General features: G+C 47.6%; 1 protein-coding gene across 1 annotated transcript; it reads left to right on the top strand.

Moving 5' to 3' along the window:
* The first annotated feature begins 39,836 nt into the window (after positions 1 to 39,836).
* On the top strand, positions 39,837 to 110,476 carry LOC144891956 (uncharacterized). The gene is given in 9 exon segments (XM_078777067.1): positions 39,837 to 40,032; positions 48,120 to 48,263; positions 54,190 to 54,927; positions 55,309 to 55,760; positions 85,164 to 85,201; positions 85,320 to 85,378; positions 93,719 to 93,787; positions 103,410 to 103,553; positions 109,065 to 110,476. Coding segments are annotated over 9 exon segments (3,252 nt in total).
* Positions 110,477 to 144,179: the final 33,703 nt, after the last annotated feature.

Genomic DNA, 144,179 nt, shown 5'->3' on the forward strand with positions numbered 1-144,179 from the left:
GCCCACCCCAGAGGAGGGCGAACCCCACGTATGTGTCGATGTAGTACAGCAAGTCTCCACGGTACGTCCGGACTTGAAGGACGTTCCCCTCGACAACCCCGATCGTGTGTACTACGTCGATGGATCAGCTAAACGCGGATGGGACGGCTCTTTGCTATCCGGATACGCGGTGTGTTCAGATAATGAGACGGTAGAAAGCGGGCGCCTTCCGCCCACATTTTCCGCCCAGCAGGCGGAGCTGTGCGCCTTGACTAGAGCATGCAGCTTGGCGGCAGACCTTGCCGTCAACATTTATACAGATTCAGCATACGCGCATGGGGTAGTGCACGACAAAGGGGCAATTTGGAAGATGCGAGGCTTTCTCACATCTGCGGGTTCGGTCATAAAGAACGGCGAACTGGTTGAAGGGCTACTCCGAAGCATCTTGCTTCCCCGCGCGGTCGTGGTAATTAAATGTCGCGGCCACCAAAAGACAGACTCTGACATCGCCCGAGGCAACGCCAGAGCGGACGCAGCGGCAGGAAAAGCGGCCAACCAACAAATAGGACGGAACATGCCGATGGTAACGCGAGCAAAGGGGGCACACACGCAAACTGCCAACGTACCGACCTCCGGACCAACCCCCTCCTCGCAAAATGGGTGCACCATCATCACCGCCTCACCGACTAATGAAGACGTTATAAAACTTCAAAACGCAGCAACAGCAGCCGAACACGATGACTGGGTAAAACGAGGGGCCACATGCCCCGGACCAAATGCGATGTGGACCCTTCACGGAAAACCAATAGCACCCAAGGAACTACTGCCTTGGCTGGCACGTATGGGACATCAAAATGGCCATGTGTGCCAGAGGGGGGTGATGGAACAGATAAACTATACCTGGGCGGCACCGGGACTGTCGCGAATCGCATCAGAGGTGTGCCGGTCATGCGCGATTTGTCAACAACACAACAGGGGGGCACCACCAAGGCACCCACATAATGCGGGCCATCCCCAACCAATCGGGCCCTTCTGTCATGTCCAGTTCGATTTTATAAACATGGAACCAAGTATGTCGTTCCGCTATGTCCTGGTAATCGTGGACATGTTCACAAAATGGGTCGAGGCCTATCCATGCGTTAAGTCAGACGCCCCGACAGTAGCCAAGCGCCTCGTGCGGGATTTCATGTGCAGATTCGGCATCCCTCAGAAAATTTCGTCAGACAAAGGGGGCCACTTCACGGGAGAGGTGATTAAGGGTATCCTAAAGGCACTGGGCGTGAAACAATCTTTCCATTGCGCTTATCACCCACAATCAGCGGGACTTGTGGAACGCACCAACGGGACTCTGAAACTTAAGGTAGCCAAGATCTGTGCAGACACAGGTTTGAAGTGGCCGGAAGCACTCCCGCTGGCGTTAATGAGTATTCGGTCCACTCCGGGCCGCACCACGGGCCTTTCCCCCCACGAGATATTAATGGGACGACCTATGAGTTTGCCTGTTTCGGCCCCGATGGACATGTCCAAACTTGACTTGCCTGTGATGGATGACATGCTTTTAAAGTTTTGCAGAGGATTGTCCAATGTGGCACGCAGCATCTACGCCCGGGTACGAGAGGCGTTGCCTGAACCAACAAGCCACGCCATCCACGACTTCCAGACCGGCGATTACGTGCTCGTAAAACACTTCACCCGCAAGAACGCCTTGGAACCAAGGTGGAAGGGACCAGTCCAGGTGTTGCTGACTACACCAACGGCAGTCTTTTGCGAGGGCAAGACCTCGTGGATCCACGCCACGCACTGTAAGTTGGCCATACAAGCACCAGACACTACACCACAACAACCACAGTAAGGATGGGCCTAATCATAGGTACGATACTATTGATAGCAACAGCAGCTAGGGGAAGCTCCGATCCCAATAGATGCGAAAACGGAACCCGACACCTCACGGTAACATGGGGACAAAGAGTATCACTACCATGTTTCGAACAGAAAACCCTGTACACAAATTGGGTAGCCGTAAGATGGCTAGCACTGTCGGCAGGGCCTGGACGCGTTGGCATTGTACTACGAAAGCAACGAGAGTTCCGGGAAGACGGGCAAGCTAGCATTAAGACCTTGGCCCAACCAGGATACCAATGGGGAACCCCTGATTTTAAGCTACAAACACGCACACGCCTAGAGAAAGGCATGACTATGCAGGTCCGGTGCAGCGTCTGGACCCCTGGCGCGGCCGGTGGCGAAAAGAACTACATACGATGCAACGAATACATACTCACGCCGCAACCCCAGGATAAGGCCCCAAAGAAGGGTGAAAACACATATTGGAAAGTGGCCAGGGAGGTGGCAACAATTCAAAATAGGACACACTGCTGGTCGTGCATGCACTTTCCCCAAGCAGGCACCACAGGAATACACATGATAGTGCTACCTTTGTCCCTCAATGACCTCTGCTCACAACCTATCGATTCCCCATGTTTAGTCACCACGCTGGAAAGAGAAGGGGTTGACAACGGCAAGAGTTGCAATCGACAATTTAATTATCGCCCGTCAATGATTGCCCATGTGGCCGAGAGGCCTGCCCCCGTCTGGGTCAAACCACAGAAAGGGACGGTCTGCCTCCAGGGTTCCGGCCACTTGCGTATGGGAGAATCAGAATGCGCCTACACTCTCCCCGGGAAGCTGGGACAAGGGAGCTCGGGGATTACATTACGAATAGTACTGCAAGATAAACACAACCACAACATAACGGCTATAACATTCTCTAGGGGGGTTAGTAGGATTAATGGGGTGGTAAAGGGACTCCAGTGCTTATCCACCCACCTGGTCCCACCCCATGGGACAATGTTTATATGCGGCGACAAGGCTTACCCCTATTTACCAAATAATTGGGGGGGCACATGTTATCTGGGTTCGGTCCTTCCTGACGTTGAGATACTGGATGAGCTAGACCCAAAGTCCTTGGACAGGCGTTATAAGAGGTCAGTCATGAACGAAGATGGAACCACCAAACTACACGGGAGCCTATGGGAAAAGGTGTTAGGTTTCTTCTTCCCAGGTGCGGGCACAGCCATGAACAGCTTCCGGATAGACAAATTGGCTTTGGCCCTCGAAAAGGTGGCAAACGACACCGCTACGGCTCATGATATACTATTGGACACGGTAATTCACATGCGTACAATGGTGATGCAGAATCGGGTGGCTTTGGACATGCTCCTGGCAGAGAAAGGAGGGGTATGCGGAATAATAGAAGGAAAATGTTGCACTTACATACCTGATCCATCTGAAGGAGTGTCAGCCGCAATAGTGAGACTAAGGGAAACTAGCCACGCCCAGACGATCGATCGGATCGCGCGCGAGAACTCTTATAAATTTAGCTGGCTCACTGACTGGTTCCGGGGATGGACGGGCACCATAGTGAAGTGGTTATTGACCGCACTGGCTGTGATAATCGGGGTAGTAATTTGGGGGGCACTAATGAAATCTCTAGTCCTCCTCTGTATGAGAAAGTATTTTACAGGATGGAAAGTGAAGAAGCCGCCGACAACGACTATGGTTCTGACCACAGAGGCCGTCGACCTGAATGAGTCCTTCAACAAGGCAGATGTGACCGGCGCTCCAGAAAATTGTATTGAATTTTGTGATGACTGTGATACTTGTGTTGATCCCATGTGGGAACTGGCTGCTGCCTGTAATGATGTCTGTGATGACTGTGATACTTGTGCTGTAAACCCCTTGCGTGTACTGGCTAACGCCTCTTATGTATTACAAGCTGACAGCTGTACACCCCCTTCCGACCCAACTATGGATCTGATTGCGACGCTGGGTCTGGCAGTCGAGGGACCCGACGTGGATATCCTAGACCCGCAAGCCGACCAGGCGCCCATGGGAGACTTTGACATAAAGGAAGTCCCTCTCTTTGCTTCAAATGTTTTAAGTTCAAATGCTTCAAGTGAATCGGATTTTTACGCTCTGTACCCTGACCAGGAAAATGAGACACAAGATACTGACGACATTATGTATTCCCCAGAACAGCAGCACGTGAGAGATCTCATGGGCATGATCGTTGATTAACTTCGAAGATCTGCAAGGACCGCGTCTGCAAAGGGTGGGGGGAGCAAGTTCCGCAGGGGAGGTGACGGGCCCCTTGGCGGGGCAGAACCTCATCTGGACCAGACGCCTTCGTTGTGGATCCGAAACGTTAATGGACTTTCATGTTCTGAGCCCTCAGGTTCCAAGCACGCACCACACGACACGTTCCCCAAATGCACGGGCGAGGCGCTATGTGCGCCGCACGGTATGCCCTTGGGAGATACCCGCATTACACGATTGTCTTTCAATAAAGCCCGATGCGGCACGTTGTCTCTTGAGATACTTTGTCTCGACGAGACAAGAGGAAGGGATGTCAGGTCGCAGATCTGTTACTGCTTAAATGGCCTGTTATGGATGTCGTCGGGCTAAATATGTTATGTTATAAATGCTGCTTAAAAATGCTATTTCATAAAGTTAATAAAGGTTACCGCTTCGTTTTAGTTTAAAATGAGAAAAAGCTCGCTTCATCCATGCTGAACGTCTGGCCTCATTGTATACGATGTGCCCCTTGACGGCTGGATAAGTCTAAGTCATAAACCTTCTCTCTTTTCCCAGATGGCGCCCCAAACCGCGGGCAGGAGAATGGATAATATGCGCGCGGAATGTGTAACTTCACGTAGGATGCTTGAAACGTAGACATATAACCTTTGATAAACGGCCAAAACATTAATTATATTTCGTATAATCACCGCGGCGCTTGAGTTACAATAAATATGCTTTGAATTTATGTTTAAATGAGAAATGTGAACTGAAGGTGCTTTTAACACCTGCGACTCATCAGAGCAACCTCATTTACTTTATGGTCTTATCGGAACCAAAAATGCAATCCCCTCTTCAGTGAGTTATATTTTCTGTCACCTCGGAGCCCTGAAAACACATCTGGTCCGGATCCTAACGGTGCGTGCTCCACTCCCCCAAGATGAAAGGATGGATGACGGTGGGGGCTAGGCCCGCATTTTGGATGACGGTGGGAGGAACTCTCGCCAGTTCCTTTGTTCTCTCGGAGATTTTCTGCTAAAACGTGTCCCTATATAAGCGGACTGTGAATCAATGCATTTTCAGGAAGGCTAGACGTGGCATGAAGCTGGTTCGTGCTGTAGACGTCTCAGTCTCCTCCAGATCTGTATAAGTGGTATTTTAATAAAGTTTCGTCATTCTCAATCTCAAACTGTTGGTGAACTTCTGTTACGATCGCTGGAGAGGTGTTCCCCACATCTCCCATATACCAAATTCATCACCACAATCCCTCTGACCAAAATTTGCCATCACCAATTCATCATCAATCCTCATAAGGAGGAAGAGATGGAACATCAGCACAATGTCAAACTCACGTCATGATGCGTCTCACATTCCAAACATTTGCCCAGAAAAATAACAACAACAAACCATGGCATGGTGTGGAGCACCGTCGTTACCTCAGGTGAGTGGATGTAGATGGTGCAAGGAGATTTCCATCCTATCTACCTTCTAAATGACATTGACACACTTTACACTACCCGGGGTCTTTCCCGGTGACGATTTTTGTTGAAGATAACGAGGTTGGTCTTAAAGTATTTTAATTACAAATTAGAGGTGCATAGGATTGTGAATCAAACAAAGACGGGTGAAACAAACTCCTATTGAACTTTTTCACAATTTTTTATGCATACTTCCGCATCCGGAAGATGGCGGCCTCCATTGAGTGATTTGGTTTTTGAAATATTTTTTCAAATGCTCGAATCTCATTGGTCCCGGTGTTTGGTGACGATTTTCGTTGAAGATAACCAGGCCCGTGCGGGCCGAGGTTGGTCTTAAAGTATTTTAATTACAAATTAGAGGTGCATAAGATGGTGAATCAAACAAAGACGGATGAAACAAACTCCTATTGAACTTTTTTCAATTTGTTATGCATACTTCCGCATCCGCAAGATGGCGGCCACCATTGAGCGATTTGGTGCGTCAAAGCTTCGAAATTCTCAAGCCAAGGGATCCAGCATAATCTGTTTTTTCAACATAATACGTACGTGTTCATTGACAACACCGGCTTCGCCGGCTACCAGTACCCGACTGCAAAGCCGCAATGAGCCGGCGAAGCCAAAGCCTCTTGCCACTATTTTACCCATCACTATGGCAGGTTAGGTAGTTGGTAGTAGGTAGGTGTAGTAGGTACCGAACCTGGTAAGACTTGGTAAAAGAGAAGAGCAGACAGTCCTCCCCAATACCTACATACAATAAATGTCACAAGAAGCTTAAGGAAGTAACTATACGATGTGCTAGCTTAGGGCCTATTTTAAGAAATTTTAACTGGGCTTAACATACGTTTCCACAGTATGTGTGTCGTCTTCTAACTTCAGTCGCTGTCAGGGCTGGTTCTCTCTGGGCACTGCGGCTTCCTCCACCAGAAGAAGTTAGCTTGCAGTAAGATCAGTGCCGACAGACCAGACGATAGCGCCGTTTCAACGGCAATGTGTGACTGTCGTTAATCAAACCGAGCTTTCTTTCTTTATGCAAACCGCTTATACCGGTAGGTGCAGGACAACATCAGAAATCAGACAAACCTACTGAGCATGGGAGCATGGGATTGATGCCTAATTCGGCTTTTCAGGTCTACCACTAAAGAAGCGAAAAATTTCGAAAATGGCCCAGAGTGGTTTACTTTCCAATTACGTTTCGTGAGAACATTGCTTTTTATCGCGAAAAGAAGGTGATTGACGCTGATAGTGACTTGTAAGTTCTCTTGAACATCCTCAACAACACATATATGCTGGTGCGAGCACTCAAAGGTCTTTATCCGCTTTCGAGAAATTTAGCAGTGTACAGTTAAAGTGCAGACTTAAACAGGTAATTGAAACAGTGTAGATTGTAACCTGGTGAATGAGCAGGAGTCACATGACACTTTCTCACGAATTAGCTTGGGTACCCAAGACTTGGGTACATTTATGTCATGGTTAAGCATAAACGTCGTCCTTCATGCCACATCTGATAGGTCAGTGTGGCGATGAAGAATGGAGGCGAAACATTGTTCCTCGTTTTGGCTTTGACCGAGTGACATGGCGTTTTGCAGAATCGAGTCAAAAAACACGCTGTTCAAGTGCTCGTACTTTTTCGCTGTGCAGTAAGCGAGTGACTTGATACGTTTCAGTTCATCAGCTCTAGCCCACGTTGTTGCAGTATTAACAACCATGCACATACGGTCGTCGTTCAACAAGTAGTTAGGATTCCAAGCGAAGTCCAGAATGGTGTCATCGTCACCAGCATATTTTGCACGAGATAATGCGACGAATAGTGCTCCTGGATTGAGACTTTCGAATTTTGCTCTCCCCGGATGAAGAATGATATATCTGTTAGGTTCACCAACACCCACAGTAATTCCTTGACAGTGATGAAAAATTGCTGCCCATCCAAGTCTCAGAGGTATTTGCATACGTTTGCAACAGTTGCAATCAATACGACGCTCAATTGACACGATCGGCACGAGCTTTCGATGATCCTCCAAAAAAGGAGGACCCGTATATTTCGGAATATTAATGATGACGACGTCTGGTAATCCATCTTTTGGTGAACGACCATTTTCGTAAATGATGTCCTCAATATGACCCGTAGCTCCGTTGTAGAGACCGTGCTCAACAGACAAATTGGAAGTAAGACAAACTTTGGCCCCTTTGCAAAGATGCAATAACCGAGGTAAACCTTGGGCTTTGTCACTCTCTGCCACCCTGGCGTGTGGTCCAGTGTTATTTGATGTGATTTTCGCTACAGGCACATCACGATTGGCGGTTTGCAGTTGACGCTTATTGTGCACCCATTCGAGCTCATGGGTAGGAAAAACGAATACAGCATTATCAGCCATGTATAACATTTTTTCCGTCCCATATTTCCGTTTTAGTTCGTCCCATTGGAACGTCCTCCACCATCTTGCTTGCTGTGGAGTTGTCTTGTATTCTCTCATCTATCTATAATTCCAGTAATCTCTGTGTGTTTGTTTTGTTTGTCTGTGACCGCTGTTTCTCGACAACCACGGGTCCGATATACTTTAAACTTGCCAGGTATATTGCTGGGGACCCGAGGATGTGCCTTTTCAAGGTTTCATATTAATCGGAGAAGTAGTTACCGAGCTATGTCCAAAAAACGATTCAACCAATCAGAGAGCAGCGAGCTATCGCGTGTGCCGAACGTGGCGAACACACTCTGCCTCGGATGGCACATTTGAGAGCGTATTCATTTATTTCACGTTTGCAAACTATGTTGGCGCTATGTTGGCGTTAAACTATGTTTTAAAACTAATAATAAAACTAATAAAAACTAATTTGCGATTCATCGTAACTGCGATATACGACCTTCCGGAGCTCCTGTGAGAGCGTGCGCCATTACGGATAGTACGGGTACGTGCATGCCATATGTTGGCGTTAAACTATGTTTTAAAACTAATTAAACGGACAAATTTCATGTCATGTTTCATGTAAATAGAGGGGGGGGGGGGGGATTGTCACTGTACTCGCAAGCCGTTCGCCGTTCGCTTTGGCGTTGCGAATGGACCAAAACATTTCATGAACCAAACCATTTCATGTAAAGCGTTCGCCGTTCGCTTTGGCGTTGCGAATGGACCAAAACATTTCATGGACCAAACCATTTCATGTAAATAGAGGGGGGGATATAATTTTAGATATAGATATAGTACGGGCATGCCCTAGTTCTCTCAATGACAATAAAGCACTTCAGTTGTGACTTGTCTCCTGCTTGTCTGATTGATTGCCCCAAGACAACAACCTCGTTAAATTCACTGCAAACCATCACTCCATACAACTTTGCAGGACTTTCTACGTCACTCTTGTTTTTGTTAGAAGGAGGCATGTACACCGGTGAATCGCAAACAGGGGGTAGTTGAACTTCGTCTCCGAAAAAGACAACCGCTGGAATACCGCCCCACTACCAATCAGAATTCCATTCGTTTCTCTCATCATTTCCATAGCTAGCCATGAATTCCATCCAACCCAATGTAGTTTTGCCAATCATTGACTTTTCATCTACGCACAACAGCTTGACACCTGTACAATTATTCTGAATAATTTCCAGGGTAGTACTAGTTGGCGCAGTCATATCTCCGCTTCTGATCCTGTGTTTGATCGGCACTTTTAGAAAGCTATGCAGTGTCATGCCATCAATCAAGTTGGCACTATTTCAAGTAGGGCAGATAACCTTTGCAGCCGAATTTTCCTGAAAAATTTCTCAGACAACTTTTACAAGTACCTTTATCAGATATGATTTGCCTGAACCTGCTGTGCCGGATACGTTCAATCGCAACGGCTTACAGTTGCTAGGACTAGCTTTGTATTTCATCAGACGATCCATCACGATATTGAATGCCAGTCTTTGATCCTCATTCAGTGATCCACATTCCACATCGGGTAATTTCAGCTGAGTGTCGTCCTCACAGCAGCTGACTCGACCAGTGAGAAAATTTTTACCGAGGTCAGAATATTTTTTGGCAGCGCCCCCCCCCCCCCCATCGTATCCGGGTCCACCATCATCGTAATCGAAGTCGGTTATTCCATCATCAAAGTGTGCATGAGGCTTCACCAAATCGATCCAATCCGGAACATCGAGAGCATCAAGATGAACTTCCGGATGATCGTCTTCTGGGTTCATCATGTCGGCGTGATCATTTCCATCTCCGTCTGATCCCCAGCACTTCTCATACGCCTCTGCCTGTGCTTTCAGGACCTCGGCTTTAATAGAAGCGGGACAGTCGTCTGTCGATAAAAACTGATGGAACGTATACACCCAGCCTACTTCATCAGATATAATGTCTTGCCAACCGGGCCAGTGTAGTATTAGCTGCGCTTGACAGAATTCTTCTGTGAGAGGCCATGTAGCATGGAAATATGTACCGGATATGACAGGTACCTTTCCTTGATTGCACAAAAAAGCATACAATGAACAATTTTCACCCTCTTTAGGTATACCTCGGTACTTGTCAATCACAGTGCATTTTGTAATTACGTTTCCTTTTTTCTCTAGCTGACGGCAGCCCGATAGAGAAACGCTCTGGAAAATGTGACTGGATCGATACAAAGGAACACCGGATATCTCAAAACATGTCTCCACCGAAGATACATCGCGTCGTACTGCATCCATTAGAAGCTTAGTGCACAGCGTCTTGGCAGATATCTCATCTCCCGTATCAGCTACTGATAAGACGTCTTGTAATAAGTCAACTGCGGCGCCAGTTGAAGGATTTCCTTTACACGCGTATCCGGTTACATATTTTTGAACGGCGACTATATATTTGAGTGATGGGTTCTTGGGATCACTAGATGTGAAAATCAAAGAAATGTCACCATTCCCTCGCCAAGCTTGAGCATGATATCAGGAATGTTGAACCATGGTTGGATGATTTCGAGGCATGGACAGACGAAGACAATTATTCTTATCAGTCCCGACGTGTGGTTCGTCATGAGAAGGCAGGGCAGGCCCTCGGTTATTACCGAAACCCATCCTACATATTCGCAAGTTCGATTGAGCAGATGGCTGTCATGTATGAAGCTGCAAATATTCACCGTTGTATCCCTACACCGTGACCGCATTGTATCCCTATGCCCCAGCTCGGATGGCGCTGCAGTTAATCGGGGCCTGTATTGGCAGAGTCAATAAACGTGTGCTACAATCGATCGAGTCTGTCGAGATACCTTACATGGCGACGAGGATAAACATCTAGACCATGACTTCTTTCGGCCATATCGATGAATTCGACCCTAATGAGGGTGATTTTGACACGTATTCCGAGCGGTTGTCTTTCTACTTCGAGGCGAACGGCATCGCGACCGAAGCCCGGATTAAGGCCGTCTTCCTGTCCGTTTGCGGAGGTGAGACGTTCACACTCGTTAAAAACCTGATTAGTCCTCGGACAATCCAGGAGCTCACGTATGCAGAGCTCAAGGCCACGTTAATAATAATAATAATTCATTTATTTTGTATAGCGCTTTTCCAGAAGCCCAAAGGCGCTTTGACAGAGTGGCAAACATAATGCATAACAATACATGAAAACAACAATTGCAAAAAGACAAGAATCAATAGGGAAATATTTAAAGCAAAAGGAGGGAGAAGGAGAAGAGATAGTCAGGGGTTAAATGCTGTGGGTTGAATGTTGAATGCAGTGTTGAACAGGTGGGTCTTTAGTGATGTTTTGAATGTGGTGAGTGAGGAGGAGTCTCTGATGGTGTGAGGTAGTGAGTTCCAGAGGGTGGGAGCAGCGATGGAGAAGGCCCTGTCCCCCCAGGATCTGAATTTGGTCCGGGTGGAGGGGGTCAGGAGGTTGGTACCAGCAGAGCGGAGGTTGCGGGTGGGAGTGTGTCTGGAGAGGAGGTCAGCCAGGTAGGATGGGGCCAGGTTATGGAGGGCTTTGTATGTCAAGAGGAGGATTTTGTACTGGATTCTCTGGGGGATGGGGAGCCAGTGAAGCTTGTAAAGGACGGGGGTGATGTGGTCACGGGTCCGGGAATGGGTGAGTAGACGGGCAGCGGAGTTCTGAATGTATTGGAGTTTATTGGTGATTTTTGAGGGTGAACCATAGAGGAGGCTATTGCAGTAGTCCAGACGGGAGGTGATGAAGGCGTGGATGAGGGTTTCTGCAGCCGTGGAGGAGAGGGATGAGCGGAGACGGGCAATGTTTTTCAGGTGAAAGAAGGCTGACTTTGTGATCTGTTTAGTGTATTTGTCGAAGGAAAGGGTTTGGTCAAAGATGACGCCAAGATTCCGGATGTGAGGGGAGGTGGATACTGGGATACCGTCGATGTTGAGGGCAAAGTTATGGGTGGATTTTGTGAGCGTTTTTGGGCCAATGATGATTATTTCAGATTTATCACAGTTAAGCTTGAGGAAGTTGATTTGAAGCCAGGATTTTATTTCAGTGATGCAGTTTGTCAGGATAGAGTGGGTGTCGGTGGAGACGGACTTGGTGGAGATGAAAAGCTGGATGTCATCGGCGAAGCAGTGGAATTGGAGACCATGACGGCGGATTAAGTGACCGAGCGGGGACAGGTAAAGGATGAAGAGGAGGGGGCCAAGAACTGAACCTTGGGGGACACCTTGGGGGAGGGGAGCAGTGGGGGATTTGCAGTTATTGATGGAGATGAACTGGCATCTGTCAGAGAGGTATGATTTAATCCAAGAGAGGGCAGTGCCGGTAACGTTAAAGGTGGATTCAAGTCGGGTGAGGAGGATAGTGTGATCGATGGTGTCAAAGGCAGCGCTGAGGTCGAGGACGACGAGAATGTTGAGGTTGCCAGCGTCAGAGGAGAGGAGAAGGTCGTTGGTGATTTTGAGGAGAGCAGTTTCAGTACTGTGGTTGGAGCGGAATCCGGATTGGAATGTTTCATACAGGTTATTGGCAGAGAGATGATGTTTGAGTTGAGTGGCTACAGCGCGTTCCAAAACTTTTGACAGAAAGGGTAGGTTGGAGATGGGTCTGAAGTTGTTTAGGGTGTCAGGGTTTAGACCAGGTTTTTTTAGAATGGGGGTAACAGCAGCAATTTTGAGGGAAGGTGGGACGATGCCTGTAGACAGGGAGGAGTTTATTGTTGCAATGATAAGTGGAGAGAGAGCAGGGAGGGAGGCTTTGACAAAGCTGGAGGGGATGGGGTCAAGAGTGCAGGTGGCAGTTTTCATTCCTATGAGGAGTTCAGAGAGGTCAGTAGGGGAGATTGGGGAGAACCGAGACAGGGGATGGCAGGACAAGGGGGGGCAGGTGGTTGGAGGGGGAGCGGGTGCGGCGGTGGTCAAGCTGTTGTAGATGTTGTCAATTTTGCGTTGGAAGAAAGAGAGGAAGGAGATGCAGTTGTCTACTGTGAATGACTGGGTGGTGGTGTTCAGGGGGCGGAGGAGTTTGTTTATTGTCGAGAAGAGTGCTTTTGGGTTTCCGGAGCCAGAGTGGATAATTTGAGAGTAGTAGGCAGAGCGGGCGCGGGAGAGGGCATCTTTGTAGTGTTGTATGTGGTCCTTGTAGGCTTGGGAGTGAACTGTGAGACCCGTTTTATTGCGGAGTCTTTCAAGTTGGCGAGCACGAGTTTTCATCAGGTGGAGTTCAGGGGTAAACCAGGGAGCAGAATGGGTGAAAGAAACTGTTTTGGTTTTTACAGGTGCAAGCTGGTCAAGGCAGGAGGAGAGAGTGTGGTTGTAGTAGTCAGTGAGGTCGGAAGGGGTTTGGAGGTCAATGAAGGGAGAAGTGGACATTTTTTCAGAGAGGGTGGATGAGAATGAGGTAGGTGAAAGAGCGTTTAGCTTACGGAAGTTGATTGTGCGATAATGCCTTGGTGTTGGGGCGGGGATGTTGATGGTCAGAGTGATGGCTAAGTGGTCAGAGAGGGTGAGGTCGGAGCCATAGAGATGGTGCAAACTTAATCCAGTGGAGCAGACAAGGTCCAAAATGTGACCACGGATATGGGTAGGAAAGTCGACATGTTGAGTGAGGTTAAAGCAGGTGAGTAAATCAGTGAAGTCAGTGGTTATTGTGGAGTCAGTGGAGTCCATGTGGATATTGAAATCACCAAGGAGGAGGATTGAGGGGGAGAGGGAACATAGCTGGGTCAGAAAGTAGGAGAAGTCAGACAGGAATGATGGGTGTGGTTTGGGAGGGCGGTAGACGACAGCCATGACTGACTGCGTGTGACCAGAGAGTTTTAAAGCCAGGTGTTCAAATGATGGAGCAGATGAGATGGAGATGAGGTTGGTCTTGATGTCTTGACGGTGGATAACGGCAATTCCACCACCTCGGCCCTCCGAGCGTGGTTTATTGACGTAGGAATATCCATTGGGTGTGGTGAGGTTAAGTGTGTAGTAGTCCAGAGGTTGTTGCCAGGTTTCGGTGAGACAGAGAAAGTCCAGTTTGTTATCCAGGATGTATTCGTTCAGGATGAGGCATTTGTTGTTGAGGGACCGGGTGTTGAACAGGGTGAGCTTGATGTTGTTTTGAACAGCAGGGATGAATTCAGGTGATTTAGCCAGGGTTCGTAGGCAGGAGGTGCGATCGTGTGGGTTGCTGTGACCAGGTGCGCTGGGACGAAGAGTGAGAGTGCGCTGAGCCGACCAGAGGACGGGGATGGAGTGATCTGATTGCAAATAAACAAACTTACGACCGGAGCCACGGTGAATGTACCTGGGTCGTCGGAGGAGTCCATTTGATTTGATGGCAGAGATGCATGATGGGGTGGAGCGGGTATTGAGCAGAAGAAGCCTTGCGGCGGAGTACCTCAGAGCCATGCCAGGCAGGAGCGAAGGGACGAGTACGAGGCCAAGGTCGAGGAGGCAAAGCGGCGAACGCAGCGGCAAACGCAGCGGCAAACGACTGCAGCCGCTAATCAAGACCACAGCGGCAAACAGCCACCGCCGCAAACAACGGCCACAAACAACGGGAGTGGGCCTGAGGAAACAGTGGAGGAGCCGGGCAGGCGAAGCCAGGAGCAGAGCCGGGACCGAGCAGAGGGCAGACCCAACGGTCAAAAATCCGCCACGACCACCAGAAAAGCAAACTATGTACAATGGCCCAGTCGGAGAAGCGGCGAACAAGTAACGCCAGCGTCCTCACCAGACCGGACCGGAAGCGGAAGTCCCGGTTAACCCAATGTTAAGTGAATGTCAGGGTTATGCGTTTAATGCCACAAGAGGGCGCTCATCCAATGTTAAGTGAATGTCAGGGTTATGCGTTTAATGCCACAAGAGGGCGCTCATCCAACGTTGAAGGAACATTGTAATCCATCTCCTTCAGTCATCCTGTGTCGGTTTAATTTTTACATGTGCAGGCAGCAGCAAGGTCAGTCGATCGCAGACTTCATTGCACACCTCAAAAAACTGTCACATCTGTGTGAGTTTGGGGACACGATTGATGACATGCTCCGTGATTTGCTGGTGGTTGGCATGTCCGATGACCGCACTCGTAGATGCCTGCTTGCTGAGAGCAAGAATGACATTCCCACATATCTGACAATGACAATGACAAGAACTGACATTCCAAAATGCCAGAGACACCGCCATTTCCATGGAAAGTGCTGAACGTAACGCTACAAGCATCGGTGCCACTCGCTCGTCTGGTACCAGCCCTGCTGTGAATCGGTTGGATCATGTTCAGCCAAAACGGTGGAACAAGGCTCCTCGTCAGAAGCCAGTGCAGTCTCAAACACACAACAAATGTTTTCGGTGCAACGGAAAGCACCCTCCGGAGACGTGTCGGTTCAAAGATGCCACCTGCCATTTCTGTTCGAAAACTGGTCATATTGCTCCAGCTTGCATCACTCGCAAATCGGGAAAAGGGAAAGCTGCTGACAAGATTCATCAGTTTATCGGTTCGGAGGAACCCGAGCTTGACCAGGTGAGCTCTGTTTCCGACAACTCAGAATCATATGACCTGCTTCATATTGATTCTCACCATAGGCGGGACCCTCTTCTTGCCACTGTTGTCGTCAACAATCGACCATTGCAAATGGAGGTCGACACTGGTGCGGCCATCTCGCTCATCAGCCATGCTGTTTTCACAAACCTGTGGAGTGATGCTGACCGACCCCATCTGAAACCTACTACCTATGGACTCTCCACCTATACAGGTGAGAAGATTGTTCCCTGCGGTACATGTGACGTCACGGTGGGCTACGATAACCGTGAGTTTCACCTACCCCTGATGGTCATTCCTGGAAAGGGCCCTTCCTTACTCGGCAGGAACTGGTTGAGCATAATTCGACTGAGGTGGAAAAGCATTCATCAACTCCGGGCAGCCAACGTTTCTCCTACCGCAGCATACACACTCAAAAATGTGCTGGATACGTACCCGGATGTCTTCAAGGATGAGCTTGGAACCTTGAAAGGACATACGGCTAAACTCAGTGTTGACCGGGATACCAATCCTATATTTTGCAGAGCTAGCCCAGTCCCTTTCGCCCTGCCGGAGCGGATTGACAAGGCACTGGATCATCTTGAAAATCTGGGCATCATCGAGCACATCCAGTATGCCGAATGGGCGGCGCCCATCGTTCCGGTCATCAAATCGGACCAGTCCATCCGCATATGTGGAGATTATAAAATGACCGTGAACAAGTGTTCTTCATTGGATAAATATCCAATCCCAAGGATCGAAGACCTCTATGCTCATCTCACGGGAGGCAAGACTTTTACGAAACTCGATCTCAAATCCGCCTATCTACAGCTCCGTCTGAGTTATTGATGAAACGACACTTGAGATCAACACTTGACAATCTCAAACCAGACATATCATCAAATGTTTATCAGAGCCAGCTTAATCAAAAGTTGGTGCACGATAAGACATCTAACAGTCGCTGTATCAACATTGGAGATCCAGTGTTTGCCCGAGATTTTGGTGCAGGTGCGACGTGGCTACCGGGGGACATCATCGAGAAGCCAGGTCCACTGTCCTGCGTGATTCGCCTGCAGGACGGCCGTGAAATTCGTCGACATCAGGACCACATAACCTACCGTCATTGTCAGTCGATAGAGCCTGCAGCATCGTCACAGTCAGAACAACAGTTCGACCCGCCACTGCCGGAGATCGTCGTGGCCGCTACAGCCGGCTTGGATGCCCCGAAAACCTCTGCGAACGCTACACCCTTCGTGGAGACTAAAGGAATCACCTCGGACTCTGTATCCACTGGTACACTGCCACCCAAAGGGATCACCTCGGACTCTGTATCCACTGGTACACCGCGACGCTCAATGCGTGAAAGAAAAGCACCCAACCGGTTGAATCTCTGAACATGTTTTTTTTCACGTTGACACATGTTCTATTTTCACGTTGACACATGTTCTATTTTCACGTTGACACACGTTCTATTTTCACGTTGACACACGTTCTATTTTCATGGTGACACATGTTCTACTTTCACGTATTTTCATTATTCTCATAATCGTTTGCACACATATTTTCACATGTTTTGGAAATGTTGCTTTTGAAATGTCAATTCTGGAAATCTAGCACGTATTGCTCTTGGTAATTTTGGACTTAAAGGGGAGGATGTCATGTATGAAGCTGCAAATATTCACCGTTGTATCCCTACACCGTGACCGCATTGTATCCCTACGCCCCAGCTCGAATGGCGCTGCAGTTAATCGGGCCTGTATCGGCAGAGTCAATAAACGTGTGCCACGATCGATCGTAGTCTGTCGAGATACCTGACAATGGCGTCCCCAAGCAATAATCTGAGCATCCATGTAAATGTGCGTCACGACATTGTTCAGAGAAAAGTTTTTTCAGGAGATTTTTCTCTTCCAGCGGTGCTGGAGCTGTTCCTTCGGGTGGGGGCCAGAGGTCTTTCCTCGGTGCACCAAATTCGTCACTTCCAGCAGGATGAATCGCTGTGAGTGCGTAATTCAAATCAGCCCATTCAGCGACAGGGATTGCAGCTTCTACGAAGTCGAATCCACCGGCTAGACTATTGTGTCGTGTCGCACTAGGTTCCAAGTCGTCTCGCCAACAGAGGCCATGCCAATGAATCATACCACGACTTTTGGCAAATTCTTGTCTATACCAATAAGTTGTAACCCCAAACACTGGCTTCATAACGTTTTCAAAATAGGACTTAGTTCTTAAATCAAAGTAATGGCCAACTAAATGAGCATTCTCTTGTAGTACCTTGAACAAGACATTTTTGTCATCAAGATCTAAACTGCCGAGACATCCGATACTTCGCAAATATTTTTCCAATAATACACGAAGATGTTTCCAGTGGAATTCCGCACAAGTACCGGTAGCAAAGAACGTTGGTAAACCTTTGCCATTGTATATCTGGAAGTCTTGCAGTGCTCGGAGTTCATTTTCGCGTCTGGCCCAGTACTGAGGAGTGCCACGTATGTCACCAGTAAAGTGTAGTATTTTTTTGACGATGGCATGGTCTCCCTTCTCGAGGCGACTTTTCAAGTCAGACACAGTGTAATGGTCATCGCCTAGTTTTTGATTGACGAGAAACTTACTCCTATCAATGACGCGACGACGATTTATCATGTTGTGCACAATAAATTTGAAGAAGGGGTGCCTCGCAAACTTCCCATCTTTGTACCACAATAAATGATCTGCCCAATCGTCTAGGGATTCGCATGTACGTTGTCTGTTTTGAATGAAATCACCAGTTCCTTTTGCCGTTTTCCGTTTTCACCCTCCACCAGTATTTGCCGTTTTCACCCTCCGAAACGCGTAATAAGCTTTAAAAAAATATTTTTTCAAATGCTCGAATCTCATTGGTTCCGGTGTTTGGTGACGATTTTCGTTGAAGACAACGAGGTTGGTCTTAAAGTATTTTAATTACAAATTAGAGGTGCATAAAATTGTGAATCAAACAAAGACGGGTGAAACAAACTCCTATTGAACTTTTTCGCGATTTTTTATGCATACTTCCGCATCTGGAAGATGACGGCCTCCATTGCGTGATTTGGTTTCTGAAATATTTTTTGAAATGCTCGCATCTCATTGGTTCCGTTGTTTGGTGATGATTTTCGTTGAAGATAACCAGGCCCGTGCGGGCCGAGGTTGGTCTTAAAGTATTTTAATTACAAAATAGAGGTGCATAAGATTGTGAATCAAACAAAGACAGGTGAAACAAACTCCGATTGAACTTTTTTCAATTTGTTATGCATACTTCCGCATCCGCAAGATGGCGGCCTCCATTGAGCGATTTGGTGCGTCACAGATTCGGAATTCTCAAGCCAAGGGATCCAGCATAATCTGGTTTTCAACATAATACGTACGCGTTTATTCACAACACCGGCTTCGCCGGCTGCTAGTACCGACTGCAAAGCCGCAATGAGCCGGTGAAGCCAAATCCTTTTGCCACTATTTTACCCATCACTATGGCATCAGTAGGTTAGGTAGTTGGTAGTAGGTAGGTGTAGTAGGTACCGTACCTGGTAAGACTTCGTAAAAGAAAAGAGCAGAGAGTCCTCCCCAATGGCAATACGTGCATACAATAAATGTCACAAGAAGCTTGAGGAAGTAACTATACGATGTGCTAGTTTAGGGCCTATTTTAAGAAATTTTAACTGGGCTTAACATACGTTTTCACAGTACCGTATATGTGTCGTCTTCTAACTTCAGTCACTGTCAGGCGCCAGGGCTGGTTCTCTGACTCTCCGGGCACGGCAGCTTCCTCCACCAGAAGATGTTATCTTGCAGTGATTAATTCGGTGAATTCCATCTCAACTTCGGATATTTCCGGCCGTGAAAAACTATCCGTATTTCTAAACTAAATATGTCAACCGCTTATACCATATTTCTGGCCGTGAAAAACTATCCCATACGGCCACGAGATTTCTAAAAAATAATTCTTCGTCAATGTTAGAATATTTGATGCCGTTTTCACCCTCCGAAACGCGTAATAATATCTTTTCAAATGCTCGAATCTCATTGGTTCTGGTGTTTGATGACGATTTTCGTTGAAGATAACGAGGTTGGTCTTAACGTATTTTAATTACTAATGAGAGGTTTCATTAGATTGTGAATCAAAGAACGACGGGTGAAACAAACTCCTATTGAACTTTTTCGCAATTGTTTTATGGAAACTTCCGCATCCGGTCGATGGCGCCCACCATTGAGCGCTTTCATTTTAGAAATATTTTTGCAAATGCTCGACTCTCATTGGGTCCGGTGTTTGGTGACGCGTTTTGTTGAAGATGACCAGGCCCGTGCGGGCCGATGTTGGTCTTAAATTATTTTATTAATACATCGGAGGTGCATAAGATTGTGAATCAAACGACGACGGGTGAAAGAAACTCCGAAATGAATGTTTAAATTTGTTATGCATACTTCCGCCTCTGCAAGATGGCTGCGCCCACTGCGCTTCGGATTCTCGAGCCAAGGCATAAACAGGTTTTCAACATAATACGTACTCGTTTATTGACAACACCGGCTTCGCCGGCTCCTTGTACCGACTGCAAAGCCGCAATGAGCCGGCGAAGCCAAAGCCTTTTGCCACTATTTTACCCATCACTATGGTATCAGTAGGTTAGGTAGTTGGGAGTAGGTAGGTGTAGTAGGCACCGTACCTGGTAAGACTTGGTAAAAGAGAAGAGCAGACAGTCCTCCCCAATACCTGCATACCTCTTGCCACTATTTTACCCATCACCATGGCATCAGTAGGTTAGGTAGTTGGTAGTAGGTAGGTAGGTAGTTGGTAGTAGGTAGGTGTAGTAGGTACCGTACCTGGTAAGACTTGGTAAAAGAGAAGAGCAGAGAGTCCTCCCCAATGGCAATACCTGCATACAATAAATGTCAGAAGAAGCTTAAGGAAGTAACTATACGATGTGCTAGCTTAGGGCCTATTTTAAGAAATTTTAACTGGGCTTAACATACTGTTGCGGATATGGCATTTGGCCTCCATATCCGCTTGTAAATATTCCCCTATTTCCCCAATACTCCCCAACTATCCCCAATCCCCCATTCCCTAGTCCCATTGCCTGTAAATAACACTCTGTAGAACCGACCTTCCCCTTTTTCCCCCATTAAATGTCGTGCCCAGGTCCACCGCATCTCACGTAGACAACTTTCGGACATCTTGCTAGTTATTCTTAGTGTATGTCAGTTAAGGACTCGTTTCCATTAATTCTGACTCTTCGTTGCACCAGAATGTGATTGTATGGCACCAGTAGTGAGTTTAGGACCTCCCCATACCTCCTCCCATCTTCCTCATGAAACCACAACAACCACAACTACAACAACAACTACCACAACAGCGCGCGGGGAGTGTGCGTCCTCACTCCGGCTCGGTTAGCCGCCATTACCCATGTGCGCCGACGGGGTTACCACGAAGGGGCTGCCTGTCGGCCCCTCGTCAAGGGCGGAGCCGGTAACCCCCCGCACCCAATGAGAAGCAACGGGCCGATTCCATCTGGGGCGGAGCTAACGAGCCGAGGGCGTGTCACTCCCCGCCGGATATACGCAGCGACTTACCGGACGTGACGTCAGATGCGCCCCCAGCTTGGAGAAAGAACGTCACCCTCTAGCGCTGAGAGAGACCTCCCGCATCTCTGGACCGGACCGGGTCGATTCTGTCCTTGAGCCAAGAGTGCACCTTGAGCCATCGACTACCCGCCTTCCTTGCCATCAATCCCCGTGTGAGTCAGTTTTGTCCTGTTTATCTGTCGTCTGTCGGGGCTACTATAAGACCGTAATTAAGTGCCTACCTTACTATGCTGTCTCTCTTGTCGATGTAATCTAACCTTCCGCAATATTATAACCTCCTCCGGAGGTCTTGAGAACCGTACCCCTGGTGTCGTATCATTTTTAACCCAGCTGTTGTGTCCTTTCCATCATTGATTTAGCATAGCGCGACTTAGTCAACGTTCGAGTATAATCGGGTAACTTGTGCGGACACGGCGGCCATTCCGCTCGGCCCAGCATAACATCTTAATAAGTCGTGTCCGTAACAATACGTTTTCACAGTACCGTATGTGTGTCGTCTTCTAACTTCATTCGCTGTCAGGCGCCAGGGCTGGTTTTCTGACTCTCCGGGCACGGCAGCTTCCTCCACCAGAAGATGTTAGCTTGCAGTGATTAATTCGGTGAATTCCATCTCAACTTCGGATATTTCCGGCCGTGAAAAACTATGCGTATTTCTAAACTAAATATGTAAACCGCTTATACCGTATTTCTGGCCGTGAAAAACTATCCCGTACGGCCGCGAGATTTCTAAAAAATAATTCTTCGTCAATGTTAGAATATTTGACGCCGTTTTCACCCTCCGAAACGCGTAATAATATTTTTTCAAATGCTCGAATCTCATTGGTTCTGGTGTTTGATGACGATTTTCATTGAAGATAACGAGGTTGGTCTTAACGTATTGTTGCGGATATGGGATTTGAATCCATCCATATCCACTTGTAAATATTCCCCTATTTCCCCAATACTTCCCAACTATCCCCAATCCCCCATTCCCTAGTCCCATTTTCTGTAAACAACACTCTGTAGACCCGACCTTCCCCTATTTCCCCCATTAAATGTCGCATCCAGGTCCACCGCATCTCACGTAGACAACTATAGGACATCTTGCTAGTTATTCTTAGTCTATGTCAGTTAAGGACTCGTTTCCATTAATTCTGACTCTTCGTTGCACCAGAATGTGATTGTATGGCACCGTTAGAAAGTTTAGGACCTCCCAATACCTCCCCGCAGCTCTTCCTCATGGTACAACAACAACAACAACAGCGGCGGCGGCGCGGGGAGTGTGCGTCCTCACTCCGGCTTGGTTAGCCGCCATTGAACATGTGCTCCGACGGGGTTACCACACAGGGGCTCACTGTCAGCTCCTCGTCAAGGGCGGAGCCCAGTAACCCCCCGCACCCAATAGAAGCGGCGGACCGATTCCATCTGTGGCGGAGACAACGAGCCGAGGGCATGTCACTCCCCGCTGAGCATGCGCAGGAAGAGGGAGGTGACGTCAGATGCGCCCTCAGCTTGGAGAGAGAAGACGCCACCTCCGAGCGCTGAAATACCTCCCCGCATCTCTGGACCGGACCGTGTTGATTCTGCCCCTGAGCCAAGGTGCACCTTGTGCTATCGACTGCCTTTCCTTCCTTGCCATCAATCCCTGTGTAAGTCAGTCTTGTCCCGTTTGTCTGTGGTCTGTCGGGGATAAGATAAGACTGTGTCTAAGTGCCCATCTTTTCTGTGCTTTACCTCTTACCTTGTAATCTACCCCTTTTCTGCATCACCAATTATATCCTCCTCCGGAGGTCTTGAGAACTGTACCCCCTTGTGTCGTTTCATTTATCCCAGCCGTTGTGTCCTTTCCTTCATTGATTTAGCATAGCGCGATTTGGCCAACGTTCGAGTGGAATCGGGCGGGATCGGGTTCTAATCGGGGAGTAACTGTTCGGACGCGGTAATACACCACCGCTCGGTAAAATAACATCTAAAACCGCGTCTGTAACAATTGGTGTCGAGGAGTGAGATCGGACCCGAAGCGCGCTTCACGCGTTCGAAATTATTAACGGGAAATTTGATTTTGTTTAAAAAAAAAAAAAACCCGAATTTTGAAAGTCGCGCTATGGCGGATCAAGACGGCTGGGTTCCGGTAGAGGAGAGTGAGGCAGGGTCGATCCAGGACCAAATTGAGGGACATGAGGGACATGAGGAGAGCGAAGCAGTGAGGGCGGCAGGTTCGCAAAATGGCGTCCTTGCGCACGAGGTTGCGGGCGCGCAAAATGGCGCCTCGCACATAGCTACGGCGGCCGCACCCGCTGCACAAGTGGGAGGGATGGCCCAAATGCAGGCCCTCATGGAGCAATTTATGGCGCAAATGCAGGCGTCCCTCAACCTGCAGAAGGACGATATGAGGGCTGATAGTGAGCGATTGGGTGAGCGATTGGAGGGCCAAATGGGGGTAATGAGGGACGAAGCGAGGGGTACCGGTGAGGGGTTAGAACAAAGGATGGGGGCCCAGATCGGAGGGTTAGGGAGTAGAATAGAGGGATTAGACAATAGATTAGGGGAAATACAGGAGGGGTTAATGGGGGTAGAAAACAGAATGGCCGCTCAAGAGAATCAAATGGAAGGGATGGAAAAGGGGTTAGAGGGGTTAGAAAACAGTATGGAAGGCAAATTGAGGGACATGAGGGACCAAGTGGAAAGGGAAGTTAAACAAATGGGGCAGCAGATAGAGGGGGTCAGAATGGGGGTAGAAACTAAATTGGATGCTCACAGGGAGGAAATGGAGCAGATGAGGGTGGCATCTGGGCAGGAGATGCAAGTGATGGGAGAAGAGATCAGAAGAGGGGTGAGTGAGGAGGTCGGAGGAGTGCGTGAGGAGGTGAGGCACTGTAAGGAGCGCATGGAGAAGGAGGTGAGAAAGGGGACTGTAAAATTGCAAGGTGGTATAGAGGAGTTGACGCTGGGAGTAGAACAACTGACAGTGGGACAAAAGGAGTTGGGGGACCAGGTAAAGAAGAACACAGCGGTAATAGAGGGTTTAAAATCGACACAGAAGGAGATGAAAAAGGACGTAGGGGTAATTAAAAAAGAGTGTCAGACGGTACATGAGGACCTGACGAGGAAAATGAACAAAGTGGTAGAGGTGATGGAGGTTAAAGAGCGGGAGGTGCGGGAGCACATAGAAAAAAATAAGGTGGAGTTAGAGGAAGAACTTAAGGGGGCGCACGAGGAGATGAAGGAGGTAAAGCAGAAATTAGAAGAAGTGGAAGAAGGGGTGAGCGAAATTAAGAAGCGACGGAGAGAGGATAAGAAAGAGATAAAGGAGGAAGTAAAAGAATTGGTCCAAAGTCTGTGTTCGGATCGTGATGATGTGCTCATTAACCGGATGAGGGATTCGCAGGTGATGGAGGAGAAGCGAAGAGAAAGAGGACCCGGTGTAAGTGGTGACCAATATGGTCGTGCGTATGATGCGCCAGGTGATTTAATAAGCTTGGGGGTCGAGATGGACCCGGATGTTCGTGAGAGGCCAAGAGTGAGGTGTATGGCTGGTCCGGAGGGTATGGAACGAGGGTGCGAGCGAGAGGGTCCGGTGATGGGAGAGGTGCGAGGTGTGGGTGAGCAAGGTGGTGGTGGTATGGAATGGGTAGCGGGTTGCGGAAGTGTGACCCATGCATCGACACCAACAGCGGTAGTTGTTAGAGGGACAGGGGAGGCACGAGAGCCCCTTGGGGGTAATGTACTGTGGGGGCCCGGCCGGTTCGGCCCCGCGCTGACCCCGCAAGGGGCGACGCATGGGGTCCGGCAGGCGGGCAACGACTCGCATACGAGGTGGTCCCACAAGGTCCCACTCGCGCCGTATGACGGCAAGAGTGATCTACGCGCGTACCTGGCGCAGTTTGACTGTGTGTGTAAGGGCAACGGTTGGGGTGGGGACGAAGGTGGAGTACACCTGGTGGCCGCATTGCGCGGCGCGGCGGCGGAGGTGCTGACGGCATTACCACCGGGTGCTCTCACCCTGCCAGCCCTCCGCGACGCCCTAATTAATCGATTCGGCATTGAACAGCAGAGCGAGCTTGTTAAAGCTCAGCTCGCACTGCGAAAACGCAAGCCCCAGGAAGCCATCGGGGAACTTGCCCACGACATTCGCCGCGCAGTGGGGATAGCACATGCTAGCATGGCAGCGGATTCCCGGGAAAGCCTGGCGCTGGACCATTTTATCCAGGCCCTCCCGGATATTGAGCTCTGGCAACAGCTCGCCATGTGGCGCCCGCAGACTCTGAGCCAGGCGGCTGACGCTGCGGCCCGTTGGGAAGCAGCGAGGCCCCTGGCCCGGGGGAGCGAGCGTCACGCAATGGCGGTCCGCCAGGTGGGACCCCCGATGGAGGGCGGACCCCTTAGGGGGCCCGCCCCCGACGTGGGTCCTGACCTGGCGGGCATGGTCCGGAGGCTGGTGGACCAGCGCCTGGCGGGACCTGGACCATGGCAGGCGGCCCCGGAGGTGGCCCGCGGTGGACCACGAGCGGCTAATCCAATTCGGACCTTCCGGGGGGAAAATTTGGAATTCTGGAGACAAGAACCTTATCAGGTGAGGTGCTATACCTGCAACCGTCTGGGTCACCTGGCGCGGCACTGTCGAGCCACGCGCCGGGATGATCCCCGGCGGTTGAGGTCCTTAACTCCGCCCAGGGGGGAGCGGGTTAGCCGACCCCAGACACCCCCCCGCCAGACCCCGGGAAACTAGAAGGCCTTACACCGGCGAGCAGGCGCCCCCATGGATTGCCTCGGCTTTAGATGCCGAGGCGGGACCCAGTACCTCTGAGGCGGGACCCAGTACCTCTGAATAAGGGGGGCTTATTAGTGCCAGAGGACTGGGGGATTGATGAGCGATGTGCCCGGTGGGTAAGGGTGGCATCCCTGCCACCCTTCCCATGGTGGGGCAAATGCGCTATAGCTTATGGGGGTGTATGGCAGTGAAAACTAGCCCGGGTGGGTTAGGTTATATTGATAGGGATCTAGCGAAGATGACATTAGGTAACGTTAAGGTTTAGTTAGTGACAAGGATACCTGTAGTGGGGACGCAGGTAGATTAGTGTGGATTATAATGACGATGGAGCACAATAGTTTAAAGGGACAACTGGGAAGCGCAAGTTTCAGAGGGGAGTAGTTAGATGAGATGATGCTGTGTGAGAACTGGACAGGTGTGTGGAGCAGTGAGGGAGTAGTGAGTGTTGTGGATCAGCGCGAATGCGCTTGGGGAGAGAAGGGTGCAGGTGGCACCAGGTGTGAGAGCACAGGTGTGCAAGTACAGGTGTGTGGAATACATGGAGTATTGGAATGAGTGGTGTGGAGAGAGTTGGAGTAAGTGGTACGGAGTGGTGTGCATGGTGCGAAGGTGTGGATGGGGGAAGAGTGGACCCCTTTCACGAGTACCCGGGGCGGGTAGTGTAAGTGTTAGGTAGAGGGTATAGGTAAATTGTGGTTGGATATTGGCATTTGTGGTGCGGTTGCAGAATGGTATTGTGGATGGGTGCATTCATGTTGTGGAAATGGCTGGGCGTGTAGCCTGTTAGTGTGTGTAGTTGGTTTGGGCACTCCACCACTGTGAGGATGTCGGCCAGGTGAGGCCGCAGGTGGGCTCTGGGAGCCGTTAGTGTCAGTGGGTGCCTGAGGATCCCGGGTGTGGATCGGGCAGCCCGTGCCAGAGAGGGCACTGAGGGGGTGAGAGTTCGAGAGGGCCTTCCCCAGTTAGTTAGGTTAGGGTGAGGAGCAGGTAAGCTCGGGTGGCAACTACAGTGGTGGAGGTGTGCAGGTGGGTAGACCTGCTGGGAGAGCTACACGTCACAGCCCAGAAATTGTGCGAGGGCACCGGGAGATTAAATCGGGGGAGTGAGACCCCAAATTGAGAAGCACCACAGTTTGGTCAATGGGAATTGGTTTTTAGAACCCATAGTGTAAGTTGGCCAATGGATTGGCAGGGAAAGACCCCGGGTAATGTAAAGTTGTTAAAGTCATTTAGGAAATAGTTAGGATTGATTAACCTGTCGCACCATACGCAGCCACTTACCTGAGGTGGGGATGATGACTCCACACCTGTGTTCCTTTGTTCTGTGTGGCAGGAAAGGAGAATTGCTGTGTGGATTTGTGAGACGCATCACGACGTGGATAAGACATTGGGGTGATTCCATCTCTCCCTCAGGAGGGACTGATGATGAATTGGTGATGGCAAATTTTGATGTTGAGTTGGAGATGGCAAATTTTGATGAGAGTTGGAAATGGCAAATTTGATTGGTTAGGAGGGAAAGAAGACGAATTTGGTTTATGGGAGGAACGGGGAAGACAGTAGGGACGGTTGGTTGATGTGTAAAGTAGATGTTTATGGGTAGTGTTGTGTTGTGTGGATACAGTAAGGGGTAAGGGAGGGGCAATGTAGGTTACCTGGTGGGGGGGGGGGGGGCGTACGGTAGGAACGTACCTGTCTCACCTGGTTCCCATGTGCCCCTAGTGTGCATTACCTAATATTGCGTGCACTTTTGCGCCCTTACCACCTTACTCACTTGTTTTCTTTTGTCTCCCACCTCCGAGGATCTGGCTTTGGGGCGGAGAGAGAGGAGAGAGAGGTGCTGGCTCCGCAGTTGTGGGCCTGTACTTTCGCTGCTTGCTGCCTGGATCGATACACCATATGGACCGCAATTTTTGTGGCCGCCCACCATGGACCGCAGTTCTTTTGCGGGCAAGCACCACCCGTTGATGGACCTCTGGGTCAACGTGGCACCTATGCCATACAGGTGAACCACTTTTAGTTGGCCCCCTGACGGCCACAATTCAGAAATGGACGCGGTTGGCGCCTTTCTTTATTTTTAAAGAAGCCAGAAGGCCAAGTACACCACATGAAGGCAAGACCAGCGGCAGAACATCGGCCGGCTGCGACACCACCGGTGACTATGAACACTTCATTGGTGCACCGGATGGTGCTGACTGTACATGATGGGGTGGTGCTTTTGGTGCTTGGACGGGGTGCTCTGCACATTATTAAAGGCCGTAGGGCCACAGGGCACTCGTGTGTTGGTGTATCGATGCTGGCATGCGTGCTCTCATTCTATGCATAACATCTGCATGTGTTCCTCAAAGAACAGGTCCTGGATCGTAGTGTAAATATCAGTCTTGTATAAATGATGCTCCCTACCGGCTGTATGTTTAGTTTGAGGATTCTTTCCACGATTCGGTTATCCTGTGGGTGTGTTTCTGTGAGGAGAAGGGTGCAACGTCGCAGGGGGACATATTTACTCATTTGTGAACATCTGTAAAACTGTCGCACTCAGGGTTGAGTTATAAGTAGAGGGAACTACATCTGAGTGCCACACTAACGTAGGTAAAAATTTATCGGGTCGGGTCGCCCCGAGGTAGAGAAGGGTGCAATGTTGCGGATATGGGATTTGGATCCATCCATATCCGCTTGTAAATATTCCCCTATTTCCCCAATACTTCCCAACTATCCCCAATCCCCCATTCCCTAGTCCCATTTTCTGTAAACAACACTCTGTAGACCCGACCTTCCCCTATTTCCCCCATTAAATGTCGCATCCAGGTCCACCGCTTCTCACGTAGACAACTATAGGACATCTTGCTAGTTATTCTTAGTCTATGTCAGTTAAGGACTCGTTTCCATTAATTCTGACTCTTCGTTGCACCAGAATGTGATTGTATGGCACCGTTAGAAAGTTTAGGACCTCCCAATACCTCCCCGCAGCTCTTCCTCATGGTACAACAACAACAACAACAACAACAACAGCGGCCGCGGCGCGGGGAGTGTGCGTCCTCACTCCGGCTTGGTTAGCCGCCATTGAACATGTGCTCCGAAGGGGTTACCACGCAGGGGCTCGCTGTCAGCTCCTCGTCAAGGGCGGAGCCCGGTAACCCCCCGCATCCAATAGAAGCGGCGGACCGATTCCATCTGGGGTGGAGACAACGAGCCGAGGGCGTGTCACTCCCCGCTGAGCATGCGCAGGAAGAGGGAGGTGACGTCAGATGCGCCCTCAGCTTGGTGAGAGAAGACGCCACCTCCGAGCGCTGAAATACCTCCCCGCATCTCTGGACCGGACCGTGTTGATTCTGCCCCTGAGCCAAGGTGCACCTTGTGCTATCGACTGCCTGTCCTTCCTTGCCATCAATCCCTGTGTAAGTCAGTCTTGTCCCGTTTGTCTGTGGTCTGTCGGGGATAAGATAAGACTGTGTCTAAGTGCCCATCTTTTCTGTGCTTTACCTCTTACCTTGTAATTTACCCCTTTTCTGCATCACCAATTATATCCTCCTCCGGAGGTCTTGAGAACTGTACCCCCTTGTGTCGTTTCATTTATCCCAGCCGTTGTGTCCTTTCCTTCATTGATTTAGCATTGCGCGATTTGGCCAACGTTCGAGTGGAATCGGGCGGGATCGGGTTCTAATCGGGGAGTAACTGTTCGGACGCGGTAATACACCACCGCTCGGTAAAATAACATCTAAAACCGCGTCTGTAACAGTATTTTAATTACTAATTAGAGGTTTCATTAGATTGTGAATCAAAGAACGACGGGTGAAACAAACTCCTATTGAACCTTTTCGCAATTGTTTTATGCAAACTTCCGCATCCGATCGATGGCGGTCTCCATTGAGTGATTTCATTTTAGAAATATTTTTGCAAATGCTCAACTCTCATTGGGTCCGGTGTTTGGTGACGCATTTTGTTGAAGAAGACCAGGCCCGTGCGGGCCGATGTTGGTCTTAAATTATTTTATTAATACATTGGAGGTGCATAACATTGTGAATCAAACGATGATGGGTGAAAGAAACTCCTAATGAACGTTTTAAATTTGTTATGCATACTTCCGCCTCCGCAAGATGGCTGCGTCCACTGCGCTTCGGATTCTTGAGCCAAGGCATAATCAGGTTTTCAACATAATATGTACGCGTTCATTGACAACACCGGCTTCGCCGGCTACTAGTACCGACTGCAAAGTCACAATGAGCCGGCGAAGCCAGGGCCTCTTGCCACTATTTTACCCATCACTATGGCATCAGTAGGTTAGGTTGTTGGTAGTAGGTAGGTGTAGTAGGTACCGTACCTGGTAAGACTTGGTAAAAGAGAAGAGCAGCCAGTCCTCCCCAATGGCAATACCTGCATACAATAAATGTCACAAGAAGCTTAAGGAAGTAACTATATGATGTGCTAGCTTAAGGCCTATTTTTAACTGGGCTTAACATACGTTTTCACAGTAAGTGTGTAGTCTTCTAACTTCAGTCGCTGTCAGGTGCCAGGGCTGGTTCTCTGACTCTCCGGGCACGGCGGCTTCGTCCACCAGAAGAAGTTAGCTTGCAGTGATTAATTAGGTGAATTCCGTGTCAACTTCGGATATTTCCGGCCATGAAAAACTATCCGTATTTCTAAACTAAATATGTAAACCGCTTATACCGTATTTCTGGCCGTGAAAAACTATCCCATACGGCCGCGAGATTTCTAAAAAAGAATTCTTCGTCAATGTTAGAATATTTGACGCCGTTTTCACCGTCCGAAACGCGTAATAAGCTCTAAAAATGTTTTTTTCAAAAATGCTCGAATCTCATTGGTTCTGGTGTTTGATGACGATTTTCGTTGAAGATAACGAGGTTGGTCTTAACGTATTTTAATTACTAATGAGAGGTTTCATTAGATTGTGAATCAAAGAACGGCGGGTGAAACAAACTCCTATTGAACTTTTTCGCAATTGTTTTATGCAAACTTCCGCATCCGGTCGATGGCGCCCACCATTGAGCGCTTTCATTTTAGAATATTTTTGCAAATGCTCGACTCTCATTGGGTCCGGTGTTTGGTGACGCATTTTGTTGAAGATAACCAGGCCCGTGTGGGCCGATGTTGGTCTTAAATTATTTTATTAATACATCGGAGGTGCATAAGATTGTGAATCAAACGACGACGGGTGAAAGAAACTCCTAATGAACGTTTTAAATTTGTTATGCAATTTTCGCCTCCGCAAGATGGCTGCGCCCATGGCGCTTCGGATTCTCGAGCCAAGGCATAATCAGGTTTTCAACATAATACTTCTCGTTTATTGACAACACCGGCTTTGCCGGCTATTAACGGCGCATTAAAGGTGTGTTTCCCATTTACCGTGTTCATATTTTAAGAGTATTTTAAATGTTTAATTCCCAATCGGCCTGTTGCCAGATTTTGTCGCAGGTTGTGACGACAGTGCGGTCATTCTTGTTTTAACTAAGGATTCCATCTGGACATGTCTCACCAGTTCGCCATTTTGACCCATTAGTCGTCGCGAATCTGCTGAATTTTTGGGCCAGGGAAGAACACAAGGAACTGTAGAAACTTCCAAGAATGCAGGAAATGACGTTTCCGACGTGAGACTGAAACAAACAGTGAGACTTCATTTTAATCGTATCACCCACAAATGCTCCGGAACACACGGACCATAGAACAGGGAGAAAAATTATTCTGTGGAATGACAATGATTGAACACAAATGGATAAAACATATGGAGTTAGATAATATGATAAAAGGTAATGTAAAAATGTTTACAAGGGGAAACAAGACGGGGTGGGGACCAGGTATCGATCACGTGATTACCGTGTAGAATCTGTGGTGTGGAAATCGCGAATGAGATCGTCTCGTTTGTGGAAGGAACGCGTCACGTGGTCGTGGTTCGTTTTTACCGGAAGTCGGAACACGTGGTTTGTACTCGTGTGTCAGAGGTAGCACACGACTACACACCACCTTAAATCCGTGTACTTTACTGCACTTTACAGTGTTTACACTCTCCAGTCCCCTCCGATGTGCCATGAACCGAGATCTCTCCGTTCCGGGAGATTCTTCCTCAGATCGCGGGTCCAGGGTCGGTCCACCCGAGGATGAAGACCGGGGACCCGGTACGTGTCGTTCTCTCCGCACGTCACCTTCTGCTGGTTCCTGAAAGTTTCGTTTAAATGGATTGTTTTTGTTTCAGGTGTTATTGTGAAGGTGAAGGTGAAGTCCGAGTTCGTCGATGATTCGTCCCCTCAACATGAAGGTTTGAACCACAAACGCACATTGCTGTAGTTGTAGTTGTCGTTGTAGTTGTCGTTGTCGTTGTCGTTGTCGTTGTCGTTGTCGTTGTAGTTGTCGTTGTAGTTGACGTACTTTTCATTGTCATACATGGTCGAGGCTTATGGAAGACCTCCGACACAGAACAGATTAGAACACAATATAACAAAGGCAACATCAGGAGAAAGGGGGAACACGAACAGCAGGGAAGAGGGAGAAAGGGGGAACACGAACAGCAGGGAAGAGGGAGAAAGGGGGAACACGAACAGGAGGGAAGAAGGAGAAAGGGGGAACACGAACAGCAGGTCAGAGGGAGAAAGGGGGAACACGAACAGCAGGGAAGAGAGAGAAAGGGGGAACACGAACAGCAGGGAAGAGGGAGAAAGGGGGAACACGAACAGCAGGTCAGAGGGAGAAAGGGGGAACACGAACAGCAGGTCAGAGGGAGAAAGGGGGAACACGAACAGCAGGTCAGAGGGAGAAACGGGGAACACGAACACCAGGTCAGAGGGAGAAAGGGGGAACACGAACAGCAGGTCAGAGGGAGAAACGGGGAACACGAACAGCAGGTCAGAGGGAGAAAGGGGGAACACGAACAGCAGGGAAGAGAGAGAAAGGGGGAACACGAACAGCAGGGAAGAGGGAGAAAGGGGGAACACGAACAGCAGGTCAGAGGGAGAAAGGGGGAACACGAACAGCAGGTCAGAGGGAGAAAGGGGGAACACGAACAGCAGGTCAGAGGGAGAAACGGGGAACACGAACACCAGGTCAGAGGGCGAAAGGGGGAACACGAACAGCAGGGAAGAGGGAGAAAGGGGGAACACGAACAGCAGGTCAGAGGGAGAAAGGGGGAACGCGAACAGCAGGTCAGAGGGAGAAAGGGGGAACGCGAACAGCAGGTCAGAGGGAGAAAGGGGAACACGAACAACAGGGAAGAGGGAGAAAGGGGGAACACGAACAGCAGGTCAGAGGGAGAAAGGGGGAACACGAACAGGAGGGAAGAGGGAGAAAGGGGGAACACGAACAGCAGGTCAGAGGGAGAAAGGGGGAACACGAACAACAGGGAAGAGGCAGAAAGGGGGAACATGAAGAACAGGGAAGAGGGAGAAAGGGGGAACACGAACAACAGGGAAGATGGAGAAAGGGGGAACACGAATAGCAGGGAAGAGGGAGAAAGGGGGAACATGAACATGAGGGAAGATGGAGAAAGGGGGAACATGAACATGAGGGAAGATGGAGAAAGGGGGAACACAAACAGCAGAGAAGAGGGAGAAAGAGGGAAGACGAACAGCAGGGAAGAGATAGAAAGGGGGAAACACGACCAGCAGGGAAGAAATAGAATGGGGGAACATGAACAGCAGGTCAGAGGGAGAAAGGGGGAACATGATGAGCGAAGATCTACTGTAATCTATATACCCCACAATGGGGTATATAACATGACCTTGCCGCTAAAGTGGCGTTTTTCGTAGTGGCCTTTTGAAACCCACCAATTCAGGTTTTGTTTTGAAAACCACCAATAAAACCCACTTTTCCTGCTGTTTAACACAAAACTGAAAGGGAGGAAGATGGGGGTGTGCTCATTTACCAAGCTGCGAGCTAGCACTTGCCAAGCCAGCCGTTTCTCAATGGTTTTGAATGGAGTGCTTGCTCGAATGCTTAAACCACTTTGCAATCTCTCCACAAGAAACTTGGTAAATGAACACACACCCAATGTTATTGAGACCTGACCATAGATCGACTGTAATGACATCATAGACATAATGACGTAGTGTGATGGACGGACACAAAACTGCCGCGACTTTAATATATAGAAGATGATATATTTTAACCTCCGGTAACTTTACAGTCACTACCAAGGGATTAGTGTTGCGATGAGATTTACTATATATTAACATTTTCGGACAAAGCATTTGATGGAAAGAAAGCGAATCATTTTTCTACGGTTTATCCCCTTCTGGCTGCAACCCTTTCCTTCTAAAATGTTCAGAAACTTTCAGCTAAATGTTCAGAAAAAAAAAATCATGAATGCTCGGTTTGCTTTGGTGTTAAAATTTTAGAATGACTTGTTTTTTTTCTAAATGAGGTGGAAGTAAAATAAATCTTGCAGAGGTGACATGCTACAGATATCAATCGATTGTGAATTTTGAATTCACTTGTGGCAATAATTGAGGATGGAAAGGAAAAATTAAAGGAGATTTAATATTTCGACGTCAAGGCTTATCAGAGCAGCCGTTGTCAGCCCAATGGTGGACGAAAACCTCGGCAGGCCAAATGTTCCGGTCCCCAGTCTTCTCATTCCAATTTACTGTCCCACAGTGTTTGGCTGATGTCTGCACTGTTTGGGCAATTCTCTTCCTTGACGACTACTACCCTTGATTGGTGTAACTGCAGTCACAGCTATTGTCCATCTGTTATCTGCTCTTCTGCTGATGTGTTCTGCCCTCTTCCACTTCTCAAGTTTGATTGTTTTTAAAATGTCCTGAATCTTTTTTTGGTTGTATTTTAATGGTTGTATTTGGTTGTGTTTTGGTTTTGGTGGAGTCACTTATTTTTGTCAAGTCTCATGGAGGACTGTCAATGCAGTGCAATAACGTAGATTGAAGCGTGGCTCAGATGTGACAAACAGCTTTTCCTGAACGTTTCTTTTAAAATCACTTTTGGATACACTTTACAAAATGTATATGAGGGATTAATATGGTAATCATTGAACGGCCAAAAAAAGGTTCCCAATCTGGCCCCTTTAGCAAGTCAAAAATTGTTGATTAAAATTTTATTGTTTTTTATTGGACAGTACTGGATAAAATAGTGCACTCTGAAAAGATGAACAACGCAATTGGGAAACACACATTTAAAGCGTAATAAAAGATTAACTTGACACATCTCATCCATGTCAGCCCCCCCCAGGTTTATATCAGAATGAGCTGATTTGTCGCATGGTCACGGACCGCTTAACCCAAACATGGCGCTGTTCAAAAATTACACAATGCAATTTTTTTAGGGAGCCGCATACCTTGCGTGCTGACGGACTTGCATAAATCTTACGAATATTTTATATTCGACATTGATTAGATTTTTGGGGGCTCCTTATCGTGACTGACACTCAACCCCAACAAAGACAATGGAAATTTCCCGCAACAAACCTGAGCAGTGTATAATCAGCAGAGACCTTTAGGCCTGATGTCTTCGGCCCACCAGAAAACCAAGATCGCAGCCATATTATTTTGTCTGGGTACCATGATGGGTGGAGTCAAGTGACAAAGGTGTGTGGGTCCGGCAGCTGGCTGACCAATGGGTACACGTTTCAAAAATCGACCCCCGTCAAGAAGAACAACAAGAGCAATAACAACAACTACGTGAAGCTCTTACAGATCTGCAACGCGTCGAAGTTGTTGCTAAATGGCATCATCCTTTTTTTTTTTTTTTGGGATACAGTCAGGTCAAAAAGTAAGTACACCCCATGTAAAGTTTCGACTTTTTAAACATATTTCAACATACAGCTATCTGATCTTTATTTCAACAATATTGATGGATAAAGGTGATATTATATAACAAATATCATGAAACATTGACATTTTGTAGTCCATTGTATAATATAAATAAACATAAATGCAAATTTCGCATGTGGAAAAAGTAAATACACCTACATTTATCACGACTTCAAATACCTAAAATTAGAATGAGGTGCACCAGCTCAGGTGTAAATGATGAGAACATCGTGAGAGAGTATCTTGGAGGAACCTGTCTTATTTAAACCTCAGACATTTAGTTTGGTTTGTTGTTTGTTGTTGAAGTTTGTGGCGTCACCATGCCAAGATCAAAATAGCTCTCTGAGGCCTTCAGAAAGAAGGTTATATATGCCTACAAGTCTGGGAAGGGATTTAAAAAGATCTGCAAACAATTCGAAATCAATCATTCGACTATCCGGAAGATCATCGCCAAGTGGAGAAGATTCCAAACAACTGCCAACTTGTTCAGGCCAGGCCGCCCCAGCAAGTTCAGCCCGAGAGGAGACAGCAAGATGCTGAAATAAGTCTCTATGAACCCCAGAAAATCATCACGGGACCAACAGGTAGCTCTTGCCACTGTTGATGTCAAAGTGCACGAGTCTACCATGAGAAAGAGGCTGCACAAATTTGATCGACATGGGAGGTGTGCCAGGAGGATACCTTTGCTGTCCAGAAAGAACATCAGGGCAAGACTAAAGTTTGCCATTCAATACCTAAGCAAAGACCAGCACTTCTGGAACAATGTGCTCTGGACAGAAGAGTCAAAGGGAGAGCTATTTGGCCGCAGTACCAGAAGACATGTTTGGCGAAAACCAAAGACAGCATTTGACCACAAGAACCTGATACCAACTGTAAAGCATGGTGGTGGAAATATTATGGTTTGGGGCAGCTTTGCTGCATCAGGGCCTGGGCAGCTCACCACCATATAATCCACGATGAATTCGTCATTGTACCAGAGGGTGCTTGAGGATAATGTGAAGCCATCTGTCGGAAAGTTGAAGCTCAACCAAAAGTGGACCTTGCACCATGACAATGACCCTAAGCATACCAGTAAATCCACCAAGGAATGGCTGAAAAGAAAGAAATGGAGGGTTCTGGAATGGCCAAGTCAAAGCCCAGATCTAAATCCCATCGAGATGTTGTGGGGGGATTTGAAACAAGCTGTGCATGCAAGAAACCCCTCAAACATCGCACAGCTGAAAGAATTCTGCATGGAGGAGTGGGCAAAAATTTCTCCCAGTTGATGTCAGAGACTGGTAGACAGTTATAAGAAACGCCTACTTGAGGTTGCTTCTGTCAAAGGGGGCAATACCACCTATTAGAGCCAAGGGTGTACTTACTTTTTCCACATGCGAAATTTGCATTTATGTTTATTTAAATTATACAATGGACTACGAAATGTAAATGTTTCATGATATTTGTTATAATATAATATATCACCTTTATCTATCAATATTGTTGAAATGAAGATCAAATAGCTGTATGTTGAAATATGTTGAAAAAGTCAAAACTTTACATGGGGTGTCCTTACTTTTTCACGTGACTGTACATGGTCGGGGCTCGTGGAAGAGCTAATACACTGAATGGATCAGGAGTGGACATTAAAAAAAAAAACCACCTTTAGAGGCCATTTTTCCCCGCAAGCGGGGGTTGGCCTTTTTCGGGGACTGTGGTTGTTGTTGTTTTTCGGTCCCCTTTTTGAAGCAATGTTTTACGGCCGGATGCCCTTCCTGCCGCCAACCCTGTTTGTCGCCTTTTACGACAAGCAGGGAATTACCAGTGAACTGGTACTCAATACATACTGGTACTCAGTACATAACAGGATGCAAAAGGAACTGTAGAAAGAGGGGTGAAACACAAACAGCAGAATAGAAGACCAAGATAGAGGGAGACTTGGACAAGCATTAGGTGTGGGGTGGAATGGTGAAAGAGGGGGTGGGGGGAGCAGGAGTGGATGCATGAGGTGGACAAGATGGATACAGAAGGGAAATCTAAGGAGGGAAACTGGAAATTTGGATGGAGGAAGGATTGGGGTGAGGTGGCGGAGGTGGTTAACTAGGGTAGAAAAGATCATGATTTTGGATGGGGGATGAGTTGAGATTGTGGAGAACTGCTGTCTTGAAGACCTGGTGGGAAAAATGAGATTGAAAAGAGTGTGGAAGGTGGTTCCACAGGTGTGAAAAAAAGAGGAATAAAAGAGTGGAGGTGAGCAGTGGTTCTGTATTTCAGTGGTTCTGTATGGGGTGGACAGAGCATGGAAAGGACAGAGGGTGCAAGACCAGAAATGAAGCAGAGGAAGACTTCGACCTGTCGGCAATAGCGAAGTGAGAGGCCCATAGACTTCATCGCCTGAAATTCCAATGATCTTGAAAGCCTTGGTTTCCATGGCGTCAAGCTGAGCAAGATGTGAGGCAGGGGAGCCAGCCCAGAGGGGAGAGGGCAGTACTCTATCAAGCTGCTGATGAAAGACTTGTAGGTGGCTAGGAGCTCAGGTGTGCCAAGGAAGGACTTTGCACGATGGAAGATGGCCAGTCCATGGTTGGGTTTTTGGGGCCAACTTTGAAATGTGGCTTTTCTGAGAGAGAACATGGCTGAGAGTGAGACCCAAGAGTTTCCATGACTGATTGATCGTCTTCAAGAGGGTTTACTATGGTAATAAAGTGGCACCCACGAATAAGCGGGTGATTCTTATACACGGGATCACCCATCCCTGGAAAAAAATAGTCATTTTCACATCAGGAAACCAAACAATGAAGCATTTTATTGGTCAAGGAACAAAACAAGCATAGTTTGGTCATTGACAGAAAAAAAAAAAGGTATAACATGTACACTTTGAAAAATGAGTCGATCGTAGATTATTTCAGTGAATCAGCAGCAACTCTCTGCACCTGCGAGTCGATACGATGCAGAAATGCTGTGTCACTGCAGCCTCAGAACATCATCCCATTCCTCAGAAGGTGCGCTGCCGCAATCATCTCCATCCCAGTTGGAATATGCACCTCTTCTTCATCGCTGTCTTCCTCTAACAAGCCGACAGAACCCCCTGTTCATTGGCTTGAACTTGTTGTTCAGCTTCTCTGCGAACTCATTTGCCTTCTGTCAGATAAGAGGTCCAGACAATGGAGCGTCCTTCTCTGTGACGTCTTTGATCCACTTCATCATGGCCATTTCGACAGCATGAGATCGACCAGTTCTCTTTCGCTTCCGGTCGCTCCCAATACTTTTCAGATCACTGCAGTTTCTCACAAACTAAAGTGGACTAAAGTCCAGGAGAGCTGAAAACGAATTTCAAAATAAAGTTTCCAACATTTTATTAGAATATTGTTTTCTGAGCCTGTTATTTTGGTTGACAATCTTTATTCTTTTAAAGATTTGTGTTTATGTTCATGTTATAAAGTTCATGTTCCCCTATAATCTTTATTCAACGTATTCTGCAATACCTTCCGGTTCGGTGAGGATACCACCGGGGTTCCCACCCACCTTGCAGCACCCACCCTGTTGACTCCTCACCACCTGGCTTCAATGTTTTGTCTCTTTGGAATAAAATTGAATTTTCAAAAAATTTGGATTAATTTGAAAAAAGGATTTTGGATTAATTTGAAGTAACCTTTGCTTTATCATTTTTTTTTCTCCCCGAAGAACGTTTCCATGTTTCAGGGTGGGACAGATAGACGGCATTAGCCTATTAATATGGAGATGATTTACTACAATATACTCAGTTGTGATGACATGGTTTTACCAGACCTTCAAAATTGATCTGGAAGAGCGTCGTGACATAATGATTGGCTATCCAGAGATATACTGTAAGCCTTTCGTGTGTCGACCAGTCTCTTTAATTATGTTGATGCTTTTATCAAAATACTGAAAATGACTTGATATAATAATATCCAGCACTGCGTGTGCTACAATGAGAATCTCTCGAATTTGAAATAATTTCTCATTTATTTTCAAAATTTTCATAAAAAAATATTTTGTTTCAGTCGAACCGTTGTTTGGTTTTAAAGAGATTTTTTTGTTTCACGTTTTATTGCGAAAGTGAAGGTGAAGTCTGAGTCTGGAGATGAATCAACTTTTCAAGACACAGGTCTGAACCACAACAACATTCTGCTTGTCCCATTGGCAGACATTGATGAGTGCACATTGTATGGGAGCTTGTTCTCTCTCTCTCTGTCTCTCTGTCTGTCTTTCTGTCTCTCTCTTTCCTTTCCCCCACCCCCACCTCACCCCCCCCCTCTATCTTCCTGCCTTAAGGGTGTCTAACAACTTGAATACCCAGCTCAATATTAAACCAAATTCGTTCAACACGATGAAACATCACAATATTTGTCAAGATATTTCTGTGGAATATGCACTTATTGATGGCTGTGACAAAATCATTCGGTTACAAACTTGCAATCCCATTGATGGAGATAACATCAAAACACAACGGTATGACTTTGTTATTACAAACGTTGATAGGAAGCTGATGGTTGATCCTGAACTCGTCCATTGTCCTCCGAGAGGTAAGCATTGCAACTCCCAACAAGAAACAGCAAGAAGAGATTGCAGACCCTCGCCAGCATGTGTTTTTAGTGAATTTAAGGCTTTTGTGTGAAAACAAATAAGGCGGCCCAACCACGTGACCAATGACGTCATCATTATTTTATTTATTTTTCTCCACCAATGTATCCCTAGATGACGCTCAAGGCATTTCATCTTGATCGGATGAGGTTTTGTACTTGTTAAATTATAACGTCATAATGGAGGCACCTATGACATCATCCTGAACATAGTCACGTGAAAAGGTAAGTACACCCCATGTGAAGTTTTGACTTTTAAAACATATTTCAACATACAGCTATTTGATCTTCATTTCAACAATATTGATAGATAAAGGTGATATAATATAACAAACATCATGAAACATTTACATTTTGTCGTCCATTGTATAATTTAAATAAACATAAATGCAAATTTCGCATGTGGAAAAAGTAAGTACACCCCTACATTTATCACTACTTCAAATACCTAAAATTAGAATCAGGTGCACCAGCTCAGGTGCAAATGATTCGAACATCATTAGAGAGGATCTTGGAGGAACCTGTCTTATTTAAACCTCAGACATTTAGTTTGGTTTGCTCTTTGTTGTTGAAGTGTGCAGCGTCACCTTGCCGAGATCAAAAGAGCTCTCTGAGGCCTTCAGAAAGAAGGTGAAAGATGCCTACGAGTCTGGGAAGGAATTTAAAAAGATCTCCAAACAATTTGAAATCAATCATTCAACTGTCTGGAAGATCATCTCCAAGTGGAGAAGATTCCAAACAACTGCCAACTTGTTCAGGCCAGGCTGCCCCAGCAAGTTCAGCCCGAGAGCATACCGCAAGATGCTGAAAGAAGTCTCTAAGAACCCCAGAATGTCATCACGGGAACAGAATGTCATGTCACCGTCCATCCCTCTCCTCCACGGCTGCTGAAACCCTCATCCACGCCTTCATCACCTCCCGTCTGGACTACTCCCGTCACCTCCCGTCTGGACATCACCTCCCGTCTTGGCTTCCGGTCCGGTCTGGTGAGGACGCTGGCGTTACTTGTTCGCCGCTTCTCCGACTGGGCCAGTGTACATAGTTTGCTTTTCTGGTGGTCGTGGCGGATTTTTGACCGTTGGGTCTGCCCTCTGCTCGGTCCCGGCTCTGCTCCTGGCTTCGCCTGCCCGGCTCCTCCACTGTTTCCTCAGGCCCGCTCCCGTTGTTTGTGGCCGTTGTTTGCGGCGGATGCTGTTTGCCGCTGTGGTCTTGATTAGCGGCTGCAGTCGTTTGCCGCTGCGTTCGCCGCTTTGCCTCCTCGACCTTGGCCTCGTACTCGTCCCTTCGCTCCTGCCTGGCATGGCTCTGAGGTACTCCGCCGCAAGGCTTCTTCTGCTCAATACCCGCTCCACCCCATCATGCATCTCTGCCATCAAATCAAATGGACTCCTCCGACGACCCAGGTACATTCACCGTGGCTCCGGTCGTAAGTTTGTTTATTTGCAATCAGATCACTCCATCCCCGTCCTCTGGTCGGCTCAGCGCACTCTCACTCTTCGTCCCAGCGCACCTGGTCACAGCAACCCACACGATCGCACCTCCTGCCTACGAACCCTGGCTAAATCACCTGAATTCATCCCTGCTGTTCAAAACAACATCAAGCTCACCCTGTTCAACACCCGGTCCCTCAACAACAAATGCCTCATCCTGAACGAATACATCCTGGATAACAAACTGGACTTTCTCTGTCTCACGGAAACCTGGCAACAACCTCTGGACTACTACACACTTAACCTCACCACACCCAATGGATATTCCTACGTCAATAAACCACGCTCGGAGGGCCGAGGTGGTGGAATTGCCGTTATCCACCGTCAAGACATCAAGACCAACCTCATCTCCATCTCATCTGCTCCATCATTTGAACACCTGGCTTTAAAACTCTCTGGTCACACGCAGTCAGTCATGGCTGTCGTCTACCGCCCTCCCAAACCACACCCATCATTCCTGTCTGACTTCTCCTACTTTCTGACCCAGCTATGTTCCCTCTCCCCCTCAATCCTCCTCCTTGGTGATTTCAATATCCACATGGACTCCACTGACTCCACAATAACCACTGACTTCACTGATTTACTCACCTGCTTTAACCTCACTCAACATGTCGACTTTCCTACCCATATCCGTGGTCACATTTTGGACCTTGTCTGCTCCACTGGATTAAGTTTGCACCATCTCTATGGCTCCGACCTCACCCTCTCTGACCACTTAGCCATCACTCTGACCATCAACATCCCCGCCCCAACACCAAGGCATTATCGCACAATCAACTTCCGTAAGCTAAACGCTCTTTCACCTACCTCATTCTCATCCACCCTCTCTGAAAAAATGTCCACTTCTCCCTTCATTGACCTCCACACCCCTTCCGACCTCACTGACTACTACAACCACACTCTCTCCTCCTGCCTTGACCAGCTTGCACCTGTAAAAACCAAAACAGTTTCTTTCACCCATTCTGCTCCCTGGTTTATCCCTGAACTCCACCTGATGAAAACTCGTGCTCGCCAACTTGAAAGACTCCGCAATAAAACGGGTCTCACAGTTCACTCCCAAGCCTACAAGGACCACATACAACACTACAAAGATGCCCTCTCCCACGCCCGCTCTGCCTACTACTCTCAAATTATCCACTCTGGCTCCGGAAACCCAAAAGCACTCTTCTCGACAATAAACAAACTCCTCCGCCCCCTGAACACCACCACCCAGTCATTCACAGTAGACAACTGCATCTCCTTCCTCTCTTTCTTCCAACGCAAAATTGACAACATCTACAACAGCTTGACCACCGCCGCACCCGCTCCCCCTCCAACCACCTGCCCCCCCTTGTCCTGCCATCCCCTGTCTCGGTTCTCCCCAATCTCCCCTACTGACCTCTCTGAACTCCTCATAGGAATGAAAACTGCCACCTGCACTCTTGACCCCATCCCCTCCAGCTTTGTCAAAGCCTCCCTCCCTGCTCTCTCTCCACTTATCATTGCAACAATAAACTCCTCCCTGTCTACAGGCATCGTCCCACCTTCCCTCAAAATTGCTGCTGTTACCCCCATTCTAAAAAAACCTGGTCTAAACCCTGACACCCTAAACAACTTCAGACCCATCTCCAACCTACCCTTTCTGTCAAAAGTTTTGGAACGCGCTGTAGCCACTCAACTCAAACATCATCTCTCTGCCAATAACCTGTATGAAACATTCCAATCCGGATTCCGCTCCAACCACAGTACTGAAACTGCTCTCCTCAAAATCACCAACGACCTTCTCCTCTCCTCTGACGCTGGCAACCTCAACATTCTCGTCCTCTTCGACCTCAGCGCTGCCTTTGACACCATCGATCACACTATCCTCCTCACCCGACTTGAATCCACCTTTAACGTTACCGGCACTGCCCTCTCTTGGATTAAATCATACCTCTCTGACAGATGCCAGTTCATCTCCATCAATAACTGCAAATCCCCCACTGCTCCCCTCCCCCAAGGTGTCCCCCAAGGTTCAGTTCTTGGCCCCCTCCTCTTCGTCCTTTACCTGTCCCCGCTCGGTCACTTAATCCGCCGTCATGGTCTCCAATTCCACTGCTTCGCCGATGACATCCAGCTTTTCATCTCCACCAAGTCCGTCTCCACCGACACCCACTCTATCCTGACAAACTGCATCACTGAAATAAAATCCTGGCTTCAAATCAACTTCCTCAAGCTTAACTGTGATAAATCTGAAATAATCATCATTGGCCCAAAAACGCTCACAAAATCCACCCATAACTTTGCCCTCAACATCGACGGTATCCCAGTATCCACCTCCCCTCACATCCGGAATCTTGGCGTCATCTTTGACCAAACCCTTTCCTTCGACAAATACACTAAACAGATCACAAAGTCAGCCTTCTTTCACCTGAAAAACATTGCCCGTCTCCGCTCATCCCTCTCCTCCACGGCTGCAGAAACCCTCATCCACGCCTTCATCACCTCCCGTCTGGACTACTGCAATAGCCTCCTCTATGGTTCACCCTAAAAAATCACCAATAAACTCCAATACATTCAGAACTCCGCTGCCCGTCTACTCACCCATTCCCGGACCCGTGACCACATCACCCCCGTCCTTTACAAGCTTCACTGGCTCCCCATCCCCCAGAGAATCCAGTACAAAATCCTCCTCTTGACATACAAAGCCCTCCATAACCTGGCCCCATCCTACCTGGCTGACCTCCTCTCCAGACACACTCCCACCCGCAACCTCCGCTCTGCTGGTACCAACCTCCTGACCCCCTCCATCCGGAACAAATTCAGATCCTGGGGGGACAGGGCCTTCTCCATCGCTGCTCCCACCCTCTGGAACTCACTACCTCACACCATCAGAGACTCCTCCTCACTCACCACATTCAAAACATCACTAAAGACCCACCTGTTCAACACTGCATTCAACATTCAACCCACAGCATTTAACCCCTGACTATCTCTTCTCCTTCTCCCTCCTTTTGCTTTAAATATTTCCCTATTGATTCTTGTCTTTTTGCAATTGTTGTTTTCATGTATTGTTATGCATTATGTTTGCCACTCTGTCAAAGAGCCTTTGGGCTTCTGGAAAAGCGCTATACAAAATAAATGAATTATTATTATTATTATTACTGCAACAGCCTCCTGTCTGGTTCACCCTCAATAATCACCAATAAACTCCAATACATTCAGAACTCCGCTGCCCTTCTACTCACCCATTCCCGGACCCGTGACCACATCACCCCCGTCCTTTACAAGCTTCACTGGCTCCCCATCCCCCAGAGAATCCAGCACAAAATCCTCCTCTTGGCCTGCAAAGCCCTCCATAACCTGGCCCCATCCTACCTGACTGACCTCCTCTCCAGACACACTCCCACCCTCAACCTCCGCTCTGCTGGTACCAACCTCCTGACCACCCCCCCCCCATCCAGACCAAATTCAGATCCTGGGGGGACAGGGCCTTCTCCATCGCTGCTCCTACCCTCTGGAACTCACTACCTCACATCATCAGAGACTCCTCCTCACTCACCACATTCAAAACATCACTCAAGACCCACCTGTTCAACACTGCATTCAACATTTAACCCACAGCATTTAACCCCTGACTATCTCTTCTCCTTCTCCTTCCTTTTGCTTTGATTATTTACCTATTTATTTTTGTCTTTTTGCACTTGTTTTTTGTACTCTGTTAAAGCACCTTTGCGCTTCTTGAAAAGCGCTGTATAAAATAAATGTATTATTATTATTATTATTATTAACAACAACAGGCATTTTCAGGCCATTTTCCCTGCAAGAGCAGGGGTTAGCCTTGCGGTCCCCGTGACAATGTTCTCCATTTTGCCCTATTTTCTGCATCTCCCCTTGTTAACCCCCTTGCCCGCATTTCTTCTTCGACCATCTTTAGCCAAGTCTTTCTCGGTCTTCCCCGTCCTCTACTTCCTTCTACATTCATTTCCATCACTCTTTTCAACCAGTTACTGTCATCCTTCCTCAACACATGACCAAACCATCTCAACCTAATCCTCTTCACAGCATCAATCACAGGCTCTATTCCCATCATCTTTCACAATTCATCGTTTGTTCTCTCTCTCTCTCTGTCTCTCTGTCTCTGTCTTTCTGTCTCTCTCTTTCCTTTCCCCCACCCCCACCTTGATAAGGGGAGTGCTGACCCCCGAATCCGCAACAGTCACATGGTCTCCCCAAATGGTCACGTGGTTTGATTAGTGGCATTGAGCCTTCGTCGCCTTAGCGCTCGCTCCAAACACCATTGACCAGTGTTGCGGTTTTAGAACCCTCACTTTGTAAATAATTCTTGTAAATATTCCATTATTAAAAGGTTAAAGGTCGCACCCTTAATTAGTCCATATGCAACACGTAGGTCACCTTAGAAATCTCAGTTATTTCCTTATTATGTGTCTAGATAAGGCCGTGTTCCCAATAGTTGAATCTGCGTTGCATTAATCACTCTCCAGACACACTCCCACTCACAACCTCCGCTCTGCTGGCGCCAACCTCCTGTCCCCCTCCAGCCCCCCCCCCATCCAGACCAAATTCAGATCCTGGGGGGACAGGGCCTTCTCCATCGCTGCTCCCACCCCCTGGAACTCACTACCTCACACCATCAGAGACTCCTCCTCACTCACCACATTCAAAACATCACTCAAGACCCACCTGTTCAACACTGCATTTAACATTTAACCCACAGCATTTAACCCCTGACTATCTCTTCTCCTTCTCCTTCCTTTTGCTTTGATTATTTACCGATTTATATTTGTCTTTTTGCACTTGTTTTTTGTACTGTCAAAGCATCTTTGGGCTTCTTGAAAAGTGCTATATAAAATAAATGTATTATTATTATTATTTTTATTATTATTATTATTATTAAATAAGATCGGCCCCATTCGCTCATTTCCCAATCGCTCTCTCCAAACGGCGCCATTATGCGCACCTACAGACAGTGCCTTGTCCCTCCCAATTCTGTTACGCGCCTTGGTTAGCGTTCGCCTTGGCCGCCATTGACCATGCGGTCGGCTCGAGAAAAAAGGGGGGTGGAACAACAACAGCATGCATTTATCTCTCAATATTGCTGAAATGAAGATCAAATAGCTGTATGTTGAAATATGTTGAAAAAGTCAATTTTACATGGGGTGTACTTACTTTTTCACGTGACTGTATGTTATCCCACATGGAGATTTCTTTACAATGAGCCATGTCTCAATTTTTTCCTATGCAGCGCTTTCAGAGATAAAGAGGTGCATTTTTTTGGTTTTTCCAAGATGGTGACTGTACCACATGACATATGGCGTCATAATTATCATTTAAAACTTATACAGGAGGAGACGCACCTCTTTATGAAGGTGCGTTATGGTGAAAAGACGCACGCTATGGTGAAAAGTTCCTGTCAATCGGACCAACGGTTGCAGAGAAAATCATATTTATTGTGTGCGGACAAACAGACAGACAAACTGACTCAAATGCAATACCCTCGAGCGAGGCTAATAATATTTGTGCGTTCGCCATGTGCATAGCAGGGTGCGCCAAAGTGCTTGGAGTGGAATGCGCTTCTATCTTTCTTTATTTTTCCTCTTGTGAAGTGGTTGCACTTGCTATTTGTTAACAGCCAGAAACTTCTTCAGGACGTAGAAGCCCAGTGATGCCTTCCTCAAGATCAACTAAATGCAATGTGCAAGCACCCTTTGATCATAGGATGAGATCACAGTTACCACACGGTCCCTTATACGAGTGATGATCACATTCTGCCTGACATTATTGTCACAATGACAACATCTGATGCAAATTGCTTCTTCTACCTCCACCTTGTATATCACAAGCACGTTTGTATATCATTGGGTCTTTTCCGTCCATCCATGCGTTAATACATCCGTTCTCAACCATATTTCTGGCATGTATGGACCCTGTTTTGTTCATACTTGGCACAAAGGCAACACATGAAGATATATACTGCATGTGCAAATAATTTTGATCCACAATGCGATCAAAGATGTCCGGCTGGTGGCTATTTTAGTTGTAAAAACAAAACCTGATGTTGAAAACCCCAATAATCACTGATCCGAGGCTGTGTAACATGCGTGAGGTAAAAGTTGGGGGAAACGTCTCATTATTAAAATGGGTTTATCAAAAGGGAATTTCTTCAACCATTTCTCAAACATGCATTTACCGATTTTGTTCAAACTTGGCACACAGATCATGAATGATGGCTTACATATGCATGTCATTTTTTTTCGAAATCACAACAATGATGGCCGACTTTCAGCCAGTGTATTACTTAAATGTGTCTCCAACCATTTATTGGACATGCATGGATGAATTTTGTTTACACTTGCCACATGGACAATACATGAGAGTATACATATGTAAAAGATTTTGTTTTGTAATCTGAGCAAAGATGGCCGACCGGCGGCCTTCAACTCTGCACAGAAAAATAACTAAAACCGCAGGGACTTCGACATTTCATGTCTTTTTCTCCTTGTTTTTTTGGTATTCATTTTATCTCTTTACTTAAATAACATGAGATCATATTGTTTTTAGATCTGGTTCATCCAGTGAAGATGGAAGATTTTCAAAGTGACTTCTCTCAGAGTTCCCAGGATGCTTTGAGCAATGAGTGTGTAAAGCAGGAACCTTGTGCTTTTTCTCTCTGGGAGATGAAGAATGCTCCTAAGATGCATGAAGGTAAGCAGATCCATGCACAGAACACACAGCACAGCTCCACTTGGTTTGGCTGATTATCAATGAAAGGCTTGAATTCAACATCATGTCGAAGGATTGATCAGTTTATACAGTGTGCACACAGTCAAGCTTGTGTCGCATCAATGGCTCTGACAAACGTCGCTGAAGCATCAGGAGCTTTGGCTGCTCCAGAGGATCGTTGAGCTTACTAAATGTATACTGCGTTCAATTAACTATTCTTTACAATTTTCAAAACCCAAGAATCGATCTGAGGCCGAACAAGGCAGCACGCTGAAGGTAAAAGGTGGGAAAACATCTCGTATAATTAAAATGGGTTTATTAAAAGGAATACGGGGATAAGGGTAGATGACATGCTACAGTAATGAGAGAGTGCATAGAAAACGATACACCCCGCAGCAATCAAGTTGATGCTTCAATTTTAATAGAATAATGATTTTAAACATCGGGAAAAAAATCCAAGCAAAGAGAGTGGAGACTGATTCAACCTTTCTTTTCCAAAACATTCCACCACTATTTCGATGAAACTTGACCACAACCTTCATCACCTGTGAAGTACCAAAGTTTGTTCACGGCACGAAGAAAATAGAAGTCTAAGAGGGTCTACCGGGATCAAAGTGGGTCCAGGTTTGACCCCACCAAAAGAGGTATTTGCTTTCTTCTCTGAAACTAAACACACAATTTCTATGAAACTTGACCACAACCTTCACGTCCAGTGATGTACCAAAGTATGTTCATGGCATTGAAAAAAAATCTGCCCCTTTGGGGGGGTCGATTGCCCCCCAAAATAGGTATTTGCTTTCAAAGTAGGCATTTCATGCTCGGCCTTCCCCTTCCTCTTACAATCCCTCCTGCCATCTCTGTCTTCACCTTCAAGCATGCACATAGCTCCCCTCACTCTAATCTCTTCTGCCACTTGTTGCCTTGCCTGAGATGTTATCTCTTCCATTCTATCTTTATCTAGATATCTTTAATTGTTGAAAAGACCTTCTCACATTATCAAGGGGGACTGTCTCCGCCCTCGTGCCAGTTTTTTTTCAGCTGGTTCCTGAACCGTTCACCCTTACCTTTACTCCCCCATGCTTAATGTATGGAAATTGGAATACATCCTGCATTGGAGGATTATCTCCTTCACCTCAACACTCCTGGTTTCCGTTTGTCGTTTTCTCCTCTGGAGTATTGTCTTTGATGGTGAGACAGTCAGCACTTTCGAAGCTTCTTGCTGTGGTGCGTAATCATGTCTCTTCCCAAAGTGATCTATTTCCTCGCTTGAGAAGGTACAGTTATTATTTTTTACAGTGCACTTTCCTGTTGCTCAAGCTGGCCGCACAGGCATAGGGTTTCCCCTATAGGAGGCCTGCGACTCTTTGCTTGAGATATTTTTCTTCTTTTTATCAACACAAGATGTTCCATCGTTTCCCTGTGCCCATCTTCATTGCCTCCTCCCATTCCACTGAAGGCCCCTCCCCCTGTGACCCACAGTGCAGCCCACCCAAGAGTCTAGACCGTGCATGAGTTTCTCAGCATTGCAAATCCGCTTGCTTCACTCCCACCCCCATTGTCAGGACCCACATCTGCCGTCAGCGTCTCGGCACCCCAACATTTCTCGGCACCTCGATGAATGTATCACCATGGTCTGCCCCATAGTGCCGCCCCGACCCGCCCATCACAGAGACGTGCACACCACGCGTCATTCCCCGTCTCCATACTCCCGTGGGGACCCCAGCCACGGCCCCGCCACTCACACCCTCCCCCAGACCCCACCCCTGGCACCCGGAATGCCCTGCGGTTCATCGGAGCCACGCCTGCCCACAAAGCCCTGTCTCAATCCATCAGATCCAGTGTCAGCAATGGCTCGCATGCATTCACCCCTCCGTCCCCTCCACTCCGCACGGGTGGGAGGCCAGAAGCAAACAGACAATGCAGAAATGGTGAATGCTAAAGGGTGAAACCAATAAATTCCACATTGCTGTAGCACCTTGAGTCACACGTCTGACATGGACAACAATTTCGTGAAGTACATCCATGAAAAACGTACCCGTTCGCAAACAAACGGGTACGTTTTTCCATACCCCATCAATGGTGATTCCAATCATCAATTGATACTTCAACAAAATACTGTTTTAAATGAATATATGAATGAATGATCGTTTTAAGGTCATTTTCCCTGCGAGAGCGGGGGTTAGCCTTGCGGGCCCCATGACAATCATGGTTCCCTGTTTGAGGCAATGTTTTTATGGCCGGATGCCCTTCCTGGCGCCAACCCTTGGTCACCTCTTACGATGCGCAGGGATACGGTGTACCTATTCTAAACTGGGGTACACACCGTGATCATTCATCCCAGCAAGCTGGTACTCAATTTGCCGACCTGGGAAGGATGACAGGCTGAGTCAACCCCCCTGGCGTTAATTCAGCGATCGACCGGGATTCAAACCCAGGATCCTGGGATCCCAAGCCGGCACCCTAACCGCTAAGCCAACACCAGGCCTATTGGTTAAATGATGGTTGTATTTGGATATTATCAAACCCGTGCATTTGCCATCATCTGTCCACTTCCGCATTGCGGCAGGATCTAAATTCTCATCAAAATCTAAACAGTATTTATAGAATTTCAATAAAAACCATCGTGTTTGTCGTGAAAAGCCATCGTGAAATATTATTCCATCGTGTTTGGAAAAACTGGAAAATTGGAAAACCAATAAAGCCTATTTTACTCCAGGGGGTCCCAGGATTACCCACCAAAAATATCGTTGCGATCGGTTCAGCCATTTTCGGACGGACATTTGGTGAATTATAGTAAGATTATTAGCAGCTTTTCGTGAGCATTCACGCTCATCCTTCCCCTTCCTCTCACAATCCTTCCCATCCACCTCCACACCCTCGCCTCTGGCATCCGGAGTTTCCCGCGGTTCATCGGAGTCATGTCTATTCACAAAGCCCCGTCTCGATCTATCACACCCGGTGTGAGCAGTGCTTCCCGTACATTCATTTTTTTGACTTGACTCAAAATCCCTCTCCTTCTCAACATCGACCCCTTCCCCTCTTCAATGAGGGCCCCTCCCCTCTGGAGTCTGCCAGATATCCCACGTAAGGGTTCGGTTCGTATGCGATCCACATGGCAGCATACCTCATTTATCCTTTCGGTGTCCACCTTCAGGGAAGAGGCTCCAGCATCGTGTGAGGTGCCGGCAGTTCGTGTGGCAACGGACCACGTTCGTACTTCTCTTGATGTCCGCTTTTTCCTCGATGTTCACCACAATGGCGTAGGCTCCAAGACAAACTCAACTTGGTGCTTCAGTTTTGTCAGTCACCTTTGTGGCTCTATAACAAGGAAAACTAACAAAATAGGAAAACTGAAGCTGTGTTGGAAATGATGGCCTGGCAGTGCAAACGACTTTGCAAAAAGGGAGAGTGTGGCTGCATAGACAATGGGTTGAAATGTACGCCGATGTGTAAATTACAAACTTGCGAAAACCAGCGAAATGAGGAGGATGAACTGGAGATGACAGTTGATATTGAATCAGATTGCGATGATGATGATGATGATGATGATGAAGATTGAGAACTCAAAATACTCAGGTTACTTTCCAAGCCCTCAACATTACATAAAGACATCAAAAATAGAATTTCTGGAAGTTGATATTACTTTTTGTTCATTTTTACTACTTTGTTTTAGTAGAATAAGTTGTGCTAAAGACGATTTTGGCAGCATCGAAAATTTGTGACCTTTTGTCCTCTGATGACCTACACATTTAAATAATTTTGCATCATCTAGTGTCATTATGATAGAGCGCACATAGACATACAATTTGACGATTAGATTTTCAATTTTGGTCAATCCACTCAAAAACTACAGTCATTATGGTTTCCCCTACCCCCGAAACCCTGGATTTTAGGTATTTACAAGAAATGGTTCAAAATGAATTGCTCTGAAATAAAATTTTGCAAAAGCAACTCAATAATGTCCCCCTTAGAATCATCTGAAGACCTCTAAAATATGCATTCCAAGTGTTTAAATCACCATTGGGTGATTTGTTACTTTATTCTAGCAACATGACTTGCCCGATGGTCAATTTTGGGCAACCCCTAAAATTGGTGACCTTTTGACCTCTGGTGACCTACATAATGAAATCTTTTGCATAAATCTTCTTGATTAAGATAGAGGGTACATAGACGGACATTATGAGTGGTATATTGTTAAGATTGACCCACCCAGAGCGAAACTACAGTCATTTTAGTTTCCCCTACCCCCAAATTTTGGGCTTCAAATTATAGCGGTAGGGTGATGTTTGAGAGGTGATAACTACCAGAAAGCTGCCAATTTCACACTGCTATCACCTCAATTCATAATCTCTCGGCCCTAAACTATGAAAAAAACAGTGAGGCTTTGCCACCAGAGATGGTACCGATGGGTCAAATTTTCAGGTTTGGCCCATGGACTATTTGGTGGCCCGGCAGACCTCAAAAAAAAAAAAATTAAGCATGACCCCTGTCATAAGATCATTCAATGAAGACATCCTCGGCTTATTGGGATGTTTCCTTTTGTCTTGCGTGCGTAGCGGAAAGTGGGGTGACACAATTGGTTCACTCAATCTGTCTGACAAATGTCACTGTCAGTCTGTGTTTGAGGAACGACATACTTTCCTTTTAATTTCATATTTTGAATATCGTTCAACACTAATCGGAATATGAACGTGTGACAGGGGTCACGCTTAAAAAATAAAATAAAGCATGACCCCTGTCGTAAGATCATTCAATGAAGACATCCTCGGCTTATTGGGACGTTTCCTTTTGTCTTGCGTGTGTAGCGGAAAGTGAGGTGACACAATTGGTTCACTCAATCTGTCTGACAAATGTCACTGTCAGTCTGTGTTTGAGGAACAACATACTTTCCTTTTAATTTCATGTTTTGAATATCGTTCAACACGAATCGGAATATGAACGTGCAGCTTAGGAGTGTGTTGGCTCTAAATTTGACGGAGTCTCGTCTTGAGCGTGCATTCACACTTGCTATATAGGAATTACTTCAGCCTGTCTGTTCGTCTGCCAATCAAACAAAATTTAAAGTCCTTCCAAACAAGAAACGTACTGTTTTTAAGGACATCATGAAGGATACAAACTACGGGCATGAATAACTAGTTTGACGTGTTAAATGAGGTGGTGTAAAAGAGGGTACATCCATGGCGGTAAATTTCTGATTCAATGGCTTGTTGTTGGGTTTTAAAAAATCTTGTTGCTGTCACTCTATCAACAAAGCCGTACATCAGCCAGCATGTTGTTGTTGTTGCATACCCCAGACAGTTCAGTTCTGTGTGTTGAACAAGCATGGAGACAGCTGATGATCTCGTAATAGCGACCCATAGATCCCCCAAATATAGGATGGTGTACCCCCACCTTCACAAATTCAGGGCCACCACAGAGGAGGAAAGGAGAGTGGGAGAGATTTTAGTGGCAATCTTGGATTTTGCCAGCCTTCTTGGGATTTGGACATTTACTTTAAATATAAATATTATTTTCTGGTAAAAATGTATTCCCTGACATCCATTAATTATAAAATGTATGAAAAAACACATGAACTACGTCTGGTACGGTAGGGCCAATTTATATTCTGGTGACAGCTATATTGGTTTATGGCACGGAGCCAGAAAAGTCAGCAATCCTGAAAGGATAACTGCCACCCATTTTGTTCAGCACTCTTCATTCACATAGAAACCACCTCTAAATCTCAAAGCATTCTTGTCACGGGACCTTAAACATTGATCCTTTACTTTCGGTTCCGCCTCATGGCAGATAAGAATAGACAAACGGCCAGTTTTCAATGGTAATGGAGTACTATTCATTCTGCTTTTTTAAATGATGATGTTTCACAGCAATTGTGATTTATTGATGGTTTTTTGAATTGTCTTTGCAGAGAATCAATTGAAATTGGTTTTTTATTCCAAGTCAAGTTCGCAATTGTTTGACAGTGAAGTTTCATTCAATCAGAACATGACACAGACTTCTTATCAGGAAGTCAACAACAATAGCAGTGTATTGACTAAGAACAATTGTAGTTCGACATTCAAGAAAATTGAAAGGAACGAGAAGCTGTACAAGTGTTCTGTTTGCAAGAAAACATTTATCTCATTAAAGGCTTCAAAGAGATGTCAAGCAACACACAGACGGGCGACGCCATACAAGTGCAATGTGTGCAGCAAGGAATTGTCTTGGTTATCAACATTGAAATGTCATCAAGTAAAACACACAGGAGAGAAACCTCATAAATGTCCTGTGTGTAGCAAGGATTTCACTCGTTCATCACATTTACAAACACATCAAAGAACACACACAGGAGAAAAGCCTTATAAATGTCCTGTGTGCAGCAAGGATTTTGCTCGTTCATCACATTTACAAACACATCAAAGAACACACACAGGAGAGAAGCCTTATAAATGTCCTGTGTGCAGCAAGGATTTTGCTCATTCATCAGATTTACAAAGACATCAAAGAACTCACACAGGAGAGAAGCTTTATAAATGTCCTGTGTGCAGCAAGGATTTTGCTCATTCATCAAATTTACAAACACATCAAAGAACTCACACAGGAGAGAAGCCTTATAAATGTCCTGTGTGTAGCAAGGATTTCACTCGTTCATCACATTTACAAACACATCAAAGAACACACACAGGAGAAAAGCCTTATAAATGTCCTGTGTGGAGCAAGGATTTTGCTCGTTCATCATCTATCTATAATTCCAGTAATCTCTGTGTGTCTGTGTGTGTGTCTGTGTGTATGCGACCGCTGTTTCTCGACAACTACCGGTCCGATATACTTGAAACTTGCCAGGTATATTGCTGGGGACCCGAGGATGTGCCTTTTCAAGGTTTTAAATTAATCGGACAAGTAGTTACCGAGCTATGGCGATTTCTTTACCAAACTCCGCAAGCCGTTCGCTTTGGACCAAACCATTTCATGTAAATAGAGGGGGGGGGGGGGGGATATAATTTTAGATATATATATAGTACGGGCATGCCCTAGTATTTACAAACACATCAAAGAACACACACAGGAGAGAAGCCTTATAAATGTCCTGTGTGCAGCAAGGATTTTGCTCATTCATCACAGTTACAAACACATCAAAGAACACACACAGGAGAAAAGCCTTATAAATGTCCTGTGTGCAGCAACGATTTTGCTCATTCATCACATTTACAAACACATCAAAGAACACACACAGGAGAGAAGCCTTATAAATGTCCTGTGTGCAGCAAGGATTTTGCTCATTCATCACATTTACAAACACATGAAAGAACACACACAGGAGAGAAGCCTTATAAATGTCCTGTGTGCAGCAAGGATTTTGCTTGTTCATCAGATTTACAAAGACATCAAAGAACACACACAGGAGAGAAGCCTTACAAATGTCCTGTGTGCAGCAAAGATTTTGCTCATTCATCAGATTTACAAACACATCAAAGAACACACACAGGAGAGAAGCCTTATAAATGTCCTGTGTGCAGCAAGGATTTTGCTCGTTCATCAGATTTACAAACGCATCAAAGAACACACACAGAAGAGAAGCCTTATAAATGTTCTGAAGGTTCTGTTGTTCTGAATGAATGTATTAACTCCGCCATTTAACTGAACGCATTAAGCTCGTTTGGTCATCCGTGTTACCCTGCGGTGTTCACCAAGGGTAGTCACGCAACAACTGGTGTCAGGAGAATGGGATTCAAACCACGTGTACACTCGGTGTCCGAAGGTTGTGAGTTTGACACCCGCTGGGTGCAAATTGCGCTCGGCTTTCGGAATTAAAAATTTTTCATGATTGTCTTTCTCTTGTCAAGCGGGAGGTAATCGTAGTACCAGGGTGTCCAAATTTTATAGTCGATTGAGGTGCGAGACGCAACATCGCGTTCCCAAGAAATTTAACCCTTGGTTGCAGTGATTGGGCCTCGGAGGCCCCCCCCCCCCCCCGGTGAGATGGCACCAAGCCCACAGGTGAACCACTCGTAGTCGGCCCCTGTGGGCCATAAATAAAAAACGGACACGTTTTGTGCATTTTTTTTATTTCCACCAAATAGGCCGCAAAAACAAGAAGAAGAAGAATGACAGGCTGTCTTCTCCCCCCCCCCCCCCAAAAGAAAAATCACAGGTCCTGGGTTGCAGTGTAAATACAATCAGCGTCACTTGTAAATAATGCTCCCCACCGTACATGTTTAGTTTGAGAACCATTCCGCAATTCGGTTATCCTGTCGGCGTGAATCTGTTAGGCAGGGTGCAATGCAGCAGAGGGACATACTTATTTGTGTTTTAAAACTGTCACACTCAGGGTCAGGTTAATTGTAGAGGGAATTACACCTACGTGCCACACTAAGTTAAGTTTTATAGGCCCGGGCCCTGCCTGGAGGATGAGGGTGCAGTGTTGCGGATTTGATAATCCTATAATTGTTGTAAATATCACCCTCTGTCAATTGTAAATAGTGTCATGAGTCTTGTAAATACCTCCGTTGTGTAAAGGTCAAAGGTAGTCCCCTTAGTTAATCCATCGCATGCACGTAGAAAATCATATACCCTTCTAAATAGTTATTTCCTTATTATGTGTATTAGCTTAAGGCTCTGTTTCCCACTAGTTGACTCTGCATTGCACCAAATGACATAAGATAGTTCCATTTTTAAGTTTCCCCCAATCCTCTCTCCGAAGTGTCATTGCATTGGGCGGTTTTCTTCACCCCAAACTCCATTACGCACGTGGTCAAGCCTCGGAGAAGAAGGGGGAGGAGCTACATTATGGGCGTGGCCCGCACCTCATCTTCAGAGGGTGGAGCCAGGAAAGCCCTTGCGCCCAACCAGGACTCGGTGGGCACGGCTTGGTAAGGTGTGGCCATGCCTTGGTAGGGCGTGGTTATATAACCCGTCGCCTGGAGCCTCCCACCCGCAGTCTACCGGAGCCCAGTTGAGTCCAGTCCTAGTTAAGGAGGAGCTGTGAGTCCAGTTGGAGCAGATAACCGAGGAAGCCCCCACAGCAGATGAGTAAGGAATCCACCGCAGCTGAATCCACCGCAGCTGGGTGGAGTTGAGCTTTAACGGCGGTTCGATCCGCGGCCGTGAAGCAACGCCTCCGTGCGAACGGAAGTGTGGAGAGTCGGCGGCTGCTCACTCCCGGCCCGGCCGTTCTCCTGCGTCCAGCTGAACCTTCCAGCCCTGTGGTCCCACCTCCTCATCCGTCCAGCCATCCACCTCCTACCATTCCGGTCATCATCCCCGTGTAAGTCTGACTGTCGTCTGTTTGTCCGTGTTGTCCCAGGGAATAAGTAAGACTGTATAGGTAAGCTAGTATTGCACTGTGTCTGCTGCTTCTGTCATTATTTTTGTATTTTTCCTTCTCCTTGGTTTCTTTGGTCTTGTAAATATTGGTAATAAATCCCTGTTCTTCCTTACTCTGCCTTCTTTTCTTCACATCCGTTTGTCCTTGTCTTTTCCATCATTGAATACCTGTGGCATGATTTGGCCAACGAATAAGAATCGGGTCAATTTTTTGTCAATGGTTCGAGCCGTGGCTGCTAATTCGCTCGGCAAATAACATCTTGTCCGCGGTCTCGAACGAGGTTGCTCACCTGCCTCTCTGGAGGGAGCTGGACAGCTTCAGGACTCACGTCGGTCAGTCGCAGACAAGGGGATTAATCCCCCCTTGGTAAGGGGAAAAGGGGCCGACGGTGAGATCCTCAACAATATATATATATATATATATATATATATATATATATATATATATATTGTTACAGACGCGGTTGTAGATGTTAGTTTACCGAGCGGTTTGGTATGACCGCGTCTGCACAGTTTACCCGATTATGCTCGAACGTTGACTAAGTCGCGCTATGCTAAATCAATGATGGAAAAGACACAACGGCTGGATTAAAATGACACGACACCAAGGGTTCAGTTCTCAAGACCTCCGGAGGAGGTTATATTAGGGCGGAAGGTCAGATTACAACGACAAGAGGGACAGCATAGAAAGGTAGGCACTTAAACACGGTCTTATAATAGCCCCGACAGACGACAGATAAACAGGACAAAACTGACTCACACGGGGATTGATGGCAAGGAAAGCGGGTAGTCGATGGCTCAAGGTGCACTCTTGGCTCAAGGACAGAATCGACCCGGTCCGGTCCAGAGATGCGGGAGGTCTCTCTCAGCGCTCGAGGTCGCGACTTGTCTCTTCTTCAAGCTCGGGGCGCATCTCACGTCACGTCCGGTAAGTCGCTGCGTATATCCGGCGGGGAGTGACACGCCCTCGGCTCGTTAGCTCCACCCCAGATGGAATCGGTCCGCCCTTCTTATTGGGTGCGGGGGGGTTACCAGGCTCCGCCCTTGACGAGGAGCTGACAGCCAGCCCCTTCGTGGTAACCCCGTGGAGCGCATGGGTAATGGCGGCTAACCAAGCCGGAGTGAGGACGCACACTCCCCCCGCGCCGCGCCGCGCCGCCCCCCCCTCTGTTGTTGTAGTTGTTGTTATTGTTGTTGTTGTTGTTGTAGTTGTTGTTTCATGGGGAAGATGGGAGGAGGTAAGGGGAGGTCCTAAACTCACTACTGGTGCCATACAATCACATTCTGGTGCAACGAAGAGTCAGAATTAATGGAAACGAGTCCTTAACTGACATAGACTAAAAATAACTAGCAAGATGTCCTATAGTTGTCTACGTGAGATGCGGTGAACCTGGGCACGACATTTAATGGGGGAAAAAGGGGAAGGTCGGTTCTACAGAGTGTTATTTACAGGCAATGGGACTAGGGAATGGGGGATTGGGGATAGTTGGGGAGTATTGGGGAAATAGGGGAGTATTTACAAGCGGATATTGAGGCCAAGTCCCATATCCGCAACATTGCACCCTTCTCTACCCTCGGGGCGGCCCGACCCGATAAATTTTTACCTATTTTAGTGTGGCACTCAGATGTAGTTCCCTCTACTATTAACTCTACCCTGAGTGCGACAGTTTTACAGATATTCACAAATGAGTAAATATGTCCCCCTGCGACGTTGCACCCTTCTCCTCACAGAAACACGCCCACAGGATAACCGAATCGCGGAAAGAATTCGCAAACTAAACATACAGCCGGTAGGGAGCATTATTTACAAGACTATGCTGATATTTACACGACGATCCAGGACCTGTTTTTGGAGGAACACATGCATATGTTATGCATAGAGAGAGCACGCATGCCAGCATCGATACACCAACCCACGAGTGCTCTGTGGCCTTATGGCCTTTAATAATGTGCAGAGCACCCCTTCCAAGCATCAAAAGCACCACCCCATAACACAGTCAGCACCATCCGGTGCAGTCACCAATAAAATGTTTAATAATCATAGTGTGGTGTCGCAGCCGGCCGATGTTCTGCCGCTGGTCTTGCCTTCGTGTGGTGCACTTGGCCTTCTTACTTCTTTAAAAATAAAGAAAGGCGCCAACCGCGTCCATTTCTTTATTGTGGCCGTCAGGGGGCCAACTGTTAGTGGTTCACCTTGTATGGCATAGGTGCCACGTTGACCCATAGGTCCATCCATGGGTGGTGCTTGGCCGCAAAAGAACTGCGGTCCATTGTGGGTGGCCACAAACATTGCGGTCCATATGGTGTATCGATCCAGGCAGCAAGCAGCGAAAGTGCAGGCCCACAACTGCGGAGCCAGCACCTCTCTCTCCTCTCTCTCTCTGCCCCAAAGCCAGATCCTCGGAGGTGGGAGACAAAAGAAGCAGACAAGTGAGTAAGGTGGTAAGGGCGCCAAAAGTGCACGCAATACAAGATGATGCACACTGGGGGCACATGGGAACCAGGTGAGACAGGTACGTTCCTATCGTATGCCCCCCCCCCACCAGGTAACCTACATGGCCCCTCCCTTACCCCTTACTGTATCCACAAAACACAACACTACCCATAAACATCTACTTTACAAATCAACAAACGTCCCTACTGTCTTCCCCGTTCCTCCCATATACCAAATTCGTCTTCTCTCCCTCCTAACCAATCAAATTTGCCATTTTCAACTCAACATCATAATTTGCCATTACCAATTCATCATCAGTCCCTCCTAAGGAGGGAGAGATGGAATCACCCCAATGTCTCATCCACGTCGTGATGCGTCTCACCAATCCAACAGCAGTCCTTTCTTCCTGCAACACAAAACAAAGAAAACACAGGTGTGGAGTCATCATCATCACCACAGGTAAGTGGCTGCGTATGGTGCGACAGGTTCATCAATCCTAACTATTTCCTAAATGACTTTAACAACTTTACACTACCCGGGGTCTTTCTCCGGCCAAACCATTGGCCCTCTTACACTATGGGTTCTAAAAACCAATTCCCATTGACCAAACTGTGGTGCTTTTCAATTTGGGGTCTCACTCCCCCGATTCATCTCCCGGTGCCCTCGCACAATTTCTGGGCTGTGGCGTGTACCTCTCCCAGCGGGTCTACCCACCTGCACACCTCCACCACTGCAGTTGCCTCCGAGCTTACCTGCTCCTTACCCTAACCTAACTACCTGGGGAAGGCCCTCTGGCGCTCTCCCCACTCGGTGCCCTCTCTGGCACTGGGCTACCCGGGTCCGTCCTCCGGATCCTCGGGCCCCATCCACAACTAACGGCTCCCAGAGCCCACCTGCGGCCTCACCTGGCCGACATCCTCACAGTGGTGGAGTGCCCAACCAACTACACACACTAACAGGCTACACGCCCAGCCATTTCCACAACACTAATGCACCCATCCACAATACCATTCTGCAATCGCACCACAAATGCCAATATCCAACCACAATTTACCTATACCCTCTACCTAACACTTACACTACCCGCCCCGGGTACTCGTGAAAGGGGTCCACTCTTCCCCCATCCACTCCTTCGCACCATGCACACCACTCCGTACCACTTACTCCAACTCTCTCCACACACCTGTACCTGCACACCTGTGCTCTCACACCTGGTGCCACCTGCACCCTTCTCTCCCCAAGCGCATTCGCGCTGATCCACAACACTCATTACTCACACACTGCTCCACACACCTGTCCAGTTGCACACCTGTGCAATCACACCTGTCCAGTTGCACACCTGTGCAATCACACCTGTCCAGTTGCACACCTGTGCAATCACACCTGTTCCATCCTCACACACACGGCATCATCTCATCTAACTACTCCCCTCTGAAACTTGCGCTTCCCAGTCGTCCCTTTAAACTATTGCGCTCCCTCGTCATTATCATCCATACTAATGTACCTGCGTCCCCACTACAGGTATCAGTCACTAACTAAACTTAACGTCACCTAATGTCATCTTCGCTTGATCCCTACAATATAACCTAACCCACCCGGGCTAGTTTTCACTGCCATACACCCCATAAACTATTGCTCCTTTGCCCCACCATGGGAAGGGTGGCAGGGATGCCACCCTTACCCACCGGGCCCATTGCTCACTACCAAATTTGCACATCAAATTTCCACAAATCAAAAATTTGCCAATCACTACCCATCATCTGCCAATCATTACTGCCAATCCTTTGCCAATCATCAAATTTCGCTTTTCTCTAATTTTGGGTCCAAAACACTAACCTCCTCACCCAGTCTACTCACTAATGCCTCTCGGTGCGCCAATTCCTGTCCAAAGCCCGGCTTCGTAAAGCCAAGCCATGAATGCGGGTTGTTCTGTGCCAGCGGCTGGATGCGTCCGGCACTCGGTGCAGGGACGGGGGCTTACACGGGCCGAGATCCCACGCACCATCTCGGCGTGGAGCCATCCAATGTCCCGATCTCGACCTGCCGGACTGCCTCAACAAAAAGTGGTAGCCATGACGACCCTTTCTATCGGGCTGCCCGCTCCGCCTAGTGGAGCACGGACGCGGCCGTTCAAAGCGAGGCCCAGCACGCACCGAGGGCCCGATTCGGCTAAAAGTCGCTCTAACCTCTAACCCGGTTACCTTCGATGCCTCACCTGCACGCTTACACCCCGCAGCCCGTTCCTTGCTCACACATCCAGCCGTTTCCATGCTCCTCGTACCTTTCCTTACACACCCAGGTTCACCCATTCCACTCACAGCCTTGGTCACACACCTGACCACCGAACACTTTGGCACACATTCGTTGGTCGCACACCTCACCAACACACCTCTTCGCGCCCCCTCCTCTGTCACCTCCTCTGTGACAATCACAGGTGTGCTCTCATTCGCACACCCAACCTCGTGCCTCACCACCAACTCCAGCGTGCATTCCCACTCACGCTCTACCATTTCAGGTGTGCATCCTTCCATCCCAGGTGTACATCCTCGCTCACCTGTCACAACCAACTCACGCTCCTTGTCACTCTCACTACTCTCACCTCCATTCTTGACAGCGCACTCACCCTTACTCCCGACAGCGCACTCTTTCCTCATGCACCTGTCCGTCACACACCTTTCTCGCGCACACTCCTGCGCACACTCTCCCGTCACACCCTCTGTAACACTTACCACACCACGCTTCCATGTGCTCCCTCGCACACGCGCTACGACCGACTCATTCTCGCCAGCACCCTCACTCCTTGGCACGCACTTTTTCCTCACACACCCCAGAGTCGGACTTTCTCGCACACCTCCTTTTTCGCACACCAGACCTGTCGCACACTTCACCAACGGCCTCTCACGAACACCCGGGTCCATCTCGACCCCCAAGCTTCTTAAATCCCCTGGCGCATCATACGCACGACCATATTGGTCACCACTTAGACCGGGTCCTCTTCCTCTTCGCTTCTCCTCCATCACCTGCGAATCCCTCAGCCGGTTAATGAGCACATCATCACGATCCAAACAGACTTTGGACCAATTCTTTTATCTCCTCTTTTATCTCTTTCTTATCCCCTCTCCGTCGCTTCTTAATTTCGCTCATCCCTTCTTCCACTTCTTCTAGTTTCTGCTTCACCTCTTTTATTCCCCGGTACGTCTCCTCAAGCTCGTCCTCTAAGGCTACCTTGACCGTTTCCAGGTGCGTCCTCACCTGCCGGTCCTTCGTCTCCATTACCTCTACCACCTCGTCCAACCTCGCTGTCAGTCCCTCACGTACCATCTGACATTCCCTCTTTGTCGCTATTAAGTCGTTTTTTATGTCGTTTTGTGTCGCTTTTAAACCTCCTAATACCGCAGTGTTCCTTTGAACCTGCTCCGTTAGTCCTTTTTGTCCCTCCGTCAGCTGTTCCACCTCCTGCGTCAGGACCTCTATGCCCCCTTGTAACTTTACAGTCCCCTTTCTCACCTCCTTCTCCATGTGCTCCTTACAGTGCCTCACCTCCTCGCGCACTCCTCCGACCTCCTCACTCACTCCTCTTCTGATCTCCTCTCCCATCACTTGCATCTCCTGCCCAGATGCCACCCTCATCTGCTCCATTTCCTCCCTGTGAGCATCCAGTTTGGTTTCTACCCCCATTCTGACCCCCTCTATCTGCTGCCCCATTTGTTTAACTTCCCTTTCCGCTTGGTCCCTCATGTCCCTCAATTTGCCTTCCATGGTGTTTTCTAACCCCTCTAACCCTTTTTGCATCCCTTCCATTTGATTCTCTTGAGCGGCCATTCTGTTTTCTACCCCCGTTAACCCATTTCTCACCTCTTTTATCCCGTTGTCTAACCCCTCAAAATTATTGTCTAACTTCCCAAATTTCTTGTCTAACTCCTCAAAATTATTGTCTAACTTCCCAAATTTCTTGTCTAATCCCTTAAAATTATTGTCTAACCCCTCACCGGTACCCCTCGCTTCGTCCCTCATTACCCCCATTTGGTTTCCCATTACCCCCAATTGCTCACTCTGAGCATCCATCCGGTTCCCCATTACCCCCATTTGGCCCTCCAATCGCTCACCCTGAGCCCTCATTCCCACAATTTGGTCTCCCATTCGTTCCATAAGGGCCCTCATTTGCAGGAGGAAAAGGTTCGAATCCACCAGGGGCGCTGCCACCGTCACGGGCGCGGTGACCAGCGAGGCGCCATTTTGCGCACCCGCAACGTCGGGCGCAACGACGCTATTTTGTGCGTCTGCTACCCTCGCTGCTTCGCTCTCCTCGCGTCCCTCAATTTGGTCCTGGACCGACCCTGCCTCACTTTCCTCTACCGGAACCCAGCTGTCTTGATCCGCCATAGCGCGACTTTCAAAATTCGGGTTTTTATTTTCGTAAGACAAATTCAAATTTCGCCGTTATAATTTCGAGCGTGGGAAACGCGCTCCGGATCGAATTCTACCTCCCCAACACCAATTGTTACCCTAGTGGTACAATTGGTGTTCCAAAATTTGGGCTAAATGAATTTAGTCCCAGGTCCGAATCCGACACTCCTGACACCAATTGTTACAGACGCGGTTGTGGATGTTAGTTTACCGAGCGGTTTGGTATGACCGCGTCTGCACAGTTTACCCGATTATGCTCGAACGTTGACTAAGTCGCGCTATGCTAAATCAATGATGGAAAAGACACAACGGCTGGATTAAAATGACACGACACCAAGGGTTCAGTTCTCAAGACCTCCGGAGGAGGTTATATTAGGGCGGAAGGTCAGATTACAACGACAAGAGGGACAGCATAGAAAGGTAGGCACTTAAACACGGTCTTATAATAGCCCCGACAGACGACAGATAAACAGGACAAAACTGACTCACACGGGGATTGATGGCAAGGAAAGCGGGTAGTCGATGGCTCAAGGTGCACTCTTGGCTCAAGGACAGAATCGACCCGGTCCGGTCCAGAGATGCGGGAGGTCTCTCTCAGCGCTCGAGGTCGCGACTTGTCTCTTCTTCAAGCTCGGGGCGCATCTCACGTCACGTCCGGTAAGTCGCTGCGTATATCCGGCGGGGAGTGACACGCCCTCGGCTCGTTAGCTCCGCCCCAGATGGAATCGGTCCGCCCTTCTTATTGGGTGCGGGGGGGGGGGGTTACCAGGCTCCGCCCTTGACGAGGAGCTGACAGCCAGCCCCTTCGTGGTAACCCCGTGGAGCGCATGGGTAATGGCGGCTAACCAAGCCGGAGTGAGGACGCACACTCCCCCCGCGCCGCGCCCCCCCGCCCCCCCCTCTGTTGTTGTAGTTGTTGTTATTGTTGTTGTTGTTGTTGTAGTTGTTGTTTCATGGGGAAGATGGGAGGAGGTAAGGGGAGGTCCTAAACTCACTACTGGTGCCATACAATCACATTCTGGTGCAACGAAGAGTCAGAATTAATGGAAACGAGTCCTTAACTGACATAGACTAAGAATAACTAGCAAGATGTCCTATAGTTGTCTACGTGAGATGCGGTGAACCTGGGCACGACATTTAATGGGGGAAAAAGGGGAAGGTCGGTTCTACAGAGTGTTATTTACAGGCAATGGGACTAGGGAATGGGGGATTGGGGATAGTTGGGGAGTATTGGGGAAATAGGGGAGTATTTACAAGCGGCTATTGAGGCCAAGTCCCATATCCGCAACAATATTGTTGCAGACGCGGTTTTAGATGTTAGTTTACCGAGCGGTTTGGTATTACCGCGTCCGAACAGTTACTCCCCGATTAGCCCGATTCCACCCGACGTTGACCAGATCGCCCCACAGATATTCAATCGGGAAACCTCTAAAGCGACCGAAAGAGAAGGAAAAGAGAAAAAGACAGAGTACGGAGGAAGAACAGATTTATTATACACACACAAGCAAAAAGGAAGAGCGACCAAAATTATTTACAAGCAATGGATGGAAAAAACAGTCACACAGTGCATCGTTAGCTTATTCTACTCAATTTACTTAATCCCAAGACAACGAGTAGGACAGGACGTTCACACTTACACAGGGGATATTGCAGGCAGGTGGGGCTTGAGGTGGATTGCTTGAGAGGGAGGCAAGGTCGGAGGCAGCAGCTCTCAATTCCTCGCGGTTTTTGGCGGGAAAACCCTCCGTCGCGTATCCGCTGCTGTAGACGTCACGCGCTGGTTCGGCACACCTGCTCCTCTTCTTCTGGTGGAGCCGTCTCCCTCCTTTCAGCGCGTCTCTCCAAAGCTGGTTTCCTTGCCGAGTACCTCTCCTCTTTGGCTTGGAGCGTTTCGCATCTCACCGCTCCTCTTGGTGCCGCCTCTTCGCTCATCTCCCAGGTCATCTCCTAAAGCAGTCCCTTACAGTTGCTTTTATAACTCGGGGCGGAATCAAGCCGCCGGCTGCGAGGGCACGCCTACCGGTTCGCTCACCGCGGTGCTGATTGGCCATGCGACCCTCTGGCTCACTCCTCCCCTCTATGACGAGGTGGAGACACGCCTTTCTTCTCCGAGATTAGCACATGGGCAATGGCGGCTTGCGGGATTGAACACAACTCGCACCCTTCTTAAAGGAACTTTGGAGAGCGGAGATGTTTGGGGAATTTGCAAGGGCCTATGCTTATTTTGTTTGATACAAGGCAAAGGCAATCTAGTGGGAAACACATATTTAGCCTACATAGAATAAGGAAATACACTATTTAAAAAGATATATCGTGACCTGCGTGTAAGTTTCATGGAATTAACTAGGAGGACGGCTGCGACCATTATTTACATTAACAGGGTGTTACCATACTTTTGTAACGTTCACATTGTAACGTTTTCACATTCGTTACACTTCCTCCAAAATTGTTGCACTTCTTAAAAACCGTTACACTTCTCAAATTCGTTACCCACTTCTCAAAACCGTTACACTGCACCCTCCTTTCTTCAGGCCCGTGCTCGGGCCTACTAAACTTTAACTTAGTGTGACACGTAGGTGTAATTCCCTCTACAATTAACCTGACCCTGAGTGTGACAATCTTAAAACACAAATAAGTATGTCCCCCTATTGCATTGCACCCTGTCTAACAGACTCAAGCCCACAGCTAACTGAATTACGGAATTATTCTCAAACTATACATTTACGGTGGGGAGCATTATTTACAATGACGTGATTTCTTATTTACAACGCAACCCAGGACCTGTGGTTTTTTTTTTTTTTCTTTTTAGGGAACAAGAAAAAGAAATTCCTGTTGGGAGGGAGGAGACAGCACGCATTGCATCGATGCACCAGTACCAATACCACCAAAGCACCCAAAAGCACCACAAAGCACCAAAAGCACCAAAAGCACCACTCGGTGCGCAGTCACCATGGTTCATAATAAACACAGCAAAACAACTGGTGGTGGTCTTCTCTTTCTCTGCTGGGCCGATGTTCTTCCCGACGTCTTCTGGCTTCATGCGGCCTATTTGGAAATAATAAAAAGCACAACTTGTGTTCGTTTTTATTTAGGGCCTCAGGGGCCAACTAAGGATGGTCCACCTGTTTGGCATAGGTGCCACCTTACCGAGGTCCGCAAGCAAGATTCCCTGGTCACTATGGCCGGTCTCCAACAGAGGTGCCCTGCCCCAGAACCTGGGGTCCATCAAGTGGTACTTGGCCGCAGAACAGCGGTCCATAAAGTGGTACATCAACGCAATGCATGCTGGTTCTGGGAATCTCGGGCGCACAATGGCCACCTCACGCACGCTCCCCTCGGCACCCAATGGCGCACAGGTCATGTGGGAGACAAAAGAAAGACAATTGAGCGAGGGGTAAGGTCACAAGGGTACACGTAAATAAGGCAATGCAAGGCGAAATGCGTACGGAGGGTGAAGTGAGAAAGCTCGTCCCTACCGTACGTCACCCCCCTGTCACCTACACTACCCTTGCCCTTTCCCCATATGTACAAGATCTACACATTACCAATTCGTCACTACTGTCACGTCTTCCCCATATTTCCCCTATACCAAATTCGTCTCCACAATCCCTCTACTTCAAAATTTGCCATCACCAAATTCATCATCAATCCTCATAAGGAGGCAGAGATGGGACATCAAAGCACAATGTCACACCCACGTCATGATGCATCTCACAATCCAAACATTTGCACAGTAAAAAATAATTAAACATGGCATGGTGCGGAGTACCTGTCACCTCAGGTGAGTGGATGCAGATGGTGCGAGGAGACTTCATCCTAACTACTTTCTAAATGACATTAACACACTTTACACTACCCGGGGTCTTTCCCTGCAAATCCATTGGCCAACTTACACTATGGGTTCTAAAAACCAATTCCCATTGACCAAACTGTGGTGCTTCTCAATTTGGGGTCTCACTCCCCCGATTCATCTCCCGGTGCCCTCGCACAATTTCTGGGCTGCGACGTGTACCTCTCCCAGCAGCAGGTCTACCCACCTGCACACCTCCACCACTGCAGTTGCCACCCGAGCTTACCTAGCTCCTCACCCTAACCTAACTAACTGGGGAAGGCCCTCTCCTGGCTCTGTCACCCCTTGGTGCCCTCTGGCACTGGGCTACCCGGGTCCGTCCTCCGGATCCTCGGACCCCATCCACAACAACTACTACCGGCTCCCAGAGCCCACCTGCGGCCTCACCTGGCCGACATCCTCACAGTGGTGGGGCGCCCAACCAACTGCACACACTAACAGGCTACACGCCCAGCCATTTCCACAACACTAATGCACCCATCCAAAGACCATTCTTTCACCCGCACCACAGATGCCAATATCCAACCACAATTTACCTGTACCCTCTACCTAACACTTACACTACCCGCCCCGGGTATCCGTGATGGGGGTCCACTCTTCCCCCATTCACACCTTCGCACCATCCACTCCACTCCACAATTTCCACCATACTCACTCCACGACCATCCATTCCAATACTCCATACCATTTATTCCATACACCTGTCCTTCATTCACCTGTCGTTGCACACCTGTGCAATCCTACCTGGTGCCACCTGCACCCTCCTCCTCTTCCTGGACCAGTTGGTCAACACAACACACAATCACCACTACTCCCTCATACACTGCTCCACACACCTGTTCAGTTGCACACCTGTGCAATCACACCTGTTCAGTTGCACACCTGTGCAATCACACCTGTTCAATCACACCTGTTCCATCCTCAAACACACGGCATCATCTCAGCTAACTACTGCCCTCTGAAACTTGCGCTTCCCAGTCATCTCTTTAAACTATTGCGCTCCCACGTCATTATCAACCACACTAAACTACCTGCGTCCCCACTACAGGTATCAGTCACTATCTAAACCTTAACGTTACCTAATGTCATCTTCGCTAGATCCCTATCAACATAACCAAGCCCTCCCTGGCTCGGTTGTCATAGCCACCCCATAAACTATAGCGCATTTACCCCCACCGTCTGTGAGGGATGGTGGATTTGCCATCCCTCCACATCGGGGAGGTCCTACTATCAATTTGGCACACCAAATTCCAACCAATTCAAAAATTTTCTATTTACTGCCAATTCTACCCACCATTATCAAATTTTTTTTTGCTTTTTTTTCTAATTTCGGGGCCAAAACACTATCCTCATCACCCGTCTACTTATTACATCCTCTCGGTGCGCCAATTCACGTCTACAGCCCGGCTTCGTACAGCCGAGCCATGAACGCGGGTTCTTTTGTGCCGGCGGCTGGATGCGTCCGGCACTCGGTGCAGGGACGGGGGCTTACCCGGGCCGAGATCCCACGCACCACCTCGGCGTGGAGCCATCCAATGTCCCGATCTCGACCTGCCGGCACGTCTCAATAGAAAGTGGTCGCCATGACGACCCTTCCTATCGGGCTGCCCGCTCTGCCTAGTGGAGCCCGGACGCGGCCGTTCCACGCGAGGCCCAGCGTGGATCGCGCACGGCGGTCCTTTCGAACCCGCCGTGGCTCGGATCCCCGCTGGTTCTCGCGGCACGCGAAGCCCGGCACGCACCGAGGGCCCGATTCGGCTATAAGTCGCCCTAACCGCTAAACCGGTTACCGTCGATGCTTCACCTGGACGCTTACATGCATACGCTACCCCTTTCTTGCTCATACATGCAGCCGTTTCCATGCTCCTCGTCATACCTCTTCTTACACACCTCGGTACACTCATTCCGCTCACCGACTTGGTCACACACCTGACCACCGAACACCTTGGCACACATTCGTCGCTCGCACACCTCACCAACACACCTCTTCGCGCCCCTTTCTCGGTCACCTCCTTTGTGACAATCACAGGTGTGCTCTCACCCGCACACCCAACCACGTGCCTCACTACCAATTCCAGCGTGCATTCCCACTCACGCTCTACCATTCCAGGTGTGCATCCTTCCATTCCAGGTGGACACCCTCGCTCACCTGTCATAACCAACTCACGCTCCGTGTCACTCTCACTACTCTCACCACCACTCTTGACAACGCACTCACCCTTACTCCCGACAGCGCACTCTTTCCTCATGCACCTGTCCGTTACACACCTTTCTCGCGCATCCTCTTGCGCACACTTTTCCGTTACTTCCTCCGTAACACTCACCACACCGCGCTTCCATGTGCTCCCTCGCACACGCGCTACGTCCAACTCACTCTTGACGGCACACTCACTCCTCGGCGTGCACTTTTTCCTCACACACCCCATGGTCGGACATTCTTGCACACCTCTTTTTTCGCACACCAGACCTGTCGCACACTTCACCAACGGCCTTTCACGAACACCCGGATCCAAAGCAACCCCCAAGCCGACTGAAGCTTTCCTCACATCATATACATTGCCACTCACCTCCGTACCTCGTCACCGCACCTCCTTTGCCACCTGCAAACTCTTTATTTGGTTAGTGAGCATCACATTATGAGTTGAGCACCGACCTTGTACCAATTCCATTACCTCCTCCTGGATTTCTCTTTTAGTTTCTGTCCGTCCCTTCTTAATTTCACTCACCTCTTCTTCCACTTCCTCTAATTTTCGCTTCACCTCTTTTATTTCTCGGTGCGTCTCCTCAAGTTCGTCCTCTAAGGCTACCATGACCATCTCTATGTGCATCCTCACCTCTCGGTCCTTCGTCTCCATTATCTCTGTCACCTCGTCCACCCTCATTGTCAGTTCCTCACGTACCATCTGACATTGCCTCTGCGTCGCTATTAATTCGTTTTTAATTTCTTTTTGTGTCGCCTTTAACCCTCCTAGTACCGCAGTGTTCTTTTGAACCTGCTCCACTAGTTCTTTTTGTCCCTCCGTCAGCTGTTCCACCTCCTCCGTCACATCTTCTATTCCCCCTTGTAACTTTGCCGTATTATTTCTCACCTCTTTCTCCATACGCTTCTCACCTCGCTTTACCTCCTCGCGTAGCCCCGAAACCTCCTCACTCACACCTCGTCGTATTTCCTCCATCTCTTTTGTAGATGCCACCCTCATCTGTCCCAATTCATCCCTCTGAGCATCCAGTTTACTTTCTAACCCGATTTGCACCTCCTCTATCTGGTTCCCCATTCGTTTGATTTCCCTGGCAGATTGTTCCCCTATTTCCTGCAATTTGTCCTCCATCCTATTTTCTAACCCCATTAACCCATTTTTTACCCCCTCTAACTGATTCTCCTGGGCAGCCATTCTATTTTCCACCCCCGTTAACCCATTCTTTACCTCTTTTATCCCGTTGTCTAACCCCTCAAAATTATTGTCGAACTTCCCAAATTTCTTGTCTAACTCCTCACCGGTACCCCTCGCTTCGTCCCTCATTACCCCCATTTGGTTTCCCATTACCCCCATTTGGTTTCCCATTACCCCCATTTGGCTTCCCATTCTGTTTTCCATCCATTTGAAATTATCGTCTGTTTTTACCATAAAGGCCATCATCTGTTTCATAAACAGGTCCAAATTCATTGGCATCTCTGGCTCGGCTGCCGCGACCACGGCCAAATTTGGTGCCGCTGCACCCACGTGCGCGAGGACGCCATTTTGTGCACCTGATACCCCCTCAACCACATTGCCAATGTTCTCCTCCTCCCTTTCCTCCACATACATTTCCCCGAGGTCCTGGGTCGATTCCACCCTGTCTATCTCTCCCACCGACATCCGATCGCCTTGATTGTCCATGGCGCGATCTCAAAATTCGGGTTTTATAAAACAACACAATTTCGGCAGCTTGTAATTTTGACCAAATTTTTTTCAAGATGTTTTTAAAAAAAAATTTGGTTCGGGCCCCGAATCTCACTCCCAACACCAATTGTTACAGATATAACACAATTGGTGTTCCAAAATTTGGGCCTAATAAATTTAGTCCCAGGTCCGAATCCAACTCCTGACAACCAATTGTTGCTGACGCGGTTTTAGATGTTAGTTTACCGAGCGGTTTGGTATTACCGCGTCCGAACAGTTACTCCCCGATTAGCCCGATTCCACCCGACGTTGACCAGATCGCCCCACAGATATTCAATCGGGAAACCTCTAAAGCGACCGAAAGAGAAGGAAAAGAGAAAAAGACAGAGTACGGAGGAAGAACAGATTTATTATACACACACAAGCAAAAAGGAAGAGCGACCAAAATTATTTACAAGCAATGGATGGAAAAAACAGTCACACAGTGCATCGTTAGCTTATTCTACTCAATTTACTTAATCCCAAGACAACGAGTAGGACAGGACGTTCACACTTACACAGGGGATATTGCAGGCAGGTGGGGCTCGAGGTGGATTGCTTGAGAGGGAGGCAAGGTCGGAGGCAGCAGCTCTCAATTCCTCGCGGTTTTTGGCGGGAAAACCCTCCGTCGCGTATCCACTGCTGTAGACGTCACGCGCTGGTTCGGCACACCTGCTCCTCTTCTTCTGGTGGAGCCGTCTCCCTCCTTTCAGCGCGTCTCTCCAAAGCTGGTTTCCTTGCCGAGTACCTCTCCTCTTTGGCTTGGAGCGTTTCGCATCTCACCGCTCCTCTTGGTGCCGCCTCTTCGCTCATCTCCCAGGTCATCTCCTAAAGCAGTCCCTTACAGTTGCTTTTATAACTCGGGGCGGAATCAAGCCGCCGGCTGCGAGGGCACGCCTACCGGTTCGCTCACCGCGGTGCTGATTGGCCATGCGACCCTCTGGCTCACTCCTCCCCTCTATGACGAGGTGGAGACACGCCTTTCTTCTCCGAGATTAGCACATGGGCAATGGCGGCTTGCGGGATTGAACACAACTCGCACCCTTCTTAAAGGAACTTTGGAGAGCGGAGATGTTTGGGGAATTTGCAAGGGCCTATGCTTATTTTGTTTGATACAATGCAAAGTCAATCTAGTGGGAAACACATATTTAGCCTACATAGAATAAGGAAATACACTATTTAAAAAGATATATCGTGACCTGCGTGTAAGTTTCATGGAATTAACTAGGAGGACGGCTGCGACCATTATTTACATTAACAGGGTGTTACCATACTTTTGTAACGTTCACATTGTAACGTTTTCACATTCGTTACACTTCCTCCAAAATTGTTGCACTTCTTAAAAACCGTTACACTTCTCAAATTCGTTACCCACTTCTCAAAACCGTTACACTGCACCCTCCTTTCTTCAGGCCCGTGCTCGGGCCTACTAAACTTTAACTTAGTGTGACACGTAGGTGTAATTCCCTCTACAATTAACCTGACCCTGAGTGTGACAATCTTAAAACACAAATAAGTATGTCCCCCTATTGCATTGCACCCTGTCTAACAGACTCAAGCCCACAGCTAACTGAATTACGGAATTATTCTCAAACTATACATTTACGGTGGGGAGCATTATTTACAATGACGTGATTTCTTATTTACAACGCAACCCAGGACCTGTGGTTTTTTTTCTTTTTCTTTTTAGGGAACAAGAAAAAGAAATTCCTGTTGGGAGGGAGGAGACAGCACGCATTGCATCGATGCACCAGTACCAATACCACCAAAGCACCCAAAAGCACCACAAAGCACCAAAAGCACCACTCGGTGCGCAGTCACCATGGTTCATAATAAACACAGCAAAACAACTGGTGGTGGTCTTCTCTTTCTCTGCTGGGCCGATGTTCTTCCCGACGTCTTCTGGCTTCATGCGGCCTATTTGGAAATAATAAAAAGCACAACTTGTGTTCGTTTTTATTTAGGGCCTCAGGGGCCAACTAAGGATGGTCCACCTGTTTGGCATAGGTGCCACCTTACCGAGGTCCGCAAGCAAGATTCCCTGGTCACTATGGCCGGTCTCCAACAGAGGTGCCCTGCCCCAGAACCTGGGGTCCATCAAGTGGTACTTGGCCGCAGAACAGCGGTCCATAAAGTGGTACATCAACGCAATGCATGCTGGTTCTGGGAATCTCGGGCGCACAATGGCCACCTCACGCACGCTCCCCTCGGCACCCAATGGCGCACAGGTCATGTGGGAGACAAAAGAAAGACAATTGAGCGAGGGGTAAGGTCACAAGGGTACACGTAAATAAGGCAATGCAAGGCGAAATGCGTACGGAGGGTGAAGTGAGAAAGCTCGTCCCTACCGTACGTCACCCCCCTGTCACCTACACTACCCTTGCCCTTTCCCCATATGTACAAGATCTACACATTACCAATTCGTCACTACTGTCACGTCTTCCCCATATTTCCCCTATACCAAATTCGTCTCCACAATCCCTCTACTTCAAAATTTGCCATCACCAAATTCATCATCAATCCTCATAAGGAGGCAGAGATGGGACATCAAAGCACAATGTCACACCCACGTCATGATGCATCTCACAATCCAAACATTTGCACAGTAAAAAATAATTAAACATGGCATGGTGCGGAGTACCTGTCACCTCAGGTGAGTGGATGCAGATGGTGCGAGGAGACTTCATCCTAACTACTTTCTAAATGACATTAACACACTTTACACTACCCGGGGTCTTTCCCTGCAAATCCATTGGCCAACTTACACTATGGGTTCTAAAAACCAATTCCCATTGACCAAACTGTGGTGCTTCTCAATTTGGGGTCTCACTCCCCCGATTCATCTCCCGGTGCCCTCGCACAATTTCTGGGCTGCGACGTGTACCTCTCCCAGCAGCAGGTCTACCCACCTGCACACCTCCACCACTGCAGTTGCCACCCGAGCTTACCTAGCTCCTCACCCTAACCTAACTAACTGGGGAAGGCCCTCTCCTGGCTCTGTCACCCCTTGGTGCCCTCTGGCACTGGGCTACCCGGGTCCGTCCTCCGGATCCTCGGACCCCATCCACAACAACTACTACCGGCTCCCAGAGCCCACCTGCGGCCTCACCTGGCCGACATCCTCACAGTGGTGGGGCGCCCAACCAACTGCACACACTAACAGGCTACACGCCCAGCCATTTCCACAACACTAATGCACCCATCCAAAGACCATTCTTTCACCCGCACCACAGATGCCAATATCCAACCACAATTTACCTGTACCCTCTACCTAACACTTACACTACCCGCCCCGGGTATCCGTGATGGGGGTCCACTCTTCCCCCATTCACACCTTCGCACCATCCACTCCACTCCACAATTTCCACCATACTCACTCCACGACCATCCATTCCAATACTCCATACCATTTATTCCATACACCTGTCCTTCATTCACCTGTCGTTGCACACCTGTGCAATCCTACCTGGTGCCACCTGCACCCTCCTCCTCTTCCTGGACCAGTTGGTCAACACAACACACAATCACCACTACTCCCTCATACACTGCTCCACACACCTGTTCAGTTGCACACCTGTGCAATCACACCTGTTCAGTTGCACACCTGTGCAATCACACCTGTTCAATCACACCTGTTCCATCCTCAAACACACGGCATCATCTCAGCTAACTACTGCCCTCTGAAACTTGCGCTTCCCAGTCGTCTCTTTAAACTATTGCGCTCCCACGTCATTATCAACCACACTAAACTACCTGCGTCCCCACTACAGGTATCAGTCACTATCTAAACCTTAACGTTACCTAATGTCATCTTCGCTAGATCCCTATCAACATAACCAAGCCCTCCCTGGCTCGGTTGTCATAGCCACCCCATAAACTATAGCGCATTTACCCCCACCGTCTGTGAGGGATGGTGGATTTGCCATCCCTCCACATCGGGGAGGTCCTACTATCAATTTGGCACACCAAATTCCAACCAATTCAAAAATTTTCTATTTACTGCCAATTCTACCCACCATTATCAAATTTTTTTTTGCTTTTTTTTCTAATTTCGGGGCCAAAACACTATCCTCATCACCCGTCTACTTATTACATCCTCTCGGTGCGCCAATTCACGTCTACAGCCCGGCTTCGTACAGCCGAGCCATGAACGCGGGTTCTTTTGTGCCGGCGGCTGGATGCGTCCGGCACTCGGTGCAGGGACGGGGGCTTACCCGGGCCGAGATCCCACGCACCACCTCGGCGTGGAGCCATCCAATGTCCCGATCTCGACCTGCCGGCACGTCTCAATAGAAAGTGGTCGCCATGACGACCCTTCCTATCGGGCTGCCCGCTCTGCCTAGTGGAGCCCGGACGCGGCCGTTCCACGCGAGGCCCAGCGTGGATCGCGCACGGCGGTCCTTTCGAACCCGCCGTGGCTCGGATCCCCGCTGGTTCTCGCGGCACGCGAAGCCCGGCACGCACCGAGGGCCCGATTCGGCTATAAGTCGCCCTAACCGCTAAACCGGTTACCGTCGATGCTTCACCTGGACGCTTACATGCATACGCTACCCCTTTCTTGCTCATACATGCAGCCGTTTCCATGCTCCTCGTCGTACCTCTTCTTACACACCTCGGTACACTCATTCCGCTCACCGACTTGGTCACACACCTGACCACCGAACACCTTGGCACACATTCGTCGCTCGCACACCTCACCAACACACCTCTTCGCGCCCCTTTCTCGGTCACCTCCTTTGTGACAATCACAGGTGTGCTCTCACCCGCACACCCAACCACGTGCCTCACAACCAATTCCAGCGTGCATTCCCACTCACGCTCTACCATTCCAGGTGTGCATCCTTCCATTCCAGGTGGACACCCTCGCTCACCTGTCATAACCAACTCACGCTCCGTGTCACTCTCACTACTCTCACCACCACTCTTGACAACGCACTCACCCTTACTCCCGACAGCGCACTCTTTCCTCATGCACCTGTCCGTTACACACCTTTCTCGCGCATCCTCTTGCGCACACTTTTCCGTTACTTCCTCCGTAACACTCACCACACCGCGCTTCCATGTGCTCCCTCGCACACGCGCTACGTCCAACTCACTCTTGACGGCACACTCACTCCTCGGCGTGCACTTTTTCCTCACACACCCCATGGTCGGACATTCTCGCACACCTCTTTTTTCGCACACCAGACCTGTCGCACACTTCACCAACGGCCTTTCACGAACACCCGGATCCAAAGCAACCCCCAAGCCGACTGAAGCTTTCCTCACATCATATACATTGCCACTCACCTCCGTACCTCGTCACCGCACCTCCTTTGCCACCTGCAAACTCTTTATTTGGTTAGTGAGCATCACATTATGAGTTGAGCACCGACCTTGTACCAATTCCATTACCTCCTCCTGGATTTCTCTTTTAGTTTCTGTCCGTCCCTTCTTAATTTCACTCACCTCTTCTTCCACTTCCTCTAATTTTCGCTTCACCTCTTTTATTTCTCGGTGCGTCTCCTCAAGTTCGTCCTCTAAGGCTACCATGACCATCTCTATGTGCATCCTCACCTCTCGGTCCTTCGTCTCCATTATCTCTGTCACCTCGTCCACCCTCATTGTCAGTTCCTCACGTACCATCTGACATTGCCTCTGCGTCGCTATTAATTCGTTTTTAATTTCTTTTTGTGTCGCCTTTAACCCTCCTAGTACCGCAGTGTTCTTTTGAACCTGCTCCACTAGTTCTTTTTGTCCCTCCGTCAGCTGTTCCACCTCCTCCGTCACATCTTCTATTCCCCCTTGTAACTTTGCCGTATTATTTCTCACCTCTTTCTCCATACGCTTCTCACCTCGCTTTACCTCCTCGCGTAGCCCCGAAACCTCCTCACTCACACCTCGTCGTATTTCCTCCATCTCTTTTGTAGATGCCACCCTCATCTGTCCCAATTCATCCCTCTGAGCATCCAGTTTACTTTCTAACCCGATTTGCACCTCCTCTATCTGGTTCCCCATTCGTTTGATTTCCCTGGCAGATTGTTCCCCTATTTCCTGCAATTTGTCCTCCATCCTATTTTCTAACCCCATTAACCCATTTTTTACCCCCTCTAACTGATTCTCCTGGGCAGCCATTCTATTTTCCACCCCCGTTAACCCATTCTTTACCTCTTTTATCCCGTTGTCTAACCCCTCAAAATTATTGTCGAACTTCCCAAATTTCTTGTCTAACTCCTCACCGGTACCCCTCGCTTCGTCCCTCATTACCCCCATTTGGTTTCCCATTACCCCCATTTGGTTTCCCATTACCCCCATTTGGCTTCCCATTCTGTTTTCCATCCATTTGAAATTATCGTCTGTTTTTACCATAAAGGCCATCATCTGTTTCATAAACAGGTCCAAATTCATTGGCATCTCTGGCTCGGCTGCCGCGACCACGGCCAAATTTGGTGCCGCTGCACCCACGTGCGCGAGGACGCCATTTTGTGCACCTGATACCCCCTCAACCACATTGCCAATGTTCTCCTCCTCCCTTTCCTCCACATACATTTCCCCGAGGTCCTGGGTCGATTCCACCCTGTCTATCTCTCCCACCGACATCCGATCGCCTTGATTGTCCATGGCGCGATCTCAAAATTCGGGTTTTATAAAACAACACAATTTCGGCAGCTTGTAATTTTGACCAAATTTTTTTCAAGATGTTTTTAAAAAAAAATTTGGTTCGGGCCCCGAATCTCACTCCCAACACCAATTGTTACAGATATAACACAATTGGTGTTCCAAAATTTGGGCCTAATAAATTTAGTCCCAGGTCCGAATCCAACTCCTGACAACCAATTGTTGCTGACGCGGTTTTAGATGTTAGTTTACCGAGCGGTTTGGTATTACCGCGTCCGAACAGTTACTCCCCGATTAGCCCGATTCCACCCGACGTTGACCAGATCGCCCCACAGATATTCAATCGGGAAACCTCTAAAGCGACCGAAAGAGAAGGAAAAGAGAAAAAGACAGAGTACGGAGGAAGAACAGATTTATTATACACACACAAGCAAAAAGGAAGAGCGACCAAAATTATTTACAAGCAATGGATGGAAAAAACAGTCACACAGTGCATCGTTAGCTTATTCTACTCAATTTACTTAATCCCAAGACAACGAGTAGGACAGGACGTTCACACTTACACAGGGGATATTGCAGGCAGGTGGGGCTCGAGGTGGATTGCTTGAGAGGGAGGCAAGGTCGGAGGCAGCAGCTCTCAATTCCTCGCGGTTTTTGGCGGGAAAACCCTCCGTCGCGTATCCACTGCTGTAGACGTCACGCGCTGGTTCGGCACACCTGCTCCTCTTCTTCTGGTGGAGCCGTCTCCCTCCTTTCAGCGCGTCTCTCCAAAGCTGGTTTCCTTGCCGAGTACCTCTCCTCTTTGGCTTGGAGCGTTTCGCATCTCACCGCTCCTCTTGGTGCCGCCTCTTCGCTCATCTCCCAGGTCATCTCCTAAAGCAGTCCCTTACAGTTGCTTTTATAACTCGGGGCGGAATCAAGCCGCCGGCTGCGAGGGCACGCCTACCGGTTCGCTCACCGCGGTGCTGATTGGCCATGCGACCCTCTGGCTCACTCCTCCCCTCTATGACGAGGTGGAGACACGCCTTTCTTCTCCGAGATTAGCACATGGGCAATGGCGGCTTGCGGGATTGAACACAACTCGCACCCTTCTTAAAGGAACTTTGGAGAGCGGAGATGTTTGGGGAATTTGCAAGGGCCTATGCTTATTTTGTTTGATACAATGCAAAGTCAATCTAGTGGGAAACACATATTTAGCCTACATAGAATAAGGAAATACACTATTTAAAAAGATATATCGTGACCTGCGTGTAAGTTTCATGGAATTAACTAGGAGGACGGCTGCGACCATTATTTACATTAACAGGGTGTTACCATACTTTTGTAACGTTCACATTGTAACGTTTTCACATTCGTTACACTTCCTCCAAAATTGTTACACTTCTTAAAAACCGTTACACTTCTCAAATTCGTTACCCACTTCTCAAAACCGTTACAATATATATATATATATATATATATATATATATATATATATATATATATATATATATACACACATATATATATATATATATATATATATATATATATATACACATATATATATATATTGTTACGGAACCCAACGTTGGCCTCTTTCCCCCTTATCGAGGGGGGATTAATCCCCTCGTCTATGACTGACCGACGTGGTCCCGAGGGTATGACGTCACGCCCGGTCAGCACTGGGTAGGGTTTTAGGCCCAACCGTCCTATGACCTAAATACCAGCGCCTCCCGGTACGCAAGGAAACACCTCCCCGCTGACGGCCGCAGCGTAATAGATTGGTTGCGACGAGCGAAGCGAACTGCGGCGTGAGCCGTTTATCGAAGGGGCTAAACCCGGTTCATATGCGTCGGCCGAATCGCGCCACGTATACTCAATTTGGAAACCTCTAAAGCGACCGAATGTGAAGAAGAAGACAAAGTAGGAAGAACAGGGATTTATTATTATTTACACACAACTCAAGGAAGAAAAGCAATCAAAGTAATATACAAGGAAATGGAAGAATCAGGAGGACACAGTGCAAATACTAGCTTATACTATACAGTCTTACTTAACCCCAGGGACAAGACGCACAAAACAAACTCACGTACACGAATGGGGAATTGCAGAGTGGATTGGCTGGAGGGAGAGGAAGGTGGAACCACAAGCCTGGAAGGTTGAGCAGGGCGCACAGCAAGCAGGTCCTTTCCGGGCTGGGAGCGAGCAGGGCGGCGGCAGCACACGTGTCTTGGTCGTTCCACGCGGCAGGGCTCGTTCTTGCCTTGACACTCCTCGGGCTCTTTCGGTCATCTGCTCTGGTCCTCTCGTTCTCTCCTTGCGCGATCGTCGCACGCTTCTCTCATACCTCAAACGCAGGTGTGACACGCCCCCTCTCTTTGGGTACCACCCTCCCCCGTGCTCTGTTTCGTTGCCTTATATGGCAATGCCACGGTCTTGCTACCTTATTTGGGCATGGGGCTGAACAGCCCGCCCCTCGTGGCGAGCCACGGGCTTGTATCCTTATTTGGGCATGGGGCTGAACAGCCCTGCCCCTCGTGGCGCGCCCTGGGCTTGCCTCTTCCCGACGACCCCGCCCTTCCTGTCCAACAGAGCACGGAGCACATATTCATCATAACAGCGAACGCCGCTCCCAAAGCCAGGCCAGTTGAGGGGGCGCGCACCCCACGCTTGTTAAGCTTCCTTACCCAGAGAGGGAGAGTTCGGCTGGGAAATGTCATTATTGAAGGGGAGCTATCCTTATTTGATTCGGTGCAATGGAGTGTCAATTACTGGGCAACAGAGTCTTAAACTGGAACACATAATAAGGGAATAACTATTTAGAGGTTCTAAGATTGGCTAGGTGTATGCGATGAATTAACTAATGGGGACGACCTTTGACCTTTACCATTATGGGGGTACTTACACAGATTCACCACATTTACAGAGGGTGATATTTACAACAATTATACAGGATTCTCAAATCCGTTACACTGCACCCTCCTTCCTTCAGGCACGTCCCGGGCCTATAAAAATTTAGCTTAGTGTAGCACGTAGGTGTAACTCACTCTACAATTAACCTGACCCTGAGTGCGACAATTTTAAAACACAGATAAGTATGTCCCCCTGCTGCATTGCACCCTATCTAACAGATTTACGCCCACAGCTAACCGAATTGTGGAATTGTCTTCAAACTAAACATGAACGGTGGGGGAGCATTATTTACAGTGACATTATTTTGACTATTTACAAAACGCAACCCAGGACCTGTGATTTTTCTTTCAGGGAAACAAAAAGAAATTCCTGTTGGGAGGGGAGGAAACAGCATGCATTGCATCGACGCACCAGCACCAATAAACACCAAAGCACCAATCACCAAAAGCACCATTTGGTGCAACAGTCACCAGTTCATCATAATAACACACAAAAAAAAACAACTGGTGGTGGTCTTCCTCTTCTCTGCTGGGCCGATGTTCTTCCTGATGTTTTCTCTACTTGCGGCCTATTTGGAAATAAAAGGGCACCAACGCGTCCACTTTTTATTTAGGGCCACAGGGGCCAACTAAGGGTGGTCCACCTGTCTGGCATAGGTGCCACCTTTACCCTGGGCCGCAAGTGAGATTACCTGGCCACCATGGCCGGTCCCCAGCAGAGGTGCCAGGCCCCAAAACGTGGGGTCCATAAAGTGGTGCTTGGCCGCAGAATGGTGGTCCATAAGTGGTGCATCAATGCAAGCATGCTGGTTGCGGGAGTTCGGGTTCACGGACGCGACCTCCCCGCACGCTCCTCTCAGTGCCCAGAGAGCACAGTCCTCGGGTGGGAGACAGGGGAACAGAAGACAGGTGAGTAATGGGTCAGGGCGCAAGGGTACACATCAAACAAGGTAATGCAGAACGAGGTGCGCACGGAGAGCGAAGTGAGAAAGCTCGTCCCTACCGTACGCCCCCCACATGTGACCTACACTACCCCCCCTTGCCCCTCCCCATATTTACAAAAACCTACACATTTACAAATTTGTCACTACCGTCACGTCTTCCCCATATCTCCCATATACCAAATTCATCACCACAATCCCTCTGACCAAAATTTGCCATCACCAATTCATCATCAATCCTCATAAGGAGGAAGAGATGGAACATCAGCACAATGTCACACTCACGTCATGATGCGTCTCACATTCCAAACACTTGCACAGAAAAATAACAACAACAAACCATGGCATGGTGTGGAGCACCGTCGTTACCTCAGGTGAGTGGATGTAGATGGTGCAAGGAGATTTCCATCCTATCTACCTTCTAAATGACATTGACACACTTTACACTACCCGGGGTCTTTCCCGGTGACGATTTTTGTTGAAGATAACGAGGTTGGTCTTAAAGTATTTTAATTACAAATTAGAGGTGCATAGGATTGTGAATCAAACAAAGACGGGTGAAACAATCTCCTATTGAACTTTTTCACAATTTTTTATGCATACTTCCGCATCCGGAAGATGGCGGCCTCCATTGAGTGATTTGGTTTTTGAAATATTTTTTCAAATGCTTGAATCTCATTGGTCCCGGTGTTTGGTGACGATTTTCGTTGAAGATAACCAGGCCCGTGTGGGCCGAGGTTGGTCTTAAAGTATTTTAATTACAAATTAGAGGTGCATAAGATGGTGAATCAAACAAAGACGGATGAAACAAACTCCTATTGAACTTTTTTCAATTTGTTATGCATACTTCCGCATCTGCAAGATGGCGGCCACCATTGAGCGATTTGGTGCGTCAAAGCTTCAAAATTCTCAAGCCAAGGGATCCAGCATAATCTGTTTTTTCAACATAATACGTACGTGTTCATTGACAACACCGGCTTCGCCGGCTACTAGTACCCGACTGCAAAGCCGCAATGAGCCGGCGAAGCCAAAGCCTCTTGCCACTATTTTACCCATCACTATGGCAGGTTAGGTAGTTGGTAGTAGGTAGGTGTAGTAGGTACCGTATCTGGTAAGACTTGGTAAAAGAGAAGAGCAGACAGTCCTCCCCAATACCTACATACAATAAATGTCACAAGAAGCTTAAGGAAGTAACTATACGATGTGCTAGCTTAGGGCCTATTTTAAGAAATTTTAACTGGGCTTAACATACGTTTTCACAGTATGTGTGTCGTCTTCTAACTTCAGTCGCTGTCAGGGCTGGTTCTCTCTGGGCACTGCGGCTTCCTCCACCAGAAGAAGTTAGCTTGCAGTAAGATCAGTGCCGACAGACCAGACGATAGCGCCGTTTCAACGGCAATGTGTGACTGTCGTTAATCAAACCGAGCTTTCTTTCTTGATGCAAACCGCTTATACCGGTAGGTGCAGGACAACATCAGAAATCAGACAAACCTACTGAGCATGGGAGCATGGGATTGAAGCCTAATTCGGCTTTTCAGGTCTACCACTAAAGAAGAGAAAAATTTCGAAAATGGCCCAGAGTGGTTTACTTTCCAATTACGTTTCGTGAGAACATTGCTTTTTATCGCGAAAAGAAGGTGATTGATGCTGATAGTGACTTGTAAGTTCACTTGAACATCTTCAACAACACATACATGCTGGTGCGAGCACTCAAAGGTCTTTATCCGCTTTCGAGAAATTTAGCAGTGTACAGTTAAAGTGCAGACTTAAACAGGTAATTGAAACAGTGTAGATTGTAACCTGGTGAATGAGCAGGAGTCACATGACACTTTCTCACGAATTAGCTTGGGTACCCAAGACTTGGGTACATTTATGTCATGGTTAAGCATAAACGTTGTCCTTCATGCCACATCTGATAGGTCAGTGTGGCGATGAAGAATGGAGGCGAAACATTGTTCCTCGTTTTGGCTTTGACCGAGTGACATGGCGTTTTGCAGAATCGAGTCGAAAAACACGCTGTTCAAGTGCTCGTACTTTTTCGCTGTGCAGTAAGCGAGTGACTTGATACGTTTCAGTTCATCAGCTCTAGCCCACGTTGTTGCAGTATTAACAACCATGCACATACGGTCGTCGTTCAACAAGTAGTTAGGATTCCAAGCGAAGTCCGGAATGGTGTCATCGTCACCAGCATATTTTGCACGAGATAATGCGACGAATAGTGCTCCTGGATTGAGACTTTCGAATTTTGCTCTCCCCGGATGAAGAACGATATATCTGTTAGGTTCACCAACACCCACAGTAATTCCTTGACAGTGATGAAAAATTGCTGCCCATCCAAGTCTCAGAGGTATTTGCATACGTTTGCAACAGTTGCAATAAATATGACGCTCAATTGACACGATCGGCACGAGCTTTGGATGATCCTCCAAAAAAGGAGGACCCGTATATTTCGGAATATTAATGATGACGACGTCTGGTAATCCATCTTTTGGTGAACGACCATTTTCGTAAATGATGTCCTCAATATGACCCGTAGCTCCGTTGTAGAGACCGTGCTCAACAGACAAATTGGAAGTAAGATAAACTTTGGCCCCTTTGCAAAGATGCAATAATCGAGGTAAACCTTGGGCCTTGTCACTCTCTGCCACCCTGGCGTGTGGTCCAGTGTTATTTGATGTGATTTTCGCTACAGGCACATCACGATTGGCGGTTTGCAGTTGACGCTTATTGTGCACCCATTCGAGCTCATGGGTAGGAAAAACGAATACAGCATTATCAGCCATGTATAACATTTTTTCCGTCCCATATTTCCGTTTTAGTTCGTCCCATTGGAACGTCCTCCACCATCTTGCTTGCTGTGGAGTTGTCTTGTATTCTCTCAATGACAATAAAGCACTTCAGTTGTGACTTGTCTCCTGCTTGTCTGATTGATTGCCCCAAGACAACAACCTCGTTAAATTCACTGTAAACCATCACTCCATACAACTTTGCAGGAATTTCTACGTCACTCTTGTTTTTGTTAGAAGGAGGCATGTACACCGGTGAATTGCAAACAGGGGGTAGTTGAACTTCGTCTCCGAAAAAGACAACCGCTGGAATACCGCCCCACTACCAATCAGAATTCCATTCGTTTCTCTCATCATTTCCATAGCTAGCCATGAATTCCATCCAACCCAATGTAGTTTTGCCAATAATTGACTTTTCATCTACGCACAACAGCTTGACACCTGTACAATTATTCTGAATAATTTCCAGGGTAGTACTAGTTGGCGCAGTCATATCACCGCTTCTGATCCTGTGTTTGATCGGCACTTTTAGAAAGCTATGCAGTGTCATGCCATCAATCAAGTTGGCACTATTTCCAGTAGGGCAGATAACCTTTGCAGCCGAATTTTCCTGAAAAATTTCTCGGACAACTTTTACAAGTACCTTTATCAGATATGATTTGCCTGAACCTGCTGTGCCGGATACGTTCAATCGCAACGGCTTACAGTTGCTAGGACTAGCTTTGTATTTCATCAGACGATCCATCACGATATTGAATGCCAGTCTTTGATCCTCATTCAGTGATCCACATTCCACATCGGGTAATTTCAGCTGAGTGTCGTCCTCACAGCAGCTGACTAGACCACTGAGAATTTTTTTTACCGAGGTCAGAATATTTTTTGGCAGCGCCCCCCCCCCCCCCATCGTATCCGGGTCCACCATCATCATTATCGAAGTCGGTTATTCCATCATCAAAGTGTGCATGAGGCTTCACCAAATCGATCCAATCCGGAACATCGAGAGCATCACGATGAACTTCCGGATGATCGTCTTCTGGGTTCATCATGTCGGCGTGATCATTTCCATCTCCGTCTGATCCCCAGCACTTCTCATACGCCTCTGCCTGTGCTTTCAGGACCTCGGCTTTAATAGAAGCGGGACAGTCGTCTGTCGATAAAAACTGATGGAACGTATACACCCAGCCTGCTTCATCAGATATAATGTCTTGCCAACCGGGCCAGTGTAGTATTAGCTGCGCTTGACAGAATTCTTCTGTGAGAGGCCATGTAGCATGGAAATATGTACCGGATATGACAGGTACCATTCCTTGATTGCACAAAAAAGCATACAATGAACAATTTTCACCCTCTTTAGGTATATCTCGGTACTTGTCAATCATAGTACATTTTGTAATTACGTTTCCTTTTTTCTTTAGCTGACGGCAGCCCGATAGAGAAACGCTCTGGAAAATGTGACTGGATCGATACAAAGGAAAACCGGATATCTCAAAACATGTCTCCACCGAAGATACATCGCGTCGTACTGCATCCATTAGAAGCTTAGTGCACAGCGTCTTGGCAGATATCTCATCTCCCGTATCAGCTACTGATAAGACGTCTTGTAATAAGTCAACTGCGGCGCCAATTGAAGGATTTCCTTTACACGCGTATCCGGTTACATATTTTTGAACGGCGACTATATCTTTGAGTGACGGGTTCTTGGGATCACTAGATGTGAGAATCAAAGAAATGTCACCGTTCCCTCGCCAAGCTTGAGCATGATATCAGGAATGTTGAACCATGGTTGGATGATTTCGAGGCATGGACAGACGAAGACAATTATTCTTATCAGTCCCGACGTGTGGTTCGTCATGAGAAGGTAGGCCAGGCTCTCGGTTATTACCGAAACCCATCCTACATATTCGCAAGTTCGATTGAGCAGATGGTTTCCCCAAGCAATAATCTCAGCATCGATGTAAATGTGTCCTGTTAACGATTTTGATGTGGTCATCTTTTATACTCTGTGCGTCACGACATTGTTCAGAGAAAAGTTTTTTCAGGAGATTTTTCTCTTCCAGCGGTGCTGGAGCTGTTCCTTCGGGTGGGGGCCAGAGGTCTTTCCTCGGTGCACCAAATTCGTCACTTCCAGCAGGATGGATCGCTGTGAGGGCGTAATTCAAATCAGCCCATTCAGCGACAGGGATATCAGCTTCTTCGAAGTCGAATCCACCGGCTAGACTATTGTATAGTGTCGCACTAGGTTCCATGTCGTCTCGCCAACAGAGGCCATGCAAATGAATCATACCACGACTTTTGGCAAATTCTTGTCTATACCAATAAGTTGTAACCCCAAACACTGGCTTCATAACGTTTTCAAAATAGGACTTAGTTCTTAAATCAAAGTAATGGCCAACTAAATGAGCATTCTCTTGTAGTACCTTGAACAAGACATTTTTGTCATCAAGATCTAAACTGCCGAGACATCCGATACTTCGCAAATATTTTTCCAATAATACACGAAGATGTTTCCAGTGGAATTCCGCACAAGTACCGGTAGCAAAGAATGTTGGTAAACCTTTGCCATTGTATATCTGGAAGTCTTGCAGTGCTCGGAGTTCATTTTCGCGTCTGGCCCAGTACTGAGGAGTGCCACGTATGTCACCAGTAAAGTGTCGTATTTTTTTGACGATGGCACGGTCTCCCTTCTCGAGGCGACTTTTCAAGTCAGACACAGTGTAATGGTCATCGCCTAGTTTTTGATTGACGAGAAACTTACTCCTATCAATGACGCGACGACGATTTATCATGTTGTGCACAATAAATTTGAAGAAGGGGTGCCTCGCAAACTTCCCATCTTTGTACCACAATAAATGATCTGCCCAATCGGCTAGGGATTCGCATGTACGTTGTCTGTTTTGAATGAAATCACCAGTTCCTTTTGGAAACATGTGCGAAATGTCATGGAGAAAAAATATCGGGTAGAATAATCAGACATTGGTGTATCACCTCTGGTAGGCCAGGGTATGGTGAAATTTCCTTTTTTGTCTTTTTCCACACCATCGTCGTCACCAAGTACGTCTTTAACAACTGATCGTACTTTTTTTTCGATAGAAACTACTTCATCTGGCAATAAAACGCCAGAAGATGTGGTAACATCATTCGCCCCATGGTCTATCTGGTCTCTGGACGGCCCGAGATCGTTGATATGCTTGAGTACAGTTTCAGGTTTGAAATACCACTTCTTTAATACCTGGGAGAGGACCGTCCTCTGGTAGTTTTGCCAGACGCTCGTCACTTATTTCGATGTCGTGGTACAGGACACTCAATTTGCGGAGACACAACAAAGCATCTCGCACAGCCGCTCTGCGTACCCTCAAATCTTTACTAGTGCCGTTCATTCCCATTTCCTTCACTTTGATTATATTTATCTCTTCGGGAAGTCGTGGGAAAATACATGCTGGCTGATCCACCGCCTGAGGGAATGTGATGCAATGTCCATTGGACGCAAGCCCGCCATGATTCAACATATGGACATTGATACAGGGTGAAATCTGGCAAATGAGTAGTTCTTCAGCTACAGTAAGACCTCTCAAAGGTAAGGGAACGTCACCTGGATCCATATTATTCGCTCCCCAGAACATTTTTACGGACTGCTTGTCACACCCACATCTTTGGCATACACCTTTTTCAGTCTTCGACATGTTCACCATGAGTCTAGTCTCGGAACAAACTGAACAAGTTCGAGGCAACGGAGCAGAAGAATGACAAGCAGACGACATCCGTTTGTTTACAAACATTCAGCGGAGGAATACGTTGACCTAGTTTCTCAAAATTTATCTCAGTAAAGGAATATATTTGCATAATGTCACCTGTTAAACCCTGATTAGCATCTGGATAGCAATTTGAGTGATTAAATACGGCTTTAGCTTAGGAAATGTGAGCATATGATGAGAACTATTTCGAGCAGCATCTGCTTACGTGTAATTCGGTTGTTTTGCACCAAACTCGTTCCCGGCGTCACAGACGACGCCCTGGTAAGATGTCCTGTGTCGATGGCGCTGATTGGCTGACCTAAGCTGATCGCTGATTGGTCAGCTCACAAAATTTCGCAAATTCAGACCTAAAATGACACCATTTGCATTCTGGATGAGATTAAAATTGATAAAATTTACTTCTTGATTAATTCGGTGAAATCCGTCTCAACTTCGGATATTTCCAGCTGTGAAAAACAATCCCCTACGGCCGTGAGATTTCTAAAAAATAATTCTTCGTCAATTTTAGAATATTTGACGCCGGTTTCACCCTCCGAAACGCGTAATAAGCTTTAAAAAAATATTTTTTCAAATGCTCGAATCTCATTGGTTGCGGTGTTTGGTGAGGATTTTCGTTGAAGACAACGAGGTTGGTCTTAAAGTATTTTAATTACAAATTAGAGGTGCATAAAATTGTGAATCAAACAAAGACGGGTGAAACAAACTCCTATTGAACTTTTTCGCGATTTGTTATGCATACTTCCGCATCCGCAAGATGGCGGCCTCCATTGAGCGATTTGGTGCGTCACAGCTTCGGAATTCTCAAGCCAAGGGATCCAGCATAATCTGGTTTTCAACATAATACGTACGCGTTTATTCACAACACCGGCTTCGCCGGCTACTAGTACCGACTGCAAAGCCGCAATGAGCTGGCGAAGCCAAAGCCTCTTGCCACTATTTTACCCATCACTATGGCATCAGTAGGTTAGGTAGTTGGTAGTAGGTAGGTGTAGTAGGTACCGTACTTGGTAAGACTTGGTAAAAGAGAAGAGCAGAGAGTCCTCCCCAATGGCAATACGTGCATACAATAAATGTCAGAAGAAGCTTAAGGAAGTAACTATATCGTATAGTATACGATGTGCTAGCTTAGGGCCTATTTTAAGAAATTTTAACTGGGCTTAACATACGTTTTCACAGTACCGTATGTGTGTCGTCTTCTAACTTCAGTCGCTGTCAGGCGCCAGGGCTGGTTCTCTGACTCTCCGGGCACGGCAGCTTCCTCCACCAGAAGACGATAGCTTGCAGTGATTAATTCGGTGAATTCCGTCTCAACTTCGGATATTTCTGGCCGTGAAAAACTATGCGTATTTCTAAACTAAATATGTAAACCGCTTATACCGTATTTCTGGCCGTGAAAAACTATCCCGTACGGCCGCGAGATTTCTAAAAAATAATTCTTCGTCAATGTTAGAATATTTGATGCCGTTTTCACCCTCCTAAACGCGTAATAATATTTTTTCAAATGCTCGAATCTCATTGGTTCTGGTGTTTGATGACGATTTTCGTTGAAGATAATGAGGTTGGTCTTAACGTATTTTAATTACTAATTAGAGGTTTCATTAGATTGTGAATCAAAGAACGACGGGTGAAACAAACTCCTATTGAACTTTTTCGCAATTGTTTTATGCAAACTTCCGCATCCGGTCGATGGCCGCCACCATTGAGTGATTTCATTTTAGAAATATTTTTGCAAATGCTCGACTCTCATTGGGTCCGGTGTTTGGTGACGCGTTTTGTTGAAGATAACCAGGCTCGTGCGGGCCGATGTTGGTCTTAAATTATTTTATTAATACATTGGAGGTGCATAAGATTGTGAATCAAACGATGACGGGTGAAAGAAACTCCGAATGAACGTTTTAAATTTGTTATGCATACTTCCGCATCCGCAAGATGGCTGCCTCCACTGCACTTCGGATTCTCGAGCCAAGGCATAATCAGGTTTTCAACATAATACGGACTCGTTTATTGACAACACTGGCTTCGCCGGCTATAAATTATTTTATTAATACATTGGATGTGCATAAGATTGTGAATCAAACGATGACGGGTGAAAGAAACTCCTAATGAACGTTTTAAATTTGTTATGCATACCTCCGCATCCGCAAGATGGCGGCCTCCACTGCGCATCGGATTCTCGAGCCAAGGCATAATCAGGTTTTCAACATAATACGTACTCGTTCATTGACAACACCGGCTTCGCCGGCTACTAGTACCGACTGCAAAGCCGCAATGAGCCGGCAAAGCCAAAACCTCTTGCCACTATTTTACCCATCACCATGGCATCAGTAGGTTAGGTAGTTGGTAGGAGGTAGGTAGGTAGTTGGTAGTAGGTAGGTGTAGGAGGTACCGAACCTGGTCAGACTTGGTAAAAGAGAACAGCAGACAGTCCTCTCCAATACCTGCATACCTCTTGCCACTATTTTACCCATCACCATGGCATCAGTAGGTTAGGTAGTTGGTAGTAGGTAGGTAGGTAGTTGGTAGTAGGTAGGTGTAGTAGGTACCGTACATGGTAAGACTTGGTAAAAGAGAAGAGCAGACAGTCCTCCCCAATACCTGCATATCTCTTGCCACTATTTTACCCATCACCATGGCATCAGTAGGTTAGGTAGTTGGTAGTATGTAGTTGGCAGTAGGTAGGTGTAGTAGGTACCGTACCTGGTAAGACTTGGTAAAAGAGAAGAGCAGACAGTCCTCCCCGATGGCCATACCTGCATACAATATAATAAATGTCACAAGAAGCTTAAGGAAGTAACTATACGATGTGCGAGCTTAAGGCCTATTTTTAACTGGGATTAACATACGTTTTCACAGTAAGTGTGTAGTCTTCTAACTTCAGTCGCTGTCAGGCGCTAGGGCTGGTTCTCTGACTCTCCGGGCACGGCAGCTTCGTCCACCAGAAGAAGTTAGCTTGCAGTGATTAATTCGGTGAAATCCATCTCAACTTCGGATATTTCCGGCCGTGAAAAAATATCCGTATTTCTAAACTAAATATGTAAACCGCTTATACCATATTTCTGGCCGTGAAAAACTATCACGTACGGCCGCGAGATTTCTAAAAAATAATTCTTCGTCAATGTTAGAATATTTGACGCCGTTTTCACCGTCCGAAACGCGAAATAATAATTGGTTCTGGTGTTTGATGACGATTTTCGTTGAAGATAACGAGGTTGGTCTTAACGTATTTTAATTACAAATGAGAGGTTTCATTAGATTATTAATCAAAGAACGACGGGTGAAACAAGCTCCGATTGAACTTTTTCGCAATTGTTTTATACACACTTCCGCATCCGGTCGATGGCGCCCATCATCGAGCGCTTTCATTTTAGAAATATTTTTGCAAATGCTCGACTCTCATTGGGTCCGGTGTTTGGTGACGCGTTTTGTTGAAGATAACCAGGCCCGTGCGGGCCGATGTTGGTCTTAAATTATTTTATTAATACATCGGAGGTGCATAAGATTGTGAATCAAACGACGACGGGTGAAAGAAACTCCTAATGAACGTTTTAAATTTGTTATGCACACTTCCGCCCACGCAAGATGGCTGCGCCCACTGCGCTTCGGATTCTTGAACCAAGGCATAATCAGGTTTTCAACATAATACGTACTCGTTTATTGACAACACCGGCTTCGCCGGCTATTAACGGCGCATTAAAGGTGTGTTTCCCATTTACGCTGTTCATATTTAAAGACTATTTTAAATGTTTAATTCCTAATCGGCCTGTTACCAGATTTTGTCGCAGGTTGTGACCACAGTGCGGTCATTCTTGTTTTAACTAAGGATTCCATCTGGACATTTCTCACCAGGTCGCCATTTTGACCCATTAGTCGTCGCGAATCTGCTGAATTGTTGTGCCAGGGAAGAACACAAGGAACTGAAGAAACTTCCAAGAATGCAGGAAATGACGTTTCCGACGTGAGATTGAGACAAAGAGTGAGACTTCATTTTAATCGTATCACCCACAAATGCTCCGGAACACACGAACCACAGAACATGGAGAAAAATTATTCTATGGAATGACAATGATTGAACACAAACGGATAAAACATATGGAGTTAGTTGATATGATAAAAGGTAATGTAAAAATGTTTACAAGGGGAAACAAGACATCGTGGGTACCTGGTATCGATCACGTGGTTAACGTGGAGAATCTGTGGTGTGGAAATCGCGAATTAGATCGTCTCGTTTGTGGAAGGAACGCGTCACGTGGTCGTGGTTCGTTTTTACCGGAACACGTGGTTTGTACTCGAGTGCTAGCACACGACGCCACGACCACACACTACCTTAAATCCGTGTACTTAACTGCACTTTACAGTGTTTACACTCTCCAGTCCCCTCCGGTGCGCCATGAACCGAGATCTCTCCGTTCCGGGAGATTCTTCCTCAGATCGCGGGTCCAGGGTCGGTCCACCCGAGGATGAAGACCCGGGACCCGGTACGTGTCGTTCTCTCTGCACCGTCACCTTCTGCTGGTTCCTGAAAGTTTAGTTTAAATGGATTGTTTTTGTTTCAGGTGTTATTGTGAAGGTGAAGGTGAAGGTGAAGTCCGAGTTCGTCGATGATTCGTTCCCTCAACATGAAGGTTTGAACCACAAACGCACATTGCTGTAGTTGTAGTTGAAGTTGTTGTTGTAGTTTGAGTACTTTTCATTGTCATACATGGTCGAGGCTTATGGAAGACCTCCGACACAGAACAGATTAGAACACAACATAACAAAGGCAACATCAGGAGAAAGGGGGAACACAAACAGCAGGGAAGAGGGAGAAAGGGGGAACACGAACAGCAGGGAAGAGGAAGAAAGGGGGAACACGAACAGCAGGGAAGAGGGAGAAAGGGGGAACACGAACAGCAGGGAAGAGGGAGAAAGGGGGAACACGAACAGCAGGTCAGAGGGAGAAAGGGGGAACACGAACAGCAGGTCAGAGGAAGAAAGGGGGAACACGAACAGCAGGGAAGAGGGAGAAAGGGGGAACACGAACAGCAGGTCAGAGGAAGAAAGGGGGAACACGAACAGCAGGGAAGAGGGAGAAAGGGGGAACACGAACAGCAGGGAAGAGGGAGAAAGGGGGAACGCAAACAGCAGGTCAGAGGGAGAAAGGGGGAACATGAACAGCAAGGAAGAGGGAGAAAGGGGGAAGGCGAACAGCAGGTCAGAGGGAGAAAGGGGGAACACGAACAGCAGGGAAGAGGGCGAAAGGGGGAACACGAACAGCAGGTCAGAGGGCGAAAGGGGGAACACGAACAGCACGGAAGAGGGAGAAAGGGGGAACGCGAACAGCAGGTCAGAGGGAGAAAGGGGGAACACGAACAGCAGGGAAGAGGGAGAAAGTGGGAACACGAACAGCAGGTCAGAGGGCGAAAGGGGGAACACGAACAGCAGGGAAGAGGGAGAAAGGGGGAACACGAACAGCAGGGAAGAGGGAGAAAGGGGGAACGCGAACAGCAGGTCAGAGGGAGAAAGGGGGAACACGAACAGCAGGGAAGAGGGAGAAAGGGGGAAGGCGAACAGCAGGTCAGAGGGAGAAAGGGGGAACATGAACAGTAGGGAAGAGGGCAAAAGGGGGAACACGAACAGCAGGGAAGAGGGAGAAAGGGGGAACACGAACAGCAGGTCAGAGGGAGAAAGGGGGAACATGAACAGCAGGGAAGAGGGAGAAAGGGGGAACACGAACAGCAGGGAAGAGGGAGAAAGGGGGAACACGAACAGCAGGGAAGAGGGAGAAAGGGGGAACACGAACAGCAGGTCAGAGGGAGAAAGGGGGAACACGAACAGCAAGTCAGAGGGAGAAAGGGGGAACACGAACAGCAGGGAAGAGGGAGAAAGGGGGAACATGAACAGCAGGGAAGAGGGAGAAAAGGGGAAGACGAACAGCAGGTCAGAGGGCGAAAGGGGGAACACGAACAGCAGGGAAGAGGGAGAAAGGGGGAACGCGAACAGCAGGTCAGAGGGAGAAAGGGGGAACACGAACAGCAAGTCAGAGGGAGAAAGGGGGATCACGAACAGCAGGGAAGAGGGAGAAAGGGGGAACACGAACAGCAGGTCAGAGGGAGAAAGGGGGAACACGAACAGCAGGGAAGAGGGAGAAGGGGGGAACACGAACAGCAGGTCAGAGGGAGAAAGGGGGAACACGAACAGCAGGGAAGAGTGAGAAAGGGGGAACGCGAACAGCAAGTCAGAGGGAGAAAGGGGGAACACGAACAGCAGGGAAGAGGGCGAAAGGGGGAACACGAACAGCAGGGAAGAGGGAGAAAGGGGGAACACGAACAGCAGGTCAGAGGGAGAAAGGGGGAACATGAACAGCAGGGAAGAGGGAGAAAGGGGGAACACGAACAGCAGGGAAGAGGGAGAAAGGGGGAACACGAACAGCAGGGAAGAGGGAGAAAGGGGGAACACGAAGAGCAGGTCAGAGGGAGAAAGGGGGAACACGAACAGCAAGTCAGAGGGAGAAAGGGCGAACACGAACAGCAGGGAAGAGGGAGAAAGGGGGAACACGAACAGCAGGGAAGAGGGAGAAAAGGGGAAGACGAACAGCAGGTCAGAGGGCGAAAGGGGGAACATGAACAGCAGGGAAGAGGGAGAAAGGGGGAACGTGAACAGCAGGTCAGAGGGAGAAAGGGGGAACACGAACAGCAAGTCAGAGGGAGAAAGGGGGAACACGAACAGCAGGGAAGAGGGAGAAAGGGGGAACATGAACAGCAGGTCAGAGGGAGAAAGGGGGAACATGAACAGCAGGTCAGAGGGAGAAAGGGGGAACACGAACAGCAGGGAAGAGGGAGAAAGGGGGAATGCGAACAGCAAGTCAGAGGGAGAAAGGGGGAACACGAACAGCATGGAAGAGGGAGAAAGGGTGAACGCGAACAGCAGGTCAGAGGGAGAAAGGGGGAACATGAACAGCAGGTCAGAGGGAGAAAGGGGGAACGTGAACAGTTAGTCAGAGGGAGAAAACGGGAAGATGAACAGGAGGTCAGAGGGAGAAAGGGGAAACACGAACAACAGGGAAGAGGAAGAAAGGGGGAACACAAACAGCAGTTCAGAGGGAGAAAAGGGGAAGATGAACAGCAGGTCAGAGGGCGAAAGGGGGAACACGAACAGCAGGTCAGAGGGAGAAAGGGGGAACACGAACAGCAGGTCAGAGGGAGAAAAGGGGAAGATGAACAGCAGGTCAGAGGGAGAAAGGGGAAACACGAACAACAGGGAAGAGGGAGAAAGGGGGAACGCGAACAGCAGGTCAGAGGGAGAAAAGGGGAAGATGAACAGCAGGTCAGAGGGAGAAAAGGGGAAGATGAACAGCAGGTCAGAGGGCGAAAGGGGGAACACAAACAGCAGGTCAGAGGGAGAAAAGGGGAAGACGAACAGCAGGTCAGAGGGCGAAAGGGGGAACACGAACAGCAGGGAAGAGGGAGAAAGGGGGAACGCGAACAGCAGGTCAGAGGGAGAAAGGGGGAACACGAACAGCAATTCAGAGGGAGAAAGGGTGAACACGAACAGCAGGGAAGAGGGAGAAAGGGGGAACGCGAGCAGCAGGTCAGAGGGAGAAAAGGGGAAGATGAACAGCAGGTCAGAGGGAGAAAGGGGGAACATGAACAGCAGGTCAGCGGGAGAAAGGGGAAACATGAACAACAGGGAAGAGGGAGAAAGGGGGAACGCGAACAGCAGGTCAGAGGGAGAAAAGGGGAAGATGAACAGCAGGTCAGAGGGAGAAAGGGCAAACACGAACAGCAGGTCAGAGGGAGAAAGGGGAAACACGAACAACAGGGAAGAGGGAGAAAGGGGGAACATGAACAGCAGGGACGAGGGAGAAAGGGGGAACACGAACAGCAGGTCAGAGGGAGAAAGGGGAAACACGAACAACAGGGAAGAGGGAGAAAGGGGGATCATGAACAGCAGGGAAGAGGGAGAAAGGGGGAACACGAACAACAGGGAAGAGGGAGAAAGGGGGAACACGAACAACAGGGAAGAGGCAGAAGGGGGAAAATGAACAGGAGGGGAGATGGAGAAAGGGGGAACACGAATAGCAGGGAAGAGGGAGAAAGGGGGAACATGAACAGGAGGGAAGATGGAGAAAGGGTGAACACGAACAGGAGGGAAGATGGAGAAAGGGGGAACATAAACAGCAGAGAAGAGGGAGAAAGAGGGAAGACGACCAGCAGGGAAGAAATAGAATGGGGGAACATGAACAGCAGGTCAGAGGGAGAAAGGGGGAATATGATGAGCGAAGATCTACTGTAATCTATATACCCCACAATGGGGTATAAAACATGACCTTGCCGCTAAAGTGGCATTTTTCGTAGTGGCCTTTTGAAACCCACCATTTCAGGTTTTGTTTTGAAAACGACCAATAAAACCCACTTTTCCTGCTGTTTGACACAAAACTGAAAGGGAGGAAGATGGGGGTGTGCTCATTTACCAAGCTGCGAGCTAGCACTTGCCAAGCCAGCCGTTTCTCAATGGTTTTGAATGGAGTGCTTGCTCGAATGCTGAAACCACTTTGCAATCTCTCCACAAGAAACTTGGTAAATGAACACACACCCAATGTTATTGAGACCTGACCATAGATCGACTGTAATATATATACACCAAGGCGGAATGATCTATTGTTGCTCTGGTAGTGAGCGGGGGAACGAGTAAATGAAAATGTCGTACGCTGCAATGACATCATAGACATAATGACGTAGTGTGATGGACGGACACAAAACTGCCGCGACTTTAATTTATAGAAGATGATATATTTTAACCTCCAGTAACTTTACAGTCACTACCAAGGGATTCGTGTTGCGATGAGATTTACTATATATTAACATTTTCGGACAAAGCATTTGATGGAAAGAAAGCGAATCATTTTTCTATGGTTTATCCCCTTCTGGCTGCAACCCTTTCCTTCTAAAATGTTCAGAAACCTTCAGCTAAATGTTCAGAAAAAAAAAATCATGAATGCTCGGTTTGCTTTGGTGTTAAAATTTTAGAATGACTTGTTTTTTTTCTAAATGAGGTGGAAGTAAAATAAATCTTGCAGAGGTGACATGCTACAGATATCAATCGATTGTGAATTTTGAATTCACTTGTGGCAATAATTGAGGATGGAAAGGAAAAATTAAAGGAGATTATTTCGACGTCAAGGCTTATCAGAGCAGCCGTTGTCAGCCCAATGGTGGACGAAAACCTCGGCACGCCAAATGTTCCGGTCCCCAGTCTTCTCATTCCAATTTACTGTCCCACAGTGTTTGTCTGCACTGTTTGGCTGATGTCTGCACTGTTTGGGCAATTCTCTTCCTTGACGACTGCTACCCTTGATTGGTGTAACTGCAGTCACAGCTGTTGTCCATCTGTTATCTGCTTTTCTGCTGATGTGTCCTGCCCACTTCCACTTCTCAAGTTTGATTGTTTTTAAAATGTCCTGAATCTTTTTTTGGTTGTATTTTAATGGTTGTATTTGGTTGTGTTTTGGTTTTGGTGGAGTCACTTATTTTTGTCAAGGCTCATGGAGGACTGTCAATGCAGTGCAATAACGTAGATTGAAGCGTGGCTCAGATGTGACAAACAGCTTTTTCCTGAACGTTTCTTTTAAAATCACTTTTGGATACACTTTACAAAATGTATATGAGGGATTAATATGGTAATCGTTGAACGGCCAAAAAAAGGTTCCCAATCTGGCCCCTTTAGCAAGTCAAAAATTGTTGATTAAAATTTTATTGTTTTTTATTGTACAGTACTTGATAAAATAGTGCACTCTGAAAAGAAGAACAACGCAAGTGGGAAACACACATTTAAAGCGCTATAAAAGATTAACTTGACACATCTCATCCATGTCAGCCCTCCCAGGTTTATATCAGAACGAGCTGATTTGTCGCATGGTCACGGACCGCTTAACCCAAACATGGCGCTGTTCAAAAATTACACAACGCAATTTTTTTAGGGAGCCGCATACCTTGCGTGCTGACGGACTTGCATAAATCTTACGAATATTTTATATTCGACATTGATTAGATTTTTGGGGGCTCCTTATCATGACTGACATTCAACCCCAACAAAGACAATGGAAATTTAACGCAACAAACCTGAGCAGTGTATAATCAGCAGAGACCTTCAGGCCTGATGTCTTCGGCCCACCAGAAAACCAAGATCGCGGCCATATTATTTTGTCTGGGTGCCATGATGGGTGGAGTCAAGTGACAAAGGTGCGTGGGTCCGGCAGCTGGCTGACCAATGGGTACACGTTTCAAAAATCGACCCCCGTCAAGAAGAACAACAAGAGCAATAACAACAACCACGTGAAGCTCTTTCAGACCTGCAACACGTCGAAGTTGTTGCTAAATGGCATCATCCTTTTTTTGGGGGGATACAGTCAGGTGAAAAAGTAAGTACACCCCATGTAAAGTTTCGACTTTTTCAACATATTTCAACATACAGCTATCTGATCTTCATTTCAACAATATTGATGGATAAAGGTGATATAATACAACAAATATCATGAAACATTTACATTTTGTAGTCCATTGTCTAATTTAAATAAACATCAATGCAAATTTCGCATGTGGAAAAAGTAAATACACTCCTACATTTATCACGACTTCAAATACCTAAAATTAGAATGAGATGCACCAGCTCAGGTGCAAATGATTAGAACATCGTTAGAGAGGATCTTGGAGGAACCTGTCTTATTTAAACCTCAGACATTTAGTTTGGTTTGTTGCTTGTTGTTGAAGTGTGCGGCGTCACCATGCCAAGATCAAAATAGCCGTCCATCCGTCCATCCGTCCATCCCTCTCCTCCACGGCTGCTGAAACCCTCATCCACGCCTTCATCACCTCCCGTCTGGACTACTGCAACAGCCTCCTCTCTGGTTCACCCTCAATAATCACCAATAAACTCCAATACATTCAGAACTCCGCTGCCCGTCTACTCACCCATTCCCGGACCCGTGACCACATCACCCCCGTCCTTTACAAGCTTCACTGGCTCCCCATCCCCCAGAGAATCCAGCACAAAATCCTCCTCTTGACCTGCAAAGCCCTCCATAACCTGGCCCCATCCTACCTGACTGACCTCCTCTCCAGACACACTCCCACCCTCAACCTCCGCTCTGCTGGTACCAACCTCCTGACCCCCCCCCCCCATCCGGACGAAATTCAGATCCTGGGGGGACAGGGTCTTTTCCATCGCTGCTCCCACCCTCTGGAACTCACTACCTCACACCATCAGACTCCTCCTCACTCACCACATTTAAAACATCACTCAAGACCCACCTGTTCAACACTGCATTCAACATTTAACCCACAGCATTTAACCCCTGACTATCTCTTCTCCTTCTCCTTCCTTTTGCTTTCATTATTTACCTATTGATTTTTGTCTTTTTGCACTTGTTTTTTGTACTCTGTTAAAGCACCTTTGGGCTTCTTGAAAAGCGCTATATAAAATAAATGTATTATTATTATTATTATTATTAACAACAACAGGCATTTTCAGGCCATTTTCCCTGCAAGAGCGGGGGATAGCCTTGCGGTCCCCGTGACAATGTTCTCCATTTTGCCCCTTTTTCTGCATCTCCCCTTGTTAACCCCCTTGCCCGCATTTCTTCTTCGACCATCTTTAGCCAAGTCTTTCTCGGTCTTCCCCGTCCTCTACTTCCTTCTACATTCATTTCCATCACTCTTTTCAACCAGTTACTGTCATCCTTCCTCAACACATGACCAAACCATCTCAACCTATTCCTCTTCACAGCATCAATCATAGGCTCTATTCCCATCATCTTTCGCAATTCATCATTTGTTCTCTCTCTCTCTGTCTCTGTCTCTGTCTTTCTGTCTCTCTCTTTCCTTTCCCCCACCCCCACCTTGATAAGGGGAGCGCCGACCCCCGAATCCGCAACAGTCACATGGTCTCCCCAACAGTCTCCCCAAATTGTCACGTGGTTTGATTAGCGGCATTGAGCCTTCGTCGCCTTAGCGCTCGCTCCAAACACCATTGACCAGTGTTGCGGTTTTAGAACCCTCAATTTGTAAATAATTCTTGTAAATATTCCATTATTAAAAGGTTAAAGGTCGCACCCTTAATTAGTCCATATGCAACATGTAGGTCACCTTAGAAATCTCAGTTATTTCCTTATCATGTGTCTAGATAAGGCCGTGTTCCCAATAGTTGAATCTGCGTTGCATTAATCACTCTACAGACACACTCCCACCCGCAACCTCCGCTCTGCTGGTGCCAACTTCCTGTCCCGCCCCCAGCCCCCCCATCCAGACCAAATTTAGATCCTGGGGGGACAGGGCCTTCTCCATCGCTGCTCCCACCCCCTGGAACTCACTACCTCACACCATCAGAGACTCCTCCTCACTCACCACATTCAAAACATCACTCAAGACACACCTGTTCAACACTGCATTTAACATTTAACCCACAGCATTTAACCCCTGACTATCTCTTCTCCTTCTCCTTCCTTTTGCTTTGATTATTTACCGATTTATATTTGTCTTTTTGCACTTGTTTTTTGTGCTGTCAAAGCATCTTTGGGCTTCTTGAAAAGCGCTATATAAAATAAATGTATTATTATTATTATTATTATTATTATTAAATAAGATCGGCCCCATTCGCTCATTTCCCAATCGCTCTCTCCAAACGGCGCCATTATGCGCACCTACAGACGGTGCCTTGTCCCTCCCAATTCTGTTACGCACCTTGGTTAGCGTTCGCCTTGGCCGCCATTGACCATGCGGTCGGTTCGAGAAAAAAGGGGGGCGGAACAACAACAGCATGCATTTATCTCTCAATATTGCTGAAATGAAGATCAAATAGCTGTATGTTGAAATATGTTGAAAAAGTCAACTTTACATGGGGTGTACTTACTTTTTCACGTGACTGTATGTTATCCCACATGGAGATTTCTTTACAATGAGCCATGTCTCAATTTTTTCTATGCAGCGCTTTCAGAGATAAAGAGGTGCATTTTTTCGGTTTTTCCAAGATGGTGACTGTACCACATGACATATGACGTCATAATTATCATTTAAAACTTATACAGGAGGAGACGCACCTATGGTGAAAATTTCCTGTCAATCGGACCAACGGTTGCAGAGAAAATCATTTATTGTGTGCGGACAAACAGACAGACAAACTGAGTCAAATGCAATACCCTCGAGCGAGGCTAATAATATTTGTGCGTTCGCCATGTACGTAGCAGGGTGCGCCAAAGTGCTTGGAGTGGAATGCGCTTCTATCTTTCTTTCTTTTTCCTCTTGTGAAGTGGTTGCACTTGCTATTTGTTAACAGCCAGAAACTTCTTCAGGACGTAGAAGCCCAGTGATGCCTTCCTCAAGATCAACTAAATGCAATGTGCAAACACCCTTTGATCATAGGATGAGATCACAGTTACCACACGATCCCTTATACGAGGGATGATCACATTCTGCCTGACATTATTGTCACAATGACAACATCTGATGCAAATTGCTTCTTCTACCTCCACCTTGTATATCACAAGCACATTTGTATATCATTGGGTCTTTTCCGTCCATCCATTCGTTAATACATCTGTCCTCAACCATATTTCTGGCATGTATGGACCCTATTTTGTTCATACTTGGCACAAAGGCAACACATGAAGATATATACTGTATGTGCAAATAATTTTGATCCACAATGTGATCAAAGATGTCCGGCTGGCGGCTATTTTAGTTGTAAAAACAAAACCTGATGTTGAAAACCCCAATAATCACTGATCCGAGGCTGAACAAGGCGGTGCAACATGCGTGAGGTAAAAGTTGGGGGAAACGTCTCATTATTAAAATGGGTTTATCAAAAGGGAATTTCTTCAACCATTTCTCAAACATGCATTTACCGATCTTGTTCAAACTTGGCACACAGATCATGAATGATGGCTTACATATGCATGTCATTTTTTTTGGAAATCAGAACAATGATGGCCGACTTTCAGCCAGTGTATTACTGAAATGTGTCTCCAACCATTTATTGGACATGCATGGATGAATTTTGTTTACACTTGCCACATGGACAATACATGAGAGTATACATATGTAAAAGATTTTGTTTTGTAATCTGAGCAAAGATGGCCGACTGGCGGCCTTCAACTCTGCACAGAAAAATAACTAAAACCGCAGGGACTTCGACATTTGATGTCTTTTTCTCCTTGTTTTTTTGGTATTCATTTTATCTCTTTACTTAAATAACATGAGATCATATTGTTTTTAGATCTGGTTCATCCAGTGAAGATGGAAGATTTTCAAAGTGACTTCTCTCAGAGTTCCCAGGATGCTTTGAGCAATGAGTGTGTAAAGCAGGAACCTTGTGCTTTTTCTCTCTGGGAGCTGAAGAATGCTCCTAAGATGCATGAAGGTAAGCAGAGCCATGCACAGAACACACAGCACAGCTCCACTTGGTTTGGTTGATTATCAATGAAAGGCTTGAATTCAACATCATGTCGAAGGATTGATCAGTTTATACAGTGTGCACACAGTCAAGCTTGTGTCGCATCAATGGCTCTGACAAACGTCGCTTAGGCATCAGGAGCTTTGGCTGCTCCAGAAGATCGTTGAGCTTACTAAATGTATACTGCGTTCAATTAACTATTCTTTACAATTTTCAAAACCCAATAATCGATCTGAGGCCGAACAAGGCAGCACGCTGAAGGTAAAAGGTGGGAAAACATCTCGTATAATTAAAATGGGTTTATTAAAAGGAATACGGGGATAAGGGTAGATGACATGCTACAGTAATGAGAGAGTGCATAGCAAACGATACACCCCGCAGCAATCAAGTTGATGCTTCAATTTTAATAGAATAATGATTTTAAACATCGGGAAAAAAATCCAAGCAAAGAGAGTGGAGACTGATTCAACCTTTCTTTTCCAAAACATTCCACCACTATTTCGATGAAACTTGACCACAACCTTCACGTCCAGTGATGTACCAAAGTATGTTCATGCCATTGAAAAAAAATCTGCCCCTTTGGGGGGGTCGATTGCCCCCCAAAATAGGTATTTGCTTTCAAAGTAGGCATTTCATGCTCGGCCTTCCCCTTCCTCTTACAATCCCTCCTGCCATCTCTGTCTTCACCTTCAAGCATGCACATAGCTCCCCTCACTCTAATCTCTTCTGCCACTTGTTGCCTTGCCTGAGATGTTATCTCTTCCATTCTATCTTTATCTAGATATCTTTAATTGTTGAAAAGACCTTCTCACATTATCAAGGGGGACTGTCTCCGCCCTCATGCCAGTTTTTTTCAGAACCGTTCACCCTTACCTTTCTCCCCCATGCTTCATGTATGGAAATTGGAATACATCCTGCATTGGAGGATTATCTCCTTCACCTCAACACTCCTGGTTTCCGTTTGTAGTTTTCTCCTCTGGAGTATTGTCTTTGATGGTGAGACAGTCAGCACTTTCGAAGCTTCTTGCTGTGGTGCGTAATCATGTCTCTTCCCAAAGTGATCTATTTCCTCGCTTGAGAAGGTACAGTTATTATTTTTTACAGTGCACTTTCCTGAGGCTCAGACTGGCCGCACAGGCATAGGGTTTCCCCTATAGGAGGCCTGCGACTCTTTGCTTGAGATATTTTTCTTCTTTTTATCAACACAAGATGTTCCATCGTTTCCCTGTGCCCATCTTCATTACCTCCTCCCATTCCACTGAAGGCCCCTCCCCCTGTGACCCACAGTGCAGCCCACCCAAGAGTCTAGACCGTGCATGAGTTTCTCAGCATTGCATTCCGCTTGCTTCACTCCCACCCCCATTGCCAGGCCCCACATCTGCCGTCAGCGTCGGCACCCCAACATTTCTCGGCACCTCGATGAATGTATCACCATGGTCTGCCCCACAGTGCCGCCCCGACCCGCCCATCACAGAGACGTGCACACCACGCGTCATTCCCCGTCTCCATACTCCCGTGGGGACCCCAGCCACGGCCCCGCCACTCACACCCTCCCCCAGACCCCACCCCTGGCACCCGGAATGCCCCGCGGTTCATCGGAGCCACGCCTGCCCACAAAGCCCTGTCTCAATCCATCAGATCCAGTGTCAGCAATGGCTGACAATGGCTGACTTTGCATTCACCCCTCCGTCCCCTCCGCTCCGCACGGGTGGGAGGCCAGAAGCAAACAGACAATGCAGAAATGGTGAATGCTAAAGGGTGAAACCAATAAATTCCACATTCCTGTAGCACCTTGAGTCACACGTCAGACATGGACAACAAGTTCGTGAAGTACTTCCATGAAAAACGTACCCGTTCGCAAACAAACGGGTACGTTTTTCCATACCCCGTCAATGGTGATTCCAATCATCAATTGATACTTCAACAAAATACTGTTTTAAATGAATATATGAATGAATGATCGTTTTAAGGTCATTTTCCCTGCTAGAGCGGGGGTTAGCCTTGCGGGCCCCATGACAATCATGGTTCCCTGTTTGAGGCAATGTTTTTATGGCCGGATGCCCTTCCTGGCGCCAACCCTTGGTCGCCTCTTACGATGCGCAGGGATACGGTGTACCTATTCTAAACCGGGGTACACACCGTGATCATTCATCCCAGCAAGCTGGTACTCAATTTGCCGACCTGGGAAGGATGACAGGCTGAGTCAACCCCCCTGGCGTTAATTCAGTGATCGACCGGGATTCAAACCCAGGATCCTGGGATCCCAAGCCGGCACCCTAACCGCTAAGCCAACACCAGGCCTATTGGTTAAATGATGGTTGTATTTGGATATTATCAAACCCGTGCATTTGCCATCATCTGTCCACTTCCGCATTGCGGCAGGATCTAAATTCTCATCAAAATCTAAACAGTATTTATAGAATTTCAATAAAAACCATCGTGTTTGTCGTGAAAAGCCATCGTGAAATATTATTCCATCGTGTTTGGAAAAACTGGAAAATTGGAAAACCAATAAAGCCTATTTTACTCCAGGGGGTCCCAGGATTACCCACCAAAAATATCGTTGCGATCGGTTCAGCCATTTTCGGACGGACATTTGGTGAATTATAGTAAGATTATTCGCAGCTTTTCGTGAGCATTCACGCTCATCCTTCCCCTTCCTCTCACAATCCCTCCCATCCACCTCCACACCCTCGCCTCTGGCATCCGGAGTTTCCCGCGGTTCATCGGAGTCATGTCTATTCACAAAGCCCCGTCTCGATCTATCACACCCGGTGTGAGCAGTGCTTCCCGTACATTCATTTTTTTGACTTGACTCAAAATCCCTCTCCTTCTCAACATCGACCCCTTCCCCTCTTCAATGAGGGCCCCTCCCCTCTGGAGTCTGCCAGATATCCCACGTAAGGGTTCGTTTCGTATGCGATCCACATGGCAGCATACCTCATTTAGCCTTTCGGTGTCCACCTTCAGGGAAGAGGCTCCAGCATCGTGTGAGGTGCCGGCAGTTCGTGTGGCAACGGACCACGTTCGTATTTCTCTTGATGTCCGCTTTTTCCTCGATGTTCACCACAATGGCGTAGGCTCCAAGACAAACTCAACTTGGTGCTTCAGTTTTGTCAGTCACCTTTGTGGCTCTATAACAAGGAAAACTAACAAAATAGGAAAACTGAAGCTGTGTTGGAAATGATGGCCTGGCAGTGCAAACGACTTTGCAAAAAGGGAGAGTGTGGCTGAATAGACAATGGGTTGAAATGTACGCCGATGTGTAAATTACAAACTTGCGAAAACCAGCGAAATGAGGAGGATGAACTGGAGATGACAGTTGATATTGAATCAGATTGCGATGATGATGATGATGATGATGATGATGAAGATTGAGAACTCAAAATACTCAGGTTACTTTCCAAGCCCTCAACATTACCTAAAGACATCAAAAATAGAATTTCTGGAAGTTGATATTACTTTTTGTTCATTTTTACTACTTTGTTTTAGTAGAATAAGTTGTGCTAAAGACGATTTTGGTAGCTTCTAAAATTTGTGACCTTTTGACCTCTGATGACCTACACATTTGAATAATTTTGCATCATCTAGTGTCATTATGATCGAGCGTACATAGACATACAATTTGACTATTAGATTTTCAATTTTGGTCAATCCACTCAAAAACTATAGTCATTATGGTTTCCCCTACCCCCGAAACCCTGGATTTTAGGTATTTACAAGGAATGGTTCAAAATGAATTGCTCTGAAATAAAATTTTGCAAAAGCAACTCAATAATGTCCACCTTAGAATCATCTGAAGACCTCTAAAATATGCATTCCAAGTGTTTAAATCACCATTGGGTGATTTGTTACTTTATTCTAGCAACATGACTTGCCCGATGGTCAATTTTGGGCAACCCCTAAAATTGGTGACCTTTTGACCTCTGGTGACCTACATAATGAAATATTTTGCATAAATCTTCATGATTAAGATAGAGGGTACATAGACGGACATTATGAGTGATATATTGTTAAGATTGACCCACCCAGAGCGAAACTACAGTCATTTTAGTTTCCCCTACCCCCAAATTTTGGGCTTCAAATTATAGCGGTAGGGTGATGTTTGAGAGGTGATAACTACCAGAAAGCTGCCAATTTCACACTGCTATCACCTCAATTCATAATCTCTAGGCCCTAAACTATGAAAAAAACAGTGAGGCTTTGCCACCAGAGATGGTACCGATGGGTCAAATTTTCAGGTTTGGCCCATGGACTATTTGGTGGCCCGGCAGACCTCAAAAAAAAAAAAATTAAGCATGACCCCTGTCATAAGATCATTCAATGAAGACATCCTCGGCTTATTGGGATGTTTCCTTTTGTCTTGCGTGCGTAGCGGAAAGTGGGGTGACACAATTGGTTCACTCGATCTGTCTGACAAATGTCACTGTCAGTCTGTGTTTGAGGAACGACATACTTTCCTTTTAATTTCATATTTTGAATATCGTTCAACACTAATCGGAATATGAACGTGCAGCTTAGGAGTGTGTTGGCTCTAAATTTGATGGAGTCTCGTCTTGAGCGTGCATTCACACTTGCTATATAGGAATTACTTCAGCCTGTCTGTTCGTCTGCCAATCAAACAAAATTTAAAATCCTTCCAAACAAGAAACGTACTGTTTTTAAGGACATCATGAAGGACACAAACTACGGGCATGAATAACTAGTTTGACGTATTAAATGAGGTGGTGTAAAAGAGGGTACATGCACGGCGGTAAATTTCTGATTCAATGGCTTGTTGTTGGGTTTTTTTAAATCTTGTTGCTGTCACTCTATCAACAAAGCCGTACATCAGCCAGCATGTTGTTGTTGTTGCATACCCCAGACAGTTCAGTTCTGTGTGTTGAACAAGCATGGAGACAGCTGATGATCTCGTAATAGCGACCCATAGATCCCCCAAATATAGGATGGTGTACCCCCACCTTCACAAATTCAGGGCCACCACACAGGAGGAAAGGAGAGTGGGAGAGATTTTAGTGGCAATCTTAGATTTTGCTAGCCTTCTTGGGATTTGGACATTTACTTTAAATATAAATATTATTTTCTGGTAAAAATGTATTCCCTGACATCCATTAATTATAAAATGTATGAAAAAACACATGAACCACGTCTGGTACGTTAGGGCCAATTTATATTCTGGTGGCAGCTATATTGGTTTATGGCACGGAGCCAGAAAAGTCAGCAATCTTGAAAGGATAACTGCCACCCATTTTGTTCAGCACCCTTCATTTACATAGAAACCACCTCTAAATCTCAAAGCATTCTTGTCACGAGACCTTAAACATTGATCCTTTACTTTCGGTTCCACCTCATGGCAGATAAGAATAGACACAGGGCCAGTTTTCAATGGTAATGGAGTACTATTCATTCTGCTTTTTTAAATGATGATGTTTCACAGCAATTGTGATTTATTGATGGTTTTTTGAATTGTCTTTGCAGAGAATCAATTGAAATTGGTTTTTTATTCCAAGTCAAGTTCGCAATTGTTTGACAGTGAAGTTTCATTCAATCAGAACATGACACAGACTTCTTATCAGGAAGTCAACAACAATAGCAGTGTATTGACTAAGAACAATTGTAGTCCGACATTCAAGAAAATTGAAAGGAACGAGAAGCTGTACAAGTGTTCTGTTTGCAAGAAAACATTTATCTCATTAAAGGCTTTAAAGAGATGTCAAGCAACACACAGACGGGCGACGCCATACAAGTGCAATGTGTGCAGCAAGGAATTGTCTTGGTTATCAACATTGAAATGTCATCAAGTAAAACACACAGGAGAGAAACCTCATAAATGTCCTGTGTGTAGCAAGGATTTCACTTGTTCATCACATTCACAAACACATCAAAGAACACACACAGGAGAAAAGCCTTATAAATGTCCTGTGTGCAGCAAGGATTTTGCTCGTTCATCATATTTACAAACACATCAAAGAACACACACAGGAGAGAAGCCTTATAAATGTCCTGTGTGCAGCAAGGATTTTGCTCATTCATCAGATTTACAAAGACATCAAAGAACTCACACAGGAGAGAAGCCTTATAAATGTCCTGTGTGCAGCAAGGATTTCACTCGTTCATCACATTTACAAACACATCAAAGAACACACACAGGAGAAAAGCCTTATAAATGTCCTGTGTGCAGCAAGGATTTTGCTCATTCATCACATTTACAAACACATCAAAGAACACACACAGGAGAAAAGCCTTATAAATGTCCTGTGTGCAGCAAGGATTTTGCTCATTCATCACATTTACAAACACATCAAAGAACACACACAAGAGAGAAGCCTTATAAATGTCCTGAGTGCAGCAAGGATTTTGCTCATTCATCAGATTTACAAAGACATCAAAGAACTCACACAGGAGAGAAGCCTTAGAAATGTCCTGTGTGCAGCAAGGATTTTGCTTGTTCATCATATTTACAAAGACATCAAAGAACACACACAGGAGAGAAGCCTTATAAATGTCCTGTGTGCAGCAAGGATTTTGCTTGTTCATCATATTTACAAACACATCAAAGAATACACACAGGAGACCAGCCTCATAAATGTCCTGTGTGCAGCAAGGATTTTGCTCATTCATCACATTTACAAACACATCAAAGAACTCGCACAGGAGAGAAGCCTTACAAATGTCCTGTGTGCAGCAAGGATTTTGCTCATTCATCAGATTTACAAACACATCAAAGAACACACACAGGAGAGAAGCCTTATAAATGTCCTGTGTGCAGCAAGGATTTTGCTCGTTCATCAGATTTACAAACGCATCAAAGAACACACACAGAAGAGAAGCCTTATAAATGTTCTGAAGGTTCAGTTGTTCTGAATGAATGTATTAACTCCGCCATTTAACTGAACGCATTAAGCTCGTTTGGTCATCCGTGTTACCCTGCGGTGTTCACCAAGGGTAGTCACGCAACAACTGGTGTCAGGAGAATGGGATTCAAACCACGTGTACACTCGGTGTCCGAAGGTTGTGAGTTTGACACCCGCTGGGTGCAAATTGCGCTCGGCTTTCGGAATTAAAAAATTTTCATGATTGTCTTTCTCTTGTCAAGCGGGAGGTAATCGTAGTACCAGGGTGTCCAAATTTTATAGTCGATTGAGGTGCGAGACGCAACATCGCGTTCCCAAGAAATTTAACCCTTGGTTGCAGTGATTGGGCCTCGGAGGCCCCCCCGGTGAGATGGCACCAAGCCCACAGGTGAACCACTCATAGTCGGCCCCTGTGGGCCATAAATAAAAAACGGACACGTTTTGTGCATTTTTTTTATTTCCACCAAACAGGCCGCAAAAACAAGAAGAAGAAGAATGACAGGCTGTCTCCCGCCCCCCCCCCCCCCCAAAAGAAAAATCACAGGTCCTGGGTTGCAGTGTAAATACAATCAGCGTCACTTGAAAATAATGCTCCCCACCGTACATGTTTAGTTTGAGAACCATTCCGCAATTCGGTTATCCTGTCGGCGTGAATCTGTTAGGCAGGGTGCAATGCAGCAGAGGGACATACTTATTTGTGTTTTAAAACTGTCACACTCAGGGTCAGGTTAATTGTAGAGGGAATTACACCTACGTGCCACACTAAGTTAAGTTTTATAGGCCCGGGCCCTGCCTGGAGGATGAGGGTGCAGTGTTGCGGATTTGAGAATCCTATAATTGTTGTAAATATCACCCTCTGTCAATTGTAAATAGTGTCATGAGTCTTGTAAATACCTCCGTTGTGTAAAGGTCAAAGGTCCTCCCCTTAGTTAATCCATCGCATGCACGTAGAAAATCATATACCCTTCTAAATAGTTATTTCCTTATTATGTGTATTAGCTTAAGGCTCTGTTTCCCACTAGTTGACTCTGCATTGCACAAAATGAGAATAAGATAGTTCCATTTTTAAGTTTCCCCCAATCCTCTCTCCGAAGTGTCATTGCATTGGGCGGTTTTCTTCACCCCAAACTCCATTACGCACGTGGTCAAGCCTCGGAGAAGAAGGGGGAGGAGCTACATTACGGGCGTGGCCCGCACCTCGTCTTCAGAGGGTGGAGCCAGGAAAGCCCTTGCGCCCAACCAGGACTCGGTGGGCACGGCTTGGTAAGGTGTGGCCATGGCTTGGTAGGGCGTGGTTATATAACCCGTCGCCCGGAGCCTCCCACCCACAGTCTACCGGAGCCCAGTTGAGTCCAGTCCTAGTTAAGGAGGAGCTGTGAGTCCAGTTGGAGCAGATAACCGAGGAAGCCCCCACAGCAGATGAGTAAGGAATCCACCGCAGCTGAATCCACCGCAGCTGGGTGGAGTTGAGCTTTAACGGCGGTTCGATCCGCGGCCGTGAAGCAACGCCGCCGTGCGAACAGAAGTGTGGAGAGTCGGCGGCTGCTCACTCCCGGCCCGGCCGTTCTCCTGCATCCAGCTGAACCTTACAGCCCTGTGGTCCCACCTCCTCATCCGTCCAGCCATCCACCTCCTACCATTCCGGTCATCATCCCCGTGTAAGTGTGACTGTCGTCTGTCTGTCCGTGTTGTCCCAGGGAATAAGTAAGACTGTATAGGTAAGCTAGTATTGCACTGTGTCTGCTGCTTCTGTCATTATTTTTGTATTTTTCCTTCTCCTTGGTTTCTTTGGTCTTGTAAATATTGGTAATAAATCCCTGTTCTTCCTTACTCTGCCTTCTTTTCTTCACATCCGTTCGTCCTTGTCTTTTCCATCATTGAATACCTGTGGCACGATTTGGCCAACGAATAAGAATCGGGTCTAGTTTTTGTTAATGGTTCGAGCCGCGGCTGCTAATTCGCTCGGCAAATAACATCTTGTCCGCGGTCTCGAACGAGGTTGCTCACCTGCCTCTCTGGAGGGAGCTGGACAGCTTCAGGACTCACGTCGGTCAGTCGCAGACAAGGGGATTAATCCCTCCTTGGTAAGGGGAAAAGGGGCCGACGGTGAGATCCGCAACAATATATATATGTATATGTTAATATATATATATATATATTGTTACGGAACCCAATGTTGGCCTCTTTCCCCCTTATCGAGGGGGGATTAATCCCCTCGTCTATGGCTGACCGACGTGGTCCCGAGGGTATGACGTCATGCCCGGTCAGCACTGGGTAGGGTATTAGGCCCAACCGTCCTATGACCTAAATACCAGCGCCTCCCGGTACGCAAGGAAACACCTCCCCGCTCACGGCCGCAGCGTAATAGATTGGTTGCGCCGAGCGAAGCGAACTGCGGCGTGAGCCATTTATCAAAGGGGCTAAACCCGGTTCATATGCGTCGGCCGAATCGCGCCACGTATACTCAATTTGGAAACCTCTAAAGCGACCGAATGTGAAGAAGAAGACAAAGTAGGAAGAACAGGGATTTATTATTATTTACACACAACTCAAGGAAGAAAAGCAATCAAAGTAATATACAAGGAAATGGAAGAATCAGAAGGACACAGTGCAAAACCTAGCTTATACTATACAGTCTTACTGAACCCCAGGGACAAGACGCACAAAACAAACTCACGTACACGAATGGGGAATTGCAGAGTGGATTGGCTGGAGGGAGAGGAAGGTCGAACCACAAGCCTGGAAGGTTGAGCAGGGTGCACAGCAAGCAGGTCCTTTCCGGGCTGGGAGCGAGCAGGGCGGCGGCAGCACACGTGTCTTGGTCGTTCCATGCGGCAGGGCTCGTTCTTGCCTTGACACTCCTCGGGCTCTTTCGGTCATCTGCTCCGGTCCTCTCGTTCTCTCCTTGCGCGATCGTCGCACGCTTCTCTCATACCTCAAACGCAGGTGTGACACGCCCCCCTCTCTTTGGGTCCCGCCCTCCCCCGTGCTCTGTTTCGTTGCCTTATATGGCAATGCCACGGTCTTGCTACCTTATTTGGGCATGGGGCTGAACAGCCCGCCCCTCGTGGCGAGCCACGGGCTTGTATCCTTATTTGGGCATGGGGCTGAACAGCCCTGCCCCTCGTGGCCCGCCCTGGGCTTGCCTCTTCCCGACGACCCCGCCCTTCCTGTCCAACAGAGCACGGAGCACATATTCATCATAACAGCGAACGCCGCTCCCAAAGCCAGGCCAGTTGAGGGGGCGCGCACCCCACGCTTGTTAAGCTTCGTTACCCAGAGAGGGAGAGTTCGGCTGGGAAATGTCATTATTGAAGGGGAGCTATCCTTATTTGATTCGGTGCAATGGAGTGTCAATTACTGGGCAACAGAGTCTTAAACTGGAACACATAATAAGGGAATAACTATTTAGAGGTTCTGAGATTGGCTAGGTGTATGCGATGAATTAACTAATGGGGACGACCTTTGACCTTTACCATTATGGGGGTATTTACACAGATTCACCACATTTACAGAGGGTGATATTTACAACAATTATACAGGATTCACAAATCCGTTACACTGCACCCTCCTTCCTTCAGGCACGTCCCGGGCCTATAAAAATTTAGCTTAGTGTGGCACGTAGGTGTAACTCACTCTATAATTAACCTGACCCTGAGTGCGACAATTTTAAAACACAGATAAGTATGTCCCCCTGCTGCATTGCACCCTATCTAACAGATTTACGCCCACAGCTAACCGAATTGTGGAATTGTCTTCAAACTAAACATGAACGGTGAGGGAGCATTATTTACAGTGACATTATTTTGACTATTTACAAAACGCAACCCAGGACCTGTGATTTTTCTTTCAGGGAAACAAAAAGAAATTCCTGTTGGGAGGGGAGGAGACAGCATGCATTGCATCGACGCACCAGCACCAATAAACACCAAAGCACCAATCACCAAAAGCACCATTCGGTGCAACAGTCACCAGTTCATCATAATAACACACAAAAAAAAACAACTGGTGGTGGTCTTCCTCTTCTCTGCTGGGCTGATGTTCTTCCTGATGTTTTCTCTACTTGCGGCCTATTTGGAAATAAAAAGGCACCAACGCGTCCACTTTTTATTTAGGGCCACAGGGGCCAACTAAGGGTGGTCCACCTGTCTGGCATAGGTGCCACCTTTACCCTGGGCCACAAGTGAGATTACCTGGCCACCATGGCCGGTCCCCAGCAGAGGTGCCAGGCCCCAAAACGTGGGGTCCATAAAGTGGTGCTTGGCCGCAGAACGGCGGTCCATAAGTGGTGCATCAATGCAAGCATGCTGGTTGCGGGAGTTCGGGTTCACGGACGCGACCTCCCCGCACGCTCCTCTCAGTGCCCAGAGAGCACAGTCCTCGGGTGGGAGACAGGGGAACAGAAGACAGGTGAGTAATGGGTCAAGGCGCAAGGGTACACATCAAACAAGGTAATGCAGAACGAGGTGCGCACGGAGAGCGAAGTGAGAAAGCTCGTCCCTACCGTACGCCCCCCACATGTGACCTACACTACCCCCCCTTGCCCCTCCCCGTATTTACAAAAACCTACACATTTACAAATTTGTCACTACCGTCACGTCTTCCCCATATCTCCCATATACCAAATTCATCACCACAATCCCTCTGACCAAAATTTGCCATCACCAATTCATCATCAATCCTCATAAGGAGGAAGAGATGGAACATCAGCACAATGTCATACCCACGTCATGATGCGTCTCACATTCCAAACATTTGCACAGAAAAATAACAACAACAAACCATGGCATGGTGTGGAGCACCGTCGTTACCTCAGGTGAGTGGATGTAGATGGTGCAAGGAGATTTCCATGCTATCTACCTTCTAAATGACATTGACACACTTTACACTACCCGGGGTCTTACCCTGCCAATCCATTGGCCATCTTACCCTCTATGCGGTTTTAAGAACCAAATTCCCATTGACCAAACTGTGGTGCTTCATCAATTTGGGGTCTCACTCCCCCGTTTCAACTCCCTGTGCCTTTGCACAATTTCAGGACTGGGTCGTGTGGCTCTCCCAGCAGGTCTACCCACCTGCACACCTCCACCACTGCAGTTGCCTCCGAGCTTACCTGCTCCTTACCTAACCTATCTACCTGGGGAAGGCCCTCCTTGGCACTTACCCCACTCGGTGCCCTCTCTGGCACTGGGATACCTGGGTCCGTCCTCCGGATCCTCAGGCCCCATCCACAACTCTAGCGGCTCCCAGAGCCCACCTGCGGCCTCACCTGGCCGACATCCTCAGTGGTGGAGTGCCCATTCAACTACACACACTAACAGGCCACACGCCCAGTCATTTCCACAACACTAATGCACCCATCCAAACACCATTCTTCCACCACGCACCACAGATGCCAATATCCAACCACAATTTATCTACTCCCTCTACCTAACTCTTAAACTACCCTCCCCGGGTATTCGTGATAGGGGTCCACTTTTCCCCCATGCACACCTTCGCACCATCCACTCCACTCCACAGTTTCCACCATACTCACTCCACACCATCCATTCCATACTCCATATATTCCATACTCCATGTATTCCATACAACCATGCTCCATACACCTGTATTTGCACACCTGTGCCATCACTCCTGGTGCTTCCTGCACCCTCCTTCCTCCAGGACCATTTTGTCAACACAACACACAATCACCACTACTCAGTCATACACTGCTCCATACACCTGTTCACTTGCACACCTGTGCAATCACACCTGGTGCCACCTGCACCCTCCTTCCTCCCAGGTTTCTTCAATCATTCCATACAATGCACAACCACAATTATTCCTCATACGCTGCTTCATACACTTTCAATTCTCAAACACACGGCATCATCTGATCTAACTACTCCCTGCTAAAACTCGCGCTTCCCAGTCGCCCCTTATATTATTGCGCTCCCTCGTCATTATAATCCAACTACCCTCTCTATGTCCCCACTACCTGTCCAATGTCGCTACTTAAATCTTCAGTTACCTATGGTCAATCTCTAGGTCCCTATACATTATCCAAACCCTCCCTCGGTGAGCTTACACTGCCAAACCCCATAAAACTATAGCTCCTTTGCCCCCGTGTGAGGGATGGTGAATTTGCCATCCCACCACATCGGGTATCTCCCACTATCAATTTTGCTCATCAAATTCCAGCCAATCAAAAATCTGCCAATCATTCTACCAATCATTTGCCAATCAAATTTTTTGCCAATCCTATTCATTACTCAATTTCGGATCAAAACACTATTACCATCACAGTCCACTATATCCGAGCCTCGGTGGGTCGTTACCTCATTAAAACTCGGCTTCGCAAAGCCGAGCAATGAATGCGGGTGGTTTGGTCGCCTGCAGGTTGAGTCCGTCCGGCATTCACGATTCTGGGGAGGAGGCTTCGTTGGGCCGAGATTCCACACACCATCTCGGCGTGGAACCTTGCGGTCGCCGGCCCGATGGCTCAATCTCGCCCGGGCGGAACCCCGCCCCTGCCACCAGGGGGCACCATTCCGATCCCTTCGACCTGGCCCCCCTCCCCCGGAATCGCCGCTCTGACGCGGCACCGACCATTCAGTGCGGGACCCGGCCCGATTCGTGCACGACGCTCCGAAGAGCGACGCGCTTACGGTCCCGGCCGGTCCTCGCTGCAAACAAAACGCACCGTGCACGGAGTGCTCGCCTCGGCTATCCGTCGCCCTAACTGCTAACCCGGTTAACGTCGATGCTTCACTTGCATGCTCACACCACGCGACCCTTTTCACACTCACCAAACCCGGCGTCTCGGCGCCTCCAGTGCATCCCACACACTCCGTCCGTTCCACCACCGCACTCCCTGTTACACACCACACCTCTCGCGCACACTCACCGTTCGCACACTTCCTTAACACACCTCGTGCACCGTCTTGCGCACTCTCCCTCGGTACGTACTCCGTACCACTCACCATTGGCGTGCACTCTCGCATCCACCCACTCACGCGCTCCGATGTGCCCTGCCGCACACGCACCACAACCAACTCAGATGTGCTTTCTCGCACACTCTCACCGTTCATCCCAGGTGTGCATTCTCGCACCCGCTCCTCCACCAACTCACTCTCCGGGTCACTCTCACCCTCGCATGTACACTCCGTATCGCTCTCACTCCCTGTGTCACACCCCGTACACCCCGACGTGCATTCCCGTTCGCACTCGGTTTCACACTCGCGCTTTGTAACACGCTCATTCCCCGATGCACACTTTTTTTCCACAAGCGCGCCATTTCCACTCACAGGGGACCCTTCACCAACGCCCGGATGCTTTCTCGATCCCAAGCGCGCGAACATTCTTTCTGCGCCAAACATCCTCCTGCTGAAAAACCTCTTAGCACCATACACAGCACGACTCACCTTTGGGATCCTCTTCTCTACGTGCACCTGCAAATCTTTATAAGGATTAGCAAGTATGGCATCAGGATGTGAACTTAGACTTTGTGCACAATCCATTTCTCCCTCCAACTGGTGCTTTTTTTTATTCTGCCGTCTCTACAAGCCCGATTTTAACTATTTCTTTTTCTTTAACGACCGTTGGCTTCAATAAAATTCCCTCTACCTCCGCGGTCGCCGGCTGCCCCATACCCCGGGTCGCGATCTCTATACCCGTCATTTTACCCGCGCTTTTCTCCACTTCGCCCAACCAGCGCTTCTCGACCCGCTTTACCTCGTCGTGCACCCTCAGGACCCTCTCGCCCGACATGCGATCCATGCTCTCCCCACATTTTTGTATGCTCTCCCCACATTTTTGTATGCGGTCACCCATTCTATCCCCAACTTTACCGATTTGCTCCATTTTGCTTCCTAGCCCCCCGATTCGATTTTCTAATCGCTCCCCCATTCTGTTTTCCAAACGTCCGATTTGGTTTCCCATTTGCTGCCCCATTCTGTTTTCCATCCCTTTGAAATTATCATCTGTCTTTAACATAAAGGCTATCATCTGTTTCATAAACAGGTCCAAATTCATTGGTGGCGCGGGCTCAGCTGCCGCAGCCACGTGCGAGCCGCCATTTTGTGCCTCTACAACCACGTGCGCGAGGGCACCATCTTGTGCACCTGATACCCCCCAACCACATCTTCATTTTTTCTCCTCCTCCCTCTCCTCCATATACATTTCCCGGGGGTCCTGGGTCGCTTCTAACCCCTCTTCTAATCCCCCCACCGGCATCCGGCCACCTTGATCATCCATGGCGCGATTTTAAATTTGGGATGTTAAACAAAATTTCGGCCGCTCGTAATTTCAACCAAATTTTTTCAGATGTTAAACATTTGGTTCAGGTCCAATCCCACTCTCCTGACACCAATTGTTACGGAGCCCAACGTCGGCCTCTTTCCCCCTTATCGAGGGGGGATTAATCCCCTCGTCTATGACTGACCGACGTGGTCCCGAGGGTATGACGTCACGCCCGGTCGGCGCTGGGTAGGGTATTAGGCCCAACCGTCCTATGACCTAAATACCAGCGCCTCCCGGTACGCAAGGAAACACCCACCCGCTCACGGCCGCAGCGTAATAGATTGGTTGCGCCGAGCGAAGCGAACTGCGGCGTGAGCCGTTTATCGAAGGGGCTAAACCCGGTTCATATGCGTCGGCCGAATCGCGCCACGTATACTCAATTTGGAAACCTCTAAAGCGACCGAATGTGAAGAAGAAGACAAAGTAGGAAGAACAGGGATTTATTATTATTTACACACAACTCAAGGAAGAAAAGCAATCAAAGTAATATACAAGGAAATGGAAGAATCAGAAGGACACAGTGCAAATACTAGCTTATACTATATAGTCTTACAGGTGTGACACGCCCCCCCTCTCTTTGGGTACCGCCCTCCCCCGTGCTCTGTTTCGTTGCCTTATATGGCATGCCACGGTCTTGCTACCTTATTTGGGCATGGGGCTGAACAGCCCGCCCCTCGTTGAGAGCCACAGGCTTGTATCCTTATTTGGGCATGGGGCTGAAAAGCCCCGCCCCTCCTGGCGCCCCAGGGACAAGATGCACAAAACAAACTCACGTACACAAATGGGGAATTGCAGAGTGGATTGGCTGGAGGGAGAGGAAGGTAGAACCACAAGCCTGGAAGGTTGAGCAGGGCGCACAACAAGCAGGTCCTTTCCGGTCTGGGAGCGAGCAGGGCGGCGGCAGCACACGTATCTTGGTCGTTCCACGCGGCAGGGCTCGTTCTTGCCTTGACATGCCTCGGGCTCTTTCGGTCATCTGCTCCGGTCCTCTCATTCTTTCCTTGCGCGATCGTCGCACGCTTCTCTCACACCTCAAACTCGGGTGTGACACGCTCCCCTCTCTTTGGGTACCACCCTCCCCCGTGCTCTGTTTCGTTGCCTTATATGGCAATGCCACGGTCTTGCTACCTTATTTGGGCATGGGGCTGAACAGCCCCGCCCCTCCTGGCGCGCCCTGGGCTTGCCTCTTCCCGGCGACCCCACCCTTCCTGTCCAACAGAGCACGGAGCACATATTCATCATAACAGCGAACGCCGCTTCCAAAGCCAGGCCAGTTGAGGGGGCGCACACCCCACGCTTGCTAAGCTTCGTTACTCAGAGAGGGAGAGTTCGGCTGGGAAATGTCATTATTGAAGGGGAGCTATCCTTATTTGATTCGGTGCAATGGAGTGTAAATTACTGGGCAACAGAGTCTTAAGGGCGTCTGACAACTTAAATACCCAGCTCGATATTAAACCAAATTCGTTCAACACGATGAAAAATCACAATATTTGTCGAGATATTTCTGGCGAATATGCACTTTTTGACGGCTGTGACGAAATCATTTGGTTACAAACTTGCAATCCCATTGATGGAGATTACATCTGTTGTAAAAATCAGATCTACAACATTGTCCCAATAAAAAAATAAAAAAATAAAAAAACAACTTTAGACGCCATTTCCCCCCGCAAGCGGGGTTTGGCCTTTTTCGGGGACCGTGGTTGTTTTTTTTTTTTTTTTGGTCCCCTTTTTGAAGCAATGTTTTACGGCCGGATGCCCTTCCTGCCGCCAACCCTTTTTGTCGCCTTTTACGACAAGCAGGGAATTACCAGTGAACTGGTACTCAATTAGCCGACCTCGGAAGGATGACAGGCTGAGTCAACCCCCCTGGCGTTAATTCAGCGATCGACCGGGATTTGAACCCAGGATCCTAGGATCCTAAGCTGGCACCCTAGCCGCTAGCCCAACACCAACACCAGCTATATGTCCCAAAAGTAGCTTTAATTCTGAATCGATCTCTTCAAACACCTGTAAGAAATCAACAAGAATAATTTCAGCATACCATAATCATAGAAGTAATAATGAATTGGCAATTGGTACAAGCAAGCCTGGAACATCTGGCAATACGCACCATTCGAATATGCACTGCCACACAGAATAAATGTCACAGGAATGAATCAGAGCGATGTCCGTCCGAGTTCTTATAGAAGCCCCTCAGTGGTCGGAGTCAGCATAGCACCTGGGTTCAACTTCGACACAATTTCATGACAACATCAAAACACAATGGCATGACTTTGTTATTACAAATGTTGATAGGAAGCTGATGGTTGATCCTGAACTCATCCATTGTCCTCCGAGAGGTAAGCATTTCAACTCTCAACAAGAAACAGCAATGAGAGATTGCAGACCCTCGCCAGCATGTGGTTTTAGTGATTTTAAGGCTTTTGTGTTAAAACAAATATGGCGACCCAACCATGTGACCAACGACGTCCTCATTATTTTATTTATTTTTCTCCACCAATGTATCCCCAGATGACGCTCAAGACATTTCATCTTGATCGGATGAGGTTTTGTACTTGTTAAATTATAACGTCATGATGGAGGCACCTATGACATCATCCTTAACATATGTTATCCCGCATGGAGATTTCTTTACAATGAGCCATGTCTCAATTTTTTCGATGCAGCGCTTTCGGAGATATAGAGGTGCAAAGTTTTTCGGTTTTTCCAAGATGGTGACTGTACCACGTGACTTATGATATCATAATTATCATTTAAAACTTATACTGGAGGAGACGCACCTATGGTGAAAATGTCCTGTCAATCGGACCAACGGTTGCAGAGAAAATCATATTTATTGTGTGCGGACAAACAGACAGATAAACTGACTCAAATGCAATACCCTCGAGCGAGGATAATAATATTTGTGCGTTCGCCATGTGCGTAGCAGGGTGCGCCAAAGTGCTTGGAGTTGGATGCGCTTCTATCTTTCTTTCTTTTTCCTCCTGTGAAATGGTTGCACTTGCTATGTGTTATAAGCCTGAAACTTCTTCAGGACATACAAGCCCAGTGATGCCTTCCTCAAGATCAACTAAATGCAATGTGCAAACACACCCTTTGATCTTAGGATCTTCTTTTGTGTATCATCAGATGGCCAGCTCAGTGTCGTGCAGCCATGCCCTCGTCTCTGGTCCTACGTCGAAGAGGCCGGCTTCTGAAGGTGGTCTGTATAGGGGGCAGGTGGTAATTATGTGTTCGGCAGTCTGCTCAGGCTCGCCGCACTCGCACGCGGCGCTGTCTGCCAGGCCCCACATCTTCAGCAATGATTTGAAGCGGCCGACCCCCATACGTAGACGGTTCAGCAAGGTCCATTGCAGGCATGGTAGATCTTCTCCTACGACGCCACCTCCTGGGTCCCAGATGTAGCGGTGGATGCGGGTGGGCCCGGTCGTTTCCCACCCCTGCTTCCAAGATGCCGCCAGCCCTGCGCTTCCAGACAGGTCCTCAGGAATAGAACTGAGCATCTCTTGTGCCGCCTTGTTGTAGGGATGGCGGGACTTGAATCTGCTTGGAGGCACCACTATCGTTGTGGTGTTGTGCAGGATGTGCCAGTCATGTTTCTGGGCATTCCTTGCCCGGGCAAGGGTAGCAGCCTCCCGTCGGAGGCCGGCCGGGGCGATTCCTGCTAGGACTGGCAGGTGGAATGCCGGGGTGAGCTTCAAGCAACCAGCAACAATGCGGAGGGCGTTGTTAATGGCAACATCAACCTTTCTCACGTGTGGGCTTCTGCTCCAGGCTGGGGCGCAGTATTCGGCTGCAGAGAAGACAAGGGCTTGCGTGGATATTCGTAGGGTCTTGGCGGAGGCTCCCCAGGTCGTACCAGCGAGACGTCGGATAAGCGAGACCCTTGATGTCACCTTGGCCTTAACTTCTTCTAGGTGTTGCTTGAAGGACAGTATCCGATCTAGGCGTACACCAAGGTACTTTGGGGCTTGCTGTAACTCCAGGCGTTTGTTGTCAACGAACACGTCCAGTTCCCTTTTTGCTTCACTGTTGTTAAGATGGATCTGTTGTTCAGATGTTAAGATGATCTCTGTTGTTAAGATGATCTTAGGATGAGATCACATTTACCACATGGTCCCTTATACGAGTGATGATCACATTCTGCCCGAGGTTATTGTCACAATGACGATATCTGATGCAAATTGCTTCTTCTACCTCCACCTTGTATATCACAAGCACATATTTCACCATCGTGGAACAACGGCAGCTTCTCACTATCCTCCAAAGGCTATTGCGAGCTGGTCAGGTCTGTGTCTGGTACACATGCCCTTTCCATTTTTTCCCTCGTAAAATACGGAGTCATGCTGGACTGCTTGAGAAAAAGCACAGTTTGTATTGTGCAGGTGTGTTGGGCCTTATGGCCTCCTCCTGTGTCAGAATTTCTTGTATTTGTTTCCCTGTGTTTTCTTGTCTATGCTGTCACATCCTGGCACGACACGTCCTGGCGAGGGTCTGCAATCTCTGATTGCTCGTTCTTATTTGTTTTGTGTTGGATGTACAACCCTTTGATTTCAAAATGTTTTTTTGCCTTCGTTGGACTTTGTCCGAAATGGAAGCTTATGGATTGGGTCTTTTCCGTCCATCCACGCGTCAATACATCCGTCCTCAACCATATTTCTGGCATATGTGGACCTATTTTGTTAATTTTTTTTTTTTTTTTTTTTTTTGTGTACAACATCGAGGCTCATGAAAGAGCTAACATCAATCACAAAAAGGACAAACGGACACATAAACCATAATAAAGGGAGTGAGAGACAAGATGGGGAGAGACAGGTAAGCACACAAGTCCAACAGCAGAGAACAGGGACAACGGAAGATCCGTGGGAGGGTGAGGGCTTGGGGGGAGGAGGCACGGGAAGGGGGAGGGGGTGAGGTGGGAAAGGTATAAAACACATGGACATTGCTAGAACTTCCAGGAAAGAAAGAAGTCGGGATTTCCCCCAAAAAAGTGGATTTGGGGTGAATTAACGGCCGGAGAAGAGATCAAGGTTTTGGATGGGGGAAGACAAGAGATGGTGGCGAACAGCTGTTTGAAAGACCTGGAGGAGGAGTGGGATTGAATAAAGTGTGGGAGTTTGTTCCAGAGGCGGGAGAAAAGAGGAATGAAAGAGTGAAGGTGAGCAGAGAGCCTTGATTTTGGCAGTTTAACCATGAGGGTTTCTGGCAGATCTTGTGCGACCTGTACGAATATTTGGGGGGACAGAGCACAGAGAGAGCTAGGGGGGCAAGGCCGGAGAGGAGTCGGTAGAAGACAGAAAGACCACCTACCTGTCTGCGGTGAATGAGTGAAAGGCCCTCAGAGATAGCTTCATCGTGTGAGATTCCATTGATTCTGAAAGCTTTGGTTTCGTATGTGTAAAGTCGAGCAAGGTGTGAGGCAGGAGCACCGGCCCAGAGGGGGGAACAGTACTCCATTGAGCTGCGGATGAAAGCCTTGCATGTGGTAAGGAGCTCAGGTGTGACAAAGAAGGACTTTGCATGACGGAGCATGCCCAGGCGGCGACTGGCTTTGGAGGCCAAAGGCAACACATGAAGACAAATACTGTATGTGCAAATAATTCTGATCCACAATGCGATGAAAGATGTCCGGCTAGCGGCTATTTTAGTTGTAAAAACAAAACCTGATGTTGAAAACCCCAATAATCACTCTGCTCCGAGGCTGAACAAGGCGGTGCAACATGCGTGAGGTAAAAGTTGGAGAAAACGTCTCATTATTAAAATGGGTTTATCAAAAGGGAATTTCTTCAACCATTTCTCAAACATGGATTTACTGATCTTGTTCAAACTTGGCACACAGATCATGAATGATGGCTTACATATGCATGTCATTTTTTTTCGAAATCAGAACAATGATGGCCGACTTTCAGCCAGTGTATTACTTAAATGTGTCTCCAACCATTTATTGGACATGCATGGATGAATTTTGTTTACACTTGCCACATAGACAATACATGAGAGTATACATATGCAAAAGATTTTGTTTTGTAATCTGAGCAAAGATGGCCGACTGGCGGCCTTTAACTCTGCACAGAAAAATAACTAAAACCGCAGGGACTTCGACATTTGATGTCTTTTTCTCCTTGTTTTTTTGGTATTCATTTTATCTCTTTACTTAAATAACATGAGATCATATTGTTTGCAGATCTGGTTCATCCAGTGAAGATGGAAGATTTTCAAAGTGACCTCTCTCAGAGTTCCCAGGATGCTTTGAGCAATGAGTGTGTAAAGCAGGAACCTTGTGCTTTTTCTCTCTGGGAGCTGAAGAATGCTCCTAAGATGCATGAAGGTAAGCAGAACCATGCACAGAACACACAGCACAGCTCCACTTGGTTTGGCTGATTATCAATGAAAGGCTTGAATTCAACATCATGTCGAAGGATTGATCAGTTTATACAGTGTGCACACAGTCAATCTTGTGTCGCATCAATGGCTCTGACAAACGTCGCCGAAGCATCAGGAGCTTTGGCTGCTCCAGAAGATCGTTGAGCTTATAGACTAGTCAAAGTAGGGCTGGACCTAGACCAAATTGCAAAAGAAAGTTTTTTGGCTTTAACTTGTTTATTAGGTCCCTCTGATGAACATATAAAAAGTCTCAAACTTTTGGACACCTGGAAAGTGGTTAATTTGCATAAATTCAAGATGGCCGCCGTCCAAAGCTTCAATTTACAGCTAACTTTTTTCTGGCTGCTCCTAGACCCTATAAATGTATTACAAACAAGTGGAATATGATATCAAAATACAGAATGAGGCATTGCAAATGTGATATGACGTCACCATGACGTAGTATGACGTCATTCAGAGGCAATGATGTCATTCATGATAGGAGTTCGTATTCACTTGGATCATCGGTGCTTGCATCAAAGTTGCTATTTTGACAGAGTCCTTTACATTCACCACATGCACTGGAACATTCAAGCTCATTCCGTTTGCAACTACAGCGTTGAGTGTCACAGTTGCCCTTACACTGACATCTGACCAATTTCAGTAGTGAATCAGGAGCCACTGGCGAATCCATCGTCTTCGGTTCAAGCTGTCCCTTCCACAGACACCAGCCCCATTTCTCGGGGTCCACACTGTTCCCCATCCATTCCTGGACCTGACAATAAACTCGGAACGAGTGGTATTTGGCTGCATCGGTTGTTGGGGGAAGGCTTTGAACTTCAACGGTAGTTGAACTTTTTGCCACCTTGTTGCAAAACTTTGTCTTTCGCAGTCCGTAAAGGGTGTCATTTCCTTTTCCCCCGTACAAATAAACCAAGGCCTTTTCACCAGCTGATGATATCGCGTCTTTAGTTCCACTTTGGCAACAGAATGCTTCTATACATTTCAAGAAACCGTTCTCTTCCCTCACTTTCCTCAAGGCAGCCCTTTTACCAATACCATACAGTCGTGAGGTTGAGTCACATCCACAGAGTGCATGGACAACTGGCAGGACACGGCAGATGCTTTCACCCAGAGCTTCTGCTACAGAGTTAATATGCCAACATTTCCCACCGTCCTTGCTTGACTTGAAGTACAAATCATTCATCCCTCGTTCCGCATAATGACACAACAGCACCAACAAGTCTGTGTCCTCACTTATCACATATGTCACGGTTTCCCTTGCATGTTCAATTCCCTTCTTCGCAATCATGACATCTGCATCTGCTGGCGCATTGACACAGTCAATTCCATTTGCCTTGAATGTTTCACACAATAAGTCAATGAAGTTTTGCTTATTGTCCGAGTTTGACAAGAAGTTTTCCTTTTTTGACCTAAGGGGCATGGTTGGAGTGAACATCACCTTTTGACCAAAGACTCCTTTTGATCGTCGATTGTGTGTCATGTCCTTGGTAGTAGGTCCTGATTTATAACCGTCGACTACAACCACCGGGTTGAGAAAGTTTTTGGAAACATGCTTTATGTACATGTTTGCAATGTCCTCAAATGTGTCACCCTTCTTCCATGGAATCCTTTGCAATAAGGAACCACCATCCAGAACATAGGTCACAGTCCTTTCTTCCTCAAATGATTCCAATGCCGACCTGGGAGCAACAGCAGCTATCTCATCTCCTAGCTGTGTTTTATTGGCTTCCCAGAGCCTCCCCCACTTATCGAACAGAGCAGTAGGGTAGCTAGACAACTCATACGCAAAGACCTCTTCAACACCTAACTCTCTGTTATTAGCAAAGATGAGGAGCCTCTGGAAAAGGAGCTGTGGGTCGATTGCTACTTTTTCAGCACTGATTGTAACCTTTTTACCCAACGACGCAACTTGATCTTTCTTCCTAAATGAAAAGTCAAAAGCATTGCTACCTTCCATTTTCTGCACAATGTTCATACCAACCTCATACAGTAAATGAGGATTGGCCGAGGCTGGTCCTGTCACACCGTTGGCAATATTCCTGAGTTCATTTGATTCTTGAAATGGATCATAATCCTTGAAGAATGCGAGAACCTTCTCTGTGTCCTTCCTATCTCGTTCACGCCTTGCTTCAGTCATTTCTTTGTGCTGCTCAGAGGTGTGGAAATGCTTCCCTGTGAGTTCTTGCATAACTTCACTCACCTCAGCACAGGCTGGCATAGCAAGTAACCAGCGCAGGCGTTGCGTTTCCTCCATGCCCCTATCACGTGTCAATCCACCATTCGTTTTCAAAGAGCGCATCAAAACCTGCTCTATAACCAAGTCGCTTGGCAGTCTGCCCACAGCCGATCACTTCGGCGGATCACAAATAGACCGGAGTTCAATTGGCAGAACATGTCTGGGTTGAGCTGCTCAAGTTCAATCATGTCTTGAATGTACACATGGGCTGACTTGGCATAATTGTTATGACCACACGCTGCAAAGTACGGCAACATCTCCTGGAGTGTTCTGAGGTACAGTAGGAAATCGCCCATTCTCAGTGCCCTCAGGAAGCGACGCAGCAAGTCAATCATGTCCATGTATTGAATCCATAGCTTTCCCATCTTATGCTCTGCTAAGGAGCTCTTCTCAGCTTTAAGTTTTTCACAAATTCTGTTGAAAACGTCTTTACTGCAGACTTCATCCAGTGAAACGTCTTCACGCAACAGCTTATCCAAAAGATCTGCAGCCTCCTGGAAGTCCTTGCATTCGTCACTTTCCTCATCTACCATTGAGAGGTTGAGACCGTATGCCCTGCCTAACACAATCGAACTCAAGGCTGTGTCAACCAAGAAGTGGCCTCTGATTGCTCATGCATAGGCTTTCCCACTCAGCATTTGGGTCACAGCATTTTCAGCATATATAAGTTCCAAAACCTCCTTAAGCCCAGATGCTTCCATAACATGGCCCATGCATCCCAAAAAGCTCATCACAGAGTGAAAGCCACCAAGGTTCAAAACAATGGGTTTCAGTTCGCTTCCTTCCTTCTCATGAACAATGATCGTCTTCGCTTTCCAATAAAGCGGTTGGTCGAATGTCAGCATTGGCGTCGTTCCTTGGCGATGGCTTTCCGCAGCAACGAAGTGAAGTGTTGAGTAAATACAACTCATGTCAGTAGGGTCCATGTCAATCATGGGCAAGAAATGGACGGATGATTTCCCTGGGTGTGGTCCATGGCACACACTCTGCATTAAGCCGGACCAGCCTGGTCGTTTTGGTCGAAGCAAACATGACGTTTTCCACAGTATGTCCAGATTTTCAAGCTTGTCAGATGCTGAAATGGGGTCAAGCTTTCTAAATTCGAGAGGCCCACCCTTCTTACGAACACTGCGGTAGTATTTGATTTCAATTTGAGCTGCCGTGAAGTTGTTTCCAGGTGACTGCAATCTTGGTATTGATGTTGTGTCTCTTACTCCAGGGGTGACAGCAACAATTATACCCATACCATGGTATGTTCCTCGCCCATCAAGCGTACGCAAGTTGTGATCAACATTGTCTGCAACGAACTGTCCAAACCTGCCTGCAGTGGATATGTTGGTGCCCCTGAAATTGGCAGCACACTTCGAAAACCTCAAAACTTCTGCGTAAGGCAGACAGAAGCCGTGGCTGTGTAAACTGTCCACAAGGAAGCGGGAACCAAAGTGCTGGTGCATTTGAACCGCCAATCCATACTGAATGGGTGCTACAATGGCCCTTGGTCTGGTAAGTTGCATGATACTTTGTCCAATTGATGCAACTTCAAGATCACATGACTTGCCACTGAACGTCTCTTGCAGAAATATACGAAGGGACTGCGGAACGTACGCCACATTCTTTTCCAGCGACCGGAGTTCAGAAGGATCTGGATAGAAATCTCTACAAGTATCAATGTTCTTTATATCTGCTTTGATCAACTGTGCTGCAGCCCTGACGATCTTTCTTTTTCCTGCTTCCTCATCATCAGTCTGTGGTGAGTCTTTGAATTGTTGCAAAATCTTTGCAGCAGTTTCTTTGACAGTTACAACATCGCTGCGTCCATGCATGTTACTAATAACCAGTTCATCTCCAAAATATGAAATAAGTTTCTGTTTCATGTACTTTACACTATACACTTCAACATCAGGGCACAACTGGGACATTCTATCAACGACATCAACCACTGTAGTCTGTTCATCATCATTGCCACTGACTAGGTCCTCGATTGCGAGCAGAAATGCTTCCTCTCGTGACGCATCTACTTTGCGACCCTTGCGAGGAGGTTCACTGTCTGCGGAATCACGATATTTGGAGGGGATCTGCCTATGTGTCTGGAAATTTGAGCTGCACTGCTTGTGATATATTGCGTCAGCTGCTGGAAGATCGCGTGCAAAGTTAATTCGGCCTCTAACAGTCTCAGCCCACTCATCAGCCCTGGCATCACATGCAGAAAGTATTGTCCTTTGAAAGTTGAAGGTGCGTACTGGATACACTTCTTTTGAAGCATGCTTTGTGTCCAAATAGATTTTTCTACCACAAAAAAAGCAGTTCTCTGTAAAACAAAAGTGTGGTTCCTGAGAACGAAGAGCAGGTTTTTCAGGACGTTTCTTCTGCTTCCCAGGGATTCTATTTGGCTTCGTATTGACATGCATCTTTCGGCAATCAATGTGCACCGTTTGGCCCTCGGACACGGTAATTGACGGCGTTCCACGTTCAGTACTGGCCTTGTTGATAGTATCTGCTCCCTTCGCCCTCAGCTTGACTGTTTCTCCTTCGTCTAACGTGTTTGAGCAAATGCCGCAGGGATTATGCACCACCTCTTCTTCCATGGCTTCGGTAGATGTCGCACCATTAGACATGGTCCAATCTGTTGAAACAAGAAACAAGATGATGGGATTAGTATAGGCCTAGGCAAAATTGAAGCTTTGGACGGCGGCCATCTTGAATTTATGCAAATTAACCACTTTCCAGTTGTCTAAAAGTTGAAGACTTTTTATATGTTCATCAGAGGGACCTAATAAACAAGTTAAAGCCAAAAAACCTTGTTTGTAATACATTTATAGGGTCTAGGAGCAGCCAGAAAAAAGTTAGCTGTAAATTGAAGCTTTGGACGGCGGCCATCTTGAATTTATGCAAATTAACCACTTTCCAGGTGTCCAAAAGTTTGAGACTTTTTATATGTTCATCAGAGGGACCTAATAAACAAGTTAAAGCCAAAAAACCTTGTTTGTAATACATTTATAGGGTCTAGGAGCAGCTAGAAAAAAGTTAGCTGTAAATTGAAGCTTTGGACGGCGGCCATCTTGAATTTATGCAAATTAACCACTTTCCAGGTGTCCAAAAGTTTGAGACTTTTTATATGTTCATCAGAGGGACCTAATAAACAAGTTAAAGCCAAAAAACCTTCTATTGCAATTTGTTCTAGGTCCTTGTTAAATGATTGCTAGATTTACTGGACTATTACTAAATGTATTGTTATGAATTTGGTAATGCAACATCTAGAGCTAGGTAGATCTGAATAGGTAGGTATTCGGCTGTCGTGACAGGGACTCTACATGTAATAAGTTATTGATGTTCAGGCGGTTGTCGGGGTAAGATGTATGAGTGTGGATCTACCTGGAGATTCGAGTGTTAAATAGTGAGGGATTAAAGGTAACGCCCCTGTGAGTCTCACCTGGTAGTCAAACCTTTGTCCATTATGGCACTGCAAACCACATAAACATTAGTTAGGTCCTTAGCGCAACATTAAATAATCCCCTTTCCCTGACAAGGACTTCGTATTAAATTGACAGGAAACCAGGTCAAAAACACCGCCATGATTGGCCGCCACCGTGTACACCTCCAAAGGCCTACAAACCTGGCCGGCACGTGTTATGCCAGGACCGCAGGGTCGCGTAACGGGGGAGATGTCAGGAGTCGCGGGAGGCTTTGATTGGCTGAGGAGTGCGCAATGTGACGTCATCGGCCACCAATATAGGCGACGGTCGGACGCCATTTCAGGAGTTCGCCAGTTGAGTTGAGTTGAGTTCGTGGCAGGCACTGCAGACGCAGGCAGGCACCAGAGAGTTGAGCGGTGGTGGAGAGTTGGAGAGGACACGCCATTCCAGTCGCAGTTCGAGTGCAGTTCGGGTTGTAGGGAGTCGCAGGAGACACACGAGAGCACACCCAGTTGGCACTGAGCAGTTCGTTGGCACTTGGCTGCCAGCACTCCCGCGTCGTCGAGTCGAGTGGAGTTGAAAGGAGTCCTTCCTGTCCCTGGTCAAGTGGAGCCGCTGGCCTGCGTCGGACGCGTGGTGCTTGGAGCGAGGGGCCTCGTGGTGTGCGATCGGGCCGGAAGGAGCGGTGCTGGACACCAACAATACAAGACGACAAAGACAGATAAGCCCGATCTCCGCGTATATTTTGAACGACGGGACGTGTTATTTTCGTGATTAATCTCCCTCGTTTGTGGTTGCTGTCAGTCGTGTGGGGACGTCCCGATTTAGGTTTATTAGAGTTATTAGATTTACCGGCGGGCTTTTTCACTGGCTTTACTTTTCCTAATAAACCCTTATATTACTTTTTGTACATAATATCTGAACGCAGTTTTCCTGGGTGTTTGATTTTAATAGATAAGGTTGCGGAGCCTTCGCTGCGCCCCGCCATTCCGCGCGTTGGTGTTGAACTTGAGTCCGCCATTGAGTGTTCGCCTCGGGAGTTAAAGTCTCGCAAATCGGTCATCCGTAACTGTGGTGTTAATCACGGTTACGCGACAAGTGGTGTCAGGAGTGTAGGATTTGAACCCGTCGGACAAATTTTTTTGTCCGCGGCGAGACATCGACACGGTCGGACAAATTTTTTTGTCCGCGGGGCGACATCGACACGGTCGGGCGTACATTGCGCCCGACGTTCGAACGCAAAATTGTTATAGGCGAGGCGGAGAAATTTAGTAATCAATTGGGCATACGGAGCGCGATATCGCGTCTTCGTCAAATTTAAATTGTGTTACTGGAATTATTAAAATAAATACGCGCGCGGGAAACAATCTTCCGGAAAGCGGATGTCGGAAATTGACGAGATGGAAGTACGCAGCGAGGCCTCCGTCAGCGTCGGGAGTGAGCCGGAAATGGGGGATAAGGAGGATAGCGTTGGAACTTTCCCCGCCGCTGGGACGGCCCCGATAGATCTCCAGACCATAGTAAATTTAATAAATGCTCAGAGGGCCGAGGGTGAGCGAAACCTTGCAGAAATTCGGGGAGACATGAGGGCTCAAAGGGAGCGATTGGAGAACCAAATGGAGGTAATGAGGGACGAAGCGAGGGCTCGGAGTGAAAAATTGGGGGCAAGGAGGGACGAAGCGAGGGCTCGGAGTGAAAAAATGGGGGCTCAGGAGCCGGGAATGGCAAAATTGGGAATTGCACAGGGAATGGCAATTGAAGTAAATGGGGAGACCGCAGGTGCACAGGTGGATGGGGAATGTCCACAGGTGGATGGGGAATGTGTACAGGTAGAGGGGGAATGCCTGCAGGTAAACGTGGAGTGTCCACAGGTGAGCGGGGAAGGAAATTTGGAATGTGAGAGTTGTAATGGGGAATGTTTCCCACATTCTGGCCTGGTTGTTTATCGGGACCGTGTGGATGTCACAACACCCCAACCGGGGGATGAATTTGGAATTGTGCAGCACCAGGGCGGTGGTGCGGAGCAAGAGGGGGTAGAGTTTTTGGGGGTCCGTGCAATGGAGCCGGACCAGGTATTTATTGGGGATATTGATCAAAGCCTGGCGGGGCCAGGAATGATTTGTAATGATGAGGATGATTTGATCCAGCGGCTGGAGACCTGTGACAGTCCCATGGAGGTAGAGCTTGTTCAGGCCCAAAGGAGTCTGGGGGAAGAGGTGAGTTGGTCCGAGGAGGTGGTTGGAATGACCGAGGGGACGCTCACTGTACACTGCTATTTGGAAACAGAGGCTCCAAAATTGGACAACCAGTTGGGGGAGTGTGTTGGCTCCGGGCTGGATTTGGATCTTGGAGGATCGGGAGATAGAGCTTCTGGAGATTTGGTCCCTGTAGGGAATTTGGATCAACTGCAGGGAGGGGCAGAACAACCGGTGGTAGAGGTTGTTCCCTGCAGCTGCGGGTTGGCAGTGGGAATGAAAATTTGTAAAATAAAATTTAAAATAAAATTACAATGGGAACTTGATTTGGAGCAGCCATGGTTGGGATTGGTCCCCGGGCTGCGGGATCTGGACATGGGGAGGTCATGGGTGATGGCCTCGGGCAAAAGTTGCCCCTTTCAAACTTTGGGTATGCCAGCCAGCTGGGGGGCTGTGATGGCGAGATTTGGACGTGGGGTCCAGCCTTGGGTGTCGAGGTACGACCTGGGTCCCACGGGGGGTCTGGTGGAGTGTGGCGTCCCTTGTCCGTCGGGGCGCCGTCCGAGCTGGTGGCTCGGGCCGGCAGGGTCACCGGACCCTGGTGGGGGTTAAGACCTCCAGGGAGGTCCGAGGTGGTTTCTCAAGCCTGGGATGGCAAATATTGAGGACCACTAGGGGGAGGTGTTGTGGGTCGCGCTTTGGTGGTGGCACTACGGACGGCCAACTTGGGATTGATGTTGTGACCACCTGGGCATGCGGCCTGGCACTCTCCTCCAGGGACTCTGGGACAACCAGCATGTGGTGACCTGGCATGGTGGTTGGTCTATGGACGCGGGTCAAACCGAATGGACAGGGATGGAGATAGTCTGCCGGACAACCATTGGGGCATCTGTGGAACGTGATGGTGTGAGTGACCTTCCACAGATGCTCCGTTATGATTTATGGACTCTCGGGTTGGGAAGAGAGCCATGGGGATGTGAATCGGGAGATGTGTAACGAGCCGAGCATATGGGCCATGCTCGGCTGGCATGTGTATGGCAAAGCATCCTTCTTTGGTGAGGTTAGTAAAAGGTGACAAATGGTTGGCATGGGTAATCTGTGGGTTAGATGGAAATTTAAGGGTGGATTTTGAAATGCCATGGTGGACACTGTATAGTGACGCCATTATTGATCCAGGTGTGTAGACCAAAGTGTTGGAGGCTGTGATGAAATTAATAGGGTAGCAAGACACAGCTTTCAACTGGTTGCGGGGGCAACTGTGCTGATATTTGGGACGCGGGATGATGGGGATGTAGTTGTGTAGCCTGAGGGTCAACGTGGTGCTGTGCGTGTCCGAGGTGTGTGGACCATGTCTTCTGGGTGGGTCTCCTGGTGGAGCATGGCTGTTGACTGGACCTTGGTGTGGTCAAGTGTGGGTGAGCACTGGGGGGCTGCAGTTCTGTAGTCGGACTGGGGGATGATGGGGAGGTGCAGGGGACGTGGCTGTAGGGATGCCACGCACTGCGACCGTGCCCCCCAGGGCCGAGGTTGTGTGTGCGGTAGTGTGTGTTGTGGCAGCAAGTGCTCACCACATTGGCCAGCTGGGGCTGCTGCAGCTGTGTTCCTCGCAGGGGGGCCGAAGGATGGATGGTGGGTCGCACCCTTATGGACACTCATGGGCCATGTTGGCGTTTTGACTGCTCACCTTGTCCCGGTGACCCTTGCACGGTAGAGGTGCAGAGCTGTCGTGGCCACAGGTAGTTGTGTAGTGATGATCACCGTTGGATGCGGATCCACATACCTGCCAGTGTAGTGGGGACAAAAGAGAAATTTGGAAGTATTTGGTAGGCCCAATGTGAAATTTTGGGATTGTGAAGGGTGGATGACACTCTTGAACCTGACCAACCTGCAACTACCTGCACTTGAGGTGAGTGTTTTGAGGAGTACTGTCCCAGGCTTCAGGATTTGCTTTGGGAAATTGGGGACATGTAATTTGGAGTTGGGAGGTGAGAGCGAGTGATGACATGGCCGGTGAGGGGATGGAATGGGAGCCACAGTGTCTTGTGGGTGGCGTATGTTTTTGTATTGTGGTTACGTGTTTTGATGTGGTCGTGAGAGTGGAACCTGGAGAGTGTGTGATGATTATTGGAGATAATGAGGGGTGATAATTGTGCTTTTGGAAATGTGCTTTTGGGAAGATGTGATGGTTTAAATGTGAACTGGGGGAATTTCACATGTAGCAGGCCATGGCAAGCCTTGTAACACCTTTTACACCATCTATGGAATTGTACTGAATTGTGCTGAGTTGTGTGGAGAATTGAATGGCAGTGGGGGAGGAAGTGTGTTTTGGGGTCTTGTGGGTGGGGAAGGTGTGTGTGTCCGCAGGTACAGAGCAAGCTCTGAGGAGCGATGCCTGCGGGCCCCCCTCTGCGGCAATTACCCCTGGCAGCCGGTGGTAACTGGAAATTGGAGCTCGTCGGTGGAGGGTCTGGTTGGGCGCCGCGGGGTGAGGAAGTCCCCCGGTGACCCGTGTTGCTGCGCGAAAGCAGGAGGCAAAGGAGCCTGGTGTGTGTGGAGACCCTCACCGGCGAGGTAACGGCGGAAAGGGGCTGTTGGGCTGTCATGGGGCCAAGAGGTAAAGGGGGGGGGGGCAATGAACTTGTAAGTCGGTTGACTTGTTTTTGGGACTGCGGGCACCACAGCCTGATGCGCCCCCACCATCTTTTTGTGCGGTACCTCCCCGCTGCCTAGTTGAGGAATGCACACACACGTGAATGACATCAATGCCATGGTCCTGCAGGGGGTGTATTGAAATAAGAACCTTATTGATTTTTGAAATGCCTTGATGACCTATGGAATGAGAATGAGTGGTTAAGGGGTCTGTGTAGCATGAATGTGGGCGAAATCCACCGAGCCGTGTCACTCACCTGTAACATCTGGACAGGGCCCGAGGAAATTTAGGGGGATGCATTGGGGATGGCCCGCAGGTAAGGTTGAGTCTTGTGGCATCCACCGGGGGACGCGGTCTGTAGACCGGGGTATGTACAAAGGTTAGAGTTTTGAGTTTTGGAAAGATGGTTAAGTTTTGTGGTTAAGTTAGTGTTGTGTGTTGTTGTTTCCTCCCTCCACAGGAACAACGAAGAAGATGTACATACTTGCATGATGGTTAAGGGGTTCAGCATGTTAAGGAAGTGTAGGTAGGTAGTCCGACTCACTTCCCACAGCCCTTCCTGATTTATTTCGTAGGTTAATTAAGTGTGTGACAGTAAGTGTTAAGGCTGGAATGGTAGCCCTGCGGTGAACCTTGCAGGAGCTACGGTTCCAGGGGGGGGGCTGTGTTATGAATTTGGTAATGCAACATCTAGAGCTAGGTAGATCTGAATAGGTAGGTATTCGGCTGTCGTGACAGGGACTCTACATGTAATAAGTTATTGATGTTCAGGCGGTTGTCGGGGTAAGATGTATGAGTGTGGATCTACCTGGAGATTCGAGTGTTAAATAGTGAGGGATTAAAGGTAACGCCCCTGTGAGTCTCACCTGGTAGTCAAACCTTTGTCCATTATGGCACTGCAAACCACATAAACATTAGTTAGGTCCTTAGCGCAACATTAAATAATCCCCTTTCCCTGACAAGGACTTCGTATTAAATTGACAGGAAACCAGGTCAAAAACACCGCCATGATTGGCCGCCACCGTGTACACCTCCAAAGGCCTACAAACCTGGCCGGCACGTGTTATGCCAGGACCGCAGGGTCGCGTAACGGGGGAGATGTCAGGAGTCGCGGGAGGCTTTGATTGGCTGAGGAGTGCGCAATGTGACGTCATCGGCCACCAATATAGGCGACGGTCGGACGCCATTTCAGGAGTTCGCCAGTTGAGTTGAGTTGAGTTCGTGGCAGGCACTGCAGACGCAGGCAGGCACCAGAGAGTTGAGCGGTGGTGGAGAGTTGGAGAGGACACGCCATTCCAGTCGCAGTTCGAGTGCAGTTCGGGTTGTAGGGAGTCGCAGGAGACACACGAGAGCACACCCAGTTGGCACTGAGCAGTTCGTTGGCACTTGGCTGCCAGCACTCCCGCGTCGTCGAGTCGAGTGGAGTTGAAAGGAGTCCTTCCTGTCCCTGGTCAAGTGGAGCCGCTGGCCTGCGTCGGACGCGTGGTGCTTGGAGCGAGGGGCCTCGTGGTGTGCGATCGGGCCGGAAGGAGCGGTGCTGGACACCAACAATACAAGACGACAAAGACAGATAAGCCCGATCTCCGCGTATATTTTGAACGACGGGACGTGTTATTTTCGTGATTAATCTCCCTCGTTTGTGGTTGCTGTCAGTCGTGTGGGGACGTCCCGATTTAGGTTTATTAGAGTTATTAGATTTACCGGCGGGCTTTTTCACTGGCTTTACTTTTCCTAATAAACCCTTATATTACTTTTTGTACATAATATCTGAACGCAGTTTTCCTGGGTGTTTGATTTTAATAGATAAGGTTGCGGAGCCTTCGCTGCGCCCCGCCATTCCGCGCGTTGGTGTTGAACTTGAGTCCGCCATTGAGTGTTCGCCTCGGGAGTTAAAGTCTCGCAAATCGGTCATCCGTAACTGTGGTGTTAATCACGGTTACGCGACAGTATACTGCGTTCAATTAACTATTCTTTCCAATTTTCAAAACCCAAGAATCGATCTGAGGCCGAACAAGGCAGCACGCTGGAGGTAAAAGGTGGGAAAACATCTCGTATAATTAAAATGGGTTTATTAAAAGGGAATACGGGGATAAGGGTAGATGACATGCTACAGTAATGAGAGAGTGCATAGAAAACGATACACCCCGCAGTAATCAAGTTGATGCTTCAATTTTAATAGAATAATGATTTTAAACATCGGGGGAAAAATCCAAGCAAAGAGAGTGGAGACCGATTCAACCTTTCTTTTCCAAAACATTCCACCACTATTTCGATGAAACTTGACCCCAACCTTCATCACCTGTGAAGTACCAAAGTTTGTTCACGGCACGAAGAAAATAGAAGTCTAAGAGGGTCTACCGGGATCAAAGTGGGTCCAGGTTTGACCCCACCAAAAGAGGTATTTGCTTTCTTCTCTGAAACTAAACACACAATTTCTATGAAACTTGACCACAACCTTCACGTCCAGTGATGTACCAAAGTATATTCACGGCATTGAAAAAAATCTGCCCCTTTGGGGGGGTCGATTTCCCCCCAAAATAGGTATTTGCTTTCAAAGTAGGCATTTCATGCTTGGCCTTCCCCTTCCTATTACAATCCCTCCTGCCATCTCTGTCTTCACCTTCAAGCATGCACATAGCTCCCCTCACTCTAATCTCTTCTGCCACTTGTTGCCTTGCCCGAGATGTTATCTCTTCTATTCTATCTTTATCTAGATATCTTTAATTGTTGAAAAGACCTTCTCAAATTTATCAAGGGGGACTGTCTCCGCCCTCGTGCCAGTTTTTTTCAGCTGGTTCCTCAACCGTTCACCCTTACCTTTACTCCCCCATGCTTCATGTCTGGAAATTGGAATACATCCTGCATTGGAGGATTATCTCCTTCACCTCAACACTCCAGGTTTCCGTTTGTAGTTTTCTCCTCTGGAGTATTGTCTTTGATGTTGGTGAGACAGTTAGCACTTTCCAAGCTTCTTGCTTTGGAAAGAAGCAAACAGACAAGGCCAGAAGCAAACAGACAATGCAGAAACGGTGAATGCTGAAGCATGAAACAAATGTATTCCACATTCCTGTAGCACCTTCAATCGTACGTCAGACATGGAGAGCAAGTTCATGAAGGACTTCCATGAAAAACGTACCCGTTCGCAAACAAACGGGAATGTTTGTTCCATACCCAGTCAATGGCGATTCCAATCATCAATTGATACTTCAACAAAATACTGTTTTAAATGACGGTTGTATTTGGATATTATCAAACCCGTGCATTTGCCATCATCTGTCCACTTCCGCATTCGCGGCAGGTTCATAATTCTCATCAAAATCTAAACAGTATTTGTAGAATTTCAATAAAAGCCACATCACTGTTCATATCGGTAAATGTTATTCCATCGTGTTTGGAAAAACTGGAAAACTTGGAAAATTGGAAAAACAATATAGGCTATTTTACTCCAGGGGGTCCCATGATTACCCACCCAAAATATCGTTGCGATCGGTTCAGCCATTTTTGCGGTACCTGGGAACAGACGGACAGACGGACATTTGGTGAAATATAGTGAGATTATTAGCAGCCTTTCGTGAGCATTCACGCTCATCCTACCCCTTCCTCTCACAATCCCTCCCATCCACCTCCATGCCCTCGCCTCTGGCATCCGGAGATTCCCGCGGTTCATCGGAGTCACGTCTATTCACAAAGCCCCGTCTTGATCTATCACACCCGGTGTGAGCAGTGCTTCCCGTACATTCATTTTTTTGACTCGACTCAAAATCCCTCCCCTTCTCAACATCGACCCCTACCCCTCTTCATTGAGGGCCCCTCCCCTCGGGAGTCTGCCAGATATCCAGCGTAAGGGTTCGGTTCGTATGCGATCCACATGGCAGCGTACCTCATTTGTCCTTTCGGTGTCCACCTTCAGGGAAGAGGCTCCAGCATCGTGTGTGGTGCCGGCAGTTCGTATGGCAACGGACCACGTTCGTATTTCTCTTGATGTCCGCTTTTTCCTCGATGTTCACCACAATGGCGTCGGCTCCAAGACAAACTCAACTTGGTGCTTCAGTTTTGTCAGTCACCTTTGTGGCTCTATGACAAGGTTAACAAGGAAAACAAACAAAATAGGAAAACAAATGTGAATCAATCTGTCAAGGAACCTTTGCATTCATATGCCTTCACGCTTATCTCACTCTCAGCTATGCCTGTACCCCTCGTGTTCTCACGAGGGAAGGGTATTCCAATATGGTGGCTGCTTGCCCTGCGAGTACGTACTGCAGCTGCGCTCCAGTCATATATACAGCTCGGTGAACACACCCCAGCACATGTGTGAGACAGAGTTTGGTGTGCATGCCTCGAACACTGCCTTGGGAAATAACAGCAAGGCCGTCAGCTTGCAATATGCATGCATCACATTGTTGGCCTCATGCTCGTCACGCAAATTCACACTGTGGTAAATTAACTGTTCTTTTCATCAAATCTTGACCCAATATTTTTTGAAACTGAACGTTCATCAAATAAAAATACTCAAGTTTTACATTGGCATGTATTTTAGCACTATTTTCAAGATGTAATGAGTACTATTATCTCGTCAATAGCTGAAGGTTGTGCAGAGTTAACAATTGTTTTGGAAAACGCAATAAATGGGTCAATATGCGAAGAGATTTTTCTTCAGCAAACATTAAAATTGTCCCAGTATTATTTTGCTGTCAGTTAGTAGGGACATGATTGAATAGCTTTCAGGAGTGTTCTGTGATTGTGAGTTGCGAGGTTGCTGGTATGAATGGCACTGAAATTTGATCTCCAGATGTCGTGAGAAATAGTAATTTAAACATGGATATTGATTTTTATGAAGTTTGATTCTTCAGCAAATAATGTATGGTCGGACCACCAAAAATGCTGGTGGGCCCTAAAAAATAAAATCTCTTTTGGTGGCCCGAAAAGACCTCAAAAAAAAATAATTAAGCATGACCCCTGTCATAAGATCATTCAACGAAGACATCCTCGGCTTATTGGGACGTTTCCTTTTATCTTGCGTGCGTCGCGGAAAGTGCGGTGACACAATATTGGTTCACTCAATCTGTCTGAGAAATGTCACTCAGTCTGTGTTTGAGGAACTACATACTTTCCTTTTAATTTCATATTTTGAATATCGCATAACACTAATCGGATTATGAACGTGTGTGGGGGCAGCGATCAGCCCCCCCCCCCGCTAACCCCTTACCCCAAGAAGAACCCCTGGATGCATTTGGAACTGTGGTACAAGAGGTTTATTATAGAAATTATTAATAAACGTGCACAGAATGTTTTCCGGTCCACGCGCCAAAACGGCAGCTCCTGGCGCACGGCAGCACGACCCACATTAGCAAGAAGCAAATCGTGATGCGTACAATGCACAAGGAAGCGCCTCGAGGCCATCCACCGAAAATCTTGCAGTTCTCACCGTCAAGCCGGTTATTGTCCCACGTCGCACAGCGGAGCGAAAGGGGGACTATGGTTTTCCCCTCCGTCCGTGTGTCCGTCCGTCCGTCTGTGCGTGCGGGCATGCGTGTGTGCGGGCGTGCGTGCATGCGTAAGCGAAGGACCGCATTCGAATTTGGTGTGTGGGTGCAACCCACGTCAAAATCCAAGATGGCCGCCACCATGTATGTCTGAACCTTGAGCTGAATATCTTGAAAAATAAGCGAAGTACCAACTTCTAATTTGGTGTGTGGGTGTATCTAGGCATAAGGAAGAACGCTATTGTAAATTGGGTCGCCACGTCAACATCCAAGATGGCCGCCGCCATGTATGTCTGAACCTTGTGAGATGAATATCTTGAAAAATAAGCGAAGTACCAACTTCGAATTTGGTGTGTGGGTGTATCTCGGCATAAAAAAAACGCTGTTGAAAATTGGGTCGCCACGTCAAAATCCAATATGGCCGCCACCATAGATATGTCTGATCCTTGTGAGCGAAATATCTTGAAAATAAGCGAAGTACCAACTTCTAATCTGGTGTGTGGGTGTATCTAGGCACAAGCAAGAACGCTGTTTAAAATTGGGTCGCCAAGTCAAAATCCAAGATGGCAGCCGCCATGTCTGTCTGAACCTTGTGAGATGAATATCTTGAAAAATAAGCGAAGTACCAACTTCTAATCTGGTGTTTGGGTGTATCTAGGCACAAGGAAGAACGCTATTGAAAATTGGGTCACCACTTCAAAATCCAAGATGGCCGCCGCCATGTAGGTCTGAACCTTGTGAGCGGAATATCTTGAAAAATAAGCGAAGTACCAACTTCTAATCTGGTGTGTAGGTGTATCTAGGCATAAGGAAGAGCGCCATAGAAAATTGGGTCGCCACGTCAAAATCCAAGATGGCCGCCTCAATGTATGTCTGAACCTTGTGAGCGAAATATCATATCATAGCATGTTTTCTGCGTCTTCCACTTTGTCAACTCACATCACTTCCCCGACGGGGGACCGAGGCGTAACGCTTGTTATACATGGTTCCCCCCACGTCCCCCTACCCTCATCCCATACTGGGGGATCAAAGAGGTGGTCCAGATAGTGAAGAGCCTCGTGGAGGGGGGGGGGGGCAAGGCCACAGGGAGGACATAATATTTCATTTTTAGGGTGCAAGGAATCCAATGTGCCGACCTTGGCAGCGATAGATATCCGAGGGAGGTCTTCTGGCGGGAAGTAGAATTATCATGTGTGGTCTTAGACTGCCCCCCCAGAGGATTGGGAGGGTATCTCGGGGGGCAATACTCAGTATTATAATGTGGAAGGTGGGGGATATTTGGTTGCCCCTAATCATTGCCACGACACGTGCAGCTTAGCAGTGTGTTGGCTCTAAATTTGACGGAGTCTCGTCTTGAACATGCATTCACACTTGCCATAGAGGAATTACTTCAGCCTGTCTGTTAGTCTGCCAATCAAACAAAATTTAAAATCCTTCCAAACATGAAACGTACTGTTTTTAAGGACATCATGAAGGACACAAACTATGGGCATGAATAACTAGTTTGACGTGTTAAATAAGGTGGTGTAAAAGAGGGTACATCCACGGCGGTAAACTTCTGATTCAATGGCTTGTTGTGGGGTTTTTTAAAATCTTGTTGCTGTCGCTGTATCAACAAAGCCGGACATCAGCCAGCACGTTGTTGTTGTTGTTGTTGTTGTTGTATACCCGAGACAGTTCAGTTCTGTGTTGAACAAGCCCGCGGCATGGAGACAGCCGATGATCTCGTAAGAGCGACCCATAGATCCCCCAAATATAGGATGGTGTACCCCCAACTTCACAAATTCAGGGCCACCACAGAGGAGGAAAGGAGAGGAAGGGTGAAGGAGGGAAAAGGAGAGTGGGAGAGATTTTCGTTGCAATCTTGGATTTTGCCTTTGGGGAGGGAATAGGGTGGAGGGGGAAGGGAGGGGTAAGGGGAGGGGGGAAGGGTAGGTGGAGGGGGAAGGGGGAAAGGGAGGGGGGGAATAGGAAGGGGGAAGGGGGAGGGGAATGGGGGGAAGGGGAGGACGGAGGGGGTCGGGGGAGGTTGGGGGAAGGGGAGGGCCAGTCAACAATGACGTTGCAGTTCTCATGGGAGGAGAGCAACAACACGAACTTCGCAACAACAGCACGAAGCGGATTTTGGAGACTCACCGATCCTGTGACGCCCTCCAGTACCGGCGTTGCCGGGCGGGGGAAGGGAGACCCGTACATTCCCAACCCGTACATTCGCCCTCTCGACTCGAGCTCACTCGGACAAAAGCCTCGCACAAATTACACCGTGAAGGCCCAATGGCCATGTCTATGCCACAAATCAAGTACGTGAGCGAGTCTGGCGCACTGAATTGAAAATATATAGAATGCTCATACTCTGTGAAAAGTGTAGCCGCCGTGTCGCCATCTTGGTTAGCACGACTCGACCAACTCGCTTCGCGGATCTCGTTTGTTTTCAACGTGTCCCAGATTTTAAAAGTGAGACAACTGTTAAAATGCCATTTTGTGCGGCAATAAACTGCTCCAATCGGTTAAGGAAGGGTTGTGGAAAGACGTTTCACAGCTGTTGCAAAGACGTTTAATTCATATCGCACAAAATCGACACAAAACACGATCGCACAAAAGGTGAAAAAACGCAATCGCTTTTCGCTCTGAATTACGTGCAAACGCATGACGGAAATCACCATCGCCCAGCATCGAGTGCCAACCAAGATGGCGCCCGGTAGCTGCATCTCCACCTATGTGGTGTGAATGGCAATGGTCATTCTATATCTTTTCCGTTCAGTGGTCTGGCAGCGAGGATGGAACATCACGTGATCGCTCATGAGCGAATCAGCGAGCTGCTCTGGCACCGGCTGAGATTCCGTGTGTGATGTTCCTCCCTGAAATGCGCTGAGGTAAATATGAATAAAAAATATGGATCTCGTCAAATATTTTTAGGTAGGCCATGTCCTTCCCAGGCTCAATGGCCATGTCTATGCCAAATATCAAGCACGTGAGCCTCCGATTAGGAGTCTATCGGTAACAAACACACACACACACACACACACACACACACACACACACACACACACACACACAAACTGTGTTTTATTTATATAGATAGCACAGAGCCA

Source organism: Myxine glutinosa, chromosome 5, assembly GCF_964187855.1.
Source record: "Myxine glutinosa chromosome 5, kmMyxGlut1.1, whole genome shotgun sequence".
Taxonomy (NCBI): domain Eukaryota; kingdom Metazoa; phylum Chordata; class Myxini; order Myxiniformes; family Myxinidae; genus Myxine; species Myxine glutinosa.